General features: G+C 46.1%; 1 long non-coding RNA gene across 1 annotated transcript; it reads right to left on the bottom strand.

The window, feature by feature from the left end:
• Nucleotides 1-42,450: 42,450 nt before the first annotated feature.
• On the bottom strand, nt 42,451-120,326 carry LOC146861903 (uncharacterized). Its single transcript, XR_014978347.1, has 4 exons — nt 120,281-120,326; nt 92,327-92,362; nt 42,577-42,652; nt 42,451-42,491 (listed from the first exon to the last, which is right to left on the bottom strand). It is a non-coding gene; the product is annotated as an uncharacterized LOC146861903 (long non-coding RNA).
• Nucleotides 120,327-129,801: the final 9,475 nt, after the last annotated feature.

A 129,801-nucleotide genomic window follows, 5' to 3' on the forward strand; every position in this document is an offset into this window, starting at 1 on the left:
ATGGCGAACAAAGCAGTACAAAAGGGGGTGGTGATGGACGGAGCATCAGAACCAATCAAACACTCACACCCAGTCAACAGATCTGGGTTTGATCCATCACCATTTTTTAGCCCACTCTGCCACCCCAGTTCAGACATGGCCATATGCAAATCAGTCTGACCCTGTGCCTCATGGGAACAGTCCAGCCCGAACTGCCAAACCATGCCTTCCCTGGACCAGAAACAAGCTTCCTAGGACCGGTTTCTGGCATTTCAGCCGTTTTCAGCCAGGCTTGCTTGAATCCAGTGGCAAAGTGAGCAAGGGACTCACGTCTGAGCATACCCTGCCAACTTATGGTGAACAAAGCAGTACAAAAGGGGGTGGTGATGGACGGAGCATCAGAACCAATCAAACACTCACACCCAGTCAACAGATCTGGGTTTGATCCATCACCATTTTTTAGCCCACTCTGCCACCCCAGTTCAGACATGGCCATATGCAAATCAGTCTGACCCTGTGCCTCATGGGAACAGTCCAGCCCGAACTGCCAAGCCATGCCTTCCATGGACCAGAAACAAGCTTCCTAGGACCGGTTTCTGGCATTTCAGCCGTCTTCAGCCGGGCTTGCTTGAATCCAGTGGTAAAGTGAGCAAGGGACTCACGTCTGAGCATACCCTGCCAACTTATGGTGAACAAAGCAGTACAAAAGGGGGTGGTGATGGACGGAGCATCTGAACCAATCAAACACTCACACCCAGTCAACAGATCTGGGTTTGATCCATCACCATTTTTTAGCCCACTCTGCCACCCCAGTTCAGACATGGCCATATGCAAATCAGTCTGACCCTGTGCCTCATGGGAACAGTCCAGCCCGAACTGCCAAACCATGCCTTCCCAGGACCAGAAACAAGCTTCCTAGGACCGGTTTCTGGCATTTCAGCCGTCTTCAGCCAGGCTTGCTAGAATCCAGTGGCAAAGTGAGCAAGGGACTCACGTCTGAGCATACCCAGCCAACTTATGGCGAACAAAGCAGTACAAAAGGGGGTGGATTAAACCCAGATCTGTTGACTGGGTGTGAGTGTTTGATTGGTTCTGATGCTCCGTCCATCACCACCCCCTTTTGTACCACTTTCATATTACTGCACTGCTTATTTGCCTATTTTCCACAAAGAAAGGTTCTGCTGGTATTGCACAATCATACAGCTCATTTGCCTATTTGCTCAGAGAGACGTTCTTGTTCCTTATCTGCGTGTTTGCATAAAGTGAGGTCTCGTTATTATTACTATACAACTGCACTCCTTATTTGCCTATTTGCACAAAGAGCCTGTTTGCGGTAGTTCTTGTATGATTATTTATTTGAAATATGTTGCTTAATGCTTATCTGCACAGGCTGAGGTCTAAAATTGCCTTAGCCATATTCATTTGTTACGGCCGCCTTTTCGCATGCTCCATCATTCTCCTCTCAAAGAATTAATAATATGTTGAAGTTTGTTTCTTTTAATATAAATGGTCTCAATAATGTTTGAAAAAAAAATGCTATTGAATGTTGGCTTAAAAATCTAAACCCGGATATTATCTATTTACAAGAGACCCATTACAGAGATCAGGATAATTCAGATAACATTTTGAAGAACTGGGCCGGCCAAAGGATATTCTCATCAGCTGGGCTGGCTCAGAGGGGAGTATGTATATTAATAGGAAAACACGTAGGTTTTACTCTGGCTGGTACAGTCATAGACCACAAAGGTAGATGGGCAACTGCACACGGTAAATTAAATAATATAGATATAATTCTTGCTACAATGTATGCACCAGTTTTAGATAACTGTTTGCCATTTTTACAGCTAAAGAATGCCATAACAGGGCTCCCTGGGTTAATCCTTTGGGGGGGAGACTTTAATTTTCTCCAGAATCCTTCATTGGACTCCTCCAAAAAAGATCGCCGGCAAAATAAACTCCAAACTGCTTTGGCTATCCAACTTGTAAATTAGATCTTGATATCATGGATTATTGGCGATTCTCCAATCCTTTTAAACGAGAATATTCATGCCATTCAGCAAAGTATAACTCTGCATCCAGACTGGATTTTTTTTTAACCTCGCATGATTTAGAGCTATATAATTATGTACATCTGTTTAATGCTTTCTCCGATCATGCGGCAGTCTGCATGGAGGTAAAGTTGGGATTACAAGACATAAGCCCTATTAGAAGATGGTTTTTTAATAATCTCAACCTGCTTGATCCTAAATGGTGTACAGACATTGAAGAATTTATCGAGCAGTTTTTTACACAAAATAGAGGTACTGCCCCATTAAGTACGATTTGGGACGCATTTAAGGCTAAACTTCAAACTGATCTCACGGAGGCAACCCAAGAACACTACAGGGTCAGATCAATGCACTCTGGGCAAAAACTTTACGAGGCTAAAAGCAGGATGAGGGATTTTTATTATGTTTTAGGTGAAAATAATAGCAATCTCTATGCCCAGAAGATCTATGAGGACAGCGAATACACAGGAAAGCTCTTGGCCTGGCAAGCCAAAGAAAAGCAGGCTCGTAATAGAATAGATCAATTAATCAACCCCATCACTAAATTATATGCTAAGCCTCTATTGGCGAGTTGTTTTTAAAACACTATGAGGGAGTCTATCAAGCGACCGAAGGGGCCTCTTCTGTTTCCATTGGGGAGTTCTTAGAGCGACTGATAATACCGAAATTAGATGATGGGGGCAAGAAATGCCTCACAGAGGACTTCTCACTGTTAGAATTAGATGAGGTCATTAGCTCCCTCCCCAACGGTAAGGCTAACGGTGATGATGGTCTTCCGATTGAATTTTTTTAAAAATTCGGAGGAACCCTACATAAAGAATTTTTACTTTTACTAAATGACCTACTCCAAGGAGGCTCCCCGCCAGATTCATTTCATTCAGCTGTGGTGGTTAGCATTTTAAAAAAAGGAAAGGACAAGGAGAATATAAATTCATATAGACCCATAAGTCTCCTAAATACAGATTATAACATTTTTACAAAACTGTTAGCAAACCGATTGAATAAAATAATGGGATGTCTGGTAGCTAACGACCAGTGTGGCTTTGTTGCAGGCAGGCATCTCCATTCAAACACGAAGTTCGTACTGGAGGCACTAGATTTTTTTTAAACTAATAAAGTGAAGGCTCAAATCTGGCTTTTAGATGCGGAGAAGGCCTTTGATCTAGTGTCATGGGACTGCCTTTTTGCTATTTTGCACAGGTTGTAATTTCCCGGAGGCCTTTATCATTCTTTTAAAACATTTATATATGGATTCTAGGGCACAGATTATCATCAACAATTCTCATATTGGGACATGTCTGGTCACTAGAGGCACGCGACAAGGCTGCCCCCTGTCGCCAATTTTATTCGCGTTATTTTTCGAACCTTTGGCGATTGCGATTAGGAAAATACGGACCGACACAGTCCCAGTAGAAGGCATGACTAAGATAAAATTATACGCCGATGATATTTCCCTTTTTTTAGACTCTAAACCCTCTAGCCAATTGAAAATTTTAAAAATATTCTCGGATTTCCAAAAACTAGGGGGTTATAAAATTAATGTTAATAAGACGGAAATTATTCTAGTAAACTGCACTGTAGACACTTTAATACCAGAATTCAGGCAAATATACAACCCATCCCCAAAGAGGTATTTGGGAATATTTATATCGGATAATTTGGAAGATCTGTTTTCATTGAACTTTTCACCTCTGTTAAAAAAGGTTGGGTCTCTTTTAGATCGTTGGAATTTATTACCCCTGACCTTAATGTGGCGAGCAGCATTAATACGATTGTCGGTCTTACCTCTTTTAAATTTTTTGTTCGACGCCATACCTTGCGCAATCCAGGCCTCCTTTTTTAATAAAGTGGACGCCCTGATTTCCTCTTTTCTCTGGGCTAAACAATCTCCTAGGCTTGCACGCGACACTTTATACCTTCCTTTTGCACAAGGAGGATTGTCCCTTCCAAATATTAGAGAATATTATTTTGCATCCTTTGCACACCACAGTTTTAGTTTTTTTTTTTCAGACACTATCGTGGCAGACAATTTTTTTATGATGAAGATGTTGTCAGAAGTAAAAATAATTGATCCGATTAGAATCATAAAAGACCCAAAGAAAGTTCGTTACAAGTCCCTTCAGTGGATTTTCAAACAGAAAACTCAGTTTTTGAAATTTTACTCTATTCCTAGAATAAGTAATACGACGGATTTGAACAACTTTAACTTTGGAGAAGAGGGAGGTATGGATAGTAAAATTTTAAATCACTGGAAAGAAAATGGCTTTGTGAAGATTGAAGACTTCCTCACCGGAAATAGGTGGAAGTCATGGGATGAAATCTCCAGACAGGTACATCATTCTTATTCCACCTTAAATTGGTCTTTCTGTATGTTCAATCCAAGGCTTAGAGAGTTGGATATAGGAAATCTATACCACAAAGAAAATATCTCGACAGCTTTGAATAATAAAATTCAAAAAAAGATGAGATTCTGGATTAAATTATTAAAAGAGGACAAAGGGCAGGTACTCTCTAGTAGGATCATTGAGAGGTGGAAAAAGAGGGAAAATATTGAAATCAACAAGCTTGTATGGGATAAGATAAATACATTTAATAAAACAATTTTCCGTGGCGCGAATTTTAGACGCATGCAATTTTACAATAAATGGTTGATTTATACAACTCCCTCATATCTCCATAGTATCTTCCCCCTAGTTGCTGATAAATGTTTCCGGTGTGAGGAGAAAGGGAACTGGAAACACATTGTCTGGGAATGTCCTAAAATCCAGCCATTTTGGAAGGAAATTGAAAAATACCTCTCCCTTGAGCTCAAAGTCACTATAATATTTGACGATTTAATTCCTGTACTAGGCTGTTCTGTGAACCATACTCCATATGACGAGTCCCTTTTCATAGCCTCTTTAATAGCCAAATCCCTTGTTTTGCAGTCCTGGAAAACCGATCAAGTACCAACTTTTCAGGCTTGGAAGGCAAAATTATTACGAATCCAGGGTAGGGAAAGAAAATACGCATTTAGATCAGGGGCACTTAAGAAATATGAGAAGTTTTGGAGTGTGTTTGAAACGTAGTCTTTTTTATTGTATTTTCTGACAGAATTCAATTTTAACTATATTATCTTAAATAATAGTCTGCTAGACTGTTCCCCATTATGCATTCTGCGCTTTACAAATTGAACATTGCACTTTACAATTAAGATCTGAAATGTTGAAAATGTGGGGTTTTTTGTTGTTCTTTTTTGCTTTTGTACCTACGTGCCTTGTACCGTATTAATTCTATTACAACTGTGCTTTGTATCGTTTATTCTGCTTTTATGAACTCTCGATAAAAATAATTTAAAAAAAAGAAAGTGAGTGACCAACAGAAGACTCACATTGCTTTCCAGTAAGGAATACCTCTTTCTCAGCCCGCTATCATCAATAAGAGAATGAGAGTGACCATTAACTCATTAATAAAGCTCCCTCCTAGGGCTTCATTTCTACCCACTGGGTAATGTTTCATACAAGCTGTGAATTGGAATGTTGAAATTGGCAAAGATATTACGCCATGTATTAGCAACACTGAGGAGGGTGTCCCTTCTATTTTAAATGGGAGCTGTTCTCACTTCTTGAATTGCAATATTGTGTAAGTGGCATCTTTCTTGGGCATGAGTCATTGTTTACATGTCAGAATGAAAGGCAAGAATAGTTGTGCAGAATTGAGGAAACACCATGGCACGCGGCCACTTTTAAGGACCTGAAGTGTTTAACTAATCTGCATGATAGAGCTAAGCTGGCTTTGCCTCTTGGTATAATGAAGACATGTCTTTTTTTTTTTTTTTTAATTTTTTATTGAGAAGGTATAATGAAGACATGTCACTGTGCATAATATCATTAACAGGTGGCACACTGTTATTCAAGTTGTAAATACAAGAAGATAATGTATTACTACTATCAACAACAGCAAGCACTTTATCCAAATTATATTGATCAATTTGTTTTAACTGTGCAGCCGCTTCCATTTGAGATCGTTCCCAAATTTCATTATATGTGCTATAAATAAATCTTTTTTAACGCGGAGACTTAAGACCTAACAAAAAATCAGATAGGTCTATGTCTTCCGGCAGGGGGGAAAGATGTTGTTTTACTGCAAACAGTGTGGAATGTTCCAACCATTGTTGGCACAATTTCCCTAACGAATAGGTGGTGACAATATCTGAGTGTTGAGAATGGGAAGAACAAGGGTCGGGTCTGCTTGCCTTAAATCCCGATGTGGAATTAAAAAACCAAGCATAACAACCGGCCGCTGGCCACAATACCCACCCAATTGGACCTGAAAGCATGGAGCTAAATGTTCCATTCTGTAACATGCTATCCAGTTGTTCTTCAGTGAAATTTGTTAAATGTTGTCAATTGTCAAATCGGGCAATGGAAGACATTTTCTGTGCATTCATGTCTTTAATTTTTGCCAGCTCTAGACAATTAGTCTGCTGAACTGTATCATTCATAAAAATCACTTGTGTTGGAATTAAGCAGGCTCGAAACAAGGTGTATGTTCCCTGAATTTGCCAAAGTTTGATGCCCCAAATTGATTTCTTGTCAATGGTATCCTTCCAATAGTCATACCATTTCACGGCTAATTGTGTGACAAACAAGTCAGTGTATATTAGTTTAGTTTGTGTAAGCATATATTTCTTTGCTGGTGTAGGGACAAGTTTAAAATAAAACAATTTCTGATCTAATTTTTCATGTCCAGAACAAAATGTGAATTTCTCCCTAAATGTTTTGGAACTCCCTTGTGGGTGAATATATTCCCATTGTATACAATTAAAAAGTGTGCATTGAACACTAGCTTGATGTAAACAAGGATGTCCATAATGATGGCAACAGAACATTTCACCGCAATAATCATAAATGTAGATACAGGTCCTCAGACTAAAACAGTGTAGTATTCCAGCTTCGAGAGCCTGGAGTTTACAGTTTCAACATCCCAATCATCAGAATGTAACCCAGGTACAATACCATCACCCATAGCAACCCTAAAAAACATAAGGAATCTGCAGTATTTCTGTAGGGCCGAAGGTATCATAAGGTACCTTAGCCGAAACAGCCCCCCTTTTTTAACCATGCACAATGTGGCAGGCACCATGGGGTGCACAATTTTTCCCATCCACCCCTTTCTTCAATGGAAGACTGTGTTCTCGTTCAGAACACAGGCCCCCATTGAAGTCAATGGGAGCCCGAGCGAATCGTATCCGGAAGCATCCGGGTGCATCGTACTCAGTCGCTCGGACTCCCCAATCTGAGTCATCCGGAAAGCATTCCGGAACCGATTCGGTCTGAATACTTTCTGAACGATATTGGAATTGGGCCCTAAGTTGGAACATTGCAGGTCTAAAGGACAAAATCAGCAACCTGGCATGGCTTGCTTACTTCGCTAAGTTCAACTTTGTCATCTTGCAGGAAATTTGGGTCACTTCCTCTTCTTTTTGCAATGGCTTTGCCTGTTATTTTTGTCTTGCTATCCCCTCTCCTCGTGGCAGAGCCAATGGCGTCCTTTCCATTTGGATTAATTTGAGTTTTCAAGTGGAAGTAACCACTATCGATTCTGGGAGTTGCGCCTTTTTAGCATTGTTTCTTTAGGATAAATTGTCTTCCTTTTATTTTTTATAACAATTATTTTTTACATTCTGTTTGAGGACATTTTACCCATCTGTTTACCTTTCCCTCCAATCTGCAGTGTTTGGGGACTGGGGTAATATCCCATTGTTGTTTGACGGATGATTTTAATGCGAAATTGACAGTATACCAGCAGGCTGCTGGATTCCCCCTTGGGGTGTCACTCGAGAGTCAGTGTGATAGTAGAGGTGAGGAACTGTTGAGGCATATAGCTGCGCACACCCTGGTTCACCTTGCTGATATGGTTAGAGGGGATGGTTAATCCATACTGTCAGGTCTCGACTATCAACTATATATTCATGACTAGGACCCTTTCTTCACGGTTCTCGAAGGGGGAGGTTGTGAAGACAGATTGGGGTGACCATTATGCCCTTTAAAAAGACAAAACAAAGCACAAAATCCCACTTGACTTGTATTTATTCTGTAGCAACTCAAAGTGCTCAGTTGGCTGGCTGGAAGCAATTTAAGACCATATATGTGTGTTGGTATTCAGACAAAATATCGAGTAAGTAATATCGACTGACACAATTATGGAGCTGTAAATATCGTGACACAGAAATATCGACAGCAAGAATATCGATTTTAAGGCAAGTAATATCAATTTGTAAAATATAGAAGTCATTATTATCGTAAAAATTATTGTTATGTATTTTAGTATATATTTTAAATGTATGTGATGTATTTTTTGTATAAGTGTTGTTTATGTTTTTTGATATATGTGTTACATTTTTAGTAGTTATTAAATAATTTTCATTACATTTTGCATTTTTTAGTTCCGTAGCGGGTTGTGGGTTTATAGGGGAATAGGGTGGGAAGTAATTTAAATATAATAAATTAATGATTATTTTTTTATTTTATAATATTTACTTAATTGATGTTTTATAGTGTTAATTATGCTTTAAATTTTTATTTGGCTAAATCTATGTGTGGGTTGTGGGGATTATAGCGGTAAAAGGTGAGAAATAATTTATTTCTAGTTAATATTAATTAATTTATAGTTAATTTTGTAATTGTGTACTTTTTTTAGGTGCAGGTTGTGGGGTTTATAGGGGTAAAGGGTGGAAAGTGATTTATTTTTAATTAATTAATCATTAGTTGTTAATTAATATTAACTAATAATTGTGTTAATTGTTTAATAAAAACGAATTTGGGTGGGGGCGTTTGGGTTTTTAGGAGTAAAAGGTGGGAAGTAATTTATCTGTAAATAATTAATAATTAGTTGTTAATTAATATGAATTAATGTATAATTAAATATGGTAATTGTGTGTTTTATTTTAGGTGCCAGTTGTGGGATTTATAGGGGTAAAAGGTCGGAAGTAATTTATTTTGTATTAATTATTAATTAGTTGCTAATATTAATCAATTATGTTAACTGTTTAATAAATAGTTATACATTAATAATTAATTAACTGACAATTAATTATGTCAATTGTTGAATTAACTTTTTTGGGGTGTGGGTTTTGGGTTTAGAGGGGTAAAGGGTAGGAAGTAAATTAATTTTACTTACTTTATAATTAGTTGTTACATACTAGGAGTTATTAAATTAATTTTAATTGCGTAATTAATTTTTTAGAGTTTAATTTTAGGTGTGGGTTGTGGAGATTATAGGGTTAAAGGGAGGGAAGTTAATTAATTTTAATGAATTTAGTTTTTTTTTAATTAGTAATATTTTTTTACTTGATAATTATGTTAATGTGCAAATATATATTTTTATCTTTTAGATTTTACATGTGGGTTGTGAGTTTTATGGTGGTATAGTGTAGAAAGTAAATAAACTACATTTATGTAATAATTAATGTTTTTGTTAATACATTTCTAAACAAAATATTTATTTGTATGAATATTATTTTATTTAATATATTCGTAGGTATTTCTGATATGTATTTAACATTATAATATGGTTTTATTCTTAAAATATTTTAATATTAAATATATTTTTATTTTCAACATATTTATATATTTTTTTATTAACTTTGTTTTAACAATATTTTTATATTGTTGATTATATTTTGTTTGTTTTTAATTTTGAACTGACTGGAGTGGGAATAGCAAATTTTATCCCTCAGCTATCCAACACTGTCCCTACTTTTGCACTCACTGGAGTGGGAATAGTAATTTATACCCCTCCGCAATCCAACACTTTCCCTACTGTTCTACTGAATGGAGTGGAAATAGTCAATTTTATCCCTCTGCTATCCAGCACTTTCCCTACTGTTGCACTCACTGGAGTGGGAATAGTAATTTTTACCCTTCTGCAATCCAACACTTTCCCTACTGTTGTACTGGCGGAAGTGGGAATAGTACAATTTACCCCTCCACTATCCAACACTTTTCCTACTGTTATGTTAATTTGAATTTGTTGAGCGCTTAATACCGGAAGGTCTCTAAGCGCTGGAAGAAGAACAGCGATGGATCCAGGTAATTAGGTGACAGTTATGCCCAAGCTTCATTGAAAAGAATGGTTTTTAGTTGTTTTCTGAAAGGGAGAAGGCGGCTTTCTGCGCGGAGTTGGCTCGGCAGCCTGTTCCAAAGAGTGGGTAGAAGGGTGGAGAATGCTCGTCCTCCTTTGGTGACGTAGTTGAAACGAGGGCATTGTAGGAGGCTCTCCGTGGAGGACCTTAGAGAGCGGCCTGGCACGCATTTCACAAGTCGTTGTTTGATGAACATGGGAGCCTGGCCGTAAATGGCCTTGTGAACGATACAGAGGCAGCCAATGGAGCCCTTGGAGGAGGGGTGATGCTCACGTGTGTCTAGGTAGTTTGAAGATGAGCCTGGTGGCATCATTCATAACAATCTGGAGTTTGCCCACTAGGGAGTCTGGTAGTCCAATATAGAGTGAGTTGGCATAGTCAAGGCGGGCCAGGATCATGGCGGTAACAACTGTTCTCATAGTGGAAAATGAGAGGATTGGGGAGAGTCTCCTTAATAGCCTGAGTAGGCCCATGCAGGTACCAAATACCGTGGAAACTTGATTGGCCAATGTAAGCTTGGCATCCACTTTGATTCCCAGACTTTTAACCCCTGGGACCGGGGCTGGAGTGTCGCCCAGCTCCTGAGGCCAGTAGAGGGAGTTCGAGGGGTTGTGAACATCCGTCATGGCTAGGACCTCGGTTTTGTCTGGATTAATCTTAAGTGAGTTGGCCGTCATCCACCGTGAATCGTAGAACCTCTTTCGCCCAGGAGTGAGCTTGAGGGATGTTTACAATTTGCAAGATGATCCGTGTATCGTCTGCATAATTGAAAACTTGGCACTCCATAGCCGCGAGGGCATTAATTAGAGGACTGAGGTATATGTTAAATAGGAGGGGTGAAAGCGCCAACCCTTGTGGGACTCCACAGGGAATAGGCCCCTTCTCTGATACCCAGTCCCCCATTGGAATTCTTTGGGTGCGGTTCGTCAAGATTGAGGTGATCCATTGTATGACAGATCCCCCAATTCCAGTTGTTCGCAATCTTTCTAGGAGTAGGGCATGGTTGACCGTGTCGAACGCTGCCGACAGGTCAAGGAGGACCAGCACGCAAGGTTTTTTGTTGTCAGCAGACAGCTTGATGTCGTCAAGCACCGATAGCATCACCAATTCAGTGCTATGGTGAGCTCGGAAACCGGCTTGCCTGTCCCCCAGGAGGTGTTGATCCTCCAAGCACCTGGAAAGATTTTGTAAGACATGCTGCTCTAAGATTTTTGCGAGAAAGGGGAGTTGGGAGATGGGTCTTTTTGAGAAGGGGGATAATTCTGGCTTCCTTAAAGAAGCTTGGGACCTCCCCGTTCTCCAGGGAGAAGTTCAGCAGGGCGAGGATTTCCTCCTCAATTTCTGGGAGAGCTAGGTTAAAGATTCTGGGGGAGCAGGGATCGGCCGGTGAGCCAGATTTAATCTTCATGTTCAGGCGTTGGAGGGTTTCCAAGTCGAGGATTTGGAAGGATGAGAGGATTTCTACCCTCTTTCCCTGAGAGGCCTCCTCTACATTGGGTGGTTGCTTAAATGGGGAATTATTAATCTCAGTCAGAATATCCTGGATTTTATCGGAGAAGTATGAAAGAAACTGATTGCATTGTTCTTGGTTGGATGGTGTCGACAGTGATTGTTTTTGGCTTAGTTCTTTCAGGATTTTGAAAGTTTATTTTTGTTTATTGATTGCTACTAAGATCCTGTTTTCGTAATAGTCCGCCTTCATGCTGAGCAGCGCTTTTTTGTAGATGGCGATTTTTACTCTATACTCTGCTAGGGCCTGAGGTTCATAGTTTTTGCGCCACTGTCATTCGTGATGACGAAGCACACGTTTTAAGGCCCTGAGTTCTTCCGTTAACCATGGGGCACCTTTGCCTTTATTGCTAATTTTTATTTTCCTTTCTGTGGCAATTTTATTGATGGCAGAACAAAGTCGGCTGGAAATGGCTTCGGACCACTCATCAATGTCTGATGTCTCTGGCTTCTTAAGTGGGCAATCTCGGAGGGAGCTTATTAGTGGCGGGCCCTCTATTTTTGACCACTTACAAACATGTTTCCAGTCCGAGGGGGGTTGAGCATTGCGCTTGGTGAAAGGAAGTAGCAAATTAATACAGAAGTGGTCAGACCATGCGCAAGGGGTGATGTCCTTTAGTGTCATGAGGGGGAGGTGGACCAGACCAGGTCTAAGGTATGTCCTCGCTCATGCGTGGGGGATGTTACTAGCTGGGAAAGCCCAAGATTGGTGAATGTCTCCTCCAATTGTTGGGCCTGAGCCTCTTTGGGTTGTTGTTGGGTTGTTGATCCCAGTGGAAGTTAAAATCTCCTACCACTAGGAGTTGTTGGAAGCGAGAGCAGAGATTGGATACACATTCTGTCAGGAGATCTATAAAGTGTGGGGAGCATTTAGGAGGGCTATACACAATAGTGATAGTTATACTTGATGAGTGGTGACAGACCTTGATAGTCAGATTGTCTGCCCCTTCTAAAGATTCACCAGACACTTTTTCCATGATTAGGTGTTTTTTGAATAGGAATGCCACCCCACCTCCTCTTTTTCCCGCTGGTCTGTTATGCCAGAAGGCGTCATAGCCACTGGAGTGTTGCACTCACTGGAGTGGGGTAATTTTTACCCCTCCGCATTCCAACACTTTCCCTACTGTTGCACTCACTGGAGTGGGAATAGTAATTACTACCCCTCCGCTCCCCAACACTTTCCCTACTGTTGCACTCACTGGAGTGAGAATAGTAATTTTCACCCATCTGCAATCCAAAACTTTCTCTACTGTTTTTTTTTTGTGAAAATATTTTATTGAGGTTTTCCAACCGTCGAACCAATAAACCAATGTTGCTTACAATAGTATCCTATACAAGACCCAGTCATCAATACACAGATCAGGAGAAACCAGATCATCAACATTTGCTACCCTAACTCCCCCTACCACCCTCTCTACCCCCTCCCCCCCTCTGTCAGCGTGCCCGCCTCCAACCCCTGTAAATTGAGACATTAAGCACCCTGAGGTCCGACACAGCCCAGCTCTAAGCAACGGAAAAGACATCAGGAATAATCTCAAAGGACCTGAGGCTCCATGTCCCCCGCCATATACTCTTCATGCTCCCGCCCTGACCACCCACGTGCACCTCAATACTTTGTGCAGACACAGACCCCTCCCAATTACGCTGAAGGGGCCTCATTCGATGCAGTCTCCCCCGCGGTCCCAGAGGGCCCCGCCCCGGGTCCCAGACCCCGGCCAACGTCTACAGGATCCCCGTCCTCCTCATCCAACTGCTCCAAAGCACGAAGCCCCTCCACTAGCGCTCCCCATGCCCTAGCCGAATCCAGCGCCTTATCATTAGCCGCCCGCTGGGCCAGCTGCAGCCAAAGCGTCCCTTCGCTCCCCGCCCAAGACAAGAAACTCGCCTTCCACCTTCGAAAGCTCGGCCCGGCCTGTGCCTTCCAGTGCATGGTGAGCTCCCTCTTCGCCATTATCAAACCCAGATCATAGAATTTGCTTGTGATTTTAGTACGAGGAGTGTGCGGAAACCAAAGCAGGAGGCAAGTCCCCATCTCCATATCCAGCTCGCGCTCAGTCACTCGATTCAGACACGCCACCACATCCGTCCAGTAAGAACCCAATCCCCGACAGGACCAAAACATATGGCCGAAATCAGCCCCGTCCGCCCTGCACCGGGGGCATGAGGAGTGGGAACCTCCAAAGTACCGCAAAATTTTTACCGGAGTTAAGTAAGCCCTGTGAAGAGTGAAGAATTGAACCAATTGAAATCTAGCGTTGCGTGTGCCCTTCCAGGCCCGTTGCAGCAGCTGGGGCCAAGTCGTCTCAGTAATGGGCCTACCAAGATCACCCTCCCATTTACCCCGCAAGGCATCCAAGGGCGGAAGCTTCTCCGTAGATAAACGCCTATAGAGACAAGTGATGGCCCTGAACGTACCCGCCGCCATATGGATATATTGGCACCCCAAAGAGGTCATGGGCTCCGACAGGCCCATCTTCCAGTGCTTCTGAATCCCCAACACCAAGGCGGCGTGTAAAAGATAATCCCCCCTTGGTAAATCATAAGCCTCCTGTAAATCCTGGAAAGGTAGCAAGACACCCTCCCTGTATAAATCCCCGATCATATGAACCCCACATTCTTCCCAACCAGCCAACGCCGACCAATCCCCACCATGCGGGAGGGCCGTGCACATGCCCAGAGGAATTTCCGGAGCGTATGGGACCACAAAGCCTGCCCGTCTCTGACTGCGAAGCCAGCACAGCCGGAGGGTGCGCTCCTCGAGGGTAAGATGGTCCAACCTGAGCCGCTGCTGGAGCACAATAAAGGACAACACGTGACGAGGGATGACCCTACCCTGGGGGCCATCAGGACCTCTAAACTCACGCGCCACGGCCTGTGTAAGCCATTGCAGCTGGGCCGCCAAATAGTACCATTCAAAATCTGGAGCTGCCAGCCCCCCCTCCTCTCGGGGTCTCATCAGCGTGGCCAGAGCCACCCGCCGTCTGCCCGTCCCCCAAATAAACCCTGTCATCAAAGTCCGCAGCATCTTAAAAAAGGGGGCCGGGATCCATATCGGCAAAGTACGAAAAAAGTAGGGGGGCGCTAGGTGGCGCACTTGCGGAATGGCTGCCACTGAGTGAAGCTCCCGCAGTTCGGCATCAAGATTTGTCATTTATCCTGTCAAATTGAGCCACATCCTTACAAAATCAGAACCATCTGCCAGCGGAACTTCTGGGGCATCGATTGCGGTGCTCGTCTTGTTGGGAGGCATTCGTTTGAGGTCGCCGGACGAGCCTGCGGCGGCGGCCGCACCTGAGTGGTTGGGCGCTGCGCGAGGACGGCGGCGGACGAGCCTACTCTGCATCGGGGCTCACCGCGTGGGGACAAGGCCGCAACGGAATAGACCCGCGTTCATCGCCCCGGCGCGGGCTGCTGGAGGAACGCGCCCCGGTGTTCATCAGCGGCGGGGCTGCGATTGCCGTCCGGCGGGGCATGCCCTGTTGTGCTGCGAGGTGGAGGAGAAGTCGCAGGCAAGTGGAGTTGGCCGGCCATAGAAGGAGGCGCCATTACTGCGAGCAGCTGGCGGCGCCCACGGGCGCGGAGCGACGGGGGGACGACCGTGCCTGCATCCCTGCTGGAGGTGAGATTGGCGCTGAGATAGCGGCGGGATAGCTGCCCTACAGTGTGCTCCCTGGACGCGGACTCTTTGATACGTGCCGCCGGCGCTGATAATCCTCGCCCTCGGGGGCTGGCACCACGCAGCGCCATAGAGTCTCCTACCTGGAGAGGAGTATACCCTTCGGGACCGGCAGGGAGGTACCGGTGCCTGCCGCGCGCTATTCTTGGGCCGCCGGGTGGCGGCACCGGGCGGCGGATGTGTTGCCGCTCTGTCTGCTCGGCGCTACGAATGAACCTCCTGGCTTAGGGCGAACGCTGCACCTGTGGCTTGGGGGCGACCCGCGGGTCCATGGGTAGCAGTGGGTTCTGCCTGTAGCGCTCCTTTGAGGCCTGCTTGCCCTGCAATAGCCTTGCTTTCTTGGCCTGATACCTGGAAGACGCTGAGGTTACGGTTGGCATACAGACATATGTGGAGTTGCGGACATTCATCCTGATTTTGTGGCCTGTATATGCTGTGAACAACAGCTTGGTGAACTTCCTCGTTTGGTTTTGATCCGTTGGAACCTGCCGCATACCGCTGCATGCTGCTGCCTTGCTTCTGGTTGGAGCCTAGCCTTGAGTCTGGAGGGTCCGAAAGGAGGGAACGGTAGCACAGTCTCCGAGTGTGGTTGTTCACTCCCCAGTTCGTTCATACTTCCACGCTGTTACCTGGGGGGTCGCGTCAGTGGCGGCTCACGTTAGCGATGGGGAAGACCGATGCGAAGCAACCACGTATAAATTTTGAGGCCAAGAAAGATATGCGTTCCCAGGCGACTGACATGAACACGGATGCGGAACCAGATGTGTCAGGAGGCGATGCTGGCTCTAGTGGGGAAATGAAAGCCCTCATGTTGGAGGTTCGGCAGGGCCTGACGACACTGGCGGACAAAATGGACTCAATGAACTCTCGCATAGACAGTATGGTACATAAACTCGATCAGCACGGGGAGCGCATTACAGAAGCGGAGCGTAGAATATCGGACACCGAAGACACAACAGCGCAGCTTCAAAGTACTGTTGCTCAAATGGATAAATTACTCAAAGTAATTGCTGCAAAAAACGAGGAATTGGAAGCGAGGAGTCGCAGAAACAACATCCGCGTGCTTGGCATTCCGGAGAGTGCCAACACGGGAAGGATGGAGTCTTACATTGAGAAATTGCTGTTGGACACTATTGGGTCTGATGTGCTCTCCCCACACTTCATTGTGGAACGCGCGCACCGGGCGCTTGGTCCCCGACCGCCTCCTGGGGCTGCGGCGCGGCCTATTATAGCCCGTATTCTCAATTATAGGGACAGGGATACTGTTCTGCGGATTGCCCGTGATAAGAAAACAATGCACTACGATGGCACTCCATTTACAATCTACCCAGATTTCACAGCACTGGTACAGGAGGACAGACGGCGATTTCTTCCGGTAAAGCAAAAACTGCGCCAAGCCAAAATAGAGTACGCCTTACTATACCCTGCGAGGCTGCGCATTACACATCAAGGAAAGCAGCTGCTGTTTACCAAACCCCAACAGGCCGAGGAGTTTCTGAAGAGCATTCGGAAATCGGGGGCTGGTGGTGGAGCTCCGGAAGGCCTTGATGCAGTGGACTAACTGGTGACTGGTTTACGGTTATTTAGGTTTGATGCCTGTGCCAGGTTCTCATTGGGTCACAGGAGAAAATGGAGAAGTTGGTGAAGTATGCTGAGTAGTTGGGTATTGGTGACCCAGCGTAGTTTCATTCTTACTGTTTTTCAGGTTTAAGATGTCGGCTCAACGGTTCATTTATGCCGAACACCCCACTGACTCGGTAGGATACGGGTACCCTTGTCTCGTTGCCTCGGAGTCGGTGAGGATTGGTGGAGTCACCTAAGCGGTTCCCCCACAAGGGTGATCCCCCCGATTGTTGGTGCTACATAGCACTGGTTGTTACGTGTGGGGTACAGAGGGTGGGAGGGATATATTCCTTGGCATGATTGGGATGTCACAGTGGGTGGTGGGTGGGGGGGGTGGTGGGGGGGATGTTGGGGAGTTCTGTTTCTATGTGAGGTATGTTTTCACCATGTTTGCAGATTTGGAGATACACAGACGTGACGTATTCGCTGCTTTCCCGCTGACAATGAGATGTCGCGACACACTACACAGTCTTTAAGGACGGGTCCACCACCTCCTAGCATCAGATTCATCACTTGGAATGTGCGGGGGTTGGGGGACCCACGTAAGTGTAGACATATCATCTCCTACCTCGATCGTCACCACATCCAGGTGGCCATGCTACAAGAAACCCACACGGACCCTCTAAGGCCGACAGTGTTTGCTAGCAAATGGGCAGACCATAGATTATTTGCTTCTTATTCCTCCTATGCACGAGGGACCGCCATATTGATAAAAAAACACACCCCTTTCACGCTTATGGGCTCGGCCTTGGACCCTCAGGGACGCTACGTGTTGGTGTGGGGTCGGCTGGGGCTGGCATTAGTTGTCATGGTATCCTGTTATGGTCCCAACATTGATGCACCTGAATTCTTCTCAGTACTCTGGGGCAAGATCATGACCTTGGGTCCTGCACAGGTAATTTGGGGGGGGTGATTTTAACGTGGCCCTTCAGCCACCTCTGGATAGGTCGAATCCTGCCCCCCATCACTACACCAAAGCACAAGCAGTTCTGCTGGAGATCCTACAAGAGGGCGGTCTGGTTGATGCCTGGCGCCTTCATCACGCAGGGGTTCTGGAGGGGACACATAGCAATACTCACGCGGGATCCTGGGCGCGAGTGGACTATTTCTTGCTCTCCAGAGATCTTGCCCCTTCCATTATAGCAGTTACTCATCTTGCGAAAACCTTTTCTGATCACTCACCTGTCCAAATGGAGGTTAACGTGCCTGGCTACGACATGCCCAGGCGGCATTGGCGTTTACAACCTACAGCTCTTTTGGATGCCTGTTTTCATAGGGAATTAGGAGAGGAGATACATGATTTTTTTAGTAGAAATAAACACTCGGTTGACTCCATAGAGATCTTATGGGAGGCCTTTAAGGTCACCATTCGAGGATTTTGTCTCTCGAAAAGTTTTGGGGTCCTAAAAGTTCTCCGCAATACCCTACAGAAGTTGGAACGTGAGCTTAAGATGTTAGAGAGGGAGATGGTAGGGGAGAGGGGTGCGCAAGCTCAGCTGCAGTTCAAGGAGAAGCTATCTGATTATGCATCCACAGCGGCGCGGGAGGCCAATTTTAGGGGAAAATATTGGAGGGCGAGACGATATGGAGAAGGGGAGCGTCCGGGAGGATCACTGGCAGAGTTGATTAGGAAACCTAGAGGGTCGCAGAAAGTCCTTGAAATCGTTGATTCGGAGGGGGTAACCCATGTCGACAATGCGGGAATTTTAGCGTGTTTTACTACGCACTATTCGGCCTTATATGCCTCACAACGTCGGGGCGAGATAGAGCTGGATAGTTTTCTGGGGGATGTTGCGCTTGGGTGGCTTGAGGATCATCACAGGGAGTTCCTTAGCGCCCCCTTTGAGCTTGACGAGATTAGAGAGGCAATTATGCAACAGAAATCCGGCAAGGCCCCTGGACTGGATGGGCTGCCAGCCGAATTTTACAAAGCGTACATTGACATCATGGCCCCAGTTTTGAAAGATGTCTACGTAGAATCTATGGAGGGAGGCAAGCTCCCTCCGTCTATGAGGACAGCTCTGATTTCTTCCCTGCTTAAACCCGGCAAGGCTCCTACCTCCTGCGACTCCTATAGACCTTTATCTCTATTGAACTGCGACACTAAAATTCTTGCTAAGGTCCTTGCAAATCGGCTCCTGCTCCTAATAGATAAACTGGTGCTGCCTGATCAATCTGGCTTTGTACCGGGAAGGGATACATCGCATAATCTCCGCACATTGTTCTCCATACTTCAAAATGTGTCTCCGGAACTGCCCTTGGCCGCGGTATTCCTCGATGCCACAAAGACATTCGGTTCCATAGAATGGGATTATCTCCTTGCAATCCTCGGCCGGATGGGCTTCCCCTTGGTCTTCATTTCCTGGATCAGACTGCTATATAATTACCCCACTGCTCAGGTGCTCATAAATGGCTATATTTCAGATGACATTCCCATATCAAGAGGCACTCGGCAGGGCTGCCCGCTATCGCCTCTATTATTCGCCCTTGCGATAGAGCCACTAGCCTGTAAGCTACGGCAACACCATCGAGAATGTGCTCTGCGCTGTAACCTGAGGCATGTTCTAATATCGCTCTATGCCGATGACATGACGTTATACGTCAGGGATCCACAGACTAATCTTAATCCCCTCTTACGTGAATTTATAGTGTTTGGACACTTGTCAGGTGTCCATATTAATTGGGCAAAGTCGTTGATTTTCCCACTCACGCCTGCTGTGGATCGGTTTGTGCCGGATTTTCCTCTGGAATGGTGTGAGGAGGACCTCCGCTATCTGGGGATTCGCATTGGGAGTACTCGAGATGAGATTGTACGCCTTAACTATGGCACAGCAATGGAACGCTTAGCGTGCAATGTCACGCGTTGGATAGCACTGCCGTTGTCCATGGCTGGCCGTGCTTCGTTGATTAAAATGGTGATCCTCCCACAATTTTTGTACCTCTTTTTAAATATTCCCTACTCCCCAGGGCGCCACTTTTTTGCCTCTCTAAGGACTGAATTGCTGAGATTGTTTTGGGGGGGCAAACAGCCTCGGCTGAAATGGGCTGTGCTCACATTGTCTTACGCGCAGGGGGGGGTTTGACCTGCCAGATTTTGAACTCTACTATACATGTGCACAGGCAAAGCACGCACGCTATTGGATGCACAACTCCAGCTTTATGCCCCAGGTTGCGACGGAAGACTGGTTGGCGGACCCGCTTCCGCTGAATGGGGCGGTCCATGCACTTCTGCCTCCCAGAAACACTCCTCTCACCACTGTCACGGGTACGGTCACGGCCTGGTCCAACATAGGGAGGCGTCTTGGTGCTGCAATGTTATATTCTCCGCTGATGCCTCTCTCGTATCATCCAGGAATGCCATTATTGCAGGAGAAGGGGTTTCGTAGATTGTGCTTGAAACTTCAAATTAGCACATGGGGGGACCTTTTCTTGCATGGTAGATTTCGTTCAGCCGATCAGTTTTTCCAGCAGGCAACCCCCACTCCCCTAGATATTTTTCTGTATTTGCGATTGCAACAGGGGCTGAAGTGTATCCTCCCGGAATTTTCCAAGGAGCCGTTGGTCCCCTTCCATCATCTATTGACGGCGGACGGCCCGGGGCACATGGTCTCCATGCTATATCACACGGTACGCGCTCTTCAACCAGAGCCGACACATGCGGCAATGCACCATTGGTCCACAGACTTGGGTTTTGACCTGACTCCTGAGCAGTGGAGGTACTGTTGTGGTCAGGTTGCACGAATTTCCGCCAGTTGTCGACTGCGCATTATTCATTTTCGATACATTCACCGAATCTATTGTACTCCCGCAAAATTATACAGACTCAAGCTGAGGGATGACGACAGCTGCGACCGCTGTGGTAGTCCGGGGGCCGGTTTTTTACACTTGGCATGGGAGTGCCCCAGGGTCTCAGAATATTGGTCAGCGGTCTTTGAAGCGCTTACGCAGATGACGGCGGTTGCGGTTGAATGTAGCCCACTTCTGGCACTTTTGGGTTATACTGAGCAAATCCCACAGGCGAGCCGCCGTTATGTTCAGCTGGCACTGCTCCTGGCAAAGCGGAGGGTAGCGTGCAGATGGGGAAGGGGGCGGGCCCCCAAATTTAAAGAATGGCTCGAGGACCTGATCTACAGTCAGGATCAACACTCCATTTATGCCGAAACGTTGCCCAGAAATTCGAGACCCAAGGATATATGGGGACCACTTAAGCAGTATCTCTTACTACATGCCCCAGGAGGCTCCTCATAGGTTCCACTAGTCGGCCTGGAGAATCAATGGCGGCACTTTTGGTATGGAACACTTTAGCCTACTCCACCATGGGGGAATATAGCTCATTGCTTAACGCAGTGGGTGCAGCCGTGAGGCACAGGAAGGTAGCATGGACTGCTGAATTACGAATTCCTGGGCTGGACGTGGCCTTTAGCAGGACACGCAGGGGGTGGTATGTATTAGACTGTGTATCTCAGCAATATATGTTGATGTAATGTGTGTCATATATGCAGATCCTGCGATGACTGCTTGTACTATGCCTTGATAAGTCTGTTTGTGTATCAGAAAATTTGCTAAATAAAGTTTTTTTTTAAAAAGTACGAAAAAAGTAAAGCAATCGTGGCAGCGCTATCATCTTCAGCAGCGCTACCCGCCCGGCTACCGAGAGAGGGAGAGTGCGCCAAAACGCCATACTACCCTTGAGCCCTCTCAACACTCCTCCCACGTTCCCCTCGAACAGATCGGCGGGAGCATGAAATATTCGGACCCCCAAATACGGCAGGCAGGCAGGTTCCCACCGCAGGTCGCCCAGCGTCGCCGGCGCCGGCACTCCAAGGGACAAAGGAAACAGGCAGGTCTTAGCCCAATTCACCTGCAACCCCGACAGAGTACCAAATTCCCGGAGCAGAGTTCTGGCGCCCTGCAGGGAACCCCCCGCGTCAGCCAAATATAACAGGAGATCATCTGCGTACAAGGATATGTGATGGACCTCCCCACGCAGCGAAACACCCTCAAATAACCGCCCCCGTCGTGCATGCGCCGCAAAACTTTCTCTACTGTTAGACTGACTGGAGTTGGAATATTAAATTTTACCCCTCCGCTTTCCAACACTTTTCCTACTGATGCATTAATTGGAGTGGGAATATTAAATGTTACCCCTATGCTCTTTAACAGTTTCCCTGGTGTTTTATCGGCTGGAATGGGGGTAGTAAATATTACTGCATTAATTGCCTATCCTTAACACTGGGTTGAGGTTCGAGAAGCCCGAAAGCCTTATAAATCCACGCTGAAGTCAGGAGGGATGCACTGCACAATAGGGACTGGGAGCTTCTGGAACATACTTCATTAGGTAATAATAGCAAGTTGGTTTGGGACACTGTTAAAAAGATCACACAGCAGAATGCCCCGGGTAACCCGCTCTTGAGCTGCTACATCTTGATGCTTGATTGGATCTCACATTTCAGTACAATTTACCTCAAGGAGGATGCAGAAAGTTCGGGAGACCTCTTGTAAAGTTGGTTATCCCTTTCAACTTCACTATTGATATCGCTGTCTGAAGTGGAGGTCGCAATTCAACAGAGTTCAGGTGGGAAAGCTCCTTGCCCTGGTGCCAATCGATCTCATAAAGTGCAACATCGATCTATGGGGACCTTGATTACTTATGCCTTTAACCTTTTTCTGTGCAAAAATGTGCTGGATTCATGGGCCCTGTCTACCATTGTGCCTATGTTCGGAAAGGTGACTGTGCGTCACCCACATGTTACCGCCCTATCTCATTAACTGATAGCACAGTAAAAATAATAGTTAGGGTTGTGTTTAACCGGCTTACTGAGTGGGCCCAGCCAATGTTATCCTCTGCCTTTTTCAATGTTTGATTCTGTCCGCTTGGCAGTTCGGGCTGGACTGTTCCCATAAGGAACAGGGTCAAGACTGATTTGCATATGGCTGGGTCCAAACTGGAGTGGTGTGGTGAGCAAAAGAATGATGGATTAAACCCAGATCCTTGTGACTGGGGGTGAATGTTTGCATTGTCCAGCATTCAGTCCATCAATTGTTTATTTTGCTTTGTCGCCCTATGTGGGAAGGATATGCCCAGACATGGGTCCCGTGCTAACTAAAACACTGGATTAAAGCTAGCCTGTCTGATGAAGGGTGATGCCCTGAAACCAGTCCCAGGATGCTTTTTTCCATTCCAGGGAGGACCTGGCTTGGCAGTTCGGGCTGGACTGTTCCCATAAGGAACAGGGTCAAGACTGATTTGCATATGGCTGGGTCTAAACTGGGGTGGTGTGGTGAGCAAAAGAATGATGGATTAAACCCAGATCCTTGTGACTGGGGGTGAGTGTTAGCATTGTCCAGCATTCCGTCCATCAATTGTTTCTTTTGCATTTAACCATTTCCTGAGCAAAAATGTGCTGAATTCCCTTGGATGAAGCACTATCGCCTAGAATTGGAAGGGGTAACAGAGGGTGGGGGAACACCGTCACGAGGAATGGAGGAAAACCCTTAATTGTTGTATCCTATGTTCCTATTGACGCCACACGGAAAGTTCGTAACTTTACAATATGCTCTATACAACACTGATTCTTTTGTGTCACTCAATGTACTGCCTTGCAATGGACATTTACTGTGAACATATACCTGATGAAACTACTATGGATTATCCACTATTGTCTGTAAAATATTTATGCTTTGTTTTCTGTTATTTTTCGATTAGAACAAAATAAAATAAAAAGATTTAAAAAAAAAATAAATATGCAAGAAGGATTCTGCGATAAAAAATATTTGCTTTTGAAGCCTGAGTTTTGTTTTGATCAAAGTTCTTGTAAATACATAAGTAGTACTGGCCCTGAGCTGATTGAAAGTTGTATCTTTTAATTTAACATTTTATGTAATTTCTGTTGTATGTATTTTTTTTTTCAAAATCGGACATTTTTGGAAGAAGAGTACTAAGTTGAAAGCATAGTTAATAAACTTTTTTTTTTTTAATCTGAAAAAAAAAAAAAAAATTGCTGGATTCATGGGCCCGGTCTACCATTGTGCCTATGTTCGGAAAGGTGACTGTGCTTCACCCACATGTTACCGCCCTATCTCGTTAACTGACAGCACAGTATAAATAATAGGTAGGGTTGTGTTTAACCGGCTTACTGAGTGGGCCCAGACAATATTATTCTCTGCCCTTTTTCAATTTTTGATTCCGTCCTGTGCTGAGCACTGTGGAGCAGTGCCTAAATTTAAATCAGATAGTCAACAAATACACTTTGTTAAGCGTTGTCCACTGTACCTGGCCTTCATGGATCTCTCCACAGCTTTTGACTGTATAATCAGGAGAAACCTGTGGTTGATGTTATGGACTGTGGGGTAGAGGAGGTATGAGTGAGCATTTTGCACACCCTGCAAAAAAACATGACTGCAAAAGTTTGTTAATGAAACTAAATGAAATTTGAATTTGTAATGCACGCTAATACCGGAGGTGTCTAGGCGCGGCGGCTCACCAAGATCTGCTAGCCAGAGTGGGGTGTTGGAGAAGGTGTGCACGGGCTAGTTGTTAAAGAGCTGAGTTTTTAAAAGTTTATGAAATACCGAGAGATTGTTTTCGGCCTTAAGTGCCAGTGGGAGTGAGTTCCACAATCTGGCTGTGCCTGCAATGAAACTCCTCCCCCCCATGAGGCCGTTTTGGCCCTGGGGATTATCAGATTTGCAGATGTCGCATAGTGGAGCTGCCTCTCAGGGATGTACCACAGGAACTTGTTCGCAAAGTAATTGGGGCCAAGACCATGTAGTGCTTCAAAGGCAATGCAAAGGGCCTTGAATTGGTCCTTCTTTTAACTGGTAGCCAATGTACTATTGGGAGGGCATGAGCCACTGAATGATGTTTCGGGATATCATGTAGTAGGTGAGCTGCTGCATTTTGGAGGAACTACATTTTGTTGAGGAGGCTTGACTGTATGTTGGGGAACAGCCCACTGGAATAGTCTATTCTAGACAGGATACGAGCTGTTACTACCGCCTTCTGGAGTTCTAGCGGGATTGAAGGAAGAATTTTCCTGATAGTTTTGATCATGTAGAAGCATGAAGAAGTGATTGTGTTGATCTGCCCCTCGAAGGACAGCTTGGTGTCAAAGTAGACTCCTAGGTTTTTCACCTTAGAGATAGGAGTTGGGATTTCTCCCATTTCCTGTGGCCACCAGCTTGGTTGCCAAAAAGAGGTATTGCACCTAAACAGAAGTACCTCAATTTATGTGTGGTATCTATGGAAACCAGTTACCTTGAGGAAAGGAAGATGGCGGAGTGAGTTCGCTATGGTGGATGCTGCTTAGTGAGCTCCCCATTGACTATGCAGCTCCTTTTACTCCCGCACTCGGGCTAAGGCTAAAGCCCGGCACAAGATGACGAGTGCATAGGGGCGAGGGGCGCTCAACAGCCCCTCAGATAGCAGCCCGGCTTTTCTTTTGCCTACCTGTTTGTGCAGAAAGACGGCGGTCGGACAGCTTTGCAGCTTCACAGCTGCACGGCCTCACAGTGGAGCGGCGCAGAGCAGACGGCTCGACAGCAGACATGAAATGAAAAGTGAATTTATAAAGCGCGAATTGCTGCCCAGGGGCGTCCAAGCGCTAGTGTAGACTAGTGGTAACTGAGCACTGAGGGGGGATCAGCCAGAAGAATTAAAGGGGGGTAGTGAACAGGAAGGTTTTTAATTGTTTACGGAATGACAGCAGATTGGGATTGGACCGAAGTTGAAGAGGGAGAGAGTTCCACAACTTGGCAGCATTTAGTGCGAACATCCTGCCACCAGTTCTCGCTCTTTTTACTTTGGGTATTGAGGCTAGAAAGGCCTGGGTGGAGCGGAGATTTCTGGTCGGGTGGTAGTGAGCTATTAAACTGCGGCTAATTGCTGGTCCCGTCTGCCAGAAAGCCTGATGAGAGATGCACATTGCCTTGAAGGCAATTCTCTGTCGTACCGGTAGCCAATGCAGCTTGCTAAGTCCGGGCTTGACTGATTGTCTGCGAGGCAGCTGCAGCAGGGTGCGGGCTGCGCAGTTCTGGACTACCTGGAGCTTTCGCAGTGTGAATTCCGGGGCACCAAGGTAGAGGACATTACTAAAGTCCAACCGGGACTGGATCAGACCCTGAACTGCTACCTGTTTGGCCTCCATCGGTAGAAGGGGAAGAACTTTCCTCAACATTCTGAGGAGGCCAAAACAGGTCGCAGACAGTTTGTTGGCCTGGGTGTTGAAGGAAAGGGTCTTGTCAAGCCATACCCCTAAGCTCTTTATGTTGTCTTAGGGTGCTGGGGGGTGCCCAGGCATGGGGGCCAGAGGGAATTAAATGGTACTGGAGATGTTGGTCCTAGGAGCAACAGCTCTGTTTTATCCCCATTGAGCTTTAGGGAGGACGTTGTCATCCATTCCTTGACTTCCTCCAGGCATTTCATAAGACCTGATGAAAGAGGTCTGTTGCCCTCCTGCGCCAAGGAAACCACTAGCTGAGTGTCGTCAGCATATGAAATGATCTTAATACCAAACGGCTGGACGACCTCCGCCAGTGGTTTCATATAGATGTTAAATAGCGCAGGGCTTAAGGAGGAGCCCTGCGGTACCCCACAGCTCAGTGATCTGCTGGCAGACACCGTATCCCCGTCAAAAATCTGGAATGATCTATTGCTCAGAAATGATTTGAGCCATCTAAGTGCATTGCCTGTTACTCCGATGTTAAATAGTCGGTTCAGCAGGGTGGCGTGACTGACCGTATCAAAGGCGGCACTTAGGTCAGGGAGGACCACTGCCACTGATCCTCCTTGATCCAGAATCCTTCGGGTTTCTTCGGTGACCGCCAGTAAGGCGGTTTCGGTTCCATGCCTGGGTCTGAAGCCTGTCTGGGTAGCATCCAGTAGCAAGTTATTCTCGAGGAACTTCATCAGATGGACATTGATGTGCTTCTCAAGAATTTTGCTAACCCAAGGGAGCAGCGAAATTGGGCGGTAGCTGCTAGGATCCTCTGGGTCGAGATTTGGGTTCTTAAGCAGGGCCCGAACCATGGCTTTCTTCCATGCAATGGGCACGGTGCAGGATGAGATGGAAGCGTTTAAGTGGTTCAGTACTACAGGCAGGGTAGCCTGGCTCGCCTGTATCATGGCCTCTGGTGGAGCTGGGTCACGTGGGGATCCTGATTTTACTTGGTGGGCTAATTGGTCAAGTGCTTCAAGATCTAGAAGGGGGAATTGATCTAGTGATACCCGATCCGGGGGGGGCCTGCCTCAGTGGTACCTGGTCATGTACTCTTAGATCTGTGACTGCCGTTGGAAAAGAGGAGTAGATCTGAGTGACTTTTTTATGAAAAAATTCTGCTCGATCATTACATTGGGCTCGGGTCTTAACAGGAAGTGCGGTTGAGCTAGCCACTTTGGTAATTTTTTTCACTAAGTGGAAAATTTCCTTGGGTTTAGATTTAGCTGCCATGAATTTATCGGCGAAGTGAGCTGATTGAGCGACCATTATCTCGCCTTTGTAGGCCTTGATTGCTTCTCTATATTGAGACTTTTTTTCTGATTAATAATCCAGACGCCACGATCTCTCTAATTTCCTACAGAGACGTTTTTTGTCTCTGAGGGTGTCTGAGAACCAGGGGGCCGATTTATGTGCCCTTTTAGGTGTAATCTTGCGAAGTGGAAGGGAGGTTTCAAGAGATTTTATAATCCAGTCTTCGTATTCCTGGTGTGCTACGCTAGGGTCTGCGTTGTGAGACGGGCAGGTGGATTCTAAATTGTGAATCCAGGACTCGATGGGTAATCTGGCCCAATTCCTCGTGTTCTTAACTAGAGGTATAGGAGGTGTAGATTTGCAGGTGGACCAGGTAAAAGGGATAAGAGAATGGTCGGTCCAGGGAAGGCCGATCAAGCAGCTAGCTGCTCGCTGAATCATCGATGTGGCGGCTAGGCTCAGCTGTCACACGTAGTCTAGTGTATGAGAGCCGATCAGCGTTTTAGACACATAATGGGCTGTCTCTCTATTACATTATGGCAACTGCTTCAGGAGATACACTTTGAGCCTCGGCAATCATCTGTGAAGGTCAGTGGGCACCCGTGGAATCCCGCGTAGCTATGGCCCCCCCTCGCACTACAGCCCCCAAGGGGTGGGGCGCACCTGGGATAATCAGACATTAGGCAATACCACTCTTACTAAAGAAGTTGGAACAGGCAGGCACGAGGGTTAGGATGCCACAGCAGACCCTGATTCCAGCTCTCAGCTCGGGCGGCCTATCATCAGGCTACTCTGTTCTGGCAGGGCCGGTGGGGTGCTCTGGTCCTGTGGATCAGGAAACTCCATTCCTGGGCAAGAGATGGCTGAAGCCCTCAGGTCAGCAGTACAGGATGGCCTGGAGGTAAAAGGCCTACCTCTGACTGGCGCTTCAATAAATACAGCAATAACGTCTCTGGGTTCACAGAGGAGTGGCCCCCTTGCAATATCGCCTGACGATTTCAACAGTCCTGAGGCTCAAGATGAGAGCAGCAGCCAGCTGCAATGGCGGGCCAGTGGTATCTGATGGCTCCATGCCCACTTATCTTGATCAGGCCCTCCAGTATGTGCCGGACGACGTCTTGCCGGGAGCATCGACACAGTCAGCAAACATGGCTCGTGGTGCTGGGGGTAATAGGAGCAATGATCAAATCGAGGTGATTGAAGTCTCTACTGCATGTACGCCAGTGGCGGTGGAGGTGAAGTGCCTATGGGGGAAAAGGTCCTTAAACCACCAGAGGGGCCAAAGGGGGCAAGAACGCAAAAGGTCATGGTGTGGGGGGTCACACCTCTCCCTACTACTAATTCAGGATGGCTCAAAAACCATGTTTCAAGCAATACGAAGACTGACTCTAGCTTTAGTCCTCTGCGAAAGTGGGTGGCATCGAAGGGTGAAGTCAAAGCTAGTGTTTCAAGGCTCTCTAATTCTGGCAGAATCGTCTCTAACCCAGAGGCGAGGGCTGCAGTTGCCAAGGGCAGTGACTCCCATCTTTCTTCTCCCTCTGGCACGGTCCTGATGGTCCTTATGGCTTTGCCAGCAGTTCTCAGCCAATAGTATAGTCCAGAGGGGGATGGGGCAAAGAACAGGCTGAGACCAGGACTGCATCTGTCCCTGCTACTTTAGTTGCAAGAAATGACATCACGACAAGCCCGGTAATCGGTCACTCGTAGTTCTGTGACCCTCTCTATCTGCAATTCTACAGACGCTGTCCCTGCAAGGGGCCGAGGCTCTGGAATATTACACCCAAGCATAGGCAGACAGTCAAGATAGCAAGCTCGCCCTTACTGAAGTTAATAGTAAGGTTGCCTCTCTGTCTATGGATGTTACTGAACTACAAGAACGTGTGGCAGTAGTTGAAGAAACTAACACCCACACTGCAAGTGTTGCTAAAACATGCATGACCCAGGTGGCTTTTTTACAATCTAAGGTCGAGGACCTTGAGAACCGCCAACGGCGCCACAACTCATGAGTTTTCGGCGTACCAGAGGGGAGAGAAGGCGCATATTGTCAATCTGTTTTAACAAGCATTTCTTGATCTATCGGATTGGGAGATGGACTCCCAGGTTCAACGGGCAAACCACATACCTTTTACTATTCCACAGGGAAACCGCGACAATCCACCTCGACCACGTCCCGTCTTGGTATTCATGGGTAACTTCTTGCTGTGCCAAGCAATTTACACCAAAGCATGCCCTTCGACCCCTGTCAAATTGGACACTATTACTATCTTTCTGCGCTCGGATCTGTGCAAATCCACAATGGACCGACGTTGGAGGATGCAGCAGCTAATTGACCCCTTTAAATTGGTGTGTTCGCAAGTCTATCTACAGGAGCCAGCACGCCTGAAGACTATAAGAAACGGACGCTCTTACTTTTCTAATACGGAACAGGAGGCCAGACAGGCTCTGTCGAAATGGCAGGCCGAAACCGCGGGCTGAGACGCTTTAAGTGCCTTGCCATAGAAAGATAGAAACTGAGTACAATGTGCCTGGCTGCTTTTCTGCTTTTTCTTATCCTCCCACTCCGCTTCTCCAGTACCACCTCTTTTTTTCCTCGTCTTTCTTGAATGTTTAGAATTTCTAAAACCCTGTCAGGGGAGAGGGGTGCGGGAAGGGGAAACCACTATTAAGGGGTGTCTAACAAGGTTTTTCTTTGAAACAGCCCAAGCTTTCTTTTTCTGTTTCAGGCATGATGGGAGGGTGTGGGCTGCTGGGTCATGGGGGGGCTGGGTTGGCATTCACTGAAGCTATCAGTCAGCGACAGCTCGGGTGGAATGATTCCTTTCAGTAGGCACCTGGGGTGCTTGGAGGTGGGGGTCCCTTTAGAACAAGGGGGACGGTTCACGTGTTGGATGCTGGCGTTTAACTGGGTGACGGGGTGGGGGACCGGGATCATGTGGGGTGGTAAATAGCCATTTAACAGTTAGAAGTGTAGATGTCAAAAGTAAAATTACAGAAGTTCGAGAAATTAAAATTATTCAATGTTAGATTTAAAAATTATATGCTGGAACGTAGCAGGGTTGAACCAATCTCGCAAACAGTGTTTAATCAGGGAGGAACTTTGTATCTTGAAACCACACCTATTAGGCCTAACTGAGACCCACTTAGCATATAGAGACAGGTCGCTGTTGTGACAGCTCGGCTATGATACACTCGTATGTATAACATAGACAGTTTCTATTCGGGGGGTTGCCATATTGAAATCTACGACCTTAGCAGCCACTGTGATGCGTACATTGTCAGATAGCAGAGTAGGGTGGGCTATCGCCCAGCTGCAGATAGCGGGTCGCACGCTACGATGTGTACCATATACGGTCCTAACTCGGATTGCCCTGAGATTCTTGATCATTTAAGTGCTGAACCACTGGGTTGGGTTGGGGATTTTATAATTCTGGGCGACTTTAACTGCATTATGGACAGTAAAATTGACACTACTAATAGCAAGATTCGGGCAAGAATGTCTAAGACTAGAGCAGCATTGTGGGAGCTCTTGCATATTCATCAGCTTGACGGTGCTTGGCGAGTGTTGTATCCAACACTGCCAGTTTATACTTTTTACTCACACCCACATAAACAGTACTCCCGTATAGATATGATCTTCATCAAGAGGTCGCTCCTGGAAAATGCTCTTGTGGAGGTCTGTTTTAAGATTATTTAAATCACAGTCCTGTCATGCTGACCCTACAGAGACAACTCGGAGCTAGAAAAACTACCCGGCCTTTCACATTCTCTAAATACTTACTCAGTAACCCTGAATATGTGGCAAATATCAGAAGGGCTTTGAAGGAGTGTTTGAATAACAATCTAGTCACAGCTAACATCTCAAGTTTATGGGATTGTATTATCCTGGTTCAAAATCGACGGTCTTCTGAGGTGGCTGAACAGGTTTGATGAGAGCATTTAGATTTAGAGCGTCAGCATGCTGGGGTAATTGCTGTTGGGGATCCCGGGGTCCAGCTAATTTACCTTCAGATGTTAAAAATATGATCCAAAATGAATAGAGGGTTGGCAGATAAGATCGCTTCTAATTATCATAAGCACAAAACTTTACAATACGAATACTGCGAGAGGGTGGGGCGTGTGCTAGCCCTTCAGATCGCCAACCAAAAGGCCAGGACTAATGTTAAAATTATCAGAGGTGAGGGTGGCCAGTCATTTACTCAACCACAGGAAATAGCGGAGCAATTCAGGCTGTATTATGCTGATTTATATTCATCTGTCCCCTCATTCTGTCAACATACCTGCTATGATTGCTTGCAGGAGAGCCAATTGCCCCGATTTGATTGTCTTGACGATGAAGAATTACAGAAAGACATCTCTTCGACTTAGGCTGAAACAGCTATCAAGTCCTTACCCTCTGGTAAAGCGGTCTGCGATTATGCCATCCCTCTTGAATTCTATAAGGTATTTCAGGATTTATTGGCTCCTGTCTATCTACAGCTGAGTTCGGATATCATCAATGGGGGTAACGCACCCGACTCATGGAGTGTAACTAATATTGTGGTTTTCCCTAAAAGGGGCAAGCCGATCGACGATAGAAGCTCCTATTGTCCAATATCACTAATTAACGTGGACGCCAAACATTTCTCTAAAATGTTGGCTTCCCGTCTAGCACCTTTCATCCATAAGCTTGTATCAGTGCAGCAGCATGGCTTCGTTCCTGGAAGAGATACAATGACCCACATAAGTACTGCTATAGCTGCTTTTGACGTCTCGCGCAAACTCAATATACAGATGGGCATGGTCATGCTTGATGCTGAAAATGCGTTCGATAAAGTGGCCTGGGAAGCTTTGTCGCTTACCATGAAGTCATTTGGCTTTGGTCCCAGGTTCATCTCTGCAGTACACAAGTTGTACAAAAAGCTGGTTGCCACAATCAAGTTGAATGGATTGACATCTGCCACTCTTGAGGTACAACGAGGGACACGGCAGGGATGCCCATTGTCACCTTTGTTATTTGCCCTTTACATTGAGCCATATATAAGGCATTTGCTGCTTAATGGAAGGATCTCCCCCGTATGTCTCAATGGTATGGAACTTAAGGTCACTTGGTATGCCGACGATATCGCGGTCTTCTCTACCAGTTCCGTCAAAAGCTTTATACACATTATGCAAGTGGATGAGTTATTTGGCTCCTTCTCAGGTTATAAGTTAAATCTCAAAGCAAAACCAAAGGGGATGATGGACGGAGGGTTGAACATTGCAAACACTCACCCCCAGTCAACTGATCTGAGTTTAATCCATCATCATTCTTTAGCTCACTACTCCACCTCAGTTCAGACATGGCCATATGCAAATCAGTCTGACCCTGTGCATCATGGGAACAGTTCAGCCCGAACCGGAAACAAGCATCCTGGGACTGGTTTAACTACTTTAAACTGGTATAGTTTAACGTAATCATAGATATAAATCGGATTTGGCTAGACATTTGTAAGCAATACTCTCTCCCGGTGCAGCATCAATACACTGCTATGGGGTAATCCAACGTTTCCCAACATATTCCAGGACTGCATTGGGAAAGATTGGCAACATAAGGGTATCACCTGACTGGGACAACTCTACGATGGACAGGGGTTCCGCTCTTTTACTGCTCTTAAGGACGAGTTTGGCCTTTCGCAAAAAACGTTTTTTAAAATACCTACAGGTTAGGGATTTTTTCATACGTGGCAAAAGGCTATTAACAATGTCAAAGTCGTCGGAAACACTCGCTGGAATATGCACCGGCTGAGGGGCAATTGGCTCAGTCCATCAGAAATTCCTGGCTCGTGCTAATGATGATAGCTTACTGATTGCGGCTAAGCTCAGCCGGGTTCTACTGTCTGAAACAGCTGTAGAGGACATCCAGGAGTGTATGGAAGTACTAGACCAAGGGGTAACATTGCTTAATTTAAAGCTACAACAGCATCGGGCTGTATATATGCTGTATTACACATGAGAGGTCATATCTAAGTGGGCTTCTCATTATTCGGAGAAATCATTCTGTCCGAAAGGCTAGCTATATACTGCAGACCTCAGGCATATGTTCATTAATTGTCCAAAGCTCGACGGATTCTGGAGTCGGGTCGCCAGTATTCTTATTTCACTCCTTTGCCCAAACTTTCAGCTTACCGAAAAATACATTTTTCTAGGGATTAGAAGTGAGGCTGTTGGCGACTGGAGTCTTCTGGCAACTATTGTTATCGAATGTGCCCATTTATGTATTGCTAGAGTCTGGGTAGATAATGTAAGTCCTAGTGTTAATGAATTATGGGTTTTACTTAGACGGGTTTACGAGATGGAACTCGCTTTGCCTAAAGCTAGAGGATCGCGCTCTTGGCTTAAATTGAATCGGATTTGGACTGATCGGCTATGGGAGCAATAAGGCGCTGTCTACCTATGATGTTTTCTCTCATGTCTTTTACTCAGGTCCTATGACATAAGTTCTTTCTTCTTTTCTATCTTTTCTCATTTTCTTTCCCTTAAAATGTGGTTATGATTGGTTCTCTCTTTCCTCTTTTCTTAATTGATCCTATTGTTGTCCTTTTTTTGCAAAAGAGATTCTTTGTTTGTCTTCTCTTCTAATGTCATTTATATCAAATTTTTCTCACTTATGGCTTAAAATAAAATAAATAATAATAAAAAAAAGAAATACCTCAATTTTCCCTGTGTTTAGTTTCCGGCAGTTTTGGGACATCCAATGTCCAACTTCGCGCAAGCAGTCATGAAATCTCAGTGCAGTGTTCGTTGAGTCCCCTGAAAAGGACACCACGATTTGTGTGTCGTCAGCATATGACACTGTCTTAAAGCCGAAGGGCTCAAACTGTGAATTGTCATCTGAATTTGCTCTTGTATGACACATGCCACACGGGTATGTCTTGGCCCAGCTACCTTTTATCATGTATATAAACTACCTGTGTCCCCACTTGATTTCGGTCCCTGTTGACACACCTAAGAATGCTCATATCCAGGTGCCCGTGCTTATGTACGCTGACAAGGAGGCCCTTCGAGCACACCCCCCGAATGCCCTTCGGGCACCTGTGGACCTCTTTGTATCTTTTATGAGCAGTCTTGATTTGGTGACAAATTTTGGGAATTCACACATCAATTCATGAAGGTCTGGTAAAATAAATAATCCCAGACTTTTAATAAAGGATCAACTGCTTAGTAGCGTGAAGAATTTTAATGACTTAGGGATACCTTAATTTTGCTGGCTCTCACATTTCAAGCCCAGAAAGGCGGCAGGCACAGTTCTTAATTTACCAAGAGCTGTGGGGAAAGGGGCCGACATCCCTCATCTTGAACGTCTACAATTTTCAGTGTGTCCCCGCGGCCTTATACCGTGCATGGTTGGGGGACACCGCAATGCCTCCCACCTCCGAGCTGAGGAAAGCCACATCTTCCAGAGGTTACTTCATCTTCCTCTTTTTAGCTCCAATTTTATTATGCATTCAGAGCTAAACCTGCAGTTCATGGTAGATAGAGTAAATGTGGGTCCTTTGCTATTGTAGATTACCATGTGGCTTAATCCTGAGGCCTCTTTGTGTAGGGACATTATTACCGATTGTCTCCGCCTGGAAAATAGTAGTACAATCCTATGGCTAAATGACAGTTCAAAAACCTTTTGTGTGATGGGTTTGTTTGCCCTGTTCACAACCCCTTTGAATATCAAAGGGGCCTACAAATTAAAGGTTAAGTGTCATTTTGTAGAGCACTGTAAGACAAAGAGGTTGCTTACTGAACTTGGCAAGAGCTCTGTGCTGGAGTTTTATAGGTCTGTACTGTACCTGACGTTAGATCTTACACATTGGGAGCGATCCCTTCTCTTCCGTTTCAAGGCAGGATCAATTTGGCAGCTCCTGTGTTTTTGGGAAGACTGTAGCATCATGGGAAGTCCTGCTTTATAATGCTCATACGATGGTCTGTCTAACCAAACCCTGTTACATTTTATGTTTTTCTGCAAATTTTGTAATCTCTTGTTTCAAAATTTTCTTAACCTTTATTAAATTATTTAGGATACCGAAGATGCAGAAAGCCTTACTTTATCTCCAGTTATCAAACCGCGAAGATATCTGTCTCAGCCAGGGTTAGTTCGTTTTTCAAAACTGCAGTGTGTTGTTGGATAACAATGGAAGGTGAAGATTCTGGGATGGGGCCGGCTCGATAACACCTTCACAAGCATGTTTATCACGTTTTTAGTCAATGTATTTATGGTGTATTACTCTTTTAGTAAGAACATTACTTTGTGGCATTGCTACATTTTGTAATTGATTGGATGACAGTACTGTATTGATGGTACTTGGTTTTTAGACTCGGTATTGGTTTTATTTGGATGTTTTATCATGTTTGATACTCTTTTATGGCCATACATGGCCGAATAAAGATCTTTTTGACTTGACTTACCTATAGGATGATGTTATCCTCTTATGTAACTCCTTAATGGTTTTCATTGCCGATGCCCTATAAGTTATCACCAAACTCCTAAACCACAACGAGCGCTGCATTGCTCCTTAAAACCCTTACTAGTTTGGGTTTGACGGATACGCCAGGGGATCTGTCCTTGGGGAGCTTATTATTACATTAGCTATTTTCTTTTTATCTTGCTCTCCCTCACACTCAGCTTTTTTCGTGTTCCGTCTCTCACCCCATGTTGCTTACGATTTCCTATGTGCCCGCCCCACATGGGTTGTTTCTAGGTTAGTTGTAATCCTCTGTGTAGAATCATAACATGGAACTTCAGAGGTCTGTCCTCTGTGAAGAAACGTTACAAAATACATTCAGTCTTAATTAGATGGCAGATCCAAATGGTGTTTTCATTTACCGGAGAGACACATGACCCAATCGGAATTCCTACTCCTACAACAAATGTATAAAGAAATAATGAACTCCAGCACACACAGTCCAGTTTATGATATTATGACTACAACGAATGTGGTGCAGCCACTTGTTTAACACTACTTTCTCAGCATATGCATGGAGATGGCTTTAATTTGGCTTAATGGCTATAATGGTTCTCTCGGGGAAATACAATTGCTTTGCGATGTTCACAATATAAATACATTACATGTAACATGTATCCATGATTTAGGAAGAGAAAAGAACAACACCCAAGCGAAAGTTTCAATCAATATTTTAAGAAGTAACAAATAAATTGGGCTACAATGGTACAATTGAAAGAATTGTGAAAGAGGGGTGACATGTAGAAGTAAATACAGACAATACACTTAGTACACTTAGTATAACAAATAAAGTAATAGTTGGGAAAGTGCGATTTTCGGTAAAGTCCATATGATTGATCGCATACGCCTCCTGTTCATATGTGAATAGGCTTTTGAACTGAGATGTTGCGTAGACTCTTAGTATGCGTCGACGTTTCGACCCTATGTAAGGCGCAAAAAATGTTTAAGCGTCACGGCGGGTCTTCTTCGGGACGGAGGAGTGTATGTAGCCTGCGGAGTAAAAGAACTTCTTTAAGGGTGTGTGCTAATGCGAACAAGTAATTAAATCAGTGTTCAGAAAGGTAATGATGCTTACCCTGCGCAAGAGTCATTAATCGCTGCGCGTGTATTATGCTTCTTTTTCCAAAAAACGGGGTCGATTTATGTTTGACCTGTGGGGTAATAATATCAAATATCAATGAAGTGATAGCTATTTACAAGGACCGGACAAACTATGGGCTTTAACCAAGTTCAGACAAATAAATCAGGCTTTGTGCAAGTGCATATGTGGCTCAGTGTACAAACAAAGAAGCGCCCCAGAAAAAGTTGCTCGGAACTAGCACGTTTCTAAGCAATTAATTCCTTCATGCCAGTGAGGTGATTTATCTGAAGCAAACAAGAGAGGGATTTGAAGCTGAGCCTGTTTGGGAAGAAGGTCAAAAGCCAGGTGGTTGTCTATTTCAAAGCGAAAGTGAGGGATTTAAAGAGGAGCCTGTTAAAAAGAAAGTCAAAGGACAGCTTAATAATTGCTGTTTGTCTATTCATGCCAGTGGGGTGATTTAAAAGTGAGGCATTTAATAAAGAGCTAGTTCGGAGGTAAATAATTTCCAGCATGAACATGATACACAGTTAATTAGAATGTACCTCACGAGTCAAAGAGGTTTGGCAAAAGTCCAAGTAGTTAATTCTTTCAGTCAGTCGGGTGATTTACTGCAAAGAAAGTGAGGCATTTAAAAGAGGAGTCTGTTTTAGATTTACAGAAAGTCAAGGGCCAGGGGGTTAAGACACTTACCACGATCTGCTGAAAATGACATCTCTCCAGCTCTCAGTGGGAAGCAATACTGAGGCAGGAGAATGGAGCCTGTTTATGTATGCAGATGAGCGTGGCTTTGACGTGCACGTTCACACATGACAGAGGGAGCAGGGATTTCATTAGTAACACCTGTGTAGAAGCAAGGGATGTGATGTAAAGAGAGCAACTAGCTTGCTAACTCTGTTGTGGCCATGAGTCAAGGGGAGGTGTCAAAATTGACATTAGACACAGACTAAAAAATGAATTACCACATTTTGAAGGTGTTCCAACAGTCAGATAACTAATTCAAATGGCATTTAAGCACTGGGTAAATAATGACATTTAGCTCGATGCCCACATTGTAACATGTTTAAATATTAACACAAATGGAATACAGTTTATTTAAACAGTAGGTTGGTCAGCAGAATAATGCAAATTAGTTAGTCATATATAGTCACAAGGAAGCATATTCAGGGTATGCATAAACAAAAATCGTCACTGACTTTTTCCATAAAAAAATTTCATTCATGAATTAAAGTACCATAGTACAAGTTAAATATGGTCAAAGAAGGGTTTACTGCGCATGTGTCATACAAAATCATATGCAATTGAAAGATTCTAAAGTCTTGTCATTTGCTTATATGTCTCCTCCTGTTCGTTTAACCCATTTTTAACTGAGTCTAGCAGGTGAATCCATCTGCATTCTTTAAAGTTGAGTGTTTGGAGTATGCTCCCGCCCCTGGGATGGAGTGTCGCCTTTTCAATTACCCACCATTGTAGGTCATCAGCTGTGTGGTTGTTTGTGATGAAGTGGTCAACCAGGGGGGCTCCCTGCACATTACAACGGATTCTACTTTGATGTTGTAGAATCCTAGTTTTTACTTTCTGGGTAGTCTGTCCTACGTAGATTTTTTCACAGGGGCATTTGATGGCATAGATCACATTGTGACTGTTGCAGTTACTGTGATGTCGTAGGTGATATGTTCTTCCAAGGTGTTGAAAAGTCGTACCAGTTAGTGTAGATTCACAAGCCTTACATGTGCTACACTTGAAATGTCCCATTAATGGTGGTAAGTTAAGTTGTTGTCTCAGGTCTTGTGGTTTCTCCGTTTCAAGGAAGGAACTTACTACATAGTCTTTGATGTTTTTGGCTCGTTTAAAAGCAAACATGGGTTTCTCCTGTATTCCAATTTCAGTGCTTATTAGATTCCAATATCTAAGTACGACTTTCTTTATTTCATGACTGCGTGTGTTGAAGGTGGACACACACACCAGTTTCTGAATGTCTTCCGTGTGTGGTTGGATTTCCAGCAGAGTTTCTCTGGGTCGGTACCAAGCTCTTAGCAGGCCCTTCGGGTAGCCACGATCCCTGAGTTTTTTTATGAGAATGTCTGTTTCTTTGTAAAAGTCACTTCTTTTGGAGCAGTTCCGCCGTACTCTGAAGAATTGGCCATAAGGCAAATTATCCCTGAGGCATCTTGGATGATGGGAATCATATTTCAAGGTGGTGTTTCGTGCCGTTGGTTTGGTGTAGAGTGTGGTAAAAAGTCTTCCCTCTTCATTTTGTATTGTTATATCCAAGAAGTCAATGGTCTGATTATTATAGGACATGGTGAATTGTATGTCAGTGGTACGTCCATTAAGCCATGTCTTGAACTCCATTAGGCTTTGTTCACTGCCTGTCCATACCGTAAGCACGTCATCGATATAACGCTTCCAGATTGAGATGTTATTTAGGTAAGGGTTGGTTAGGTCATATAGGTAAGTATCCTCATAGTCATCCATATACAGATTGGCCAAGCTAGGAGCGAATCCAGCTCCCATGGCTACGCCTTTGCATTGTATATAGTAAGTATTTTGGAAAATGAAATAGTTCTTTTTCATTGCGATTTCCAGTAAATCTACCAGGAATTCGGTTGGGATCCAGACAGGTGTTGGTCGTTTGTCCAGTATCTTTTTCATGACCTGAATGGCATGCTCTTGGGGGATGCTGGTGTACAATGAAGACACATCAAGGGTAGCCAGGAATTGGGTTTCTTTATCATAGGGCTGATTTTCCATTATTTGTATAGTGTGCATGGTATATCGGAGAAAGGAGCGTGTTTCCAATACAAATGGTTGGAGGAAACTATCCAAGAACTGGTTGAGAGGCTCAAGGATAGATCCACAGCCTGACACAATAGGTCGACCAGGTGGGTTATGTAGCTCCTTGTGAATTTTTGGCAGAGTGTATATGGTAGGTATTCTAGGGCCGGTTTTGTTCAAGAAATCGTATTCGTTTTTGGACAAAAAGCCTTCTGTCAGTCCTTGTTGGGTGAGTGTTTTGATAAGAGCACTAATTTCCATGGTTGGATTTTTTGTTATTCTTTGGTAACTTTCAGTGCAGCTCAATTGTTTGTTGATTTCTGTAATATAGGCCTGAGTGTTTTGTATTACTACAGCTCCACCCTTGTCCGCTGCTTTGATAACAATTGAGGTATTTTTATTCAGCGACTGCAGTGCCTCTCTCTCATCTTTGGATATATTGTGTTTGATGTATTTCTTCTTGTTGAGGAGATCCATTATTTCTTCCATTACGATTTTTTCATATGCAAGGATCTTTTCACTCATTTGATACGTGGCGGGGAGGAATGTCGAAGCTGGCCTGAACTCCGTAGCTGATGTATGTCTGGTCCAATTTTCATTATTCCTGAAGTAGTATTTTAAGCGTATTTTTCGGAAGAATTGCTGGAGTTCAAGCTTGATATTAAAATTGTTTGGAGCGGTGGTTGGAATGAATGATAAACCTTTGCAAAGTATGTTGTATTCGCTTTGTGTCAATATATGGTTTGAGATGTTGATTATAGGATCGCTTGAGTTAGTTGATGATCCGTGTCCGGTTATTTCAGACGTCACTTCTGTTGTGTTAATATTTCCTGGCATGGGGAAGTCTTCCTGATCATCAATGGAATATCCAAGATATTCAAAATTGGCGTCATCCTCTTCTTCAATCTGTTGCATGTCCTGCAGTTCGGTCTCATCGACACTTATATCTAATGTGGAGTCTTCTTGTCCTTCAATGACGTAGTTCATTGTGTGTTCATCTGGTGGAGTGAGGACGTTCATGACGTGTTCATCTGGTGTGGTGATGACTAAGGTATTCATCTCGATCGATGTAGGTGCGGATTCTTGTGTAGCTCCGGTGGTAATTGTAATACCGTTACATTCAAGGATATCAAGATTGTGATTATTTACAAAGGTTACTGGTGAATTATGTGGCATCTCATCTTCATTGGGTGTTATCTCCTGTTCCACGTTGTTTTCTTCTTCTATCACCACTTGTAGGTCTGTCGTCTGGTGTTGATCTCTCCATGATTGTCGTTCCTCTGGAATCTTACTCTTGTGTTCCCGCGTGGTCTGTTTTGTCCTCGGTTCCATCTTGACGGTCTCTCCCAGTTGGTGTCCCTGTTCATCCATGTGTGCTCTCCTAAAAAGCACTGCTTTGTGGGTCGTGGAAGCGTTGTCCCTGTTGATCTTGAAAACGTGTTTCTTGTTGATAGGGTCTACTATTTGTACTTGTGTTTGGTCTTTCACTTCCACTATCCGATCCACTGCCAAATGATGAATTGGATAGATTTGCGTATCTGCGATATCCTTGTCTTCCACGAGTGGTGTAGAAGCCTTGTGAATCCTGCTCATAGTGGTCCTCACTCAAGTATGGATAAGTCAATTTTTTATCATATGCTCTAATGTCTTTGCTAAGTTTTTCAAGTTTTTTGTTCAGAGTGAAGGTGTTGAATTCTATCAAGGTTTTTTCGGCGCGTTCCAAGGCTTCTTTAGCGTTTGTGATCATTCTATCTTCCAAAATCTCTCTTTTTAGTTCTGCGATTTCCTGTGTAAGTTTTTTGGCATATTCAAGAGCCGTCTCAACACCTAACACCATCCAGTGTCGGGAGCAGTTGTTCGCAACGAATGAGAAGCCCTCTCGAAATTTGGGAATTTCTATGAAGATTGCAGGTTCATTTCTGACTTGTAACCCTTTTGGAATAATGTTTGCCTGTAAATACTTGGTTAGAAGATGACCATGTAAGCGAGTACATATTAGATTTTTCTCCAACCTCTCTAATTTGGAGATTTTTTCATTAAGTGTTATGTCAAGTGGCCCAGTTCCTAATCCCAAAGGATTGAGCTCACTCTGTTCTTGGATTAGTTTCGCTATATAATCTTCACTGTATGTAAGCGTATCCCTGTCTGACATATTATGACAATTTTGAACAGGGTGCAATGAAATAAATCTCTAGAACAACCCTCGCAGGTAAGAACCTGCACTGGTACAATTATGAAAAATAATGGGGTGACCCTGTGTCCCTCAGAAGCTGGGTATTTGTATTATATGGCTCCAATGGTTCTGTCGGGGAAATACAATTGCTTTGGGATGTTCACAATATAAATACATTACATGTAACATGTATCCATGATTTAGAAAGAGAAAAGATCAACACCCAAGCAAAAGTTTCAATCAATATTTTAAGAAGTAACAAATAAATTGGGCTACAATGGTACAATTGAAAGAATTGTGAAAGAGGGGTGACATGTAGAAGTAAATACAGACAATAGACTTAGTACACTTAGTATAACAAATAAAGTAATAGTTGGGAAAGTGCGATTTTCGGTAAAGTCCATATGATTGATCGCATACGCCTCCTGTTCATATGTGATTAGGCTTTTGAACTGAGACGTTGCGTAGACTCTTAGTATGCGTTGACGTTTCGACCCTATGTAAGGCGCAAAATGTTAAGCGTCACGGCGGGTCTTCTTCGGGACGGAGGAGTGTATGTAGCCTGCGGAGTAAAAGAACTTCTTTAAGGGTGTGTGCTAATGCGAACAAGTAATTAAATCAGTGTTCAGAAAGGTAATGATGCTTACCCTGCGCAAGAGTCATTAATCACTGCGCGTGTATTATGCTTCTTTTTCCAAAAAACGGGGTCGATTTATGTTTGACCTGTGGGGTAATAATATCAAATATCAATGAAGTGATAGCTATTTACAAGGACCGGACAAACTATGGGCTTTAACCAAGCTCAGACAAATAAATCAGGCTTTGTGCAAGTGCATATGTGGCTCAGTGTACAAATAAAGAAGCGCCCCAGAAAAAGTTGCTCCGAACATGAGGAACTAGCACGTTTCTAAGCAATTAATTCCTTCATGCCAGTGAGGTGATTTAGCTGAAGCAAAAAAGAGAGGGATTTGAAGCCGAGCCTGTTTGGGAAGACGGTCAAAAGCCAGGTGGTTGTCTATTTCAAAGCGAAAGTGAGGAATTTAAAGAGGAGACTGTTAAAAAGAAAGTCAAAGGACAGCTTAATAATTGCTGTTTGTCTATTCATGCCAGTCGGGTGATTTAAAAGTGAGGCATTTAATAAAGAGCTAGTTCGGAGGTAAATAATTTCCAGCATGAACATGATACACAGTTAATTAGAACGTACCTCACGAGTCAAAGAGGTTTGGCAAAAGTCCAAGTAGTTAATTCTTTCAGTCAGTCGGGTGATTTGCTGCAAAGAAAGTGAGGCATTTAAAAGAGGAGTCTGTTTTAGATTTACAGAAAGTCAAGGGCCAGGGGGTTAAGACACTTACCACGATCTGCTGAAAATGATATCTCTCCAGCTCTCAGTGTGAAGCAATACTGAGGCAGGAGAATGGAGCCTGTTTATGTATGCAGATGAGCGTGGCTTTGACGTGCACGTTCACACATGACAGAGGGAGCAGGGATTTCATTAGTAACACCTGTGTAGAAGCAAGGGATGTGATGTAAAGAGAGCAACTAGCTTGCTAACTCTGTTGTGGCCATGAGTCAAGGGGAGGTGTCAAAATTGACATTAGACAAAGACTAAAAAATGAATTACCACATTTTGAAGGTGTTCCAACAGTCAGATAACTAATTCAAATGGCATTTAAGCACAGGGTAAATAATGACATTTAGCTCGATGCCCACATTGTAACATGTTTAAATATTAACACAAATGGAATACAGTTTATTTAAACAGTAGGTTGGTCAGCAGAATAATGCAAATTAGTTAGTCATATATAGTCACAAGGAAGCATATTCAGGGTATGCATAAACAAAAATCGTCATTGACTTTTCCCATAAAAAATTTTCATTCATGAATTAAAGTACCATAGTACAAGTTAAATATGGTCATAGAAGGGTTTACTGTGCATGGTCATACAAAATCATATGGGGTAATCACTATGAGGACACTGTTCCGGGGAGGATATGGTCAGAAGACGACCAATGTCCAGCCCAATGTTAAAGGATAGAGGAGAAGTGAGGTCTAGGGTAAGGTACTAGGGACGGGGGGAGACAACAAAGTGTCTCTTGTTGCCCTCACACACCCCGAGGGATGTCATGCTTCATCATCGGGCGTGTGCTCCTCGTCGGGCCGGCGGTGCAATGCCCTACGGCTCCCCCGAAGGGTCTCTTTGGCGGAGATCTTTTAGAGAGCTGCCGATGGGTGCATGCGGGTATGTGGAGGGAAAGTACCGGGATAAGGAGTGGAAGTAGTGTGTGCAAAGTAAATTAAAGTACCTAAGGGTTACCTAAGACTAGGGAGTGTTTTAATAAAGAGGTACCCTTGGTACAGTAAAAAAACCCGTAGGTTGATCGTTACCTATCAGGACGTAATGTGTCTAAGGTAGCTTAAAAAAGTGGTCGACATGTTTCGCGCCTTAAGTGGTCAAAGCGATCCCTGGCGTTTCATCGGGACCAATAGAGGTGAGTGATGTGAGAAAGGTGCACAGACTAAGTGTAGTGAGAGGGGTATAAATCACCCTCTTACTGGGCAAAGGAGGGGGTAGTGTCTCCTATACAAGTTGTGTGTGGTTAAAGAGTCTGTTATGCCCCCTTTGCAAAGGACCTAAAAAGGAATTGGGATTACTCCTTGAGCTAAGCGGCGTAGGATGCCCACACCATCTAGGGGGGTTGCTCAGGTGACGGCACTGGAAACCTGCCCGGTCCGAGCTGGCGTCTCGACCGGGCAGGTTTCCAGTGCCAAGCGAATCCAGCTCCCATGGCTACGCCTTTGCATTGTATATAGTAAGGATTTACAATCGGAGCTGGATTCGCTCCTAGCTTGGCCAATCTGTATATGGATGACTATGAGGATACTTACCTATATGACCTAACCAACCCTTACCTAAATAACATCTCAATCTGGAAGCGTTATATCGATGACGTGCTTATGGTATGGACAGGCAGTGAACAAAGCGTAATGGAGTTAAAGACATGGCTTAATGGACGTACCACTGACATACAATTCACCATTACAACAAACAAATATGGATTTAACCCAGATCTCTTGACTGGGGGAGAATGTCTGCATTGTCAGCATTCCGTCCATCAATTGTTTGTTGTAATACAATTCACCATGTCCTATAATAATCAGACCATTGACTTCTTGGATATAACAATACAACATGAAGAGGGAATACTTTTTACCACACTCTACACCAAACCAACGGCACGAAACACCACCTTGAAATATGATTCCCATCATCCAAGATGCCTCAGGGATAATTTGCCTTATGGCCAATTCTTAAGATTACGGCGGGACTGCTCCAAAAGAAGTGACTTTTACAAAGAAACAGACATTCTCATAAAAAAACTCAGGGATCGTGGCTACCCGAAGGGCCTGCTAAATCGCTCACGTAAAAGAGCTTGGTACCGACCCAGAGAAACTCTGCTGGAAATCCAACCACACACGGAAGACATTCAGAAACTGGTGTGTGTGTCCACCTTCAACACACGCAGTCATGAAATAAAGAAAGTCGTACTTAGATATTGGAATCTAATAAGCACTGAAATTGGAATACAGGAGAAACCCATGTTTGCTTTTAAACGAGCCAAAAACATGAAAGACTATGTAGTAAGTTCCTTCCTTGAAACGGAGAAACCACAAGACCTGAGACAACAACTTAACTTACCACCATTAATGGGACATTTCAAGTGTAGCACATGTAAGGCTTGTGAATCTACACTAACTGGTACGACTTTTCAACACCTTGGAAGAACATATCACCTACGACATCACAGTAACTGCAACAGTCACAATGTGATCTATGCCATCAAATGCCCCTGTGAAAAAATCTACGTAGGACAGACTACCCAGAAAGTAAAAACTAGGATTCTACAACATCAAAGTAGAATCCGTTGTAATGTGCAGGGAGCCCCCCTGGTTGACCACTTCATCACAAACAACCACACAGCTGATGACCTACAATGGTGGGTAATTGAAAAGGCGACACTCCATCCCAGGGGCGGGAGCATACTCCAAACACTCAACTTTAAAGAATGCAGATGGATTTACCTGCTAGACTCAGTTAAAAATGGGTTAAACGAACAGGAGGAGACATATAAGCAAATGACAAGACTTTAGAATCTTTCAATTGCATATGATATTGTATGACCATGCGCAGTAAACCCTTCTATGACCATATTTAACTTGTACTATGGTACTTTAATTCATGAATGAAAATTTTTTATGGAAAAAGTCAGTGACGATTTTTGTTTATGCATACCCTGAATATGCTTCCTTGTGACTATATATGACTAACTAATTTGCATTATTCTGCTGACCAACCTACTGTTTAAATAAACTGTATTCCATTTGTGTTAATATTTAAACATGTTACAATGTGGGCATCGAGCTAAATGTCATTATTTACTCAGTGCTTAAATGCCATTTGAATTAGTTATCTGACTGTTGGAACCCCTTCAAAATGTGGTAATTCATTTTTTAGTCTGTGTCTAATGTCAATTTTGACACCTCCCCTTGACTCATGGCCACAACAGAGTTAGCAAGCTAGTTGCTCTCTTTACATCACATCCCTTGCTTCTACACAGGTGTTACTAATGAAATCCCTGCTCCCTCTGTCATGTGTGAACGTGCACGTCACAGCCACGCTCATCTGCATACATAAACAGGCTCCATTCTCCTGCCTCAGTATTGCTTCGCACTGAGAGCTGGAGAGATGTCATTTTCAGCAGATCGTGGTAAGTGTCTTAACCCCCTGGCCCTTGACTTTCTGTAAATCTAAAACAGACTCCTCTTTTAAATGCCTCACGTTCTTTGCAGTAAATGACCCGACTGACTGAAAGAATTAACTACTTGGACTTTTGCCAAACCTCTTTGACTCGTGAGGTACGTTCTAATTAACTGTGTATCATGTTCATGCTGGAAATTATTTACCTCCGAACTAGCTCTTTATTAAATGCCTCACTTTTAAATCACCCGACTGGCATGAATAGACAAACAGCAATTATTAAGCTGTCCTTTGACTTTCTTTTTAACAGGCTCCTCTTTAAATCCCTCACTTTTGCTTTGAAATAGACAACCACCTGACTTTTGACCTTCTTCCCAAACAGGCTCGGCTTCAAATCCCTCTCTTTTTTGCTTCAGATAAATCACCTCACTAGCATGAAGGAATTAATTGCTTAGAAACGTGCGAGTTCCTCATGTTCGGAGCAACTTTTTCTGGGGCGCTTCTTTATTTGTACACTGAGCCACATATGCACTTGCACAAAGCCTGATTTATTTGTCTGAGCTTGGTTAAAGCCCATAGTTTGTCCGGTCCTTGTAAATAGCTATCACTTCATTGATATTTGATATTATTACCCCACAGGTCAAACATAAATCGACCCCGTTTTTTGGAAAAAGAAGCATAATACACGCGCAGTGATTAATGACTCTTGCGCAGGGTAAGCATCATTACCTTTCTGAACACTGATTTAATTGTTCGCATTAGCACACACCCTTAAAGAAGTTCTTTTACTCCACAGGCTACATACACTCCTCCGTCCCGAAGAAGACCCGCCGTGACGCTTAAAAAATTTTTGCGCCTTACATAGGGTCGAAACGTCGACGCATACTAAGAGTCTACGCAACGTCTCAGTTCAAAAGCCTAGTCACATATGAACAGGAGGCGTATGCGATCAATCATATGGACTTTACCGAAAATCGCACTTTCCCAACTATTACTTTATTTGTTATACTAAGTGTACTAAGTGAATTGTCTGTATTTACTTCTACATGTCACCCCTCTTTCACAATTCTTTCAATTGTACCATTGTAGCCCAATTTATTTGTTACTTCTTAAAATATTGATTGAAACTTTCGCTTGGGTGTTGTTCTTTTCTCTTCCTAAATCATGGATACATGTTACATGTAATGTATTTATATTGTGAACATCCCAAAGCAATTGTATTCCCCGACAGAACCATTGTAGCCATACAATACAAATACCCAGGTTCTGAGGGACACAGGGTCACCCCATTATTTTTCATAATTAATTTGGCTTAAAGCAGGCATTTCTTTTAAATTGGAGACCTTACTTATAGATGCGGAGCGCCAATACATATTACTTAAGCTTGCGTTGGATAGTCGACAACTAGTTCTGGGTGGTCTCTAAGCCCCTAGTATTGATCAAGCAGACTTTTGGGCCCTTAGCTCAGCCTGTCTAGAGAATTAGATGCCTATACTACGGGTTATTGTGTGGGGGTTGCAGTAGTGTTGCTCAATTGGATAGATCTTTTACCCCATTCCCACAGGCTCCGGCTGGATACAATGCAAAAGCTCTGAGCACTTGGTGGCAACAAAGGCAACTAGTAGACATTTGGCATACTCTTTTTCTGACATGTTGTGATACTCATACTACTGTGCTATGCATAACATGCACTCTAACCTCGATCAATTTATGTGTACTCTTGACTCACATGTTTGCATCACCATTACTACAAACTAAAACTATAACCAACCATAACCTGACAGTCACTGAATATTAGAAATGGGGTTTCTGGTTGGGAAGGGTATGCACCTGAGCCCAGTCGCAGCTGCTACCTCCTACCACAGTGGGGCGGGTGCGAGGAGGGGTGGGCATGGGGTGTTGGGGGTGGGCGGGGTGAGAGGGGGATAAGGTAAACAAAAAAACACTTCCCTCCGCCTCTCCTGCGTCCTCTTCCTACTTTGAAGAAATAGGAAGCGCCAGGGCTCCCACGCTCCCCGCAGCAAATCACAATGCTGCAATGCAGCGTTGTGATTGGTCTGAGCGCCGTGACACGGCGCTCAGTCAGGGGCTGTTGGGGTGGGAATGTTCTCCATGGAGGCTGTAATGTATCCTGCATGGAGAACAGGGGAAGTGCGCATGACTGTTGTGGGCAGCCAGAGGGGGCCGACCAAGATCATGGCGCACTTAGGAGGGTTGTACCCTCATCCCCTGCTTTTCAGCCCGCCCCTCACACCAGCTTCCGCAGCAGGACACAGTAAAATTATAATAACATTACATTATTATCATTTTATTTTTTCTTTCTTTCGCTGAATAAAGGTAGTGGGGCGACGCTCCTTCGCCTTAGCGGAGGAGCCGCCACTACCTAAGCCAGGCAGAACCCACCACTCTAGTCAGGGTAAGGGAGTTACACACCCAAACTAACCCCTGCTGAAGATAGGTGAAATACAATTCAGCCCAATTGACTTTAAACGTTGTGCGCTACAATGCCTCGCTGGGTCCTATACTGAATGATCAATTACATTGGGAAGTAAAATCTTTTCGCTTTCTCGGTGTTAGTTTATACCACTCTGCACCCAACCTGTGTTGATGGTAACCTTGGTAAGGTAGTGTGAAACTTAAAACACAAATAGCAATCAGGATTTACACATTGTGTGAGTCTATCAAAGTTTTGCACGCATGGGAGGTTTTAATCTTTCCTGGAATGGGCCTGAGAGCAGACTCTGTGGGATGTGAATCCAGGCTTCGAACTTGAGAGATTCCAGTTTCTTGAGATCTTGGGAACACCCGTCTCGACTTCCTGACATCTCCCCCATTGGCACCTGAAATAGTAGTTTGGGGGCCCCAGAGAGCTAACTGTATTTTTAAATGGTGGGAAAGAAACACATTCTTAAACTTTCCCTTAATTAAAACAATTCACAGCTCCTATTAACTCGGTCATTATTACCCAACTCCCACTTCCCAATGTCTTTTCCACCCACTCCTCCCTCGTGTTGCTTCAGCCCCTCGCCCAACTAAATGCAGTGTTTTTTTGTATTTTAAATGTTTGTCATTCTCTCCGTGGTTTCACCCAACCCCCAATCTCAGACGTCTTTCCCACCATCCTCCTTCGTGTTGCCTCACCCCTTCACCCAACCAGAAATGCTGTATTTTCACATGCTATATAGAAGCGCCGGCTGCTGTGCAATATGCTTTAAGTGGAATTTTTAAAATTGTGCTGCTGTGTAACATTTAAAAAATAATGTAAAAAACAACATTGACAAATACAATAGATTTTGCATAGGTGAAACCTATTTGCCGTTGCCAATGCTTGTTTGGCCTTGTCCCTCATGGATACTTACTGGGTGGCCATAGGCAGGGGCGGCTGGTGACATTTGAAAATGGCAGGGCGTAAAAGTGCTGGAGGAGTGCCCCGTAACATAACCTGGACGCTAGCTTACCACTTCGGCGCAAAGGTGGGAGATAAAGCTGCCAAGCCAGAACACCCTAAATTAACATCCCAAACATGTGCATTACCGCCAGCTCCCAAAGGCCTAAAGTCGCGTCAAAACGCACTCTGAAACTAGGCCCAAAACACACCTTCCCCTCAATGGATTTTCTTCAAAACACTTGCAATCAAAATTAGACCTTCCCAACTCTGATCCCAGCTAAGCAAATCCACTCGGAACCACCTGCAACACCCTACAATCGAACCCCAAAAACATGCAAAACTCACGTTTAACATGGGCTCCTATGGCAGCTCTTTCCCTTCCTCGACTTTGCCAAAAAACACCCTTCCCATCGATCGATTCCTCCCAAACTTCCTGCACACCCATGAATTCCTCCTCCCCACCACTCACAGCAGCCCCGTTCCTGTCGATCAACTGGAACCCCCTAAAAACCACTTCTCCACCACCCCAACACCGCCCATTGGATAGCATCGCACTTCCACTGCTTCGATCATCTTCATACTCACTGGGACAGTAGTTCCAGCCATTCCAAAGAATCTCAGCAAGAATTACACAAATCCATCCACTGGAAGGGGTACGACTTTTCACCCAAACACGCGCCCCCCGCAAACCCACAAAACACCACCATTATGCACGAACCTGAATCGGGCCCTGAGCCCTAGACTCCGGGAACCCTCGCAAATTTCAACCCTAAACACCACCCCAACCCTACCACCTAACCCTAAACACCACCCCAAACCTACCACCCCAAACCTACCACCAGCAGCGGGAGAAGTGAATAAAAAGAAAAGAAAAACTTACCTGACCGCCTCTGCTCCTGGTCCGCCGTCCGCATTGGCGCCTCTGCCACCTTCAAACTGGAACACCACGTCACAACGTCAGCACTGGTGTTGCACCCCTCAGCCAATCCTGGCGCTGCTGCAGCGCCAGGATTGGCTGAGGGCACAGCTTACGCTACGCCCGCCGCCTGCCCATTAGGAGACCGAGGGGCTCCTAATGGGCATGCGCAAGGCAGTAAAAACACAAGTACGCATGTCTGGGCACGGGCTAAAAATTACACTCCATGCCCACTCATGCGCACTTGTGCTGCCTTTCCATGGCTTGTCTGACAATGCATGTCAGTCAACATGACGCCGGACCGCCCACGGTCCGACGTCATGCTGACTGACATGCATTGTCAGTTCTCCCCACCCTCGGCGTCTCTGAACTTAAGTAAACCAAGTTCAGAGACACCGAGGAGGGAGCTGCGGGCGCGGGCGGGTGCGGGGGGGTAACGCCCCAACGCCCCAATGGACGCACCGCGCCTGGCCATAGGGTGACCAGACGTCCCGGTTTCCCCCAGACTGTCCCGGTTTTCGGAGCAGTGTCCCGGTGTCCCGACACTGCTGCAAATTAAAGAAATGTCCCAGTTTTTGCGTAGTGACCGGTTTAAACAGATAAATGTACCTGTTTTTAAATAGTGTCTCGCTCGGTGCGCCTGCTTTACTTCTCACAGGTGCTGAGACGGGTCTCTGTAGGGCTCTCCATTTTTGCCCTCACAGAGAAAAAAAAAGGTTACTGCTGCAGCAGTACCACCCTTCACTGCTTTTAAGGAGACCCGTTATAGTTCTTTCACAGTCCGCCTGTTCATTCCAGACCAGAGTTATTTTCAATGTTATGTACAGCGAGGCCAAAGTTGTTGCTTATTTCTCTTATGCAGCTAACAACCGTTGACAAAGCCAATAGTCCAGGCTTGTTCTAGGTGTGATGTTTGTTACTCGTTATATCATTTATATGGATACAATGACAGAAGCAGCACATTTTTCGGGTGGGACGCTATGCTAAGTACAGATTTGTTTAGTTTATGTGTTTTAAGCCAAGTCCTTAATTGTATCGGCCACGCCCCTTGAGAGACCAGACCCCCCCCCCGTTTTCTCATCCCACTTAAAGCCATGGGTACTTCTGTGAGTCCTACTTCTATGTCTATGACACCTGTCCCGGTTGTTTTGTTTCGAGAATCTGGTCACCCTAGGTGGCCATTACAATTGCACTTTCTCAGGCCGCCGATGAGCTATGCGTAATACACTTGAAACATGTATCTTTGGCATGCTTCAGCAACCTAAACTAGATTAAGTCACTGGAAAGCTAAGTGACTTGGCATTAATAAATAGCTCGTCAAAAACCTGACCATGAGCTAGAAACATGCTAGTCCCCCATCTACCACTTGGTGGCACTCTACTACAACCCACTAGTTCGAGGCAGAAACAAGATGTTGCATACAGAGGAACGTGCTAGCCTGAGGAAGTATATTGTCGTTCCTAGCTGGGACATAATGTTAAAAACCCTGAAATCAAACATCAAAGACGATCCGCGCCCGCGAGAACAGTTTAATCTGGAATCCCTGCTGATTTTTCATCTTTTTCTCTGCGCAACTGCCTTATTGTTCGTTGGTTGTCCAGTAAAGAAGGAAGTGAAGTTTCACTGCCCCATATTCCACTAAGCAACACACCGCTTCCGTTTCACTGGGGTTCGCTTGCGGATTGTGTTGAGGTGAGGGCTGTGGCGGTAACAGTTGGGATAGGGAGGGGGGCTTGTGAAGTATATCACGGTTTTTTTTAGTCTAGCTCTATCAAGGTGATAGGAACAAGCATTTGCAATGCAATAGGTCTCCCGTTTGTGATAGAGCTATTAACGTCGTAATTGACAATGTCTTTTATTTATGCGTTTTTGTGTGGTGTGGAGTGGATGCTGTAGTCACCGCCTGGCCACATTATACTGTCCCCTAATGTGTTTCCAAAAGCCACTCCTAGTGGGCTGGCTTCCACACTCACCATACACCCATCCATCACAGGTGTCCCAGTACACGTGACCCTGCCAATAAAAGGAGCCGGGCACACGCGCCCTGGGCCAGGTCTATATAGTATACCACTGTGTCTGTGTGGTCATTGATATTGTATGGGGGACTTGGGCCCGTTACTTTACATTGGCGCTGAGTGGTTGAGCCCCACGGGCGAGCTTGCAGCTACACTGAAGTTAGGCAAAGGGGGGAAGAGTGTAGCCTGCATATAAGGTACCCCTTCCTGTACGCTGCATGTGACGGGAGAAACTGATGGTGCCTGCCAGAGAGTGACTCAACAGCACCTATCTGCCATGAGTTGGGGCCGGAACACCAATGAGTGGTGTCTCCCGAGGATTTGTGGGAGAGCCAGCTGAATGTCCTGTTGCAACCTGAGTGAGACTGTTGAGGAACAGGCCGACCCGGCGGGCGTGAGGTGAGCCCGCGGGGTGAAGGAGGTGTTGGAGCTGTGGCGGACCCCCGGCAAAATAAGGGGTGAAGTGCCAGGTCTGGTGAAAGGGCCCAGAGTGCAAGAGCAGACTGGGAGCCCACCCCGCATCCGAAGTGCAAGCTGCATAGGAGAAGCAGGTGACGTGCGGGCAAGAGTGAGGAGTGGCGTGAGGAAGCACTCAACAGCAAAGAGAAAGAGTGGCCGCAAGGAAGCAGTGCAAGGCACAAGCGTCTGCCGACCGGGAGCAGCATATGGCCCAAGTAAAGACTGTGCCTAAAATATAATGCGTGGCCGTAAGGGCTGCAGCCTGAAAAAAAGCTAAGCTGCTGGTTCCCCCAAACCCTGGAGAAGATGTACTCACACGGTCCCATTTGGAGGACTGCCGGAGGGGAGAGATAGCGTGAGGTACTCCGTGACCCATGTGGACTGGTCGCAGAAGCGCTGAGTGACATGAAAAGTGGCAGTGTGGCTGTGGATTGTGGTGTTGCACACCAGTTGTTCTCTGCACGTGACTGTCGCTGAGCCCTGTGGGAACGGGGAATGACGATTGTACAGGGCGGCTGGCAGAGTGACGAACTTGCTTTCCCTCTCTGAATAAAAAGATTACTTCTACTCACCGGGTGTGCATGTGGTCCATAGTGATATACTACATTACAGTTGGCGGCGACTCGGACGGACCCCGTGTGAAGCCTTTCACCTGTCGCACACCCGCGACGAGCACCGTATGACCTGACCATCTCCAGGCATGCCTGGAGCCACGCGCACCAGGTCAGTCAGAGAGGAGGAGCGACGGTGAGCTGCCTACGGTGGGGGATCCTGACGCGATTCCTCTTTCCTGCCTCATACCGCTTCCACAGTATTTCGGCCGCCGGAGTACGCTTACCGGCTGTTTACAATTACGCACCGCTTCCTCTGGCCAATTAGAGGAGCGTACAGAGCCTGAGTTAAAGCAGTGTTTCCTTATCAGGCTGGAAGTTAATTCCATCACTGACCCTGACTGAACAGTGTCTATGGGCCAATGTAAGGCATCACTGTGAAGTACTGGGTTTTTCAGAACCAACCCAGCGGTGCCAGGGGACACACCCGAAGACTTCGAGTTCTTCCTGGTTCAGACTACAGAAACACAGAGTCTTCTAGATGAAGTCAAAGATCGTATTTATTGGCTGCAGACCAATCACAGGTATCCGAGAAGTACAGCACGGTGTATGTTCTCAGGAGACTGCTCCCAACCAAAAACCAGTCTTTTCTTATATACAGAATATTACGCTCTGGGCAACACCGCCCCTATTTTACAAGTGGTCGTTCACATATTTTCGCTTCAAAGAAAGAGCATAATCATGATGATAATCCCACATTTCAGCTCGGTCAGCACATAATTATTTACCCAGCGAGGCTCAGAACCCTCATCAGATATCAGCAGACCCCAATAAAACGGACACCTCCTCCTCGTAAAACGAGCCATAAAGTAGGAAACAGAGTCAGGTGTGAAAGGGATTAGTCAGGGAAGTGTGGGATACACGACTTTATGATGTGTCAGGCCCTGATGCTAATCCCATTTGGCCGCAGTAAAAGGAACCGGCCGGGCAGGACTGACCTCGGGCAGCGGAGTCAGTTTGCACAGGTCACAAAGAAGTCACAGGAAGATTGCGTGTCCTTTAAGCCTAGGCATGGCCTCAGTGCGCAGCCTATGTGAGGGCAACCACAAAATGGCTACCGTTTCAAAATGGTACTCGAGGGTTCAATATGTAGTATCGTATACACGGTGAGTTCATCGGGGAAACATGACGAAAACACTCATACATACCGCATTAGTCATTTGCGGTTCGCTGATACCAAAATCGGCATGGTAGGACCATGCTACCAACATGGTTCCGAAATTTACAGTACCACAGACCCTCCTTTTGCCCTTACATAGGCAATAACTATATTCATACTAATCTGAGTCCATGTCTATATTCATAAAGTCATGAAGATGTTGCTGTAGCATCATCCTATTGCTTAGTTCGTCCCTTGATACAGGTTTCCTTACACATGATGTAACACAGAGGCTACACATTACAGGAGCACACTATATACATAGACAGAACAGGAAAAGAATGGCTAAGATCGTCCCAGTGACTATTAGAATCTTCCATCCCCAAGCTGATATCAGTCCCCAGAACCACCCCATCATCGACCAGTCTCCTTTATCCACATGAATGGATTCGGAAATCTTATGCAGTTTGGAAATGGCCTGATAGACTGTCGGAGCGTTATCTGGTATGAAAAATACAGCAGCTTGATTGGATAACCTTACATACCCCACCACGGTCTGCAAGTATGACATCTAGAACCATACGGTTCTGCAACATCATGAGGCGATCCGCTTGGAGCTCAGCTGTCAAGTTACCAAGGGCACCAGCCGTTACATTAACAGTGGTTTCAACTACACGAGTCAGTTGTCTCAGGTTCCTACTATTGACCATTGGTCCCCAAAACGGCAGGAAACCCAGGAAAAAGTCTCCCGCTTCCTGACCGGCAGTATCCTCCTTACTACCAACGCCTCTCACAACTCTGGTCTTGTGATAATCAGAGGCGGCAGTAAATGTCGGCGGTAGCAAATTTGCAACATAACACGTGCCCGAGAAATCGGGGGGCAACCATGTATATGCTCGGTCATTACAAACAAAGTATGTACCCTTGGCAGCCAAAAACGCAGGCGAGAACTGTGATGGAAAAATGTACGTTTCAGCACAGTCACTCTTCCCTAATTGAGCTCTAGGATTCTGACCATTACCTTGTAAACAGAACCGACCTATGTGGGGTACGACCCAAATTGGAGATGAACTTTTACGCTGTTTCTCACCCAGACTAATGCTATACCCCGTCGCGTTCCAACCCACATAATCTCGCAACTCATCCTTGGGAATAGATAAATATGCATCGATATCTCTACTCATATCAGCAATTCCTCTCATCAAGGCTTTATTGTTCGTGCTAGGTCTATTGGAAAGCGGTGGTCGTGGGGAATAGATCTCAAGTGCATAAAGCTCCATAGTCTGGAATGCCCATGATGACCCATTATAGCTAAACGGCAGCACTAGATATGGGATACCCTTATCAATGGTATGCGGCATCAAACCACACACCCAGCAATTTGTTGTGTTCATAACTAGTTGGTGCTGGTGCAGGAGTTGAATAAACGAATTGTTTACGAACTCAGAACGTCTAGCTTGTTCGTGTTCAGGCAGAGGGTGGAAAGAGTGTGAGGGAACAGTAGGAGGAGGTATGGGCTGTATAGTGGGTGCAAACGGCACCTGAAAAGACAATAATACATAACCTACAGAAAACATCATCATGCTAAATAGTACAAACATACATAATATTACAAAACGTTTGCTATTCATTACTTTACATATTCTGCTCTTAAAATTTATTTCCTCAGCGGGTCTCTTCATCTCGAAAAACTCCATCCTCTAATCGTGCTGTTTGCGGAGGATGAGTGTCTTCTGCTAAGGAGTACACCTGTCAGTCCAGGGAACGCCCTAGACCAACCAGGCCGTTGACCTAACGTCTCCGGCTTGTACCCCAAAGTCTTGGCACCGCGACCCTGCAGCTGAACCCGGATGGCGGTTCGAAAAAGCAAAAATAAGAAAGTTTCTCAGATGGAAGAGAGAGCTGCACTTCTCAAAAAATATCAAAGAAAAATAATTTTTATTTGTCCATAGTTCTCGGCCTCAAATTGTAACGGCTTCTTGTAGGTACTGTTTGGTCTTGAAACAAGAGTTCAGGCTCTGTAGTGTCCAATCGAATTGACGGTGGCACAGCTTCTTGCAAGATGTCATCGCTTTCCTTCTCAGAAAGCGTTCCTTTCACTCGTGCATCGCTAAACGGCAGAAAACGAGGCACAGTCTCAGTCTCTGAGTCAGCGATCCCTTCCTGGACCCACTGGTCGCAAGGCAAAGGCAAAGGGACCCTCTTGCAGTGAACGCCGTGTATCCAGTTCTTTTTCCCTTTTACTTGAACAGCCGATCTCGTCGAAAGAAGTACGAGATGGGGGCCGGTCCAACGGGGCTCATCATTCTTTGTCCTCTTGAAGTTTTTGACCAGCACCCATGATCCAGGATTGATAGGATGTCCTGGAGCTTCAGAGACCTGAGGCAGAGTATCATGCACCTGTTGGTGTAAAACACGCAATTTAGCTGTCAATTCATACAAATAATCAAGCAGTACTGGATGTTCGATCTCACTGAATTTTGTAGGCCTTGGCACTCCCCATATATTGGCCGGGCGGCCAAACACAATTTCGTAGGGACTAAGTCCCACTCGTGAATGCACAGTCATTCTTGTCGATAGGAGTGCTAAGGGCAGAGCATCAGGCCATTTAAGACCAGAACTTGCTTGAATCTTAGCCAACTTAAGTTTCAAAGTGCCATTGTAACACTCTACTAGTCCAGCTGATTGGGGGTGATTTGCAGCGTGGAATTTCTGCTTAATACCTAGTCCCTCACATACATTCTTCATCACTCGACCTACAAATTCACTCCCATTATCACTCCATACCATTCTTGGCATTCCAAACCTAGGGAAAAACTCCTTGACAAGGGCTTTAGCTGTGGATAAGGCAGTATTGTCTTTTAGGGGATATGCTTCTATCCACCTTGAAAAAGCGCAGACAACAACAAGTACATATTTCAAATTGTTGCACCTTTCCATGTGGATGAAATCTAGCTGCAAAACCTCAAACGGATACGTTGGAGGCGCAAAATGACCAGCTGGAGTTGGGGTTCCCCTACCAGGATAGTATTTCAAACATACCATGCGGTTTTTGACCACATTCTCTGCACACTTGGGAATTCCAGCATTCTGCCATACTGGAGCTAACAACTTACAAATCCCTTTCACACTGATATGTGCCATTCCATGTGCCATCGTGACCACTGGAAGCACATATGCATCAGGCAACAACCATCGCCGGCGTTCTGACAAATCAATCCAACAACCATTTTCATCCAATTTACCCTTACTTCCTTTCCACATACTCAATTCTTTCTCTGTGGCTTCAGCTTGAAGGGACTTCACACTCTCTATCGTGTCTTCACACATTCCAACATCACCAACCCATCTTGCAGGGCCTGCAACATACATTCGATTTGTAACATCTTTTGCTGTTTCTTTCGCAACTTCGTCAGCAAATGCATTACCACGACCAACATCATCGGTAACTTTCTTGTGTGCACTGCATTTCACAATCGCAACTTGTAATGGCAAGGTCAACGACTCAAGGAGATCATTCACCAACTGACCATTTTGGATCTTAGTTCCATGCGAAGTCAAGAACCCACGTTCTTTCCACAAGCGCCCAAAACTATGGGCCACGCCAAAGGCATACTGACTGTCAGTATATATGTTCACTTTCATTCCTTTCGACAACACGCATGCTCTTGTAAGGGCAATTAATTCTGCTGCTTGAGCCGAATTATGTGGTATACGTGCAGTTTCAACAATCGTGTGCAAAGTCGTGATAGCATATGCAGCAGTCGTATCACCATTCGGAAGCTTGAAGCACGAACCATCCACCCATAAGGTACCATCACACTCAACCAGGGCAGTATCTTTAAGGTCCACTCTCCCTTTTGTTTCTTCTTCTGTTCTGAACAGACAATCATGTTGTTCAATCTCATCTGTGTCTGCTGAAATCGGCAGTAAAGTAGCTGGATTCAACGTGTTGCACCTCTTTATGTGTACATGACTCGCTAATAGTGTCAACTCATAACCTGACAATCGAGCACTAGTTAAGTGCTGTGTCTTGGTCCTGTTTAATAACGTGTCCACTGCATGTGGAACCATCACAATCAACGTGTTTTTCATTACTAACCCAGCAGACTGTCGAATAGAAACAGCTGCTGCCGCTGTGGCTCTCAAACAACTTGGCAATGCCTTGGCTACCGGATCCAAAATTGATGAAAAATACGCGCACGGGCGCTGTTTGTCTCCAAAAGACTGTGTCAGCACTGACAATGCACAACCTTCTTTCTCGTGAACATACAACGTAAAAGGCTTACTGTAGTCGGGGGTACCCAACACAGGAGCTGAACATAATGCATTACGCAATTCCGAAAAACTTTTCTGACACTCTTCAGACCACGGGACGGGATTCAGGGTATCTTTACATGTTAATGCTATCAAAGGTTTCGCCAGCAAAGAAAAACTCGGGATCCACTGCCTACAGTATGAAGTAATACCCAAGAAAGCACGCACTTCTCTCTGTGTTCTTGGCACGCTCAATTGTGCAATGGCCTGAATTCTTTCTGGGGTCAGTTTCCTTCCCTCTTTCGATAAGAGATGGCCTGAGTAGGTCACTTCTTGTCGACAATATTGCAGTTTTGAGAGAGACACTTTGTGATGAAAAGTAGACAAATGACGCAACAACGACAATGTAGCTTCTTTACAAATCTCCTCAGTATCCGCGGTGATTAGTAAATCGTCAACATACTGAATAAGGGTAGCACCACTAGGTAGAACAATTGTATCAAGCTGCGCTTTTAAAGCCTGACTGTATATTGATGGACTTTCATAGTAGCCCTGTGGAGCGCGTTTAAAATGGAAGCTCCGACCTCCTAGACTAAAACCAAAAATATCCCTGCTCTCCTCTGCAATCGGGATGCTAAAGAAAGCATTCTTTAAATCGACCACTGAGAACCAAGCAGCGGAAGCTGGGATCATAGTTAACAAGGCAGTTATATCAGGGACAACTGGAAACTGTGGCACAACTATCTTATTGACCTCTCTAAGATCGATCACAAATCTGTAAACCGGTGGCTGAGAAGGGTCAGTACGTTTTAAAACAGGCAGGACCGGACTATTGCAAACGTTGCCTCTTGTCTCTTCAATTACATCCTTTTCATTCAAGTCATAGATGATCGCTAACAACGCTTTCTCACCTTCATTAGAGATCTTGTACTGGGGAATGCGTGGCAATTTAACATTGGCTTTCAAAGTGACCACGTATGGCGGTATTTCTAAGAGACCCACATCATTAAGACCAGAAGCCCAAAGGACATCCGGAAGAGACGACAATTCAGCTGGCAGTTTATTCTTCGACAAATACATTGGGGAAATCACTTCCCTACCCAGTGTAAGTTGTACTCCCGAGGGGGAACAATATAATGTCGCATGTAATCTCTTTAACAAATCCAATCCTAACAGGTTTTCACCACATCCTGTCGTTAGGATAAGGGGTGCTTTCAGCTCACAGGGTCCAACAGAAAGGGACATAGGACTGGAGATCGGGTTCCTAACCGGGGCGCCAGAAAAACCTACTGAAACATTCATTTCGCCAGACAAAGGCGCGCCAGGGAGTTTTGAGTGCATAATAGAACTCTTTGCAGCACCAGTATCCAATAGAAAAGGCTCTGATACACCCGCTGTAGTCACCTTGACATACGGTCCACTCTGGTCCACTGGCACTGAAACAACTCCCTCTCTCTGTCTATGGCTGTCCTAGTAATCATTACCTTCCGCATTTTCATCTTCCACATACTAGTCATCGTGATAGTACTGAGCTGTCCTACCAGTTGCATTGGCTTGCTGATCAAAACTATTCATCGTATTTTGAGGCGGAAGAGGACGCGCGTTCTGGGGAACATTCCCACGCCCTCTACCTCTAGGAGCTTGCTGACCACCTCTACCTCTCGTGCCATAAGCATTATTCGTACGCTGCAACAGTATAGGACAACTTCTTCTTTACAATATGAACATTGATTGGGACCTACAGGAACACGCGGTTGGGAATATTCGAACCTTTGCATGTTTCTTTGAAACTGCTGAGGTTGCTGATAGTTACTCTGACTACCGCGTGGTGGGTAGGCCTGCTGTAACAGAACCTTCGTTTTTAATTCTTTTGTTTTCTTGTCTGCTTTATCTTTCTCATCTTTATCCCTATTTCCGTAATACTGTGCAGTAGCCAGTATTTGTGCTGAACAGGAAACAGCTCAAGAACTCTCAGAATGTTTCAATTTCTTACACAACTCGGGAAGCAAATTATGCACAAATTTATCAACAAATAATCGTTGACCACCTTCCGTACTCATATCTTCTCCACTATGGTCGATAAAAGTTTCTTCGAACCTGGTGAAGAAAACGGACACTGACTCATCTTTCTTCTGCTTGCATGCCGATAATTTATCCCAATTCACCCGCATCGCGGGCATTAAAGTTTTCATATAATTAATTATTCTACTAGGGAGTTCTGCTACCGCGGGCTCAGGCTTGGCACCACCAACTTGTCTGGTGTCTGCAGCAATGATATTAGCCCATGTGCCACCTAGTTCTGCAGCATGATCTGCATTACGAATCTATCCCCACGAAGGCTGCGGAACAACATTCCCGAACAACATATCAATGTCAGCTAAATTCATGACACACGATTCTGCGGTCTGTGATAACTCCTTATAATATCCTGCAGGGTTTTTACGGGGGTCAGGCAATGTCTGCTTAAGCGCTATTACTTCAGCTCGCTTCCATGGCACGTGTACCCAAACACGCTGAAAATGTGGCTGACCAGGTGGATTAGCATTCAAATCAATTCAATTGGCGCGCTTTTCCCTTTTTCCCTACAGGGAACTCCTGTTCGAACAACGACTGACGACAATCCCCATTCCTGAAGGACCACAATGTCGTAACTGCTCTATCAACATCGGGGCCCACAATCGTGCCTTTCTCAAAATCGAACCGTACATGACACAACTCCTGCGGGCTTGAATCTAGACCATGATCTTCCAATTCCTCACAGAGGAATTCACACATTTTCTCGAAAACGTATCTCTGTTTTGGTGCTTCCCATTGATGAAAAACATTTACAACAGATTCCACATTGTTGGAAGGCGGACCTCGGGGGGGTCGGAGAGACCACCCAGAGGGGCCCCCACACTGTACGAAGTAGCCGAGCGCTGCTGAGAAGCCTCCTAGGAGAGGTCCTTCTCCTATACCGTATTAGCACAGTAACACCACCACACAGGACTCGAGGATGTTTATCAAGACGAGCAATTCTTTATCAGCATTTAGGAAGTTACGGTTATCGATATATACAAGGGGGGATCGAGGGATCCGCCAGAGTCTCAAAGTCTTTGGTAGGGACAGGGTAGCGGGACAGTCTTTAGTAGCAGCTGGGTACGAGGGTACCTTGGGCCCAGTTCTTGATCCTCAAGCTGGGGGGACTCCGGGTCTTGGAGGGGTCGAGCCGCGACGGCGTCAGCAGGGCTCTTAAGGTGTTTCAGTTCAGCTCGAGCCGCGACGACGTCAGCAGGGCTCTGGCGATCAGTTCGTGGAGCTTGAGCCGCGACCAGGTCAGCAGGACTCTTAAGGTGTTTCAGTTCAGCTCGAGCCGCGACGACGTCAGCAGGGCTCTGGTGGAGGTTTCAGCGAGGTTGGGCCGCGACAGCGTCAGCAGGGCCCCGTTGTTCCGTGAGATTCCTGGTCTCAATAAGGTGGAGCCGCGACGCAGTCAGCAGGGCTCGTGGTATAGTATCAAGCAAGAGTTCTTCTCCGTAGGGTCAGCCGCGATTCCATCAGCAGGGCTCTTGACTCCGGGATACAACTACCGTCCCATTGCGGGGTTGCCCCAGATATAGGTCTGGAGCCCTTTGATGTCCGGACCCTTGCGCCTGGGGGGCGGAGAGGCCGGGCTGGGAGAGGCCAGACGCCCAGCGGGAGAGGCGCCAGGCCCGGGGAGGCCGGAGGACGATCGCACCTAGGTGTTGAGGGACGGTGGGGGTCCCATCGAAACTCCCCTCCTCCGGGAGTGGTGCCATGCGGTGCCCCCTGGCCAGATCTTGGTGCCTCGATGTCGGGGCTTCGCTGGGGCCGAGGCCGGAGGGAGCCGGGCTGCGTGGGCTGGTGCGTGGAGCAAGCATGGGGGGGACCCCGAAGGGATGAGGGGTCCCTGTGCAGCCTGGAAAAGGGGGCCGCTGAGGTGGGTGTAGGAAAACGGGTACAATCCAAAGAGGGCCTCGAAGGGAGGAGGGGTCCCTGGCGGCCTGAGAGGGCGGCCCGTGTAGGCCGGTGCGGGGGACGAGCACAATCCAAGAGGGTTAAGACCACGCCACGAGGCCGGGTCCAACACACATCATATCTTGAAGGATAAACAATCCATTTATGTGCCATGCGGTCTAATACTTCTTTCTCTTCAGGACCTGGCAGCTGACTACGCAACTGCGTACATTGTGAACCAGGGGTCGTACTAGATGACCCGAAGAGAGGCGATATAAAACTAGTGACCGCACTAGCTATTCGTTGTCGTGTAGAAGGTGAAGTTGAGGCAAGAACAGGGGGAAAGACAGAGGGAAGAAAAACGGGTGCGGAGACAGGTACAGGGATCGTATCAGGAAGAGCGCCGAGAGAGGCAGCTGATGTACTAGGTAGAGTCGCAGGGAGCGCAGAAGAGATAGGTAGCGAAACCGGCGGCCCTTGAGAGGGCTGCGCCGTAGGGATAGGAGCCGGCTGAGGAGGAGCTGGCGGCTGCGGGAAGGCTTGCGGCAAATTAACTAGAGGCTGTACATTTAAGGGTTGCGGAGGTGCTGTAGCACTCTGCGCATACGGGGGTGGCGAACTCAGCAAATGTGACATTAGGGGATCTTTCTCCTTTTCTTTTGACGCATCTTGCTGAAGGGGCGGCAAAACTGGGTAGCATTTATCAATCACTAGCTTACGTTGCCTTCGCAGCTGCTCATTCATTTGTTCTTCTTCATTATCTTTAAACTGTAAGGCTGCTTGCATTATCGACATACCTTTCTCTCTTTTATTTTTCTTCGCTAATTTGATTTCTTTCTGTTTGGCTTCATTTCGCCATAGGCGGAAAGAATCAAACATCGCCGGCCGGGCTTTCTTTTTAAATAATTTAACCTCTAGATTATCCAAAATCTCTGTGTCGAAACTACCATATTGGGGCCATTTTTTAAATCACCATCTTTCCTGGTGTATCGGATCCATACTTCATTGTACGTAATGGGGCCCACGCCATGTTTTACATAAAGCTCATAAGTTGGAGTTCCAATTGGAGGAACCGGACACGAATCCTCTAATCGGGAGTCCTTATTATAACCCAGACAAAACAAATTTCCAAATATACTAGAACCAGGCTTCTTCGCTCACTAGTCTAGTTTCAAACGTCAAAGGATTATCGAATACGATAGTCTCGTGAATACACGAGTCCTTCGGCTTTGGCACTTGCAAGTTCCAAATCAAAGCGATTCCAAAGGGATACCAAACTAAGAACCAAACTAAGGACTGGGAGACGCTCCACTTATACTTAACTGAGGTATCGATGACGTCACCAGAAGACTCGTTAAATCGTTTCGCTCTACCAAATCATCAAGGGTCCAAAACAGGGCGATAGTCAGGGCAGCAGTCCTTCGTAGCCGTCGGGACGCGGAGAACCTCGCAGTAAAGACTTTCGGACCACGTCGACATGCAGGGGTCGATGAAGTGGTGGCCTTCCTCCAGAATTTTCACACGAAGCTCCTCACGAACCTCTGGCTTGGACCGGTACCGCTGAAATCGCCCCACATTGGGCGCCAACTGAAGTACTGGGTTTTTCAGAACCAACCCAGCGGTGCCAGGGGACACACCCGAAGACTTCGAGTTCTTCCTGTTTCAGACTACAGAAACACAGAGTCTTCTAGATGAAGTCAAAGATCGTATTTATTGGCTGCAGACCAATCACAGGTATCCGAGAAGTACAGCACGGTGTATGTTCTCAGGAGACTGCTCCCAACCAAAAACCAGTCTTTTCTTATATACAGAATATTACGCTCTGGGCAACACAGCCCCTATTCTACAAGTGGTCGTTCACATATTTTCGCTTCAAAGAAAGAGCACAGTCATGATGATAATCCCACATTTCAGCTCGGTCAGCACATAATTATTTACCCAGCGAGGCTCAGAACCCTCATCAGATATCAGCAAACCCCAATAAAACGGACACCTCCTCCTCGTAAAACGAGCCATAAAGTAGGAAACAGAGTCAGGTGTGAAAGGGATTAGTCAGGGAAGTGTGGGATACACGACTTTATGATGTGTCAGGCCCTGATGCTAATCCCATTTGGCCGCAGTAAAAGGAACCGGCCGGGCAGGACTGACCTCGGGCAGCGGAGTCAGTTTGCACAGGTCACAAAGAAGTCACAGGAAGATTGCGTGTCCTTTAAGCCTAGGCATGGCCTCAGTGCGCAGCCTATGTGAGGGCAACCACAAAATGGCTACCGTTTCAAAATGGTACTCGAGGGTTCAATATGTAGTATCGTATACACGGTGAGTTCATCGGGGAAACATGACGAAAACACTCATACATACCGCATTAGTCATTTGCGGTTCGCTGATACCAAAATCGGCATGGTAGGACCATGCTACCAACATGGTTCCGAAATTTACAGTACCACAACTGGAACAATGTTAAAAAGTTTTCCATATGGTACAGGCAAAGCTACTGGGTATGGCAGTGTTTATGCACCAATGATGTTTACAGCCTCCCAAGACTCCCAAGTGTGTGCATGAGGATACATGCATTTCATTCCTACAGCGCCCCTGCTATCCTCACTACCAATTCACGCTGCGCACCAGACTGCACAATTCCCAGGCTGTCCAGCAAGCGGACCACCGCCATATCAATTGTGCTGCGTATCCAGAACACATGCCTCTGCAGGGACTCACACCCTAATTTCTGTTCAGGAGTGCATCTGAGGTCCTGCCAGCCAGCATTGTCATTTCGGGCAGGTGTTTCAGCACGTCTGTGTGATCCCCCATGGTGAATCCTCGGCTGTGGAGGGTACCAGGACTTGCTCCTTCGCATCACTTTCTTGCTAAATGAAGCTTCACGTATTTTTACACACCCGGCAGTCAGCATGAGCGCACAAACCTTTTCGATGACAAACCCAGTTCCCTTCCTCCTGAAGCCAGGAGAGCCAGCCATGAAATTGGGCGATTGGAAGTGTTACTTCCTCAATTACTTGTCTGCCCTGGAGGATGAGGGAGAGGAGGACGTCTCCAGTAAACGTAGGAAGAAAATTATTTTGCATAATCTAGGCCCAGAAGGGGGGAGAGTCTACGACGGAATGGCAAAAAACCGAGAGCCCAAGATGACACGGATGTCTTTCAGCACGCTCTAGATGATTTAGATAGCCATTATCAACCTGTTATTTGTACTGCCATTGACAGATACAATTATTTCCAGAGGAAACAAAGTGAAACAGAAACTGTAGAAGACTATGTGGCAGCGCTAAAAAAGTTGGCAGTGAACTGTAAATTTGGTCTGCTTCATGACGAATTTGTGAGAGATCAGATTATAATGCACACAGTGAACACTAGCGTACCGGAGTAGTTATGGGTTAGTGGCGATGCACCCCTTATTGAAATCATAGCGATTGTCAAGAAGGCAGAACTGTCCAAACGGTGTGCTGCAGCAGCTAAGAAGGGCAGTGACTATAAACCCACGGTGTGCAAAGTGAGTGACAAGTAAATGCCCGGTGACAAACCCACAACCAGCGCAGGGAACAGGAACAGTTTGAGGCACGGTCATAAGTCTGCAGGGCCCATCCGCCCTCCAACTGAGAAAAAGGGTTCTTGCTACAGATGTGGTAGTCAGTCTCATATGGCTAATGACAGGAGATGCCCTGCCTTCCATGTGAAATGCTTGTTTTGTGGGGTGGTGGGTCACTTTGGAAAAGTCTGTAGCAGGAAACCCAGAAATGCCGCAGTTAAATGTGTTATGTATGATTCAGATGTGGTCGATGGGGAGGGTGATGGTATTGATGATTGTATTCTGTGCATTGAGGAACATGTTTTGGGCGTTGATTGCAATAGCAGAAAAAAATCCTCCTGTACGTTGACCATTGGGGGTGTACAGATTTCTATGGTAGCAGACTCAGGGTCCCCGTACACCATCATCCGTAGGGATCCCTGGGAACAGAAGGGAATCACTTACACCCCACTGACGTACATCCTGTCACCTTCACAGGAGAAAAGATCCCCATGGTTGGGTTCCGCCACCTCCTATTTGAGTTCAAAGGGATGGAAACCACCGGAAAATTGTATGTTGCACAAAAGGGTCCTTCTGTACTGGGATGGGCTGACCAGGGGGAGCTAGGCATCCAACTCAACCCCAGCGGTGAGACACAAGTACTCATGACGGATACCCCACCCTCATGCGAAGGATCCAGATTGCAAGAGGAATTTCCTGAAGTCTTTGGCAGAACCATAGGGAAACTTTCAAAATTCACGTATAAGGTACTGCTAAAAGAAGGTGCCATACCAGTCAGCCATAAAGTTCGGAATATTCCCTTCAACTGTAGGGAAGCGGTGCAACTGAAATTGAAACGCTTGAAAGACAACGGCATCATTGAGCCGAACGAGAGTGCAGAATGGTTGTTGCCTTTGGTAGTGGCACGTAAACCGAGTGGTAAGGTGCGTCACTGCATAGACCTCAAGGAACTGAACAAGAACATACTGGTGGACAAGTTCCCGCTGCCTCGAGTCAACAAACTGTTAGCCCAGACCAAGGGAGTCAAATGGTTCTCAACAATAGACCTCACTACAGCGTATCATCAAATATCACTTCACCACTCATGCAGGAAGCTAACCTCCTTCCTCACGTCATTCGGCTGTTACAGATTCCGGCGGATGCCATTTGGCCTGGCATCCGCCGCTGCGGTGTTTCAAAAATGAATGCACAGGTTATTCAAGGATCTCAGTGGGGTCTTATATTTCCAGGACGATATCCTAGTCATGGGGAAGACCAAAGCAGAGCATTACGACAAACTGCGCACAGAGTTACGCAAACTGTCAGCAAACTGTCTTTCAGCGGAACTGGAGAAATGTAAGCTTGGTCTACACACGGTCACCTATTTAGGACATGAGATCAGTGACACAGGAATTTCTCCGAAGAAAGCGAATGTTGAGGCCATTATGACTGCTCCCACTCCACGCAACAAGAATGAGGTCCGCTAATTGCTGGGGCTAGCGGAATTTTACAGCAAGTTCGTCACTAAAACACACAGCATGCGCCAAATTTTGAAGGAGAAGAACGCTTTCAATTGGTCATCGGAGTCTAACAAGGAATTCAAGCACATCAAGAAAGACATTTGGGATGCCATTCCCCCGCAAGGATTCAACAACTCTGCCCCCAGCATATTGACAATGGATGCTAGTGAGAAGGGGTTAAGAGCTGTCATGTCCCAACATTCCACAGATGGCAAGGAAACCATCCTAGGTTTTGCCTCCCGTTCCCTCGCCCCGAACGAGGAAAAGTTTAGCGTCATCAAAAACGAAATGTTGTCGTCCATTTGGGCCATGGAAAAATGTCATCAGTACCTATGGGGTTCCAGATTTACACTTCGCACAGATCATAAACCATTGATAAAGGTCCTCACGTCCAGTGGTCATGCCACGGCTACCCCACGCATTGCCAAGATGACCCTCAAACTGCCGAACTTTGTCTATGATGTAGAATACCTGCCTGGCAAGAAGAACAAAGGGGCAGATTATCTTAGCCGTTCAGCTGCCATGGAGGGGGCCCCAGCTCACCACACCCAACAACCCCAGGGAAGAGTTGTCCATCGACATCTTGGGCCCCTTATTGGACGCTTGGGGGGTACCTTAATACGTTATTGTCCTGGTTGACAGTTACACTAAGTGGCCACAAGTGGATGTCTGCGAGAGAGTAGACACGGACGCCGTCATTACTTTTCTCACCAATGCATTCTTTAGAGAAGGTATTCCCAAAGTTATTACTTGTGACAGTGGTCCCCAATTCACTTCGGAGAAGTGGACGGCCTTCCTTAGGAGGAATGGGGTCATGGTGAAACACAAGCCGGTGTATCACCCCGCAGGGAATGGCCTAGCGGAACAGTTCAACCGAGTGATCATGGGTTCCGTTCAGCCAGCCATCAGCGCAGGCAAAAGCTGGGAAAAGGAGATCAAGAACACTGTGTGGGCATATCGTATAACACCCACTTTCACAGGATATAGCCCTTTCAAGATTCTCAGAGGAAGGGAACCTTTCAAGAGACAACCACGTGTCCAGGGATGGCTAATGCGACACATACTTTTTCGTAAACACTGTGGCATAGGCGTACTCGCCGTCGCCACTTCATTGACCATAGTTCCTTGGGGCAACTTGCTGGTGTGATGAGCAGAGTGCGACCAATCAGGATTTGATTTATTACGGCTCCCTTGAGCCAACGGGCTGACGAGCCTTGGACCTGCACCTGCGCGCCATGAGAGGTACTCTACCTGTTTTAATTACTTTTTGGCAGTCCACGCGGCACCCCTTTACACTTACCTGCTCCCTGCTGACGAGAGGCAACTACCTCGAAACACGTGTCCAGGGATGGCTAATGCGACACATACTTTTTCGTAAACACTGTGGCATAGGCGTACTCGCCGTCGCCACTTCATTGACCATAGTTCCTTGGGGCAACTTGCTGGTGTGATGAGCAGAGTGCGACCAATCAGGATTTGATTTATTACGGCTCCCTTGAGCCAACGGGCTGACGAGCCTTGGACCTGCACCTGCGCGCCATGAGAGGTAATCTACCTGTTTTAATTACTTTTTGGCAGTCCACGCGGCACCCCTTTACACTTACCTGCTCCCTGCTGACGAGAGGCAACTACCTCGAAACACGTGTCCAGGGATGGCTAATGCGACACATACTTTTTCGTAAACACTGTGGCATAGGCGTACTCGCCGTCGCCACTTCATTGACCATAGTTCCTTGGGGCAACTTGCTGGTGTGATGAGCAGAGTGCGACCAATCAGGATTTGATTAACCACGTTTGGATGAACCTGCAACTACAAAGCAAGTGGTCACTAGCAGTGGTCAGAAGCAATATGGAGAAGGCACAGAAGATTTACAAGGCCAACTTTAACAAGAGACATGGAGTGCGAGAGGTCTCCTTAGCAGTGGGATATTGGGTCCGGGTTAAACTGAGCAGACTTGGGCAGAAAGGTGATAGCAGGTTCAGCAAGCCTTGCAAGTACAAGAACTTTACTCACGCTCCGCCTTGCTGAGTGATGGCTAGGTGTGGTCACAAAGCAGAATGGCCAAATGCAACAAAGTAATCGGATGGAATAAGAACAGCGCCATCTCTGACACGAATATAACAGAGGGGAGTTGGAGACAGACGACGACGGTTGCACCTCAAGTAGACAGGGGAACGTTGAGATGAGGAGGACAGGGGGTGATGCAGGTGTCGACCTCAGGGAATAAGTCAGTCTGAGGCTCTCTCTCTCTCTCTCTCTCTCTCTCTCTCTCTCTCTCTCTCTCTCTCTCTCTCTCTCTCTCTCTCTCTCTCTCTCTCTCTCTCTCTCTCTCTCTCTCTCTCTCTCTCTCTCTCTCTCTCTCTCTCTCTCTCTCTCTCTCTCTCTCTCTCTCTCTCTCTCTCTCTCTCTCTCTCTCTCTCTCTCTCTCTCTCTCTCTCTCTCTCTCTCTCTCTCTCTCTCTCTCTCTCTCTCTCTCTCTCTCTCTCTCTCTCTCTCTCTCTCTCTCTCTCTCTCTCTCCTAGTGGACATAGGTGAATACTGCACCTGCTTCAGGTACACGTCCAGAGCAAGGGCCCCTAGCACTGAAAATGACGCCTGGCCTATAGCTGAGGTAGTGGCAGCACCCACTGGCACGAGCTGCCAAGAAAAAGGACTGAACACAGCCCAGGGGCAACACTGCAAAGACTGGCCAAGTGGGTTGCTCAATGTTTTGAAGGGGAGGGATTGCTAACCCTAACTAACAAAAAAAGAGACTTTAATAGCCTAAAGCTGTTCGTGTGTATGAGTGGGCTGCAGAGTGTAGAAAGTGGAGACAGACAGTGCACCCCCAGAGAGGGAGATGAGAAAAGAAGCCCACACCAGGAAAGAGGCCAAGAGTATGGGGTGTAGGAAGGTGGATATCTGACTATGGTTACCCCCAACTTTTTTGCCTAGTGTCTAGCTGGTTTTTCGACTTAGTTGGCCTGAGATCCTGCCATTCAGGGTCTCAGGCTGTCTGCTCTCTCTGTAAAATGGACTCCATGTACCCTAGGTACATAACCAATTGGTAAGGATCACCTTATTGGACCCTGTACAGTGTACCCTAGGTACCCAGGGCATAGGTGTACCCTAGGCCTCCCAGGGGCTGCAGCATGTATTATGCCACCCCTGGTCTGGCCTTCCAATCAGACACAACTGGCTGATCACTCAGCTGGGGCAAGGTCGTGTAATCACCCCTTGCTTAGATATAGTATGCCTATATCTGCCTTATATATAGACACATGTGTACCTATCAGTCACTCCTATGGCAGGCCTTAACAATCCTGGAGGCAGAGTGCTTGGTAACATGTGAGATGGTGCTCTAGCATGAGCTGAGCCTGTCTGCAGCTTTCGGAACCATGTCCTTATAGCTGTTCTATGATATAGCCTACCATATACTCTTAAAGTGCCTTATAATCTTAAACGGTTATGGTAACTATGGTTGGGCTGTATCAAAACATGTCGTGTAAGGTGTCTAACACTTTGGAATAATACCCCCATACCATTTCTGGTGATGAGGATATTATTCCTCCCTTCTAGAGGGAGAGACATGTTAAAATCCTACTTTGCTGTGTAACCTCTGACCAAAGCCTCAGCATCACAAAATGGATGCTGCTGCCACAGACACAAGTCTGACCTCCTGCAGCTGGGAGTGATCCCAGCCAGGGAGGCCTGGACAATAGGTTTCCTGCTTGGGGAGGTGCTAGCACCTCCCCAGACAGCCTTTAGTGTATTGGGGCAGGGTGGGCTGAAAGGAATGAGACATGCCTGGGGCACACAAGGTGTTCCTTGCATAGTCCAGTTCAAACCGGCGCTGGGGCACTCCAGCCCCAGCTCTGGCGCGAAACTGGACAAAGGGAAGTGGGTGTAACCACCCCCTCCCAGGTCCCACCCATAAGGCGTGACCTAGCAGGTATCCCAGCCCCCCAGATTAGTATAAGAGTGGGAGTTGGGCCTCAAGACTTTAGATTATCCTGAACCTGCAAAACTGAACAGAAACTCTGGACCTTCGACATTCGACGAAAGAAGAAGACTGAAGAATCTCCCTTGTAGCCAAGGAGTGGCTACCCTGTGCAAACAGGCACCATCAAGTGACTACCCTTTGCTTTGTGAAACGTTCGACGAGGAACCGACTGCAGAGCCCGACCAGAGCCTTGATTTCCAGACTTCTCCGACCCTCATCCACATCTGCAGCAGAGCTGAGATCCGTGGAGGCGACGAGCGACGTGGGACCGGCTACCTGGGAAAAGTGGCTAGTAACTTACAGCGCAGCTTCTGAGGTACCCTCGAAGTTGTGCACCGGGGATTGAGAAGCCCCAACCCCAAGCACCATCTGCACCGAAGACCAGCCCCCCACACTCCACGAGTCCTGCGTGGGGCCCTTCAGCATTTTCCTGCTTGCCGCGTCTGTCCGGTTGCTTGCCCGCTGGCTAGTGGCCTCTGTGACGACGCTCCCTGAAATCTTCTGCGCTGGTTTGGCTCCTCCAGACTGGCTCCCACTTCTCTGCAAAGAAGAAGCACCCCAGACCTTCCTGGTCTGCACCAGAAGCAAGTCCCTTGTTCTTCGTGGGTTCCGCTTGCCAAGGCTTGGTGAGTCCTAGTCCAACTTCGACGCCGCCGACAGCAAGAGCCTTCGTGGGACAGCTCGCCTCCTGGTCCTGGTCGTCCTCGACGCTTCCTGGTCCTCCTGGCTGCAGCGACAAGCTTCACCTTCACCTGCAACTCTTCACGACATCGCCTGGTTCCTTCCTGGTTCCACGTGGTCACTGGCTAGTGACCTTGACTCTGTCCCCTCTGCTTGCAGGTTTCTTCTCTTCTTGATCCCAGCCTTGGGATCCACCGGACACTCTTCACTGACTGCCTGTCAGCATCTTTCTTCAGGCATCCATAGGAGTCGACGACGAAAACGACGCATCTTCACCCCTATGCACCCGCAGCCTGTGGGCTAGGTAACTTGGGTACTCCGGTGCTCATCAGGATAGTGACTATCCTAGTGTCTAGTTTTCAAGTCTCAACTTCCTAGCTACTCCGGAAGTGTCCTAAATCTATCTATTTCTAAACTGTAACATTGCTATTGACTTTTACGCATTACGCGTGAGTGTTTCCACTCTGCACACGAATCCCGTGGGCCTCCCACTTCCTAACTAACGCTAGTGTAGTGTAGCCCCAGCGATTCCCTAGGCCTAGGCCTATTCTATTTCCGTGACAGTGGTTCTTATACCACTTATTTAGTATATGGTTTGCGTGGCCCCTAGGGCCTAACTGTATTACTTACCTGTGTGACTTACTGTATGCATTAATAAGACTGTGTTGTACTTACCTCTAAACTCATAAAGAGTGCTGAGGGTTTGCTTAGAATAAATACACTTTATTTTATATATATATCTGTTGTGGTGTCCTTTCATTTGGTATTCAAGGGATTATATATGGTATCACAGCTGGCTTCACATGCCATTCAGAGTTTAGCCTAAGACTGCTCTTGTCCATGCTACCACTAGGATAGCTGGTCTATAAGGTTGACTTTACAACCAATCACCATAAGGGTATTTGGACTGATATAAGGTGTACACTATAACTAGTGACATCATACATCAGGCCAACTTCTCACATTGGTGAGCAGCGGTTGGGATCTGAGCTTGCTGTTGTAATACCATTGTAATCTTGAGATACTAAATTGAAAGATCACACAGATATTGTCTAGGTACATATAACATAGTTTATAATACTTAAGTCCTACTGGACTTAGTAGTGGTAGGTTGAAGGGAGTAATACACCCTGACTACAACTACTAGAGAGGTTTAGTAGAAACAACTAGTGTAGGTAGGTGCACACACCACACCCTCACTAGATCATGCCTCTGGGAGGAGATCAAGTAGATGCTCTCCCAGGAGGGTCAGGTCTGCAGAAGACCCCCTCTAGGTATGATACCTTAACATTCCAGGAGATGAGACAATTGTGTACCTCCAGAGGAATAAAACAGGGTGCAAACCCTACCCTCCTTCAGTTAAGACAACTCCTAGAGGAGTATGATGCTCAGAGGGCATCTCAGGCAGGTGCCCTAGGCACAGAGGAGGGTCTACCCACCACAGATGAGTCAGATGGGACTTCAGAGGAAGAGGTAGACAGCCAGGGCCAAGTAGGAAGACTTAGCCAGGCTAACCTAAGTTTACATGGGAGTTTGCATGGGGTCCCCCCATACAGACCCCCAAGTAGGCTTTCACAGAGAAGCAGGAGGGACAGATCCCCTTCAAGGGAATCCATCCACTCCCATGTTTCTAGCATCTCTAATGCTTCCTCTCACAGGGGAATGACTTCACCTGAGAGAAAGGAGCATAAAGCCAGAATGAGGGAAGCTAATCTGAGGATTCAGAGGGAAGAAATTGCCCTTGCCAAGGAGAAGCTTGCTCTGGCTAGAGAGCAAACATTGTGTGGGTCAGAACCCACTGGTGGCAGCAACATTCCTAGAGATAGGGATAGGTCTTATGACCATAGAAACCTAAGCAAGATAGTCCCCCCATATCAGAATGGGGATGACATCCACAAATGGATGACTGCTTTGGAGAGGGCCTGCAAAGTACAGCAGGTACCCCAAAGTCAGTGGGCAGCTATCTTGTGGCTCTCCTTTTCTGACAAAGGTAGAGACAAGCTCCTCACAGTCAGTGATGAGGATGCAAACAATTACAAAGTCCTGAAGAGTGCTCTGATAGATGGGTTTGGCTTAACCACTGAGCAATATAGGTTGTTGTTCAGAGACACCCAGAAGACACAGACACAGGACTGGTCTGATTTTGTGGATTGTGCCACTAAGGCTTTGGAAGGTTGGTTAAATGGCAGCAAGGTGCAGGACTATACAGGATTGTACAACTTGATTATGAGGGAGCAGATCCTTAGTAATTGTCAGAACCAGCTTCTCCATCAACACCTGGTAGACTCAGATTTGACCTCTCCCCAAGAATTGGGAAAGAGGGCAGATAAATGGGTCAGGACCAGGATTAGGCCTAAAAATCAGGGTGGTGACCAAAAGAAAGATACCACCAAGCCTCAAGAGAAGGGTGGGGATAAAGCAAAAGAGAAATCTTCCTCAGGGCCCCAAAACTCCACACAGGGTGGTGGGTCCCAAGCTCCCTCCTCTACCACAGTTAAAAAGCCTTACTGCCATGTGTGTAAAACACCTGGGCATTGGAAAACTGACAGCAGTTGTCCACAGGCTAAAAACAAAACTGTTCCTCCAACTACTCCTGTCACACCACCTATTACTGTCAGCAGTAATCCCCCAGGTGGTGGGAGTGCCCCCAAAAATTTGGTTGGGTTTTCTTGGGGAACACAGGGGGACTCTGGCTTAGCCAATTCCCCTACAGCAGCTACTCTTGTCTGTGATGGTGGCATGGGGTTTGCCAACTTCACTGCCTGTCCCAACACTTTGGGTAGGTACAGACAGGAACCCTACATCAATGGTAGAAAAGCTGAGGCCTACAGAGACACTGGAGCTAGCATCACTATGGTGGCCCATAGGCTAGTTCCCTCTGAGCAGCTTTTGCCTGGTTTCTCATACCAGGTAACTAACATTGATGGCAAACAGAACAGTCATCCCATGGCAGAGGTATGTCTCAGCTGGGGAGGTGTCACTGGCCCTAAAAGGGTGGCAGTGTCTCCAACCTTGCCTGTGGACTGCTTGCTGGGGAATGACTTAGAACTCTCAGCTTGGGCTGGAGTTGAACAAGACACCCATTCTAAAATGGTAGGCCTTTCCAAAAAGGGTAGTGGGGTTGTGCCAGTCACAACCCCTGTCCAAGTAGCTTTCCTCCCTGAAAAGGTTGGAAGGGCAGTGGTAGCCACAGCCCAGGCACAGACAGACTTCCCTGTAGAAATTGGCAGAGCTGTGACAGTCACAGCTCAAACACAAACTGAGTGCCTTCCTGAAAAGGTTGGCAAGGCTGTAATGGTCTCAGCCCACACTCAGACTGATATAGGTGTAGTGAAGCCTGAAACTATGGATCACTCCACACAAACAGAGAGTAGTGGGGAGGAAGAAAAGTCTCCCTCTCCCCAGACATTAGGAAAGGGTCAGCCTCCTCAGGGATCTGACCTCACCCCTTGTGAAGGAACTGCCCCAGAGGTAGCCAGGCCTGGCCTGGCAGAGCCTCTGATGTCAGTGGCCCCTTCCAAGGTGGGACCCAGTCTGGTGCAGGTAGCCTGCCTCTCTCTACCCTGCCTCAGTCAGCCCAGGGCTGCAGAGGTCAGGGAGGCCAGTGGACCCCAAGAGGGCCCCTGTCCACAAGAACCCCCCCTTCAAAAGAATGAGGATTGCCTGGTTAGTTGCCCTAGCCAGGTGATGGGTAAAAACATTCCTGAGGGATCCCCTTCACAGGTAGTTAGGGACCTCCCCCAGAGGGATTCTGTTGGGCACAGGCAAACATGGGACCTTAGGGCCCCAAACCTGACTTGTCCCTCCAGTAAGCCCACAAAAGGGACCCAGCCTCCAGCTTTAGGTAGCCAGAGGCTGACCCTGAGAGCACAGTGCAACTCAGTTAGAGAAAGAAAGGCATCCATGGTGGAGGATGATTGGAGGAAGCTGAGGCCTCAGTTTGAGGACACTCACTTCAGTACTCCATCTCAACACCAGCCTTTTACTTTGCAAAGACACACCAAAGGTAGAGATTCCCTATGGTGGAGACCCTATGATATCTTTAGGATGAGGGATTGCTTAGTGGACCATGAGACAGGGGGTAACCATGCCAGTGCTGGTTCTTCCTTATATGGCCACTCAGGCAATAGAGGCTTACCTTGTCAAGGCCAGCCTTATCTCCTTTCGTTTGGGGGGGGTTGTGTAGGAAGGTGGATATCTGACTATGGTTACCCCCAACTTTTTTGCCTAGTGTCTAGCTGGTTTTTCGACTTAGTTGGCCTGAGATCCTGCCATTCAGGGTCTCAGGCTGTCTGCTCTCTCTGTAAAATGGACTCCATGTACCCTAGGTACATAACCAATTGGTAAGGATCACCTTATTGGACCCTGTACAGTGTACCCTAGGTACCCAGGGCATAGGTGTACCCTAGGCCTCCCAGGGGCTGCAGCATGTATTATGCCACCCCTGGTCTGGCCTTCCAATCAGACACAACTGGCTGATCACTCAGCTGGGGCAAGGTCGTGTAATCACCCCTTGCTTAGATATAGTATGCCTATATCTGCCTTATATATAGACACATGTGTACCTATCAGTCACTCCTATGGCAGGCCTTAACAATCCTGGAGGCAGAGTGCTTGGTAACATGTGAGATGGTGCTCTAGCATGAGCTGAGCCTGTCTGCAGCTTTCGGAACCATGTCCTTATAGCTGTTCTATGATATAGCCTACCATATACTCTTAAAGTGCCTTATAATCTTAAACGGTTATGGTAACTATGGTTGGGCTGTATCAAAACATGTCGTGTAAGGTGTCTAACACTTTGGAATAATACCCCCATACCATTTCTGGTGATGAGGATATTATTCCTCCCTTCTAGAGGGAGAGACATGTTAAAATCCTACTTTGCTGTGTAACCTCTGACCAAAGCCTCAGCATCACAAAATGGATGCTGCTGCCACAGACACAAGTCTGACCTCCTGCAGCTGGGAGTGATCCCAGCCAGGGAGGCCTGGACAATAGGTTTCCTGCTTGGGGAGGTGCTAGCACCTCCCCAGACAGCCTTTAGTGTATTGGGGCAGGGTGGGCTGAAAGGAATGAGACATGCCTGGGGCACACAAGGTGTTCCTTGCATAGTCCAGTTCAAACCGGCGCTGGGGCACTCCAGCCCCAGCTCTGGCGCGAAACTGGACAAAGGGAAGTGGGTGTAACCACCCCCTCCCAGGTCCCACCCATAAGGCGTGACCTAGCAGGTATCCCAGCCCCCCAGATTAGTATAAGAGTGGGAGTTGGGCCTCAAGACTTTAGATTATCCTGAACCTGCAAAACTGAACAGAAACTCTGGACCTTCGACATTCGACGAAAGAAGAAGACTGAAGAATCTCCCTTGTAGCCAAGGAGTGGCTACCCTGTGCAAACAGGCACCATCAAGTGACTACCCTTTGCTTTGTGAAACGTTCGACGAGGAACCGACTGCAGAGCCCGACCAGAGCCTTGATTTCCAGACTTCTCCGACCCTCATCCACATCTGCAGCAGAGCTGAGATCCGTGGAGGCGACGAGCGACGTGGGACCGGCTACCTGGGAAAAGTGGCTAGTAACTTACAGCGCAGCTTCTGAGGTACCCTCGAAGTTGTGCACCGGGGATTGAGAAGCCCCAACCCCAAGCACCATCTGCACCGAAGACCAGCCCCCCACACTCCACGAGTCCTGCGTGGGGCCCTTCAGCATTTTCCTGCTTGCCGCGTCTGTCCGGTTGCTTGCCCGCTGGCTAGTGGCCTCTGTGACGACGCTCCCTGAAATCTTCTGCGCTGGTTTGGCTCCTCCAGACTGGCTCCCGCTTCTCTGCAAAGAAGAAGCACCCCAGACCTTCCTGGTCTGCACCAGAAGCAAGTCCCTTGTTCTTCGTGGGTTCCGCTTGCCAAGGCTTGGTGAGTCCTAGTCCAACTTCGACGCCGCCGACAGCAAGAGCCTTCGTGGGACAGCTCGCCTCCTGGTCCTGGTCGTCCTCGACGCTTCCTGGTCCTCCTGGCTGCAGCGACAAGCTTCACCTTCACCTGCAACTCTTCACGACATCGCCTGGTTCCTTCCTGGTTCCACGTGGTCACTGGCTAGTGACCTTGACTCTGTCCCCTCTGCTTGCAGGTTTCTTCTCTTCTTGATCCCAGCCTTGGGATCCACCGGACACTCTTCACTGACTGCCTGTCAGCATCTTTCTTCAGGCATCCATAGGAGTCGACGACGAAAACGACGCATCTTCACCCCTATGCACCCGCAGCCTGTGGGCTAGGTAACTTGGGTACTCCGGTGCTCATCAGGATAGTGACTATCCTAGTGTCTAGTTTTCAAGTCTCAACTTCCTAGCTACTCCGGAAGTGTCCTAAATCTATCTATTTCTAAACTGTAACATTGCTATTGACTTTTACGCATTACGCGTGAGTGTTTCCACTCTGCACACGAATCCCGTGGGCCTCCCACTTCCTAACTAACGCTAGTGTAGTGTAGCCCCAGCGATTCCCTAGGCCTAGGCCTATTCTATTTCCGTGACAGTGGTTCTTATACCACTTATTTAGTATATGGTTTGCGTGGCCCCTAGGGCCTAACTGTATTACTTACCTGTGTGACTTACTGTATGCATTAATAAGACTGTGTTGTACTTACCTCTAAACTCATAAAGAGTGCTGAGGGTTTGCTTAGAATAAATACACTTTATTTTATATATATATCTGTTGTGGTGTCCTTTCATTTGGTATTCAAGGGATTATATATGGTATCACAGCTGGCTTCACATGCCATTCAGAGTTTAGCCTAAGACTGCTCTTGTCCATGCTACCACTAGGATAGCTGGTCTATAAGGTTGACTTTACAACCAATCACCATAAGGGTATTTGGACTGATATAAGGTGTACACTATAACTAGTGACATCATACATCAGGCCAACTTCTCACATGGGGAACAACAAAAAAGGGCGTGACACCAAAGGCAGCAGAGGAAAATGCCAAAGGTGCACCACATGACACCGGGGGATGGCTGTCCTTAGAAGGCAGAGAGACTATGGATCCCAATGCAGGGACCCCAAGAAGCTTGAGGCTGCCAGCCAAGGAACATGCTAAGAGTCCAATGATAGCCAGAACAGCTAAGCAACAAAGCCCCAGGTAGCAAGTCCACGATGGACAGAAGAATGCATACTGAATGCACGCCCCCATGGTGAAAGGATGCCACCACAAGAGGAGGAACTGGATACCCAAGGCACCATTAGAAGGTGCATCTAAAGTAAAGGACAGAGGGCGCAAAGTCAGAAGCATGCTGGAGACCTCACTAGAGAAGCTGATAGTACAAGCATGAGCCCGGGAATGAGAGCTCTGTGAGGAAGAGGGCCCATGTTGTTACAGGGTGTGACAGACCCTGCGAAGCCTGCTTCAGTGGAGGCAGAAGAGAGTACGACGACGGCGTAGCCTTGAGGTGCAAGTGGTGTGTCCTCAAGTGAAGAGGAGACCTGTGAGTGGTTGACGGAGAGATCTGTGGGAGGTCGACGGAGAGATCTGTGAGAGGTAGGCGGAGAGATCTGTGAGAGGTAGACAGAGAGACCTGTGAGAGGTCGGTGAAGATAAACCCTGTGAGAGGCCCAAGAAGAAGACCTGTGAGAGGTTGGTGAAGATAAAGCCTGTGAGAGTCCCAAGAAGAAGACCTGTGAGAGGTCATGAAAAGAAGAAGTTCATGACAAGAGGTCTTGTCAGTGGACAAGGAGAAGGCTCAGTCATAGGGGTAGGACATGGCCAGGGAGACCCATGTGAGGTGCACGTCACATGTAGAGGCCTGGTCAAAAGAAAGAAGAGTAATACAAGATGGCATCAGACTGCGTCATGAAGAGGATGAAGATGAAAAGGAAGAACTGTGGCATGAGCCCCAGCATTAGATTCCAAAGGCAGAGGAAGAGAAGGGTGTCTAGGAGGCACCTGGCACACCGCAAAGTATAGAATAGGACTGTGAGTGTCCTCTCAATAAAGTGCATCCCCAATAACATCTCAGGACCTTTGGACATCCAGAGTGGAGCACTGTACCTATGAAGCACCTAGAGGTCAGTGAGGCATCTTTGTCTCCATGATAGTCTGGCCACCCAGACATCTTCAGCTAGACTGAGCGAACCTGAAGCCTGCGGAAGAGAGCAAGCTGGACCATTTGTAATATCCACCTTTGGGGTTGCATGTGAGACTGGATTGTGGTCCTGTTCGGATGTCCTGAGTGACCTCTGTTGTGGGACCTAAAAGAGGATCTGAGCAATCCACATCGGTCCGTGGCAATCCAGGATCAAGGGCCTCGGGTAGTATCGGTGAGAGAGGAATCCTAACACAAGAGATGCATCTGCAGCTCCCCAGCAGGTACCAGGAAGCACGAAGATCTCGGTTGGAGTCTGGTTACCCCAAAGACTGCCCTGCCAGAGTCAGGATGACAGGAGTACCCTGACCTGGAAACACTTACCCATGAGGCGGAGCAAGGGACTTGAAGGTGAGACTCGTAGCCATTCCTCCATGGGCCTATAGTATGGCATTAGAGTGACACAGCGTAGTCCACACAGTCCAGTGGAAGCCCAGTGAAGAGGATCTCGGGGAACTCCTGTGAGAGGGGAATCCTGTTATGTGAAGGGAATCCTGGTAAGAGAAGGGTGTCAGAAATTGCTCCACCGTTGGGCAGCTGGAAGCACTGCGGCATCTGAGGAAGACTCGTCAACAATAACCAAAGTGTCATCAGTCTTTGGAGGCTTGCTGTACATGGAGCCTGGGCTTCTTTAGAAATGCATCAGCCACAGACTTTACTATTGCTCCACATACACCCCCACAGCAAGCAGTGTATATAGACTTCCATGCCTTGAGTCCAGGTGGGACAGGACCCACAGTGCCCAACTGAGCGGTGACAATTTGAACTGGTGAACGAGAAATCCAGAGTTCATCTACACTGCCATTCGTGCCCAGAGCAGTCTGCTTAAAATGGCGGAGGCGTGCTGCGATGCCTGGCAATCCCAGCTGCACTTGGCCACGTATCCTGGCCTGCCAGCAACTTGAATGAACTCAGTGGAGTTGTTGTTTTGTTATTTAGTTCTCTTCCACAGGTTGTACCATTTTTTACAAAAGTTGGGAGGGATGTAGTGATGAGCTGCTCACACTCTAGTGTTTCCTAATAATGTGTTTCCACCAGCCACTCCTAGAGGGCTGGCTTCCACACTCATCCATCATAGGTGTCACAGGACATGTGACCCTGCCAATAAAAATGCGCACGTGCCCTGGGCCAGTTCCAGATACCCTATCCCTTTATCTGTGTCCTTCCTGTATGTGTATGTGTATGGGGGCCTAGGGCCCTTACACTCCGCAGATGTATGTAGTGTGGAGTGGAATTATGTGGGTTGGATTTGAATGGTTAGTTGTAGAATTGTGTGTGGTGGAATTGTGTAGCGTGGAGTGCATTTGTTTAGTGGAATAATGTGGCAGGGTGTGCAGTGGAATCATGTAGATAGTAATTATGTGATAGTGTACTGGAATTATGTGGAGTGGGATTGTGTGTCATGGAGTGTAATTATGTGGAATGGTATTTTGTGTTGTGGAGTGGTATGTAGTGGAGATTACCTATGTGATGTGCTGTTGAATTTTGTGCCATGATTTGGAATATTGTAGTATGTTGTGCTATTGTGTTGCTGAGTCAATTATGAGGTTTGTTATTGAATTATGTGGTGTGGAATGAAAATGTGTAGAGGTGACTTGTGTGGCATGAAAGCGTGTGGCGTTGGTTGAAAATGTTGTTGAGTGGTATTATGTGGCATAGTGTGGAGCGTATTTATGTGGCATAGACTGGATTTATGTGGAGTGTTGCCATGTGGCATAGACTGGATTTATGTGGAGTGCATTTATGTGGTATGGAGTAGAGTGCAATTATGTGGAGTTGAAGTATGTGGTGTTGAGTGTTGTTATGTCAAGTGTAATTATATTGTGTGGGGCTGAATTGTGGCATTGTGTGGAATTATGCGGCATGGTGAGGTGTGGAAGTGTGTGGAATGGAATTATGTGAGATGTTGCAGAGTTGTATTTTGTGGAGTGGAATTAAGTGTTTTGGAGGCGAGTGTAAATATGTGGCATGAAGTGGAATTATGTGAGTTGAAGTGGAATTGTGTAGTTGAATTGTTTGGAGTTGAGTTTGTGTTGTGTTTAGTGTATTTATGTGGTAGGAGTGGTATTAAGTTACATGGAGTGCTATTATGTGTTGTGGAATCATGAGGTTTGGAGTGAAGTGGAAATATGTGGTTTTTAATTTTTAGGATTGTAATTATGTGGCATGGAATGTTGTGGAGTGGAATTATGTATAATTGAATTGTGTGGCATGGAATTATGAGATGTTTAAATGGGTTGTGTGTGGTAGAATTATGTGGTGTGAATTTGGACAAGCTGTGCACGCTATGTCTTTTATGTCATGGGGTGTAGAGCTGTCAATTGTCTATCTTTGTAAGATTAATTTGGGCTATTTTTTTAGCTTTACTATTAGGTATTTACTTTTGATGCGTGTTTGCAACGTTACACCTGCACTATACTAAAGAGAGTGGTAAAAGAAAAGGTTAAAGAGATCATATAGAAACAAATATGTCTCTATTCACTACATTTACAGGTTTTCAAAAGCTGAAGCTAATAATATGTGGCACAACATTCCACACGGGTGCTTCTTTAGGGGCAGTGAGACCTTCAATAGACGTCTGATGGGTCTAATGCATCCATTTCTTTCGATTAGGCAATGCTTTTCTAGAGCAACAATGAGAGAAGTGAGTATTTTGAAGAGTATATGTGGTGTTGTGCATTTCCTTATATTAGCACTTCTTCACATTTTCTATTGTTCCCTTTATTGTATGATGGTGGTTGGAACTTTGTGTCTCCATAGTTCTCCCACCCTATGTCATAGTGTTCTTCCTACTGTTTGTATTCGTTCTGTGCGGCAGTTGCTGACGACACTCTGGGCCCTCAGTACTGCATTACTTTGCTCTCAAAAAACTTTAAGAAAAGACTTCACTTTGTCGCTGCTCAGTCTTTACAAATTGGCGACAAACTTGAGATTGACCTCTTCTTCCGGCCACTCCACGGAGAAACCTCCGCGCAACTGATTTCATTGGAACCTGCATCGCTGCTTTCTCCGTTTTCTTCAGTTTGCTGAACTTGGCAATATTTGGACGTACACTACTTCAGTTCTGGTATTCATTTTTTTACGTTGAGGGCTCAGGGTTCAAATCCTTTTGGGAATTCCTTGTGAAAGCTATCCTTAACGTGCTACCACCCACGCTCTTCAGCTGCACTCGCTCGAGCGTTCTACTGCTCCGAGAGCCATCACCTTCATCTCGAGCGTCTCTTGTGCTCGCTTCGATACAGTCTACAGTCCCGTTTTACTAAAGGCTTCAACGCTATCCACGCGGTCAGCAGGGCCAGACTGGCTACTGGGCATTTTTTGCTGGGCTGGCTGTCTAGGTGGGGTCCAGGTGCACTGTTGAGGGGCTGATTTTGTTGCTAGTGAGCACCCGGCACTTCTAAATGAACAACGCAAAACAAATAGCTTTAAAGGGCACTTTTAAAATTATTTGTTATGCATGGTTTATAAAGGAAAGCCCGGTAGCCAGTCCGGCCCTGGCAGTCAGCTTCCTCAATTACTCTAGTGTTACCACGCTGTCTGCTACCTTCGTTATTCATGCTGCCTTGCAGTTTTGATACCTGTCTTTTATGCTGCCTTTCTGTGCTGATGCCTGGTTTTTACGCTGCGGTGCATACCACGATCTGCTTATTTATTTATGTACCATTTGCTGACTTACCTGCTGCAACTCCTGCTGTGTTTCTTTCATCTTCGTATTTTTTCTGAAGCACGAACTGATCCACACAGTTTCCTGCGACTTCCTGGCAACTGGATATCATCGAGTTCTTCTGGATTGTCTTCATTTTACTTCCTGTTCTGCAGCACTCCATGTAGACATTATTGGTCACTGCAGCATTTAAAACGTCTGGCGGATGGTAAGGCCTTAGCGTTGGTGTACTCTCTTTTTGAGCAAATGTTTGCACATATAGTTGACCATGCCTTCTTACCTGAACATTTTGATCATTTCGTTGATCTTCACAAAGTCTTCTTTTCAGAACTAAAAACGTATCTATCAAAAATGCCGAGAAAAAAGCAACAAAACATAAGAGTGGCCAATCACGGAAAGTTATGGTATGACCACTCGTGCAGGATTGCTAAAAGAAACTTATTGCTTGCCATTAAAAACAAGGCAAAAGAAGAAGTTAAACTTGCAAGGGTGGAATACAAACGTATACTAAAAACATCCAAAAAACTATGGGAGGAATCAATTTGGGCTGAAATGTTAGCTGCTGCAAAAGTTAATGATAATGTTGGCTTCTGGAGGCTGGTGGCTAATGGGGGGCACGCTGGGAGAGCTGTGAAAGATGTATTCCTGGATGAGATGACCTGGGTAACTCACTTTACAAATCTTTATAAACAATACGATGGCGACAGTAAAGGGAGCTTATGGTGCCCCCCCCTTATTGAATCCCCCATTATTGAACCCCTCAACTTTACACTGGATGAGACAGTAAGGGCGATCAACGAACTTAAAAACACCAAAGCCCCTGGCCCGGATAAAATACCGGGGGATCTTTACAAACACGAAGTTGACGTCTGGGCCCCATATGTGAACCGCCTCTTTAATGCTTTATCATCAAACTGCAACTTTCCTGATAGTTGGCGTGCAGCGGAGGTTGTGTTAATATTTAAAAAGGGGGATAGACTGATACCCTCTAACTACAGACCCATTAGTCTGATGGACACGCTCCAAAAATTATATGCTAAACACTTGCTATTCAGGATTAATGACTGGCTGGAAGATTCGAACATAATTTCCAAATTTCAAGCTGGTTTTAGGAGTAGGACCAGCACTATTGACCAAATTTTTCGATTTTGTTGTTTGATTTGGAAGTATGTGCACATTAAAAAAGGTCACCTGTATGTTGCCTTCGTTGACCTGAGGGCTGCATTCGATCTTGTCCCACGCAGTCTACTTTGGAAAACTTTAAGAGAAATAGGTCTACCGGGATGCCTCCTAGCCCAAATAGTTGAGCTGCATGCTGACAACTTTGCAAACATCAGGTGGGGCCCTAATGGCGAGTTGACACGCAATATTCCTATTGAACGCGGGGTTCGCCAGGGATGTGTCCTGGCCCCTACCTTGTTTTCTCTGTTTATTAATGATGTCCCCGAATATTTGAATGTTTGTGTTAATGATTCGCCGCAGCTCAATGGTGAAAGGGTGCCTGCGTTGCTCTTCGCAGATGACACAATACTTATATCTCAAACAAAAAAGGGCCTCCAGGCACTCCTTAATTCCTTCAGTTGCTATTGCCAGACAAAGGGCTTGGAAATTAATGCTGACAAAACAAAATGCATGTCATTAAATCCCAGTATGCCAGATAGAGGGTTCTTGACCCTGAATAGCCAAAAATTAGGTATTGTGGAAAACTTCTCCTATTTGGGTGTTGTGCTCGATTCCAAACTAAGTTGGAAAGCCCAAATCGAGAAAAGCAAGATAACATATGCCCAAAATGTCAAGCCAATTTTATGTAAAATGAATACTAGCACGAGCAAAAGTGTAACCCCGGTTTTAGAACTTTTTAAATTTAAAATACAATCTGCTGTGCTATATGGAGCAGAGATATGGGGCACATGGGCCAAGAATAGTTTTCAAAATCTGGACAACAAATTCATGCGTGCTTCTGTAAGGGTCCCTAATAGTACACCTCTTTTACCTCTCCAACTTGACCTGAACTTTAGGAGAACAGACCACCTAGCTATCTTAAGACCATTAATATTCTGGGTTAGGCTCTGGTCCACCCCGGAACTGATAGAATATAGAAATGGTCTACATGAATTGATGACTCTTGATTCTTTTAATTCCATCCAATGGCTAGTGCATATTAAAAAATGGTTTACACTCCTGGGCTTATATTCAATGTGGGAGACTCCCGACAAAATGTCCACCTCTTCCAAACTAATAGTTAAGCGAGCTTTTTGGATCCACATGAGCGGAAATTTAGTGGATGGAAGTAGTGTTGGCTCCGCAGTCCAGGTCTTTCTGTCATTTAAGGATGAGTTCCGTTTTGAACCATTCCTGGACGAGATAGAGCCACCCATTGCAAAAACCCTTTACTTAAAGTTCAGATACGGGATACTTATGCTTAATTACAACACCGAAAGATGGGCACAAAAAAGACTGGGAGAATTGAATGTTAAAACGGGGTGTTGCCCTATGTGTTCCAACGTCTGTTCTGAGAATGAGGTTCACATGTTTTTTGTTTGTAGCGCCTACATGAATGCTAGAAAGAAATGGCTAAAACCAATGTGCAACCTCTTGGGAACTAGGTCCTGCGCAATAGCTTTTAGGATCATGAAAAGTAACTCAACCCAGTACATTGTATTTAGCATAAGTAAATTCCTATACTCTGCCTACATAACCCGTAAGAAACAAGGACAGGTACTCTGAGTTGGAAAGGTGTATATGTTTACATAACTCTTACATTTTTAATATTTTTATATATATTTAAAATTGAAATGAAATGAATTGTAAAAGCTATTCTTTCTCCATGTACCATTTTCTTAAATTGCTGCCATGTTTACAGCTTGATTTTCTATGTATGTATGTGACTTTTATGGCCAAATTGGCCGAAATAAAGTAATAATAATAATAAAAAATACGTTATTGCTTGTATTGGTGTACTACTCTACTGTGCACTAGTTTGTCCGTGGATTATTGCATTTAAACTTGTTTCTACATGTCTCATTTTCTTTTCTCCTTCTTTTCTTGCAGTGGTCCTTATTACTAATTTGGTTTTCCTTTCAGGTTCAGTGTTCGCTGTTGTGGACGCACATAGTTTGCACTATTTTTACATTCTCCAGCAACAATATGCAAACTGTTACTCCTCCCATTCCTTTTCTACAGGAGCCAGGTGAACCACCTTTGAAGTGGAGGTTATGGTATAGATCTTTCAATGTGTACTTAGGTGCTATTGATGGTCTTAAGTTTAGGCCAGATAGAAAGCATAGTCTGTTGTGCTATTATTTAGGCGTTGCAGGACAAAATGTGTTTGATCATTTGCCAGAGTACACTGGTCATGATAGTGATTAAATTGATGAATTTCAAATAGCTGTGAAATAATTAAGCACCTACTTTGAGGGTAAAGTCAATTTGGTTGTTTTGTACACGTGTTCAGGTTCCCAATGAATCTATTGATTCATATGTGGCAGCTCTGAAAATGTTGGCTGGGTACTGTGATTTTGAGAACTTCACGTCTCAGCTCATCAGAGACCAGATCGTTTGCAGATATCATTCAAAGAAAATTCAACAAAAATAGTTGTCTTGCAAAAATACATCTTTAGATTAAGCTATTGACATGGAAAAAAGTATTGAAAGTTCACAACTTGATGCAAAATAATGAGAAATTTCTATACCGGTTACTGGAATAGCTCTGGTTAATTCGGCCACCAAATTTTCTGGTTTAAGTGATTCCAGTATTAACAATTCTAAAGGTGAAAGCTCAGGAGATTTTGTTCTCAGAGGTGGTAAAAGCAACGTTTATGCACGCAGTGTTAGTAAATTACAATATTTTAGATGTGGGTCATCTACTAATGTTTCTAATTTTAATATTTTCCAGCAGCTTCACAAGAATGTTTCAAATGTAAAAAAATTGGACACTTTGGCACAGTTTGCAGAGGTGGCAAAAGTTTTCCCATTAGGTATGTTCAAGACTGTAGTACGCACAATGATCAAGATATTGTTGAAAAGAAGGTTCAGGAACTGATTTTGTGTGTGGAGTGTGTAGAAGTTAAAAGTGTTCAAACTAGCAAAAATATCACTGATCCTTTGGTGCATATTGAAATCGATGGTCGTGGTATTCCGCTACTTATTGATTCAGGTGCAAGAATTACCATTATTTCTATTGACAATATAAAGAGTCTTGGTCGCACATAGTTTTATTACCTCCTGATGTCATCACCACTGCTTTTGAAGGGAGTAGAATGTAATTGAGTGGGTTTCTCTGTGCGGATATCAAGTTTGAGAGCAAAACCATACATGGTAAAGTGTATGTAGCCTGTAAAGGCATTAATATTTTGGATTGGTGGCATCAAGCTGAGTTTGGAATGATCATCAAACCTGGACAGAAAACCCCTTTTTCCTTGATTAATACTGTAGATGTTCAGGTACCTTAAAAAAATAAGTTTAAAGATGTGTTTCAAGAAAAAATTGGGTGTATCCAAAACGTTTCTCATTTTATCAAAGTTAAAGAAGATGTGTCTCCTATTAAGCACAAATTGCGCAATGTGCCTCATAGTATCAGAAGGGCGTTGTCTGTCATGCTAACTAAAATGCAGAACGAGGGACTTATTGGGAAGGTGGATGCCACTTTGTGGTTGTGTCCCATTGTTCTTGCCAAAAAGAAGCCTGGCGAATTACACCTCTGTGTGGATTTGAGGTCGAGAGTTTTCCTCTTCCACGTATTGATGACCTTATCACTGCAGTTGGTCAGTCCAAATGGTTTTCAAAATTTGATTTAAGAACGGATTACCATCAGGTAGTCTTGGATGAGCAGTCCCATCATCTGACAGCTTTTGTCACTCCTGATGGTACCTTTCAATTTTACAGCATGCCATTTGGACTGGCCTCTGCGTCTTCCGTTTTTCAAAAGGTGATGACTAATATGTTTAAGGACGTACCCAATGTTGTTATTTTCCAAGATGACATTCTGGTGCATACGGTTTCACTCAACGAACACAATGCAGTTATTGAACAGGTTCTCACTACTTTACAAAGAAATTGTGTGACATTAGGAGATGGCAAATGTATCTCTGCAGTCAATGAAATTGAACATTTGTGTCACATTCTTTCACATGAGGGTGTCAAACCAAAGCCCAGCATTGTTGATGGTATTGTCAATGCTCCTCATCCTACCAATAAGGAACAGCTCAAGTCCTTTATGGGCTTGTGTGAGTTGTATGCAAAATTTATAAGAAACTATGCACGTTTGACAGAATGTTTCAGAAGTCTTCTTAAGAAGAATGCTGTTTTTGTTTGGACTTCTACTTGTCAAGAATATTTTCAAACTATTAAGGATAGTATTTTGTCTGCTCCTGCTCTTCAAGCATATGTTGAGGGTTGTGATACTTATATCACTGTTGATGCCAGTTCTGATGGTATGGGAGCTGTTTTGTCTCAAATGGAGGGTTACAAAGAAGTAACAGTTGGTTTTGCCTCAAGAAGAATGAAAGATATGGAACTCAGATATTCAGTTATTGAAAAAGAAATGCTTGCTTGTGTGTGGGGGATTGAGAAGTTCAAGGCCTATCTATGGGGAAGAAAGATATTTTGAGAACTGATCATAAGCCTTTGGTGGACATATTGTCTGGTAACAAAATCAAGAATTCAACAGCCGGATTGTCTCGTCTGTCCACCAAACTGCTCGAGTTCAATTTCTCTGTGTTCCATATTGCTGGTGGCAAGAACTAAAAGGCAGATTTCTTGTCTAGACTTCCAGTAAAGGACTACAATGAACAATCTAATGTGTTTGAGGAGATTGAGGAGTGCATTATTGCTAGTGTTGAGGACACTGTAATCTGTGACAACATGAGTGAATGGTTGAAGGCATTAAAATCGGATGTTGTCCTTAAGTTATGAATTTAGTTGTTACTGTCTGTCCTAAAGAAAAAACTATTGATGTAAATTCACAACCATATTGTAAGGTAGCTGATGAACCTTCAACCGAGAACAATTTACTTGTCAGGAGTGGGAGGTTGATTCCTACAAAATGTTTCAGACTCAAAGTTCTTGAAACTGCTTATTTAGGTCACTTAGGAATGATTGCTACTAAGCATAAAATCCGCAATGATTTTTGGTGGCCCAGTCTTGATCGAGAAGTAGAGACCTTAAGTAGAGAATGTGTACAGTGTTCTTATAGTGATAAACAACTTACTACTATTTCTCCAGTACCAAGTCTTGTTCTTTGTTCGGACAGAGAGTAGCAATAGATTTTCTTGGACCATTTCATGTGTTACCTAACACAAGATATTTTATTGTACTGTTGGATCACCTGTCCAGGTGGGTGGAAGTGAGAGGTGTGTCGGACCCTAACACCAAGTCTGTCATTTGATTCTTGCAAGATGTTTTCAGCAGAGAAGGGATTCCTGAAGAGCTGCTATCGGATAATGGTGTACAATTCACCTCATCTAGTATGCAACAATTTTGAACCAAAACAGGTGTGAAACATTTGCGCACTCCGCTTTATCATCCTCAAGCCAACGGAAAGGTTGAAAGATTCAACCGGGTTCTAGTTGAATAAATTCAGAGTGCTGTTAAATCTAGGGTGGATTGTGAGACTGCTGTAAGAAATGTGGTTTGGGCATATAGGACCACGCCACATTGAATTTCAGGTTCTGTACCGTTTGAGTTAATGAGAGGCAGGAAAGTAAGTTTGTGCTTGAATACTTTTGGAAAATCATAGCGTTGGGGGGTAGCTGTAAAGTTCCAGAGGAGTCTAGTAGGTCGAAACCTGCAAGCAATTCATTCAATTGCAAAAGATGTGAGAAAATGTATGATCACTGTAAACAAAATTAAAAAAATGAGTTGTGAATTTTTCTGTTGGTGAATGGGTATGTGTCAAAGAACCTTTATTGTTGCCAAAAGGTTCTTCAAAATACAGGGATCTGGCTTGTATTGAAGAAATAAAAGGGCATGCTGTCAAATTGAGCAATGGACAGTGGTGGAACATGTCTCGCTTGGCCAAATTCAAGAGTCACTTCTCTACCAGCACTAAAAATGTACATGATGTTTATCCATCAAGGGTTTGGATGAGCTCTAGAACAAAAATGTTACCTAAAAAGTTTAATGATTTTGTTACTATTTAGATTATTTTTTGTGTATTTATTTATTTTTGTAAGAAGAGGAGATACGTGATGTTGTGCATTTCCTTATATTAGCACTTCTTCACATTTTCTATTGCTCCCTTTATTATATGATGGTGGTTGGAACTTTGTGTCTCCGTGGTTCTCCCACCTATGTCATAGTGTTCTTCCTACTGTTTGTATTTGTTCTGTGCTGCAGTTGCTGATGACACTCTGGGCCCTCAGGACTGCATTACTTTGCTCTCAATAAACTTTGAAAAAAAGACTTCATTTTGTCGCTGCTCAGTCTTTACAGTACACTTACTTTTACTTCAGTTTTTCTGTTGAGAAGATAACTGTCCTAGGAAATAAAGAAGGAAAGGGGCCTTGGTTATTAAATCAGTGTTTTGCGTATGAGATATCTGTGGACAGATAATACACCACTCGATACTGCATTTTCATAACTGATTAAACAATATGCATCAAAAGGTAAGACGGTGCTAGGCAGATACGTATATTTTCCTGAATTTCCAATCACAACCTTCCCTGAAAAAAATAAGGCGCTCATTATTTTGCTATAACCAGCTAACATAACAGTGCCGCTGATTACACAGGAACTGTTAATGGCGTCTTAAAGAGGTTCCAGCCTGGACATTGGGACAGCCCTTTTGAACTTATAGCTGCTTTGGCATGACAAGAAAAAGAAGTAATACGACACCACCTGCTGCACACAACTGATATCACAAATGGCGAGCTTACCAAGCAAAAGTAAAAGTAAACGCCTTTGGGATCTTATAAGTGTTTAGCCATGCAGCACATTATCACCCACGGGGCAGATTTCTGTAATGGAACTAGTACTTATGTAAAGTGCTTTGATACCTTCATCCACGCTACATCATGCAAAAAATAAAAAGGAATGAAAGGAGAAGTGCTTGCAGATTTTTGAGGTGGGGAGCAAAAAGATAAGTTAAGATTGCATTATATAATGCTAGTACCAAATCAGAAAGCCAGCACAGTAGAGAAAATCAGGAGCCGAATTGAAAGGAGGCGAAAGTGAGTTATCCCAGTGTGCAAGTGAAGGTGGGGCAGGAGCATGCTGCATCTTGGTGCCGAGTAACAGATGTTTATTGCCAACCAAATGAATGTTAATTAGTTCGTCAGCCTCTAGTAGGATGAAAGGCTGAGCAGAAGCGCTGGGGTTCGAACCTGCGGTTGTGAGGTGAAACATAAGATTAATAGGGTGCTTGCCTTAAAGTTAAGATTGCATTATATAATGCCAGTACCAAACCAGAAAGCGAGAAAAGTAGAGAAAATCAGGAGCCGAATTGAATGGAGGCGAAAGTGAGTTATCCTAGTGTGCAAGTGAAGGCGGGGCTGGAGTATGCTGCATCTTGGTGCTGAGTAACAGATGTTTATTGCCAACCATATGAATGTAAATTAGTTTGTCGGCCTCTAGTAGGATGAAAGGCTGAGCAGACGCACTGGGGTTCGAACCTGCGGTTGTGAGGTCAAACATAACATTAATAGGGTGGAAGCGTCAGCCCACTGAGCCAACAGAATCGGCTTGGACCAGAGTGGACCGGGCAGGCTAACGGAGTCTGTCTTACGTTGGTATTTTCGTGCTGCTGGTGTTTATAGAGAAGCAGCAGCTGAAATGCAAGCTTTTCACGTTCCATCGGACACTGCAGTCTGGAGTCATTTGAAAGTAGTGTGGATGGACATAATAAGCTTATTTATAATTTCCCATGAGGCTCTGGCCAAGGCCCGCTCATTAGACGGTGCTGACGATTCCACTGAAAAGTAAGATGTCACCGTAATTGATTTAGTTTCTGTTCCTGTGTGTTTCAGAGAAAATGAAAGCGCACTCTTGTGGAGGTGGGGTGGAGGGGACGCGCCTTCAAATGAAAGCGGCAAGGTCTGGAAATGAAACCTGACCCAAAACAGATGGCAGCCTACGCAACGCTGCTGCTGGCTCCCGAGAGCAAAACGTTCTGGGAGTAAAAATTTCCCGAAAAGTAAAGAATGGCGCAAGAGAGAAGCATGGGCGAATGAGCACGGCAGCGCACGTGCTAATTAAAAACAGATGGTGACATGACCCCGAACAGATGGTGCCCCTGCTCGTAACCGCAAGCTGTAGGCCGTGGGTGGATACATTCCCTGGGAAAGGTGGGACATGCACCCGCCTTTGCCCAATTGCGTGCTGTCTTTTTATAAAGACCCACGAAAAGCCCAATAGAAAAAATGCTAACAAAACAAAAAAAAAACACCAACGAGCATGTGAAAAGTCCAGAGTGATTCCAAGAGGTCGTTTTCCTAAAGCAGCGCATGCGCGCTGCGCTAGGCTCGACCTAAAAAAAAGCTATGTTTCTGCACCAAAACGGTATATGCACAACCGTTTCCAAATCAGTTATCTCCCTTGTAGGCTTACTAAAGACAGTACTCCTGTGGGAGGCTCCAAATTTGCTGGAGATTGCTTCAATAAGGTTATGACTGTACCCTGAGGAACTTAAAGACTGACTGATAGTAAGGTAACCAGATAAATTTAGCGCACCTTTAAGCTGTGAAATTATATACAGACAAGGTCTATGACAGGTCAAAGAACCATTTTTTCTGATTAGAAGGAAAAACACTCCCTTTCCTCAAAAATGATATCACTGTCTAACCTCCTTAAAAGAACCAAGCTAAAGCATCTATGGACTGCAGAGCCACCATCAGAACTAACGGTGCAGTGGACCGAGACTACCCATAGAGAGATGTCCATGTATCCTGCAGTTCTCACATCTGAACATAGTTTGCATCTCTCCAAGGTCAAGTTTAATCGTGACAAACACATCACGTTCGAGGGCCATTTCAGTTAGTAGCTGTAATGGGTTCAGCTATTATTAGTGGGCGGTGACTCTTGCACAGAGCTTTGGAGACAAAGGTGGTTACATTACATAAGAAGAGCAAATAATATCCTGGGTCATGTTAAAAGTGCACTCTTAATTCAGAGCGTTTACAACAATAAGCAACAACGCATGAAGGTGCCATGGGTTCAACGCTTCATATCACAGGACACCTTCAAATTTTGAAAGAACCTAGAAGCATTATTGGGAAGAATATGTGCACTTTCTCAATAACTGCCTTTGGTAACAAAATTCCAAAGGATTGAACAAGTCTCAATTCAGAGGAAGACACCCACTCTCAATGAAATGTATGATAATGTGGAAGCCATCAATGTAAGATTCCCTACACATGGAAGCACACAATGCAGGCACCCCCACACTCACTCCTACAGGTAGCCACTGCACTCCCATAGATATCCCATGCAGCCACCTTCCTGCACTCCACCCACACACACAGGTACTGGCACAGCATGCTTACACACACACACACAGATGCGCTTTGCACTGCTGCATTCAGCCATATCTTGCACAATCTGCTCTCACACGTTGCGCACTCACAGTCATAAGATTTCTGGCTATTTGCTTGTGACAACAGAAAGGGATGCAAGACATCCAGACAGCTTCTGGCTGATGCTGTGGGCTCACACAGTCATGCTGCACATATTTTTCTGCCTACCCGAGGCATGGGCATAACACCCCCATTTATGTTCAAGTGTGCATGTGACATGGATCTCAAGGTGCAGCAGTGGCTATGCTGACTCTGCCCTGCCACTGCGTCATTAGGTTGTATTCCAAAACCCACTGTAGGCGAGGAAAAACCATGTATGAGTCAACAGAAGTGCAACAAGCACTCTTTATTGGACCAAGCACACAATTTCTGCCCTACACAATTGCATAGTGCAGAAGATCAACATGTGGGCAGAGCCAAAGACGCTCTCTCGGTACTACTTCTTAAAGATGTATTTCTGCTTATCACATGTCAAGCAACAACTGTGCTAACTAGACATAAAAAGTGAGCTCAAACATACCAGAGAACACTGCAGGCTCCTTACACGGCTAGTGATGGGGTAGAGAAATCACAAGATGATGGACGGAATGTTGCACATTGGCAAAACATTCACCCCCAGTCACAGATCTGGGTTTAATCCATCGTTATTTTGCTCACCAAGCCACCCCAGTTCAGACATGGCCATATGCAAATCAGTCTTGACCCTGTGCCTCATGGGAACAGTCCATCCCCAAACTGCCAAGCCATGTCTTCCCTGGACCGGAATCAAGCATCCTAGGACCTGTTTCGGGGTTTCACCCCTCTTCAGCCAGGATTGGGCATAGGCGTAGACCATGCTACGGACAGGCGACTGTCCAGCTCAATGGAAAAGGTCTCTAGTATTTCCCAAATTGTGGGTCACAACCCACTGCTTGGTTGTGACACGATTTTTGGTCGGTTGAGGGAGTCCAAGCAATACATAAAGGTGCCTTTAAATTCTGTATTTATCTTGTCACATTAGCTGCGCTTCAAAAACAGAGTTTATGTCTTCTGACAAATTGCAGCCTTTTTAACCCCTTCTGTACCCACGACGAGCTGGACTCGTCATGGAGCACAGTCGCGCTGTGCCCATGACGAGTCCAGCTCGTCATGGCACTCACCCACGGGGTAAGCGCTGGCGCTCCCCCCGTGAGTGGTCGATCTTTTTTTTTTTTACTAGGAAGGCAGGGGAAGACCTTCCCCTGCCCCCCCCCCCCCCCCCGCGTCATCAATGACGTCAGCGCGCAAGCCGCGCTGACGTCATTGGAGGTTTCCCCTTTGTTCTCCGAGGCGCAGGAAGCCATTTGCTTCCTGCGCGTCGGAGAGTAAAGGTGAGTTTTGGGGCTGGTGGGTTTGGGTTAGGGTGGGGGCACTATGGAAGGCCCAGGCATGCCACGAGGCTCGGCTTCATTCGTGTGTGCCTGTTGTTGCTTCCCTGTGAAATGGATCCAAAATCGAAAAACGCTCGTCTTTCTAGTTGCTTCCCTGTGAAATGGATCCAAAAATGCCGAGAAATGCCCTTCTTTTGAATTTTTCTAATCAAAAGTGCAGCAGCATGTAGAGAAATAGAATTTCTTATATGAGAATTAAATACCTAACTAAAGCAAGACAGAGGGGTTGCAAAGTGGCCAGATTGTTTTTTTTTACATCCAAATACACCAGCATCACTTTACAGAGTTTGCCAGTGAAGTGCTACTTTCGTTTTCTCGTCTTTCTTTGAACAGCATTGTTGTTTCCAGGTTGGGAGTGTACCATTCCTGGAGGTACTGCAATACCTAGTTGATGGGTGGATTGGAAAACACATTGTGTACCATGGCTCTGTGTTTATGGAGGTGGTCTTTTTATACCATACTGCTTACGTTTTGTAAGGATGTAAGCAATGGACAGTGAAACGGTTCCCTTCAGGGCCCTCTAGTCATGTCCATAACTTTTCAGGTGAAACCACTCGCTGATTTCTGAATAGTTAGTGAGAGATCGTTTAGGTAACCATGTTGTTTCTGCTTACATTTCACATGCTTTGCATTCCCTATGAGTGGTTGCTTTATTTTTTTTCTTTTTTAGGCAGCATACTACTCTTATCAAGTGCATAATTTGAATTGAGCCACATCCAAGTGTTTATAGCGGGCACAATTAGGTTATAGCTGAAGGCAGTGCGAGTTTCTCTCAGTGGGCAAGTATGGTGTTCAGTGGGGATGTGGCACTATGGCCAGAGCTGTGGAATTTGGAACTGGGGAACCGGGTTCAGCATTCATGACCAGTCCACCACACCACTGTACTGAGGGAGCACATTCCCATGCTAGACCGTAGAAGGCCCCACTAGACCTTAGAAGGCTTGATGTCTTAGCACAAGCTGGTGTACCCTAGTGGTGTCAATTGTGGGTTAACTTTGAAGGCCTGTCCACCACAATCCATACTGAAGTTCATCTCCAGTCTTGCGGGCAGGCCTACGAAGCAGCACACCCTTGAGCAACTGTGATCCAGTCGCTGTGACTCTGTCACTGAGGTCACCTGAACCTTGAGCAGGTTAGGGCGATGTGAACGGTGAGACCTCACTGGGTACCTATTTCGGGTGGGTGCGTAGTGTTTGCAAGTAGATTATGGTTTGAAAAAAACTTGCTACCTCCTTCCTGGCCTCCAGCAATTTTCAGAAACAATTAAAATGTCATGATAACTTTGGTGATTAATGTTCTTCCTAGAGAGAGATGGAGGTTTGTGTAGTGGAAGGGTTGACTCCTGGAAAGGTAGCACAGAAGGTTAATGTGCCTGCTGCAAAGAACATGTACCATGCAGATCACAAAGTGCACTGCTTTAATGGGGGGACCATGATGAATGGTCATTTAATGTCAGCTGTAGATGATAGATCCCTGAACAGTGTCATGTATGTGCATGTTTGCATTGTGCTGAGGGGATTACCAGGTAATTATTCACGCAGCTCTCTAATGGATGTCACATGAGGTAAAATACTGCAATAAATGGCAGACACTCTGAAAACAAGAGCAAACGTTACGTTACATGAGGCAATGGTGGTAATTGTGCATGTATCAAAAGCAAACAAAATACAAGAGGTAGCAAACAATACATTACAAGAGGAAAAGTGACGTGTGCAAGTTACAAAAGAGTACAAAGTACAAGTAGAGGTATAAGAGTGCAATAAATGGCAGACACTCAAAACACAGGAACACACTGGGAAGGCACTTCTACGGGCATGGAGAACAGAATTTCCTATAATATAAAGACTTCCTTCAGACAAGAGAGAGGGTGTGAATTAAGATTGGAAGTGTATTTGCAGGAGGAGAACTTTGAGGTCTGTTTTGAAGGACTGGGAAGACGGAGGGGGTGGTCCGGAGCTGAGGCTGAGTTCCAGATTCTCGCCGCATTGCTTGTAAAGGATTGGGCCATTGATCTTTCCTTCTTGAAAGTGGGAGGTTCAAGTAATAAATTTTGCGCAGTGCGTGATGGTCTAGAGCATTATATGCATATGTGACAATAAAGTTTTTTTCTCCTTTTTATTCTAGTCTAAAGCTTTTGATTCCTGTTTCCAGTTTCAACAGTGGTTGTTCTGCAGTTTTGTGTAGTTGCATTGTTTTGGTAAGAATTATTTTTTGTTGTATTTACTCCAAATGAGTAACATTGTAATGTCTGAATGAATGTTTTTGTAAGTGATGTAATAATGGCAGCATATTTAGTTAGTGGTTTGAGCATGAAATTCTTTGCAATGTGTTTTGCATAGTCTTATGTGTAAATGCTTTTCTCATTTTTTTTAGTGGGATATTGTTGATCCATACTGTGTCTGTACAGAGTAGGTGGTGGTGAGTAGTTTAGCTGCCTCTGGCAAGTGAGTGGTATTGTTTTGGAGTACATATGAGTTTTTGATAAAGGTGCTTTTTGTTTATTACTTATTTTACAAAGTGTTTGTTCTTGTTGACTTGTTTGACAAGTTACCTTTATTAGTAAGCAATATGGCTAGCCGTAGAATGACTGCTCAACAGGGGAAAACAAAATCCAATTGGTCGCACACTACTCGTCCTACCAGCGTGTTACCCCAAAGCATTGTGGTCCATGAAGTAAGCATCAGCGAGTGCGCCTCTGCCAGAGTCTTAAGCAAAAATCAATGTCGCGTTGGCCATCCCTGGACACGTCTTTCGAGGTTGTTACCTCTCATCAGCAGGGAATAGGCATGTGTGTCGGGTTACTGCGTAGGCTGCCAAAAAATTGTTCTCAGGTCCGGTACCACTCGTGGCACGCAGGTGCGTAACCATGAGCTCGTCAGCCCCACCGGCTCAAGGGAGCCTGAATATAAACAAAAATCCAATTGGTCGCACACTGCTCGTCCTACCAGCGTGTTACCCCAAAGCATTGTGGTCCATGAAGTAAGCATCAGCGAGTGCGCCTCTGCCAGAGTCTTAAGCAAAAATCAATGTCGCGTTGGCCATCCCTGGACACGTTTTTCGAGGTTGTTACCTCTCATCAGCAGGTAATAGGCATGTGTGTCGGGTTGCTGCGTAGGCTGCCAAAAAAATGTTCTCAGGTCCGGTACCACTCGTGGCACGCAGGTGCGTAACCATGAGCTCGTCAGCCCCACCGGCTCAAGGGAGCCTGAATATAAACAAAAATCCAATTGGTCGCTGTTAGACCTGTCAGCCCTTTGGGTGGTCCCTCCTCATCATTATTTATTTTGTCCCACTTTTGCCTCAAACCCTGTTAGTATTTTTTCCTTTTTGGGAACCACCAGACTTTTTAGTATTGATGCAGATTCAGGGAGCCATTTTATCTACCCCTGGAACTTCTGTCTGAGGGCCTGGAGCACAAAATGGTGGCCACCTGTGACATCATCAGAACCCACTGGAACCTACTAGAACCTTCTGCAACATTCTGGAACCCTGTGACAGTTGGAGGCGGTTGGACTGGTGAAGAGAGAGGAGCAGAAACCTGAAGGAGGAAGGAGTGAGGCAGCAGGGGTGGAAACTTGTGCCTGGAGTGGGGTCCATAAACCCACCCTTGATACTAGTCCCTACTGACTGAGCCCAGCCTGGAGCCCTGTGTGGGAGAAAGCAAGAAAAACCATCTTAAGGACCTGGACAGCAGGAACAGGCCTTAAAAGTAAAGAACAGCGAGTACCTGACCTGGTTACTGGTAACTACCTGAAGTCCGACGTCGAGAAGCCTAGAGACCTGGAGCCCGAGGTGGAGAAGCGGCGCTGACTGGAAAGCAGACGTCGTACCCGGAGCCGCCAGAGGTCGAGAGAGGGCGCCGACGGAGGTCGTGGAGAGTACCAGAGGTCGAGGAGGAAGTCACCCGAGGTCGAGTGAGCGGCGTCGACGGGGGAGTGAAGTCCGCCCTCCGGAGACCGAGGTGAAGCGTGCCGGAGGTTGGGAGTGGAGATCGCACTCCGGAGTCGCCGTAACCTGAAGAGAAGTGTGCCGGAGGTCGGGAGTGGAGGTCGCACTCCGGAGTCGCCGGAACCTGAGGAGAATCGTGCCGGAGGTCGGGAGTGGAGATCGCACTCCGGAGCCGTCGGAAGTCGACATCGAGCCAACACTGCCCGACGTCATCGAACCGGAGGTCGACATCGAGCTGAGGCCGCCGACATCGAACCGGAGCCGCCCGAAGTCGACATCAAGCCCAGACTGCCCGACATCATCGAACCGGAGGTCGACATCGAACCGAGGCCGCCGACATCGAACCGGAACCGCATCCCAGCGTCGACAAGAACTGTCATTGAGCCGAGGCCGCCGACATCGAACCGGAATCGCCTCACGGCGTCGACACGACTCCAGCGGCGTCGGAACTTCATAGAAAGGGCAGTAAGTGGAATAGAGGGCGCCTAAGGCCCTGTGGAGCCCTGAGAGACTATCCTAGGGGCTAGAGAGGTGCTGGAACCAGCTTGATTGTGCCAGAGGTGAGCTGAGACTAATCCAGAGGGGTTGTGTAGTGTGGGTGAGCCAGATCTCTAGATTCCCCCTTGACCTACCTCAGTTTAGGCCTCAGCCTTGTCCAAGCTAGGGAGGATACCCCTCAGGCCATCCATCTAACCACAAGCTGTGACTGGGCCAAATCAGCCCATAGTATTTTAAATGTGATCTGATTTTACAAATGTCATTGTTGGCTGATATTATTTATTGAGGGTACTGTATTTATTGTATTTATCTAAGTCAGTGTTTCCCAAACTGGGGTCCGGGGACCCCCAGGGGTCCGTGGCACATTCCCAGGGGGTCCTCAGCCAGCAATTTTAAAAGCACTGCAAAGTTCTTTGTAAAATTAGCAGTTTTCGAGCAACTATAAAAGTGTCAAGAAAATGCCAGTGATTAATGTACCTGCTGGAGAGAGATGAGAGTTTTGTCCAGTAGCAGCTTTGACTTATCTAATGTGACACAGAGTGTTAATATGCCTACTGCAAAGAACGTGTACAATGCATTTTAAAAAACAGTATTTTATGTGCATAGGTAAATGGGTTACTGATTTTGTCACAGAGATTCTTTCGTCACTGTGCAATTCATAAGGGACAATCGTAATCTAGCAGTGTCCTATAAACTGTCATCAAAGAGCTGCTTGCAAACTGCATGGTAAAAGTTATTCCCAGTCTATCATTATCCTGATGCTGCTTTGTTCCCACATCCTGCACATGAACAATTTTGTAATGCTGTTTTGTCACTTCTATCTGTGCTGCCTAATGCAGCACACATGGAAGTTGCAAAACGTCATTTTTATTAAAGATTGTTTATGCGCAGGAAGGGTCACCTTCCTGAACATAAACAATCAAAGGTGTTTTGCTTTTTCCGTTGGAAAAAGCAAAAACGAGGAGAAATAAGGCATTTCTCCTCATTTCGCCAAGTTAAGACCAGGTTTTTCATGGTCTTAATTTGGGTGCTGTCTCCTATTTAAGCTGACCTTGTAAATAGAGGGCAGCGTCAACATCAATGGGTATTGGAATGAAACGCCCACTGTAACTCCCACTGCCCACCATTTTCACACTAAGCATTGCGTGAAAAGGGGCCTTATTTACAAGGCAGCGTTAAGCCACAATAAGTGGCTTAACGCTGCCTTATAAATAAGGCGAAGCCCCTATTGCCACAGGAACATCGCTAAAAGTGACGTTCCCATGGCGATAGGGACTTGTAAATATGCCCCTGAAATCCTTAGTAAATCGAGTACTTGTTTTGTGTGCACACGTGTGTTTATTTTTTTTTAATTACTGTTTTAATGTTTGAAATTTAAATCCTACAAATTGCTTGGGGGTCCCCGGCTTTCAGTGGTGACTCAATGGGGGTCCTCAGGAGTGAAAAGTTTGAGAACCACTGATCTAAGTTATTCCTGTGATGTATTTATTATCCTGAGCTAACTTATTCCTGCACAGTATTTATTGCCTCACAGTATTTATTTGACCTGATCCTATTTATTGCACCTGTAAAGTGTTATTATTTATTTGACCTGCACTTTTTAAGGAAAAGCCTTGTGTACTGTGATTGTATTATTATTTATTTAATCAGCAACTAAGAGAAAAGAAGATAAAGAGGTATATTTTCAGTATATTTTTTAAGGTGTAGAGTCGTTTTTGGAACGGATGCACGCATGGTTATTGTGTGGGTATGATGTATGCTTAGCACGGTGCCTGACCCCTGACCACTCGAGCCAAGCTACCACAGTGTATGTCTGGGAAGACCCCATTACCACCACCCTTCCGGTGTGGGAGTGGGGTTTTTCTAACATAATTGGTGTTCAGTGGTGGGATAGAGCTGTGCCTACGTATACTCAACAATAACTGTGGGTAGTCCATAGGCCTACACCTGGAGTTTTCTCAAAGCGGCCTTCCTAATTGTGAGTTTTTGTTTTTTCCAAATTTACTCTGGTGGTGGGAGGAGGTATTATAAAAGGTACCCCCCTGCATAGCTTCTGCAAATAACTGTCCTCTGACCTGAGTGGGCAAGATGGAGTTTGTACTGGAGAATTTAGAAACGTACACTGTGGCCCAACTCAGGGAGTTTTGTCAGCGGGAGGGGGTGTATTGTCCCCCAGGAGCAAAGAAGGGTGCACTCCAAACCAGCCTAAGGGCTTGGGGGGAGGCACGACGAGAAAGCAAGGCTGAGGAGGAGGACAGGGATAGAGAGCCCGACAGCGAGGGGGCTGGGTTGTACCAACCTGAGGTGGGGAACCTAGTAGCGGGGCCCAGAACCATTTCCAGGAAGGGCAGCACTGTCTCTAGCGGTGGCTTATCTGAAGTGGAGTTAACAGACCGGAGGGAGAAAAGACAGCTCACATGGGACTTAGCAAGGCTGGAGAAAGAGAAGGAGGAACAGAGGATGGCTCATGAGCTAAGGCTGAAAGAGATAGATCTTCAGATCCTAAGAGTCGGGGCACACACTGTTCCTAATGGTGGCAGCAAAGACCAAGAAATCACCAGGGAACCCAAACCCTACCTTCCAAAGGACATAGTGGCTAGCTATGGGGTGGGCGACGATATTGCCAAGTGGCTAGCGGCCTATGAGGTCTCGTTAAGGGCCCATGGGGTTCCAGAGAAGTACTGGGGAGGGGGATTGTACAGGTACATGCCTCCAGCTGGTAGGGATGCTTTATTGGCCTTAGAGGAGGATGAGCAGACCCACTACCCCACCATGAAAGTGGCTCTCATAAGAAAGTTTGGACTAACACCCGAAAACTACAGACAGAAGTTCCGGGGTAGTCACAAACTGGGCACACAGAATTGGGTGGACTTCCTGGACTATGCAAAGAAGGCACTAGAGGGTTGGATTCAGGGCAGTGAAGTAAGGAACTACAAGGGGTTGTTTGATTTAGTACTGAAGGAACACCTGCTCGAAAAATGTTTCCCTGAACTGCGTCAACACCTGGTGGATAGCAAGCTGACCAATCCCCGGAAGCTTGCTGAGGAGGCGGACATTTGGGCTAGTACCCGGGTGTCCACAAGGGGGACTGGAGGGGATACTCAAAAGGCCGGACAGGGCGCCCCCCAGAAGAAAGAGGGAGGGGAAAAGAAGAAGGAGTTCTCCAAAGGCCCCCAAAATAACTTCCAAGGGAAGGGAACAGGATTCACCCCTAGGGCTAACCCCCCCAGAAACCCTAATCCTGGCCAGAGTCAGCAGCCAAGGGTTGTCCATTGCTACGAGTGCGGTGGCGTTGGACACTACAAGGGAGATGCGAAGTGCCCGAAACGACCACCCCCTCCCATTGGAGGAAAGACCCCCGGAGTAGCTAGTGTAGTGCTCGGGGAGGAGATGCCCTTAATTAAGGGAAGGGAGTGGGCGGGTGTCACTTTAGTGTCCCTGGGAGAACGGGAGATGGTTCCTAAGATCCAGGTGCCCGCAAATACCGTAAAGTATGGGCAGTGGGTCACCATCAACGGCCAAAGAGGGGAGGCTCTGAGAGACACAGGAGCCAGTATGACTATGGTGCATAGCCAACTGGTGTCTCCAGAGCAGGTAATTCCCGATGTACTCCACCCAGCCGCGATGGCTGACGGCAGAACAGGCCACTATCCGGTGGCCGAGGTTCCCTTTGAATGGGAGGGGGTTGCAGGTTCACTTCGAGTTGCCGTAAGCCCTGCCGTGCCAGTCGATTGTCTACTGGGGAATGACATGGAGCACAATGCTTGGAAGGAGGTGGAATACCGGACTCATACTGAGATGCTGGGTACACCTGACTGGGCCTGTGTGAGCACAGGGTCCGCGACTACCCGGAGAGGGAGTTCGTTCAGGCTGGAGCCTGGAACAAAGGCCCAGCCAGCTGCCGATCAAGGCGAGAACCGAGGACGGGAGGAGCCTGCCTCGGCATCCGCGCCCGTGTGACGGATAGGCCACCGGAGGTGGTGGACCAGGAGTCCGCGGTGGGGGATGTTACCAAACTGGAGGACCTACCCATCCCGGCCGAGTGGCACGTGGAGGGAGGCCCGTCCAGGGAGGAATTCTGCCAGGGCCAGAGGGAGTGCCCTACCCTTGAGGGACTGAGGCGACAGGCCGAAGCCCAGGCAGCAGGGAACGTTGAAGGGAACTACAGTGTTTACTGGGAGGATGGCCTCCTCTACAGTGAACCCAAGGCACCCCTACATGGATCGTCACGAGCCTTGGTAGTCCCTCAACGTTATCGAGCCTTCCTTCTGGAGTTGGCTCACAAGATCCCCTTGGCAGGACACCTGGGGCAAGACAAGACCTTCGCCCGTCTTGTCCCACACTTTTTTTGGCCTCAAATGAAAGTGTCGTCCGATACCTACTGCCGGACATGTGTGTCTTGCCAAGCCAGTGGGAAAACAGGGGTGAAGCTGAAAGCTCCCCTGGAACCACTTCCTGTCGTTAGCACCCCCTTTGAAAGGGTGGGCATCGACATTGTGGGTCCATTAGATCCGCCTACTACAGCTGGTCACAGGTTTATCCTGGTTCTGGTGGATCATGCCACACGGTACCCAGAGGCAATACCTCTGAGGACCATTACAGCACCTGTTGTGGCTAGGGCCCTGATGGGAATCTTTACCCGAGTGGGTTTTCCCAAGGAAGTTGTGTCCGACAGGGGGACCAACTTCATGTCAGCGTACATGCGGGCCATGTGGAAGGAGTGTGGAGTGACCTACCGGTTCACCACTCCTTACCACCCTCAGACCAATGGTCTGGTGGAGAGGTTTAACAAAACCTTGAAAGGCATGATCAGAAGTCTGCCTGAAAGCCTGCGGAGGAAATGGGACGTCCTCCTACCCTGTCTACTCTTTTCTTACAGGGAAGTGCCACAGAAGGGAGTGGGCTTCAGCCCCTTCGAGCTTTTGTATGGGCACCCTGTACGTGGACCTCTCAACCTGGTGAGAGACGGATGGGAAAGAACTCCCAGAAAGCTTCCCCAGGACGTGGTGAGCTACATGCTGGCCTTCCGGAGCCAAATGGCTAAGTTGTGGAAGCAAGCTTCTGACAACTTGGAGGCCAGCCAAGCAGTAATGAAGGCGTGGTATGACCACAACGCTCACCCGGTGGAGTTGGAGCCTGGCCAGAAGGTGTGGGTGATCGAACCAGGAGAGCTTAGCGCCCTCCAGGATCGCTGGTCAGGACCCTTTGAGGTATTGGAGAAGAAGGGTAAGGCTACCTACTTGGTGGATCTTAAAACCCCTCGTCAGCCCCTACGGGTGCTGCATGCCAACCGCCTCAAACCCCACCACGAGAGGCCCGAAGTCATCTTGATGATGGTGACTGACGGAGCAGAGGACGCGGAAAGCGAGCCTCTCCCAGATTTGTTTGCGTCTCAAGAGAAGGATGGGTCGGTGGAGGGAGTGATTCTCTCCCCATCTCTAACTCCTGAACAGCAGGAGGACTGCCGCCAGGTCCTGGGGCAGTACTCTTCGTTGTTCTCCCTTGTTCCGGGTAGGACTCACCTGTGCGTCCATGATGTGGACACAGGAGACAGCCCACCTGTGAAGTCCAAGATCTACCGGATGTCAGACAAGGTGAAGGCCAGCATTAACAGTGAAGTCACTAAGATGCTGGAGCTAGGAGTGATCGAACCTTCCAGCAGCCCCTGGTCCAGTCCGGTGGTGTTAGTACCAAAAGCCGCACCACCGGGTGGCCAACCGGAACTGAGGTTCTGTGTGGACTACCGGGGACTGAATTCAGTAACCAAAACTGATGCTCATCCGATCCCTAGGACGGATGAATTGATTGACCGGCTGGGAGCTGCCCAATATCTAAGTACCTTTGACCTTACTTCTGGGTACTGGCAGATCTCTTTGACTGATGGAGCAAGGGAAAGGTCAGCCTTCTCCACGCCCAATGGCCACTACCAGTTCTGTGTGATGCCCTTTGGGCTCAAGAACGCACCTGCCACGTTTCAGCGCCTGGTAAACCAGATCCTCACCGGAATGGAGAGTTTCTCTGCTGCCTATCTGGATGACATAGCCGTCTTCAGTAGCAGCTGGGAGGATCACTTGCGTCACCGGCAAGCTGTTCTCCAGGCCCTGAGACAAGCTGGGTTAACGATCAAGGCCAGCAAGTGCCAGATCGGGCAGGGGTCGGTAGTGTACCTTGGACACTTGGTGGGTAGGGGAGCGGTGCAACCCCTCCAGGCGAAGATCGAGGCCATCATGGCCTGGGAACCCCCCAAGACACAGACTGAGGTCCGAGCTTTTCTGGGCCTCACGGGATACTACCGCCGCTTCGTGAAGGGGTACGGTACCATCGTAGCCCCCCCTCACGGAGCTCACGTCCAAGAAACAACCTCGACGGGTAGTCTGGACGGAGGCTTGTCAGCAGGCCTTTGTGAAGCTGAAGCAAGCCATGTGCGAGGCCCCGGTCTTAAGGGCCCCAGACTTTTCCAAGAAGTTCATTGTCCAGACAGATGCATCAGAACATGGCATTGGGGCAGTGTTATCGCAACTCAATGAAGAGGGTCTGGATCAACCCGTGGTCTTCCTATCCCGGAGACTACTTCCCAGGGAACAGAAGTGGAGTGCAATAGAGCGTGAAGCCTTTGCAGTGGTATGGGCTCTGAAGAAGTTGCGGCCATACCTGTTTGGCTCGCACTTCCTGGTTCAGACCGACCACAGACCCCTTCGTTGGCTGATGCAGATGAAGGGGGAGAATCCCAAGTTGTTGAGGTGGTCTATTTCCCTACAGTGAATGGACTTTCAGGTGGAACATCGGCCTGGAGTGGACCACGCCAATGCAGACGGTCTCTCAAGGTATTTCCGCCTTAGTGATGAGAACTCCCAAGGGGTTGGGTAGCTCTCCCCACTTTCAGCTGGGGGGGGACGCGTGTTAGACCTGTCAGCCCTTTGGGTGGTCCCTCCTCATCATTATTTATTTTGTCCCACTTTTGCCTCAAACCCTGTTAGTATTTTTTCCTTTTTGGGAACCACCAGACTTTTTAGTATTGATGCAGATTCAGGGAGCCATTTTATCTACCCCTGGAACTTCTGTCTGAGGGCCTGGAGCACAAAATGGTGGCCACCTGTGACATCATCAGAACCCACTGGAACCTACTAGAACCTTCTGCAACATTCTGGAACCCTGTGACAGTTGGAGGCGGTTTGGAATGTTGAGAAGCTAAGCCAGAGTTGACAGTTGGAGCTGGCAGTTGGCACCTGACTGGTGAAGAGAGAGGAGCAGAAACCTGAAGGAGGAAGGAGTGAGGCAGCAGGGGTGGAACTTGTGCCTGGAGTGGGGTCCATAAACCCACCCTTGATACTAGTCCCTACTGACTGAGCCCAGCCTGGAGCCCTGTGTGGGAGAAAGCAAGAAAAACCATCTTAAGGACCTGGACAGCAGGAACAGGCCTTAAAAGTAAAGAACAGCGAGTATCTGACCTGGTTACTGGTAACTACCTGAAGTCCGACGTCGAGAAGCCTAGAGACCTGGAGCCCGAGGTGGAGAAGCGGCGCTGACTGGAAAGCAGACGTCGTACCCGGAGCCGCCAGAGGTCGAGAGAGGGCGCCGACGGAGGTCGTGGAGAGTACCAGAGGTCGAGGAGGAAGTCACCCGAGGTCGAGTGAGCGGCGTCGACGAGGGAGTGAAGTCCGCCCTCCGGAGTCGCCGGAGACCGAGGTGAAGCGTGCCGGAGGTCGGGAGTGGAGATCGCACTCCGGAGTCGCCGTAACCTGAAGAGAAGTGTGCCGGAGGTCGGGAGTGGAGGTCGCACTCCGGAGTCGCCGGAACCTGAGGAGAATCGTGCCGGAGGTCGGGAGTGGAGATCGCACTCCGGAGCCGTCGGAAGTCGACATCGAGCCAACACTGCCCGACGTCATCGAACCGGAGGTCGACATCGAGCTGAGGCCGCCGACATCGAACCGGAGCCGCCCAAAGTCGACATCAAGCCCAGACTGCCTGACATCATCGAACCGGAGGTCGACATCGAACCGAGGCCGCCGACATCGAACCGGAACCGCATCCCAGCGTCGACAAGAACTGTCATTGAGCCGAGGCCGCCGACATCGAACCGGAATCGCCTCACGGCGTCGACACGACTCCAGCGGCGTCGGAACTTCATAGAAAGGGCAGTAAGTGGAATAGAGGGCGCCTAAGGCCCTGTGGAGCCCTGAGAGACTATCCTAGGGGCTAGAGAGGTGCTGGAACCAGCTTGATTGTGCCTGGGGTGAGCTGAGACTAATCCAGAGGGGTTGTGTAGTGTGGGTGAGCCAGATCTCTAGATTCCCCCTTGACCTACCTCAGTTTAGGCCTCAGCCTTGTCCAAGCTAGGGAGGATACCCCTCAGGCCATCCATCTAACCACAAGCTGTGACTGGGCCAAATCAGCCCATAGTATTTTAAATGTGATCTGATTTTACAAATGTCATTGTTGGCTGATATTATTTATTGAGGGTACTGTATTTATTGTATTTATCTAAGTTATTCCTGTGATGTATTTATTGTCCTGAGCTAACTTATTCCTGCACAGTATTTATTGCCTCACAGTATTTATTTAACCTGATCCTATTTATTGCACCTGTAAAGTGTTATTATTTATTTGACCTGCACTTTTTAAGGAAAAGCCTTGTGTACTGTGATTGTATTATTATTTATTTAATCAGCAACTAAGAGAAAAGAAGATAAAGAGGTATATTTTCAGTATAATTTTTAAGGTGTAGAGTCGTTTTTGGAACGGATGCACGCATGGTTATTGTGTGGGTATGACGTATGCTTAGCACGGTGCCTGATCCCTGACCACTCGAGCCAAGCTACCACAGTGTATGTCTGGGAAGACCCCATTACCACCCTTCCGGTGTGGGAGTGGGGTTTTTCTAACAGTCGCACACTGCTCGTCCTACCAGCGTGTTACCCCAAAGCATTGTGGTCCATGAAGTAAGCATCAGCGAGTGCGCCTCTGCCAGAGTCTTAAGCAAAAATCAATGTCGCGTTGGCCATCCCTGGACACGTGTTTCGAGGTTGTTACCTCTCATCAGCAGGGAATAGGCATGTGTGTCCGGTTGCTGCGTAGGCTGCCAAAAATTTTTTCTCAGGTCCGGTACCACTCGTGGCACGGAGGTGCGTAACCATGAGCTCGTCAGCCCCACCGGCTCAAGGGAGCCTGAATATAAACAAAAATCCAATTGGTCGCACACTGCTCGTCCTACCAGCGTGTTACCCCAAAGCATTGTGGTCCATGAAGTAAGCATCAGCGAGTGCGCCTCTGCCAGAGTCTTAAGCAAAAAACAATGTCGCGTTGGCCATCCCTGGACACGTGTTTTGAGGTTGTTACCTCTCATCAGCAGGGAATAGGCATGTGTGTCGGGTTTCTGCGTAGGCTGCCAAAAATATGTTCTCAGGTCCGGTACCACTCGTGGCACGCAGGTGCGTAACTATGAGCTCGTCAGCCCCACCGGCTCAAGGGAGCCTGAATATAAACAAAAATCCAATTGGTCGCACACTGCTCGTCCTACCAGCGTGTTACCCCAAAGCATTGTGCTCCATGAAGTAAGCATCAGCGAGTGTACCTCTCCCAGAGTCTTAAGCAAAAATCAATGTCGCGTTGGCCATCCCTGGACACCTGTTTCGAGGTTGTTACCTCTCATCAGCAGGGAATAGGCATGTGTGTCGGGTTGCTGCGTAGGCTGCCAAAAAAATTCTCAGGTCCGGTACCACTCGTGGCACGCAGGTGCGTAACCATGAGCTCGTCAGCCCCACAGGCTCAAGGGAGCCTGAATATAAACAAAAATCCAATTGGTCGCACACTGCTCGTCCTACCAGCGTGTTACCCCAAAGCATTGTGGTCCATGAAGTAAGCATCAGCGAGTGCGCCTCTGCCAGAGTCTTAAGCAAAAATCCAATTGGTCGCACACTGCTCGTCCTACCAGCGCGTTACCCCAAAGCATTGTGGTCCATGAAGTAAGCATCAGCGAGTGCCCCTCTGCCAGAGTCTTAAGCAAAAATCAATGTCGCGTTGGCCATCCCTGGACAGGTGTTTCGAGGTTGTTACCTCTCATCAGCAGGGAATAGGCATGTTTGTCGGGTTGCTGCGTAGTCTGCCAAAAAAATGTTCTCAGGTCCGGTACCACTCGTGGCACGCAGGTGCGTAACCATGAGTTCGTCAGCCCCACCGGCTCAAGGGAGCCTGAATATAAACAAAAATCCAATTGGTCGCACACTGCTCGTCCTACCAGCGTGTTACCCCAAAGCATTGTGGTCCCTGAAGTAAGCATCAGCGAGTGCGCCTCTGCCAGAGTCTTAAGCAAAAATCAATGTCGCGTTGGCCATCCCTGGACACGTGTTTCGAGGTTGTTACCTCTCATCAGCAGGGAATTGGCATGTGTGTCGGGTTGCTGCGTAGGCTGCCAAAAAAATGTTCTCAGGTCCGGTACCACTCGTGGCACGCAGGTGCGTAACCATGAGCTCATCAGCCCCACCGGCTCAAGGGAGCCTGAATATAAACAAAAATCCAATTGGTCGCACACTGCTCGTCCTACCAGCGTGTTACCCCAAAGCATTGTGGTCCATGAAGTAAGCATCAGCGAGTGCGCCTCTGGCAGAGTCGTAAGCAAAAATCAATGTTGCGTTGGCCATCCCTGGACACGTGTTTCGAGGTTGTTACCTCTCATCAGCAGGGTATAGGCATGTGTGTCGGGTTGCTGCATAGGCTGCCAAAAAAATGTTCTCAGGTCCGCTACCACTTGTGGCACGCAGGTGCGTAACCATGAGCTCGTCAGCCCCACCGGCTCAAGGGAGCCTGAATATAAACAAAAATCCAATTGGTCGCACACTGCTCGTCCTACCAGCGTGTTACCCCAAAGCATTGTGCTCCATGAAGTAAGCATCAGCGAGTGCGCCTCTGCCAGAGTCTTAAGCAAAAATCAATGTCGCGTTGGCCATCCCTGGACACGTGTTTCGAGGTTGTTACCTCTCATCAGCAGGGAATAGGCATGTGTGTCGGGTTGCTGCGTAGGCTGCCAAAAAAGTGTTCTGTGGTCCGGTACCACTCGTGGCACGCAGGTGTGTAACAATGAGCTCGTCAGCCCCACCGGCTCAAGGGAGCCTGAATATAAACAAAAATCCAATTGGTCGCACACTGCTCGTCCTACCAGCGTGTTACCCCAAAGCATTGTGGTCCATGAAGTAAGCATCAGCGAGTGCGCCTCTGCCAGAGTCTTAAGCAAAAATCCAATTGGTCGCACACTGCTCGTCCTACCAGCGTGTTACCCCAAAGCATTGTGGTCCATGAAGTAAGCATCATCGAGTGCCCCTCTGCCAGAGTCTTAAGCAAAAATCAATGTCGCGTTGGCCATCCCTGGACAGGTGTTTCGAGGTTGTTACCTCTCATCAGCAGGGAATAGGCATGTTTGTCGGGTTGCTGCGTAGTCTGCCAAAAAAATGTTCTCAGGTCCGGTACCACTCGTGGCACGCAGGTGCGTAACCATGAGCTCGTCAGCCCCACCGGCTCAAGGGAGCCTGAATATAAACAAAAATCCAATTGGTCGCACACTGCTCGTCCTACCAGCGTGTTACCCCAAAGCATTGTGGTCCATGAAGTAAGCATCAGCGAGTGCGCCTCTGGCAGAGTCGTAAGCAAAAATCAATGTCGCGTTGGCCATCCCTGGACACGTGTTTCGAGGTTGTTACCTCTCCTCAGCAGGGAATAGGCATGTGTGTCAGGTTGCTGCGTAGGCTGCCAAAAAAATTCTCTCAGGTCCGGTGCCACTCGTGGCACGCAGGTGCGTAACCATGAGCTCGTCAGCCCCACCGGCTCAAGGGAGCCTGAATATAAACAAAAATCCAATTGGTCGCACACTGCTCGTTCTACCAGCGTGTTACCCCAAAGCATTGTGGTCCATGAAGTAAGCATCAGCGAGTGCGCCTCTGCCAGAGTCTTAAGCAAAAATCATGGACCACAATGCTTTGGGGTAACACGCTGGTAGGACGAGCAGAGTGCGGCCAATCGGATTTTTGTTTATATTCAGGCTCCCTTGAGCCGGTGGGGCTGACGAGCCCATGGCTAAGCACCTGCACGCCTTGAGTGGTACTTACCTGAGAATATTTTTATGGCAGCCTACGCAGCAACCCTACACACATACCTACTCCCTGCTGACGAGAGGCAACTACCTCGAAACACCTGTCCAGGGATGGCTAACGCGACACTCATTTTCACTTTAAACTTTGGCATAGGCGTACTCGCCGACGCTACTTCATGGACCACAATGCTTTGGGGTAACACGCTGGTAGGACGAGCAGAGTGCGGCCAATCGGACTTTTGTTTATATTCAGCCTCCCTTGAGCCGGTCGGGCTGACGAGCCCATGGCTACGCACCTGCGCGCCTTGAGTGGTACTTTACCTGAGAATATTTTTATGGCAGCCTACGCAGCAACCCTACACACATCCCTACTCCCTGCTGACGAGAGGCAACTACCTCGAAACACGTGTCCAGGGATGGCTAACGCGACACTCATTTTCACTTTAAACTTTGGCATAGTCGTACTCGCCGACGCTACTTCATGGACCACAATGCTTTGGGGTAACATGCTGGTAGGACGAGCAGAGTGTGGCCAATCGGACTTTTGTTTATATTCAGGCTCCCTTGAGCCGGTGGGGCGGACGAGCCCATGGCTACGCACCTGCGCGCCTTGAGTGGTACTTTACCTGAGAATATTTTTATGGCAGCCTACGCAGCAACCCTACACACATACCTACTCCCTGCTGACGAGAGGCAACTACCTCGAAACACGTGTCCAGGGATGGCTAACGCGACACTCATTTTCACTTTAAAGTTTGGCATAGTCGTACTCGCCGACGCTACTTCATGGACCACAATGCTTTGGGGTAACATGCTGGTAGGACGAGCAGAGTGCGGCCAATCGGACTTTTGCTCAACAGGTGGTTGGTATGCTTCTTGAATCTTCCTCTGAGCAGGATTATGAGACTGACAGTGCGTCTGAGGGAGAAGAGGGAGGGGAAGATTCTGGCAGTGAGTTTTCTCTCAACATGGAATCATCGGATGATGAAGGTAATCTCAGTGCAGATGAAGGTACTCTTGGTGTGGATGAAGCAACTCTCAGTGCGGATGAAGTGCCTGTCTTAGAGGAGGAAACTGCTGTGCCGATGGTGCAAGAGGCTTCTGGATTGCAGTCTGAGGCTGCTAGGCTTCCTACTGGAAGTGCTGGACTTTGGGTTGATCCAAACATGGTGCAGCCGGTGTTGCCTGCCTTTAGCAGTGATGCAGGGTGTACAGTGGATTGTGAACACTTTTTGCCTATACAGTTTTTTCAGTTGTTTATGGATGATGTATTTTTGGGTGAGATTGTTGAGCAGACGAAATTGTATGCTGAACAGTTTTTGAGGGACAACAGCGACAAACTTAGGCCCCAGTCTAGAGCTACCTGGTGGACTCCCACATATCTGGAAGAGATTAAGAAGTTTTTGGGTTTGACTTTATTGATGGGTGTGGTAAGGAAGCCAACCTTGGCTTCATATTGGTCTACTAGCCCCTTGTTGGCAACTGCCATATTTCCTGCAGTTATGACTCGTAATCGGTATTTACTTTTGCTACGTATGCTGCATTTTGTTGATAATTCTATGGTGTTGCCACGAGATCACCCTGACTGTGACCGTCTTTTTAAGATTCGGCCCGTTCTTGATCACTTTGTAGATTGATTTTCTGAGAGGGAAAGAAATATCCATTGATGAGTCTTTGGTCTTGTTCAAGGGCTGTTTGGTTTTTAGGCAGTACATCCCTAGCAAGAGGGCACACTATGGAATTAAGCTGTATATGTTGTCTGAGAGTTGGACAGGATATGTTTTTAATTTTCGTGTGTACACTGGTAGAGATTATACTATTGACCCCCCAGGTTGTCCGTCCACTTTTGGAGTTTCAGAGAAAATTGTGTGGGATCTTGCTAGAAGACTGTTTAACAGAGGCCACCATTTGTACCTTGATAACTTCTATACTGCTGTGCAATTATTTAAGGAATTGTATAAAGTGGACACTTTTGTATGTGGCACAATCCGCTCTAACCGTAAAGGTTATCCGAAAGAGCTTGTTTGCAAAAAACTTCAGAGGGGGCAGTGCAGTTCCTTGCGTAGTGATGAACTACTAGCTGTAAAATTTGTGGACAGGAGGGATGTGTACATGCTGACTACCACCCATGATGTGAGTACTTCACCTGTGGCTGTTTGGGGTCAGGTTGCTGAAGTGCGCAAACCTGTCTGCATTCTAGACTACAATAAGCACATGGGTGGTGTTGACAGAGTAGATCAGAGGTTGGAACCTTACTCTGCTATTCGGAAGGCTTATGTTTGGTATAAGAAGTTGGCCATCCATTTCTTCGAATTAGCAAATTTCAATGCTTTTATTGTGTTCAAGGAGTGTTCTCCTGCGTCAAAGTTGACATTTCTTCAGTTCAGCACTCTGTGATAGCTAGCCTTGTTGTTGTGGAACAGGCAAGTGTTCCTAGATTTGGAGTGGTGGAGGATGTGGTTCGATTGAAAGATCATAAGGGGAAGGAGCACACCCTCCGGTAAACTCTGTAAAGAAGTTAATCGACAAGTTTTTAGACTCTTATGCTTGTGGGTGCTAAGGGACTATTCCGCTGTCACTGCGGAAAAAGAATATAGAGGAAGGAAAAAGTGGGAAAACCCACTTGGTACCTTGAACTGTTCACAAATTTGGGGATCCCCCCCAAGTAAACAATGTATGTTCAAAGAGTGCCATGAAAGTATTGGCGTATGCCGGTGCTCCTGAAAAACCCATCGAAGTTCCCGTGAGTTGAGCGTAAAACTGTCCATCCCATGCAAAATAGCTGTGATTCAAACAGAAGTGTAGAACTTTAAGGATAAACAGTTTTTCTACTCCTATATCTGATGTTCGAAGCCATACCTCCCTGGAAGCCCCCGGGGGTCTAGTTTTCAGAAATGTATGGGTTTGGTAGGTTTCCCTAGATGGCCGCCGAGCACCGGGCCAAAAACCCAAGTGACCCCCCTTGCAAAACCAGGTGGTTTTGAGATAGGCAATTTTGATGTTACCTCACTATGTTTTGTGCCGTTTCCTGTCGCGGGCACTAGGCCAACCCACACAAGTGAGGTACCATTTTTCTCGTAAGACTTTGGGGAATGCGGGGTGGGTGGAAATTTGTGGATCCACGCAGATCCCAGAACTTTCCACCACAGAAATGTGGGGAAAATGTGTTTTTTTTGACAATTTTTTAGGTTTGCAAGGTATTCTGGGTAACAGACCCTGGTGGGAGGCAGTCAAGTCACCCCATCCTGGATTCCCCTGGGTGTCTAGTTTTCAAAAATGTATAGGTTTGCTAGGTTTCCCAGGGTGCCCGCAGAGCTAGGGTTAAAAAACTACAGCTAGTCATTTTGCCAAAAAAGGGTCATTTTTCACTGCGAAATTGAGGTGTGACCACGTTGCGTTTTGCGCCGTTTCCTGTCGCGAGCACTAGGCCGACCCACACAAGTGAGGTACCGTTTTTCTCGTAAGACTTTGGGGAACGCGTGGTGGGTGGAAATTTGTGGATCCACGCAGATTCCGGAACTTTCCACCACAGAAATGTGGGAATAATGTGTTTTTTTTTACAATTATTTAGGTTTGCAAGGGATTCTGGATAACAGACCCTGGTGGGAGGCAGTCAAGTCACCCCATCCTGGATTCCCCTGGGTGCCTAGTTTTCAAAAATGTATAGGTTTGCTAGGTTTCCCAAGGTGCCCGCAGAGCTAGGGTTCAAAAACTACAGCTAGTCATTTTGCCAAAAAAGGGTCATTTTTCACTGCGAAATTGAGGTGTGACCACGTTGCGTTTTGCGTCATTTCCTGTCGCGGGCACTAGGCCGACCCACACAAGTGAGGTACCTTTTTTCTCGTAAGACTTTGGGGAACGCGGGGTGGGTGGAAATTTGGGGATCCACGCAGATTCCGGAACTTTCCACGACAGAAATGTGGGGAAAATGTGGTTTTTTTGACAATTGTTTAGGTTTGCAAGGGATTCTGGGTAACAGACCCTGGTGGGAGGCAGTAAAGTCACCCCATCCTGGATTCCCCTGGGTGTCTAGTTTTCAAACATGTATAGGTTTGCTAGGTTTCCCAAGGTGCCCGCAGAGCTAGGGTTAAAAAACTAGAGCTAGGCACTTTGCCAAAAAAGGGTAAAATTTCACTGCGATATTGAGTTGTGACCACGTTGCGTTTTGCGCAGTTTCCTGTCGTGGGCACTATGCCTACCCACACAAGTGAGGTACCATTTTTATCGGGAGACTTAGGGTAATTCAGATTTGTAAAGGAACTGTTATTATCTATTGACTTTCGATGCATTTCTGCCTTCCAAATGAAAGACATTGTGTAAAAAATAAGTCATTCTAAAAAATGACTGATAATTCTCATGCTAGTAAGAGTATTCCCAATTCCAGAAATGTGCAAATATCTACTGTTTCTAAACTCTATATTTTGTTCCCATTTCAGAAATACATAGGTGTCTTTCATATCGATTTTTCCATGTACACATTTTTACAGAATAATTACTATATACCCGGTACATAATAAAAAACAATGGCAAGTTGCTGCTCAGTTTTTGGCTCTGGGTTCATCGGGTTCTTGGTGAACCTACAAGTCCTATATATCCCCACAACCAGTAATGTCCAGCGGATGCAACGGTATATTGCTTTCAAAGAGCTGTCATAATTAGAAGAAGTTACAGGTGAAAACGTTGACACAAAAGGCTGTTTTTTTAACTAATTTTCAATTTATTCTATATTTAACTGTTTGTTTCTATAAAAAAACCTTGATGGGTCTACACAAATGACCCCTTTCTGAATTCAGAATTTTGTCTTCTTCTCGAAAATGTATAGCTTTCCAGGATCCATTATTGCTTTTGTACCCATTTCTGCCATTAACTGGAAGGAGGTCAAAAGCACAAAAAATAGCAAAAATAGGCTATGTCCCAGAAAAATGCCAAAACTGTGTAAAAAAATGTTGGGTTTCTGACAAAAGTCTGGTATCCCTGAAAAGCTGGGTAAATTGTGATTTCAACCCCACAAACCCTTTTTTGATAACATTTGCAGGGAAAAACCCAGATGCTTTAATTTGCAGCCCGTTTTTCCAATTTTTCCGAAAACAAACTAAATTTTGCTGTATTTTGGCTCATTTCTGTGACCCCTCCAGGGGAATCCCCAAACCCGGAGTACCTTTAGAATCCCCATGATGTTGGAAGAAAAGGACACAAATTTGGCGTGGATACCTAATGTGGTCAAAAAGTTACAGGGGCCTAAGCGCGCACTTCCCCAAATAGCCAAAAAAAGGCTTGGCACAGGAGGGGGAAAAGGCCTGGCAGCGAAGGGGTTAACATGGGGAATTGATGTTTACAAACTTCTCTCACTTTGTAGTCAGAGAAAGAAAAGTGAATTGTGTGAAAATCTTGCTGGGGTACAGGTGTGTGAAAGGAAAGGTTGTAGGATGTAATTTATTTTGTAACACACAACATACTATAAATAGCTGTAAATGAACTGCACAAATTAAGCAGTTAGGAAAGCATAAATTAAGCACATTCTATTACAATTTTTAAGTGTGATGGAAACAAATTTTCAATAGGATCAAAACACTTTACCTTGTGGTGCACAAATGATATTATCTGAAAACTGATTTCCACACATTATAATTTGGGTGCAATATAGTTTTATCAATAAAAATATAAGTCTGTGAAAATGTAATGGCTATTTCAATGTAAAATGTGCTGCCTGCCTGTAAGTGACAGTACGGTACCATATGATGCTTTAGTTACATTAAAAACCAATCGCCCGCCATATGTCCATTAAAGCTAGTTGGGTCACGAAAGTTTGTTCTAAAAATTTGGTGGTGGTTCTAAAACATTTAGGAACCACTGTTCTACGGAACAATCATCAGTTCATAAAGCACACTACAGAGATCTCAAAGGGGTTGGCCTTATGTTACTTTCACATTTACCAATTTAAACCCTTACTAAACTTGACAATTAACAACCCTTCATAAACCACTTCAAACTCACAGTCTGAAATTTCTGAACGATTTGAAAAAAGTTCCCATACTAATAAAGCATTAGGATGTTATTCCAATTACAGAGGGTGCCATATAAATGATGCAAACCTACTGTAAACACATGTGTCTAAGAGTTTAAACGCCTCATACCTGTCTGGAAAGTGCTTCACAACAGCTCATGCACTATAAACAAACTCTGTCTACATTTGTCGTTTAAAACATTCATTCAGCAAGCAAAAATTTAACTTAAGCAAACTGTTTAGAAACCATATAATCATTTGCATCACTGAACCACTGAGACACCAGAAAGTGGGAAATAAAAACACTTCACGTAACGCTTTTTAACAAGTTGGAATTCCATCAGGCTTGACGCCAGCCCTTTGTAACTACTGACAATTCTGATAAGGAGTGAGTCGTGATGCTACTGCTGCTGGCCTCCCTTTGGGTCACAGACTGTCAAAGCCATTCACCCCACCACGGGCTGCCAAATCATCCCAAGTAAACTAAACCATTGCGATTCCAGCCCTGCAGTTTACTTTTAGAAAGTACGAATGTTCTTGGAATTGCCCAACCACGACTACAAGTCCCACAAGACTGCGATTTATTACATATAAACCCAGCAGTGGAAACATGGTGTCCGAGGTACTAGCAGCGTGACCTGACTTGTTAACATTGCCAGCTATGATTTATTTTCCTCCCACATGGATGTGACTTTGGTGCAGAGTGTATCTCTGACGTAAAAACCCTTTTCAATACGGCAGCTTTAAATTTCCATGGCCCCGTCACTCTCACATTCTAATATGTGGCCCATGACTCAGGCATTTTGAAAAATCTGGCTTCACCAACCCACTAACTGCGTTCTTATCGACGACCACCCAGACCCTAACCGAGGGGTGTATTTATACCACCCATTGGAAGGAATAGAACTACTTAGCCCCGCACACACTCCCTTATTCCCTTTCTCTTACCAGACTATAGTACTTTCCAGCACCATCTTGGAAGATTGTTTCTGACTGGCAGCTCCGACACCGGCCCTAAGCGTGGCCCCTCATTGGCTCACAGGCCCGATCCAATCATGAACCTCGATAATTCACCGAGGTGCAATCTACTTCCGGCCTTCGGTGCTGCTGGGAAATGTGGTCCGAAATAGTATCCATAATGAATGACGCCGAAAGACATTAGAAGACGTCTCGGATGATGTTGCTTACCTTGGCCGTTCAGCCACTGTAATGGAAGCCGTGGGTTGGTGACAAACAAGAATTTACAACGCAAGAGGACTCACATTTACGCGAGACCTCTTGAGTTGCAAACGGGAGTGTGGGTGGGCGGGTGTGAGTAAGGCACGAACAATGGGAGTGGGAGGGGCGGGAGAGAAGGTACGGACAGCGGGAGGGGTGGCACGGACACAAAGTAGTGCTCAGGAAATATGCAGTAAAGGAGCCAATAGCCATGGAAGGAGACATGGCTGTCATAAGCAGCCTCCAAACCAGTCAGAAGGTAGCATTTAGAAATGCCAAAGCCACAAGCCAATGAAAAAGTGGGCAGGGGAGGGGCAGGGCTTCTCTCACCTATAGCGTATACTGCATGCCTGGCAAAGCGAGCAGCGCATGCGCTGCACCGCTAGGCGAGACCTAAAAATCTTGTGAGAGGCTGTGGTGCAACCTCCACAGCTGCCAATTTCTGACCTTGGGAACCTGGTTCGATTCTCGGCATAGGTATTGCCTATATAAATCTAAAATAGAATGCAACTGCATGACCGTCAATCACAATTGCAGGAATACCATCAAACAAAAAAAATATCCAGCTGGCGCACCTGGTAGCTGCAGAGCAACCTTGAACATGGCAGGGGTGGGGGTGGCGAGGAGTGACGACTGCAACAAAAACAAAACAAAATAAAATAAATATTGTGCGAAGCCAGTAAAAGTGTAAATAAATAATAACATCAGCACAAAGCATGTGCAGAATGACTGAAGCGAAAGCACTGGTTAATGATTCTGCCGGGAACCTTTCAGCCTGTCCAAAGTAAAGACTACACACACACAGGCAAACAAAAAGAAAAGAGTGCACTCCAAGTCCCATCATTTAACACGAAGAGAAACGGCAAATGTAAAAGGGGCAGTCCTCATGGAAGGTTACACAAGTAGAAAAGGAGGGACTACGAAACATGTCAACCAATAAAAAGCAGGCATTTAGGAAGGACAGCAAGAGAAACCAATGAAAAAGAGGGGCCTTTTTTTCAAGCCCATATCCTAGATACAGCATGTCTCAAAGAGACAGCACAAGCTCTGCGTAAGTGAGACCTAAAAATGGCCTGTAAACATGCGACAGCTGGGCTTACTGTATGTTTGAGTTGAGGTCAGTAGGAAGATTCATTGTACTCTGTATGGCAAATTGTATGCCGCCCTGTTTCTACTGTGATGGCAATAAAAATATATTTTAAAAAAACACGCTACAAGCGGGTCTGGACATTCAGCGGCCTCCCTTTTTTCTGGAAATGTCACACCAAACTCACATAATTTATTTTTCTCATTATTGACGGATTCTTGAACGCTAAACGGTAGGGGATAGATTTATCATTATTTCACGTAGCGCAGTAAGCCACCTTGCTGCGCTGCATGAAAAGGCAGGAATGCATCAAATATAACATGATACGGTGCATTTCTGTCCAATCCTCACTGGTGAACAATGTGCTGCCTAGCACCAATGCAGGCAACATTGCATCATTGTGCAAGGGTTCTTGTGTTGCAGGTAGGATTGTTTTTGTGCAGGAAGTGGTGTTTTACTGCACAAAAACTATTCTCAGATGCATTTTCCTCTTTTTAAGTGTGCCTCAGAATACAGCGGACTAATAAAGATGACACAAGGAGAAACAAAAATATTTCTCCTCAGTGCACCACCCCTAGGAAGGCGTAACCTTTTGACGCACTCCCAGGTTTACCAGTGTTGGCAAATTTGGGAATGCACCATAATCCTTGGGTGAATCCATGGGTGGATGCATTGGAACACCCATGCTACATCCAAGGAACACCTCCCTGGTGCAAAGAAATGCAAGGCAGCGATTTGCGCTGTCTTGCGTTACTCCATATTTATCAAGCCACTCAGTGTACTCTAGGTGGTATTGCGTGACTTGAAAAATCTCACTTAGGTTTTGCGTTGCTCCTGCACCTCCTTGCATAGCGCAAGGGTGACATGAACAATTTGCCCCTAGATGTCTAAACCTTGAGGCAACTGGAATTGCCCACTCGATTCAGTGTTTGTAGGCCAACAAAATGTATTTTCAAGTGTAACTTTAGTGTTCACCACCTCCGGTACCTGCACTTGAGGCTTAGCATTAGGTTTCAGTATCTCTCGAAGCATCCTTTGATGAGGCCATCCTATTACTTTATCTCTCTTACAAGATGCACATACTTTCCACAGTAAAAAAAAATCCTTTATATCTGTATACATGCCCCAGAATAGCCCAGCATCTTGATTGGAGTTCTACCATATTCACCAAGTGTAATATCCGAAGGTTTTAATTTAATTTTCCTCCAAAACATTCAACAAACTTTCTTTTTGCTATATGAACACAAATCAAATTTCCTGTTTAACAACACTCCATCAATCAAAATCAGTTGGATGGTCACTTTCCACTACCTTATCGCAAACTTTCTTCACTAAGCGTTTTCTTTTTGTATTTTGATGTATATTAATTAATATAACCTTGTTTTAACAACCATTATACAGTGCATGCATGGCAGAGTATTCCTTTGAATTCACTCCATGGGCATTTTTTCCACACCGAAAACATTGGTCTTTATTAAACCTTCCTTCTTTGTCAGTATATATTCACTCCTATTTTGCCATCAACTTCTTTTTCACCACATACACTTAATCACCCTCGACACGCTGCTTTGCTTTCTTATCACGATCATATTCAACTTCACCCAACATATGTTCTCTTCTTCAAGTAACTAAAATAATTTCAACAAGTGGAGGTTAATCTTTTAACCACAGTTCTACCCTAATTTGGTCACTGGTCCTTTTATTAGTTGTAGCTTCATATTTGCATAAGGCAGCCAGTTTCCTTGTAACATAGTCATTCACTGACTCGTCCTCTCCCCGACTTCTTAATTCTAAGTGATAACTCTCCAGAATGATACTTATGCATGAAAAATAGTCTTAAGTAAATGTCGTAATACAAACTTCCTACTAATTTATGGTTATTCCCTCTTAATGACTCCGTTCAAAGAATTAGTTCTCCAATACCTGATGTCCTTCAGCACCCAGATAGTGCGACACCACAAATACTTCTTTTTTTGCACTTAGGGGTATATTTATGGGATTGTAACGTGCGCACCAAGTCACCTTGCTGCACTGTGCTGCGTTACAAGGGAAGGGCAGGAATGCACCATATTTACCTCAATATGGCGCATTCCTGTCCTTTCTCCTGTGCTGGTGCACGATGGGCTGCCTAGCGCCAACACATGCACCCTAGCTCCATGATCCAAGGGTACCTGCATTACATGCAGGATTGTTTTTTGCACGAAGGGGCAACTCCCAGCACAAAAATAATCCTAAGGGGCATATTCCTCTTTCTACGTGTGCTGCAGAAAAAGAAAGTAACAAGGAGAAATAAAGATATTTGTCCTCGTTACGCTTGCCGTGAGAAGGCGTATCTTTTCGACACATTCCCAGGTCTACCACTTTTGGAAAATCTGGGAATGAGTCAAAAGCCACGCAACGCCCATGGAATGCCTTCCCAGACCAGAGTAGCTGCATTGCGTAACTCCAGATTTATGAATCCACTCAGAGCCATGCAAAGTGGCCTTGTGTGGCTTCATAAATCTCATTTTTGAGTTGCATCACTGTTGCATCATGTTGCATCATGTTGCATCATGCAAGAGCGATGCAACTGGGCTCATAAATACGGCCCTTAGTTTGTGCCACTTCCTACCCTACTTTGTAAATATAGCCTCTAATTGCTCCATCTAATCTCAGTTCACCTGGCAATGTCAAAAGAAGGGAGATGGAGTTACATTCTTCTTTGAGGATGTAAGTTAAATATTTTAAAGGACAATGGTAACAATTTCTCCTACACTAGTTATTTTTATTTTGTGCCCTATAATCTACTTCATTTTCTTTTTTGATGTGAACCCACCTAGATGTATCAACTGAGCTGGACATTTTTTACCTCCATGTACTAAATATACTTCTTCAGTCAAAGCTATCCTGAAAGTGCATTCATAACAAGTTACCTCAATGTCCACTTCCACATGTGATTCTATGGCTGCCATCACAGGACTGTAGTACAAGGTGTAGGGAGCCACCCGGCTTCATACACAGAGTATACATTATGTCGCATGCAGCCCTACAGCTGGGTGTGGTCAAGGGTTCAAATAAAGGGGTGATTGACCGCTAGTGGTTACTCTCAACCTGATATACTCTGTAAGGGTGAGTACTCAGGGGAGCGATTAAAGAGCAGAGGGCCAGCATCTGTCCCAATCTTTCTGATACAGAAATCTTCCATCAGATTCCTCACCTTTTGACTACTTCACCAGGCATCAGACTAGATCTGGGACTTTTTTCAGCAAGTGCCCCAGCGCCTTTCTAGGTGGCACCGGCAGTTACGTGTGAACATGGTTACGCGCTGGATATGACATGTATATGCCACTTTATAGTACTACCCATCCACATTGACTTTAGTTCCTTTCTTTCTGCGCCCACAGATGGAGATTGGAGCTACCGTTCATCTCATCAAAACTTTAAATTGTCAAAAATCTTCAATGTGCAAGGGAATTATTCCACCTCCCAAGTCTACAGTGTTAAACCCTCTGGGGAATGTTGCAAACAAATGTCTGTAACTGGCCCACATGTGGTTTGCCAGTGGTGCCTAGGGTTGGATCATCCCTTTAAAGCCTGCAGTGATCGCGCCATGATGCACCTCAAGGCCATTTAAGATGACTCTAAGGTTGCAGTGACAGATGGCCTTCTACCACCTGTTGATCAAGCAGGCCAGATGGTGTATGCAGGCTCTGCAGTGGGATATGAAGTCCCCGTGGGCAGAACAACGGGGGATTTTTTGATCTGGTCCAGATTTAGGAGGAGACTGCAAAAGACCTGCAGTGGTGGCTGTGGGATGGCGATTGGGTCTGCAACAGACCCCACTCCTTGCCCCACCCATATCTCACAGCAGTGACTAATGCATCACATCTGAGTAGGAGAAGCCATCTGGAGAGGTTGAGATCAGAGGCATCTGGTCCAGCTCCATATCAACCTTTTGGAGTTGAGAGTAATCTCCTTGGCATTGAAAGCTTTCCTGCCCTCCATCAAAGGGAAGCTAGTGCAGTTGCCCACGGACAGCACCACCACCATGTAGTATTGCTACAAGCAGGGCGCAGTGGGGCCGTGGACCCGTTGCCAGGAGGCTTTGCATCTTTGGATGTGGCTAGATTACCAAGGGATTTTTCTGGTGACACACCACTTGGCAAGTTCCTTGAATGAAAGAGCAGATAAATTAAGCATTTGATGCCTTGCAGATCAAGAATACCAGTTACATCAACAGGTGGTGCAAGGTCTTTTCCACAAATTGAAAGAACCCTGGCTCGATCTCTTTGTCCCTGCTGAGAACGCACAATGTCATCTTTTTTGTGCATTGGAGTTTCCAAGACGTGTCTCGCTTGGAGACACATTCCGTGTAAGAACTCGGAACCCCTGTAAGCCTTTCTGCCAATACCTCTCCTGCCCTCTGTTTGGAAGAATAACTGAACCAACCAGGCCAAAGTCATTTCAGTGGCTTTGGATTTGACACAAAGATGATGGTATCCCAAACTCTCGGGCATAAGCATCTGTCCTCTGATGAGGCTGCCTGTTCCGCAAGATCTCCTGTTGCAAAAGGGCAGGGTCCTGCACCTGGGCCTGTGCAACCTCCGCCTCCACCTCTATGCTTGGAGATTGAGCTGAGACAGCTGAGTGCTTTCAACCTTCCTCCAGAAGTGATTCATGTCATCTTGACAGCCAGGCGTCCCTCGAACCAAATGTGTATAATACTTCCGTTGGGATAAATTTGCGGCCTGGTGCGCTTCCAAACCGATTGACCCCTTCCATACCAAGCTGTCAAAGTTTTGTTGCTTATGTTCTACCTAGCCTGACAGGGCCCTGCTTTGGGCACTGTTAAATACTTGTCATCTCTTTTATCCTTTCTACTGTTGTTGGACTAGCCTTCGTTATTGGTCTCCTGTAATGCAGTTCTTCAGAGGATTACAACATACGTTTCCTCCTTGTATCATATACCTCAATGGTATTTAAATTCGGTCCTCCCATTCCCCATGTATATGACTTTTGATCCCATCCCACAGTTGTCCTCTCACACCCTTATAAAGCAGAGCAGGCCATAAGAAAATAATAAAGAAATATGAAATCAAAGAATGCTATTATTATTATGCCTCTAGAACTGAAGGCATAACATTTCTCCGGGGAGATCTTTCAATAGTTAGATCTCTCACAAACCCCCCACCCTCCAACCTTCTCCCCTCACCCTCAGTAGCTCGTTGTAACGGCTTGGAAAAATCTTTCCTGGAAAAGATCACCAAGATTTACATCATTTGATCCAAAAGTAGTAGGGATCCCAAATGGCCCAACACCTCTTGACAAATTAAGTCCATTAAGGAGCATCTCACATCCTTTCTACCTATTAGTGGAGAAGATCTTATGTTATAAGGTAAAATCAGGCTCTCTGCTGTACCCTTCACGATTGCATGCGCTGAAACAAGGGATGAGCGAGATCTTTCCTGTACTATTAGATCTGCTCAACCTATCTTCAAGAAGTGGGACAGTACTGCCCTTCTGGAAACATGTAGTGGTAAAACCTTTATAGAAAAAATGCACCTTAAACCCACTGCAACTGGAAAAGGATAGACCTATCTCCCTGCTACCCATTGCTGGAAATATGCTGGAAAAACATGTGAATCAATGTCTAACATGGTTCCTCAAAGCTAACAAGATCCTTTATTCTTCACAAATGGGCTTCAGACCCTAACTTAGCACTGTGACTGCCCTTCTCATAGTAGCAGAAGAATCAAAAAAGATCTTGGACCAAGGGGATTCGGCTCGTGTCATACTACTGGACCCAAGTGCAACATTTGACACCATAGCCCATCCAACTCTCAGACAGAGATGGAAGAGCGCAAGAATAAGCAGTATTGCATTGGACTGGCTCTCCTCATTTTTAGAATCTAGTAGTCAAGTGTGTGACAAACCTTTCTATTCAGAGGTTTTTCCTCTGAAATATGGAGACCCCGAGGGCTCTTCTTTGAGCCCCAACATTTTACCTTTCATGTATGCCTACTGGCTGACATAGTCCAAACATTCAGCCTCTCAATTGCCAATTATGTGGACGATACAAAACTTGTATTGTCTCTTACCCCGGAAAAGATGGCAAAAGGACCCTGCGTAAAGGAAGTGGTTGACTGAATTGCACACTGCTGCCTTAACCTTGACAAAACCAAAGTTATGGTGGTGGGTAACAATTGTAATACATGGTCTCTAACAAGCTCGCCAGAATCCCTAGGAAGTGCACCCTCTTCCAAATTTTCCATGGGAAAAAAAGCCTTGGCATCTGGCTTGACAGCTCACTTACTTTTGACATCCACGCCAGGAAAGTTGCAGCAAACTATTATAGTATAATTAGGATGCTGAGGAAAATATTAGATCTCCTTCAGTTTTCCACCAGAAGGCTTATTGAACAAACACTTGTCCTCTCCAGACTTGATTATGGAACCTCTCAGTACTTGGGTTCTCCACAATATGACTGCAAACAGTACACAGTACAAAATGCTGCTTCACGTTTACAACTAAAAGTCCATAGGCACCAGTCTCTAGCGCTTTGACCTCACTCCATTGGCTGCCAATTGAGCAGAGAATACAATTCAAAGCCCTCTGCATAGCTAATAGGATCTACCACAAAAGAGGCCCCCTATTACAGCCATATACTCCAGCAGGGTGTTAAGGTTTGCCCATGTATTGCAATTTTCAATCCCTAGAATTCACAAAGCAAGGGCTGGCAGCAGGTCTTTTTCATATCTTGCCCAAAGTTATGGAACTCTCTCCCAGTTGGGATTCGCAATAGCCAAGATGAAGTTAGTTTCATGAAGCACCGAAGGGCATGGCTGTTTGTAAAATAGACTACCTGGATTTAGCCAGATAGATAGTTCCACAGATTAATTGTTTTTATTCAAGCTGGAAGCCCCCGGGTAAGCCATGCACTCTATAAGTCACCCATAATAGAATAGACTCCTTAACCGCAAGACAATTTTTCTTGTTGCTATAGTATCAGTGTGGTGGGTCAGCAAGCTACAGGCCCTTTTGTTAACTTGCCTTATACTGTTTTCTACCCCAACAAGCCAGTCTTTCGGACACAAGCTTTCTTCCGAAGGTGGCAACTCCTTTTCATGTTGGTCAGACCAACACCCTTTGGGTGTTCTTTGCGCCACCTCTCCCCTGTAAGGAAGTGGAAAGGCTTCACTGTTCGGATCTGGAAAGAGACCTCAGCTTCTATATCAATCAGACTAGAGACCACTGGATGGACAATCAGCTCTTTATAGGGTTCACAGGAGAGGAGAAAGGAAAAACTGTGCAGAAAAGGATCATCTTGCGCTAGATCATGCCCTGAATTAAGATCTGCTATGTATTTGCCAAAAAGCAGCTGCCCGAGGACCAGAGCCAAGGCTGCTACCACTGAGTTCAACCAAGGGGGGTGCCCATTCTAGATATTTGTGAAGCCACAAGGCACTATTGTCTAGACAGCCAGGTCTGCAGAGATGGTCCTTCAGGACTATCTGGTTTGAGCCCCTAGCAGGTGTTGCTTGGGTATCTATTGAAAAGGTGATGAATCTGCAGTTAGAAGTCTCTATGAGAAGAATAGTTACTTCCCTTCGGTAACATTCTTTCTGATAGAAATCTTATCCAACCGCAGACTCCCTACCAACCCTCCCACCTCCCCATTCTATATAATGGTCTCTTCACATATAAAGATCCCAATCTAGGAATCTGCACACTGGTCATGACCAATTTATTTGGCTCTGTGTCTGTGGAAGTAACAAGAAAGCAACTGTTGTCAGCAGGCATGGATGACGCTTAAATAGGTCTGCATACATCACATCTGGATCGGAACGACGTTGACAGAGCCACTAGCGTACTGCTGAAAACAATTCTGGATCCTGTCTGATGCGAGGGTAAGTAATCAAATGGTGAGGAATCTGCAGTTAGACAATCTAGATGGGGGCGTGGCTAGCGCCCGAAGAAGATGGCGGCTGCTCCGTAGCTCTCCCGGGAAGCCAGAGACGGAGATGGCCCTGATGCGATAACTGCTGCAAGTGAAGACACGGAAATGCAGGAATAATCGTCGGAAGCTGTGAGGCTTCGAAGGAGCTGTTTATTTCACGTTTGGTGAGCTGCAGACAAATGTATTTTATCCGCGCGCTGTGAAACGGTCCTGCTGTTGTAGCGGCCG

This window comes from Triturus cristatus, chromosome 2_2 (genome assembly GCF_964204655.1).
Source record: "Triturus cristatus chromosome 2_2, aTriCri1.1, whole genome shotgun sequence".
Lineage (NCBI taxonomy): Eukaryota > Metazoa > Chordata > Amphibia > Caudata > Salamandridae > Triturus > Triturus cristatus.